The sequence below is a fragment of the Diabrotica virgifera genome, chromosome 8, assembly GCF_917563875.1.
Source record: "Diabrotica virgifera virgifera chromosome 8, PGI_DIABVI_V3a".
Classification (NCBI taxonomy): domain Eukaryota; kingdom Metazoa; phylum Arthropoda; class Insecta; order Coleoptera; family Chrysomelidae; genus Diabrotica; species Diabrotica virgifera.
This window is the reverse complement of record NC_065450.1, coordinates 137,478,190-137,600,085: the sequence shown is the minus strand read 5'-3', so window position 1 is coordinate 137,600,085 and position 121,896 is coordinate 137,478,190. Positions and strand designations below refer to the sequence as shown.

Here is a 121,896-nt window from a genome sequence, read left to right as displayed (position 1 = left end):
CAATTAATTTAAACGTTCTAAAATGGACTGTTCAAAATGGCAGCTGACAAATAATTTATTTCAACCAACGTGATTTGAAATATTTGACTGAATAAACACAGAAGAACGAAGAAAACGTTTGAAAATATAAAATAATGAAACAAGTTGATTTTTATACATAATTTACAAGAGCATTAAACCTGATATCAATTTTAAAATATTTGTGGAGTGTAGCGAAAGATAAATTAATTAGCCGATAAGACGAGACTGATAACTGACTCGACTTACCGCAACCAGTTTATCACGCTGGTGTTGTTTTTGATATTAATATTTTATGGTTCTGTGTATAAACCTTTAAGCAAATTCATTCAAACAAACCAAAGAAATCTGCTAAATTAATATACTCTCCATATTTGTATCTGAGTTTCTTAGTGAAGTGTTTTTTTTTAATTAGGTAAGTAACAATAATAATGTGAGATACCTATTAATCTTTTATGACTACCGGCATAATATGTTTACACAACAATAAAAGCGATACACAGAGAGAGTTACTATAGGATTTAAGTAGATAAGATTGATAAGACAAGTAAGGCACCCTAGTGATTTTCAATCCTAAAAAGTAGAAGAAAACAAGACTGCTAATCATGAGAGCATTAATTTTATACATAATCTGTAGAAAAGTGATATGCTTACCTAACCTAATTTAATACTAGTACATACCATCTATTCTATTGTATACAAGAAATGGTAACAAAACAAGATTTTATTATAGTTATAATTTTAAGAAAAGAAGACAATTATTATTTATAAAAGTTTGTGTCATATTAATCCAGGGAAATAAGTTAGAAATAGACCATGTTCGGGACACTCTAAGATCCAGATAGCTGACTACTTTTTTTTAGTTATTGTAGACGTATAGGAAGAAAACCTACCTATTTCCTGCCTAGAGTTCCCGTCCGTTTTTTAACTATATTAACAAATTAGCGCAAAAATCGCCATTTCTTCGATTTTTTGCACCCCATTCAAAAGCTAAACAGTTGATATAAAACTACAAAATCTTATTTTTTATAACAATGAAAAACCTTTAAAGTGCAGATTTTTGAAAGCTAAAAAGTTAATTTGTTGCTACGCAAACTTTAAAACTTTTGCTACTTTAGAACTTTAGTGTTTCACCCAAAGTTGGGTATTAAGTATTAAGGTACTTAACAAACCCTGAAAATTTGAGTATTAATTAGTCCATTAATTAGTTTAAAAGTTATTCTATTTGTTAATCCCAGAGACCTTTATCTTACAATAACATAAGACAGAAAATAATGAAGATAGGGCAATTCTGCGTATGTCAAATGAAAGTAGAAAAGTGATATACCCTATTCCACGAACATACGCTTGTTTTGGATTACTTTGACAACGAATATTTTACTGTGCAAAATAAGAAGAACGAAAGTAAATTGCAAATTACATTGTTGTTTATTGGAATAATTATTAGCGCCATTTACTTTCGTACTTCTTATGTTGCACAGTAAAATATTCGTTGTCGAAATAATCCAAAACAGGCGTATATTCGTGGAATGGCCCATACTATCAAAATGTACTAAAAAAGATAAAAAAAATTATCTAATATAAACAAAAACCCTAATGCAAAATTATTGAGATTTTGTAGTTTATGTACATTTAGAATAACTTTAAAAATATTGTCCGTAGAAAAAATCATTTTACATATTCGAAAAGTTGGTATTTTACATGAATTTTTAAAAATGTAGTTCAATATGTGACTAGTCGTGGTAACTGAAGGGGGAGCTGGGAGCCGACAAATGCACGAGTTCAAAAACTAAAAAAGGCAACTTAAAACTATTATCATTTTCTATATCTCGGGATCTACTTAATATATTTTTTTCTTTTTTTAATTTGTTTGTAATTTTTCAATAAATTACAAATATGCAATTTGTCTATTTGTAATTTGATATTTATCAATTAACAAATAGTCTAATTTGTTTAAACAATTTAAAAAAAATAATTTATTCTCAAAAATCCATCTTTTTATTCATACTATCATTATTAATCATAGAAAAAATGAAGGTATACTTTAATAAATAAATTATCTTCAATAAATAATTATCCAATAAAAATAAATTATTTATTAAAGTGTACTTTAACTTTTTTATAATCATTAATGATACTGTGATTAAAAAAATAGGTTTTTGTAAGAAAATATTTTTGCAAGAATTGTTTAAACAAATTAGGCTAATTATTAATTAATAATTTTACAAACAAATTGCATATTTGTAATCTACGTAGAAATTACATAGGAACTAAAAAAGAAAGATCAAAATTCATTGAGTTGATCCGGAGATACAGAAAATTGTATTAGTTTGAAATTGCTTTTTCGGTATTTTAACTTAGTGGATTCATAGGTTCCCCCTAGTAACCGTTTGAACTACATTTTTGAAAAATCGTATAGGGTGCTGCGAATGTACAATGTATGTGCAATTTTTTTAGCAAAAAATACAAATTCCATTCTTTAAAATGGCATCAATTAAATTCTTTTATTATTATAAACAAATTAGCTGTGAATTAAAAAAAACACATGGCTAACTTTATCCCAAATGAACCTAGACTAATTTTTTTTATTTGAAAATTCGTGTTAAAATTCTAGCTTTTCGAATATATAAAGAGATTGTTCCTTCGGATAATATTTTTAAAGTTATTCTAAATGTTTATACTTAAACCGTTGATTGATAAATACGGAAAGATACGAAAGCCTATGCATTATTTTGTTGTCTTTAAAACCTGCCCGTATAGTGGCGCGCCTAGCTTAAATTTGTTGGAACTAGCTTTAGAGGGAAGTGTAAAATTCTCTTGACTCAAGGAACTAGCCAAGAACACGCGGTTATTTTACGTGGCCCGTATTCAAAATGTTAACGCAGCAGTCACTATCATATTAATCTGTATTATTTTTTTTGTTTTTGTTTCTGCAAAAATGTTGAAAATATAAATTCACTATAGAGTTTTTTTCACTAGTCTTGACCTCACAAGTAAATACTTTTCGAGTTATTTGCGAGTGAATATATTCATTTCTCAAAAAATAGTACGTTTTTAGACGGATTTTCGCAAATAACTAAAAAAGGAAGTATTTCACCAAAAAAACATTCACAGCAAAAATACAGCTTATCAAAAAGTGAAAAAAATGTTTTATATAAATATGACATATTATGAAGTCGTAGACCCAGTAAAAGCAGAGTTGTAGCTAATGAAAAGTAGGTTATTATTATTTGTCAAATTCAAAATTGAATATTTCTACATGAAACAACCAAAAAATTAAGAACTTTTCGGGGAAAACTCATCATAACTTTTTTAAAAAGTTTAAAAACAGCTTTATTTTTTTTTGAGTTTCTAGTATCAGAAGTAAACAAGTTGCGCACAAAATAAAGTTGATTCATTTTTTTGTAAAAAAAATCTAAAAATCACCTCCTAATTAGCATCTCAAATGAAATTAATCAGTAGCGCTTCATAAGTTACTTTACGTATGTATGCTTATTATAGAGGATCTGTAAGTTTCATCGGTTCAAAGTGCTTATTTTTAAAAGGCTGTAGTTAAAAGGGCTTCAATGAATCAGAGTATATGCAAATTCGGAACAGCCATATCTTAACCAATTTTTGTATTACAGAAAAACAAAATATTCAGAAAACCAAAACCTTTACACTTTGGGATATTTCGTATCACTGATAATTAGAAAGTTATTTAAAAAAAGGCATTTTTTTTTCAAAATAAAAAAAATACTGTAAAACTAAATTTACGATGAAACTTACAGATCATATGTATTATAAACAATACATAAGTAAAGTCACTTGTGAAGCGGTAACAATAATTTGATTTTATTCGTCTTGAGGGGCCAAACGAAAAAAACAAACTACTTTTTTTCTTTTTAAATCGTGTTCTGTTGTGATTTATAGCAAATTTATAGCAACTCTTTCGAAATAAAAAATGTCATGCAAGTTCCCTTTTAGAGGGTGATTTTCACGCTTTTTTAAAACTATCTTTTACAAAAAAAGGACCAACTTTATTTTCAGCGTAACCTGCTTACTTTAATGCTAGAAACTTTTTTAAAAACAAAAACAAAGCTTTTTTAAACACTTTAAAAAAGTTGCGATGAGTTTTCCCAGAAATGGGCTTTATTTTTTGGTTATTTCACGCTGAAATATTCGATTTGGAATTTGACGAATAAGAACTTACTTTTTTAGCTACAACTCTGCTTCTAATGAGTATAAAGACTTTATACAGACATTTTTTTAAATTTTTTATAAAGTATATTTTTATTGAATACTTTTTTCGATAAAATACTTACTTATTGTGTTATTTGCGTAACGTGTTTTTTTTGTTAAAAAACGAACATATTCACTCTCAAATAACTCGAAAAATATTAGCTTAGTGAAAAAATTCAATGAAACAAAACTTGCTACAATTAATCAGTTTATCCACTTGATAGATACTAGATAGTATTAGACTTATTGATATTATAGCTACCTAGCCTTATACAAAGTGGATTTAGAAAGTCCACATCTACATTAGACAACCTAGCGGATATTGAATCTGTAATTCATGGGTCATTTGGATGTGATAAAGTATGTTTGACTTATGGCTATCTTTTATTATATTTTATAACGCGTGCCATTTGGGGATTAGATATAAGAATTCTATTAAGTTGGTCAACTACAGGAAATATAAAATTTATTAGTAATTTCCTATATAGGGTAAAGGCACCAGTTGTTGGCCATGTGCTAGTTATTGGCCTACTAATATGTTTTAATTAGAATTAGGAAAATGTTGGTATTTTTTTAATTCTAACCACTTTTTTTTAAGTTTGGCAACATGTCTCCTAGAGTATGACACATCTAGTTTCAAGGTAATTATTACATTTTAGTCAGTATTCGATGTTGAACGAGACAGTGTTCTGTGCCGCTAGTTTTCAACCGAAATTTTGTTATTTACGTAGAGAAACTTGTGTTGGTCGGTAAGTACTATATACTGCAATTCACTTTCTACTTTATGTTTTATGTTTTTGTGAGAATATAGTGTATGTCCTGCTTCAAATTGCATAACGAATTTAACGTTATTTATTCAAATAACGTAAATTTTAAGGTGGCCAACTACTAATGCATGAAATTATCAATGTATCAGTTATTGGCCTAGATGGCCAATAACTGAAACATCAGATTTTGTAAGAATCTAGTGATTGACATACGTTAATAACTAGTGTTTTATGTGTGGCCAATAACTAATTATTATAAATTGTTTTAGAAAATATGCCAAAACGATCTAAAACTAAAAACAATTATAAAAAAAAGTATTCCGAAGACGATGTTAAAAAAGCTTTAGAGTTAATTAAAAATGGTATGAGTGAGCGAGAAGCCTCAAGAATTTTTAATATTCCCAGAGCCACTATAAGTTACCGGAAAAGTGAAAAATTTCATAACAAGATAACGCATGGACCAGATCCATTTCTTTCGAAGGATGAAGAGGAACAACTGAAACGCTGGATTTTTCATTGTCAAAATAGAGGATTTCCTGTTCGTGTTGACGACATTAAGGACTCCGTTAAATCATTTTTAGAGAGTAACCCTAGAGTTAATCCATTTGTTGAAAATAGACCAGGTAGAACATGGCTATCAGCATTTCTAAAGCGCAATCCCAACATTTCGCTAAGGACTTCAGAGGGAGTGACATCAGCAAGTTCAAACATTAACCAAAAAGATATTACCAAATGGTTTGACAACATAAAATCTTATCTAGATAAAAAAGGAACTTCAGACGTTCTTCAAGACCCAACAAGAATCTTTAATGGTGACGAGACATGCTTTTATTTATGTCCCAAAAATAAAAAGGTTTTGGCTATGAAGGGTTCCAGAAACGTCTATGAAATTGAGCATAACCCAACGGTTAACTTAACAGTTATGTTCACATTTTTTGCAATAGGCAATATTTTACCTCCTATGATAATTGATCCCCATAAAAGATTGCCAAATGATATATTAAGTGCTGTGCCAAATTCGTGGGGTATTGGTTTAACAGAAAATGGTTGGATGGACAACAAAAACTTTTATGAATATATTGGAAATATATTTAACCCTTATTTAGATCGCAATAATATTACACGTCCGGTGATACTTTTTGTTGATGGGTATAAAACCCATTTAACTGTACAGACAAGTCAACTTTGTACAGATTTGGAAATTACTTTAGTAGCTTTATATCCTAATGCCACGAGATTAATGTAACCAGCGGATGTGGCTGCATTTAAGCCTCTAAAAACTTTTTGGAACAAAGCTGTGCTTCAGTTTAGGAGAGACAACCCCCAAAAAGTCTTAACGAAAGTACAGTTTGCCTTTGTTTTAAAATCTGCTATAGATAGGTTAAATCCAGATGTTATCAGAAGTGGGTTTAGGGCATGCGGTATATTTCCTTGGAATTCTTCTGCTCTTGACTATTCAAAATGTCTTGGGAAAGAATTTGAAACTGAAGATAATCTGGATGAGCACAATGATTTACCAGCACTTATTGATCCAAATACAACAATTTCTTATAAACAATTTTGTGAAATAGTTGGCAATGATAAAATTAAACAGCTATCTCGAAATAATTGTAAAACTCAATCTGATGATTACCAAATATTGAAACAAATCTTTTCAGCATTTACAGAAAAATTCTCGGTAGAAATATCTACAAAGGACGAACAAGAAAAAATTTTAGAAGAAGTAGAATTTTTAGACACAAGTGAAGTAATTTTCGATATAAATGATATACCTGTAATAATAGATGATAATGAAATAGTAAACATTCCTGAAATGGAGAACGAAACCGTGATAGTACCCAAGAATGAAATTTTCAACATGCAAGGAATAGAAGAATATACAAATGAAGCTGAATCAAGTGTGACGAAAACGGTTAAAGAAGATCAAAAAACCAAAAAACCCGAGAAATCCCTTAACATTTCTGAAAATATATCTGTAAATGCTACAAATAAATCTATTGCGACTTACTTAATATGGCCAGATACTCCAGCACGAAAAGGAAAAAAGCAAACTCAAAAGCTTCCATTTGTTCTAACTTCATCAGATAGAAGAAAAATAGAAAAAGAAAAAATGGAAAAAAATTAGAAGAAGAGCGTAAAAAGGAACAGAGGAAACTTGAAAGAAAGGAAAAACAAAGTATTAAAGAAAAACAAAAGAAAATAAAAAGCTCGAATAACAAAAAACCCAAAAAGTTAGCTAAAACTTTTAACAAGTCTGAAGAGAAAAGTAGACAACCCATATAAATGACCTCAACCAAATTAAAATAGGGTGTAAAAGTTCACTTTTCTATTGAAAAATATCCATAAAAGACAAAAAAAAGCATTGAAAGTGTTTTCTCCTCTAAACCAGGAAAGTAGAAGTAACAATACTGCGGTTTTTGAGCCACCACTACCTGAATTTGTCAAAGTTCCTACACCAGAATTTCATTCTCACACAAAATCATCAAGCTCTGTAAATAACCAAGATAATCTTGACATTTTCAAGCATTCACCTAGACCAGAAGCGAATTTGAGATTATCTCCGAAAATATTTCTCGCCCACACTAAATCTCCAAGCTCTGAGAAAAAAATTGTACCCAAACGGGAATTATTTGATGATAATACAAATCAGTCCTCAACAAAAATTACAATTCTGTTATTATCAAATATTCCTTTACACTTCGAAAATCGAAACTTGGTATCAAACGTTCTTCCACGTTTTAAAAATACAAACTTGGTATCAAACATTCCATCACATTTTAAAAATCAAAAAGTCTCTAAAGATGTGTGTTATCTATGTGTACTAAATATTACAGAGTGTAAGGAAGGCATTAGATGCCAAATGTGTCTTACAACATATCATGTAACTTGCATAACAAGATTCTATGGCGACACAGATCAAGTATATATTTGCGAATCTTGTCAGATAAAAAATAAATAAGAATAAAAAATAAAATTTATTTTGACATACAGTAAAACCTGTGTTAACGGCCACCTGTAAAAACCGGCCACCTGAACTAGCCGGCCAGTTTCAAAGTTCCCCAAATCAAAATTTGTGTACTACAAAACCTGGTATTAGCGGCCACCTTGTTATATCGGCCAATAGTTCTGTCATTTTTAGTGACCGTTATTGACAGGTTTTACTGTATCTTTTTTTTTTGTGTCCACACTCATCACAAAATCCTTGCTTACCCAAACACCTACCTATCTACTTATTTTAACTTAAGAATTATTTGGTGACATATCACTTTAAAAAATGATGGCCAATCACTAACACATATGGTGTCAATAACTAGATCAGGGTGGCCAATAACTGGTTCATTTGCACGTTTACAAAAGAACACATATAAAATATTTTCAGACCTGAAAGATTAACATAATAAAATTTTACAATATGTAGAAATAATAATAAAATTCCATGATGTTAAAAATAGTTATAATAGGCCACAGTGACAAAACATTTCATAGATATATCAACGTGCTTTCCTTAAGAGGCCAATAACTGGTGCTTTTACCCTAGACGGAACTTATTCGAATAGATAATGTTCTTTTAGACTTAAAAATCCATTTAAACGACATTCCTCAATGGTCTACTCGTTGCACTTTTCCTTATTGCCATCAATGACATCGCTAAATCACTTAACCCACTAGTCATTTAGAAATTAGAGAATTGGTCAAACACTACTGGCCTAGAATTTTCTCCCACTAAAACGAAAACAAGATAGATAGATAGATAGATATTTATTGTTTTTAAAAACTACAGTTTTATAACAATGAGTTTAGTAAGTACAGAATATAACTAACAACTAGTCTAGAACATAAATAACTATTAAAAAATTTAAACAAAAGTTAAGCGCTATCACTAACTGAAATGGAGAACTTGGTTTTTTTAATAAACACCAATGAAGGAGAAACTGAAGTACAGAATATAACTAACAACTAGTCTAGAACATAAGTAACTATTAACAAATTTAAACAAAAGTTAATCGCTATTACTAACTGAAATGGAGACTTGTTTTCTTAAATAAACACCAATGAAGGAGAAACTGAAGCTTATTCATTTAAAACAAAAGATCTAAGTTTTATGATATTCCAAATATATATTGAAATTGCTTTCAGAGATATTATAGTTACATTATTAAGACAACCAATAAGGTCGGTGCAATTATTAAGGGGGGCCATATTAACCGGTTTCATTGAACTGTAAATGGGACATTCAAACAGTAAATGTTCAAGAGTTTCCAACTTGTTTGTGTTACAAATAGTACAGATTTCAGATGGTCGTATATGATATGTTATACCATTATAGGTAAATTTTAACACATGGCGATTAGATGTTCGAAGTTGCGCCATGGCACGAATGTATTTTATGGGAATTTGAAATTCCAGATATTTCTGTACTGAGGTATCTACGGATAAATGTTTGTAAATAGTTGAGAATGTTGACATGGAGACTGCTTGAATGTCTTCTTGATGAAGCATATCCATATACTTTTTTAACATGCTTTTCTTGTTTTTTAATAGCCAATCAGAGATGTTTTCATCCCAAGAAAATTCATAATCTAATATTTGAAAATATTGCTTAAACTGTGAAACCCAGTTGTATCTGTTCGTATTTATTGAATTATTTGCTGAAGAAATTTGAAGCTGACGCAGAAAACAAATAAGAGGAAGTCTTAAATCATGCATTTGCGATAGCTTGATAAGCCAATTTAAAGTTAGCTTGAAAATAGTAAAAGAAATTTTTACTCTTCCTGTCTCCAACCTAACAGCATAATCAGGTGTATTGATACTGAGATGTAAAAGTTTTTTAAAGAAAGTTATTTGTATTCTTTCTAACTGGTCAGCATATCTCATTCCCCAAACGGGCACACAGTTCATAACAAGGCTTTGAACTAGCGAATCGAAAAGTTGCACACGAGATGTCCAAGAATTCATTTTGGTTTTAGCCATTAAACCTATCACGTTACCAATTGCGTGTTTTGCTCTTTCCACTGTTGTATCGGCCATTGCTTTAAAAAGTGATGTTGTGGTTAGGGTGACTCCAAGATATACAAATTTGTTAACAACTTCTATTTTTTCATTCTTATATAGGAACTTAACGCCTTTATTGCCAATTTGACCGCTTCGGGCAAATGGAAGAATTTTGGTTTTGCCAACATTTACAGTTAGCTGGTTTTTGTCACTGTATTTTTCTAGATAACTTAAATTTTTACCGAGTTCAACTTCCGAGTCACAAAGAATGACCAAATCATCAGCATACAATAGCATTATTATTTGATTTTGGCTATCAATGGAGATACCTTGTGATCCTTGACTAATAAAAAACTGTTCTATATCCGCAATAAATAAACTAAATAATAGTGGACTCAAAGGTTCACCCTGTAAGACTCCTGTTGAAATATCAAATGGTCTTGTGTAGCCGTTTGGAGTTTTGATGTACATCCTAGCATTATCATAAATGTTTTTCAAAATGGCTATTATTTTAGAACTCACCCCAAGGCCAAATAGCTTTTGCCACAGCAAATGATGGATAATGGAGTCAAAAGCCCGCTTATAATCTACAAAGGCAGCGTACACTTTGCGTTTTTTCAGTCGTAGTTGCAGTTGTACAGCAGAAGTGAGGGTGAATACATTATCAATGCAACCCCTTGATCCCCTGAAACCCGACTGACATTCGGGAAGAACATTATTTACTTCAACCCAATCTCTGAGTCTGTTTAACAAAATATTAGTAAATATTTTTTCAACACAATTAAGTAAGGCAATACCTCTATAGTTTGCTGGATCATCTCTGTTGCCCTTTTTAAATATCATAGTAAAAATGACTTCACTCCAGTTATGCGGCGTAATGGTTGTTTCCAGTATTCTATTAAACATGCCCGTTAAATACAGTATCCAATTATTTGGAAGATTTTTAAAGAATTCATAAGAAATATGGTCAGTTCCAGGTGCTTTACGATTGGGACAGTTATTTAGGACTCTATATATTTCGTCACTGGTTATAATAGCGTCAAAAATGGGATGTCTTGCATCAAAAAAACGGGCATTATGATATAGTTTTGGGGGATATATATTCGAATAAAATTGCTCCCATACGTCTACATCGATAAAAGAAGTATTGTGATTTTTCCGAAATTTCCTAATCACTGACCAGAATGTTTTGGAGTCCCTGCTGTTTGCAAGTTGAGAATACAGGTTATGAAAATATATATGTTTTTTCTTTTTAATTATTTGTCTATAGGCTTTTTTTGATGTCAAAAAATTTGTTTTATAGGGGTCGCGGAAGTTATTTGATTTAGCTGTTTTGAGGCTTTGTTTCATGTTGTTTTTAGCTGAGGTACATTCATGATCAAACCATGGAGGACTTTGCCTGATACACGACGGGAAAGATTTTTCTTTACAAAGTTGTAATTGCGAAGCAGTTTCTTTAATTGCTGACATTAGATTATTGTATAGTTCCTGTGCATCAATATTTATAGAAAGAGACGTTTTATTCGAATGTTGCATAGAAATTTTATAGAAAAAGGCAAGGTCAGTATTCCATTGATATATAGCTTTTTTTTGTATAGGAAGTGCTTTTTTGAAACGACTTTCTCGAAAAAAGTCGGAAACGCAAGTTACCAGTATACCAAAGTGGTCAGAAGGGCTGTTATGGTTCATTACACATAAATCTTGGATAATAGGTATTGCACTGTTCTGGATAAATGCTAAGTCAATTACACTATTTCCAGCTTTGCTAATGTGAGTAAATTGTGCCGGTGTATCAGACTCAGTCCTCCCATTAAGTAGACAGAAAGAGTTGGTGTTCATGAAGTCAATAAATCTAAAACGAAAACAATAATCTTCAGTAAAACTCCAAAGAAGCACATTATACTACCAAAAATCTACCTAAAGAATTTCTTCTTCTACTTTTTCTTTTATATAGGCAGTACTGCCTGTTTTTCTTCAACGGTGCCTTTTATTCTGTCCCTAAATTGTCATTCCATCTTTTCCTTGGGCGTCCTATACTTCTTCGGCCTAACGGTGACTTGTCCCTGGCTATTCTTACTATCCTTGATTCAGACATCCTGCTTATGTGTTGATTCCACTCTTCTTTTCTGTTCTTTACCCAGGTATTTATATTGTCTACCCCACATATGCATCTGATTTCCTCACTTCTTACCCTGTCCCGTAGTCCTTTTCCAGCAATCCTTCTTAAGATCTTCATTTTGTTGGTATCCAGACGTCTTTGTATTTTGCTTGCATCTGGTCTTGTTTCGGCAGTGTAAGTCATAACTTGTCTAATAACTTCAGTCAAATGACTTATTTATTCGGTGCTTTGTTTCCACTCTAAGGTATTTGTTTTTCCAAATTGTGTCGTTTAGGCATCCGGCCGTTCTACTGGCTTTAATTATTAGTCTTAAACCTCTTCTTTGATATTATTGTCGGCTGATAGATTAATTCCCAGGTATTTACTTTTATTGTCTAAGTCCAATTTGCATCTTATTGGTTCTTTGGATATAACTAAGCTTTTTGTTTTTTGGGCTGATATTTTCATATTCATTTCTTTTACGTTAATGTTGAATTCGTGCAGTAATCTTTGTAGGTCGTCTTCGCACTCTGCTACTAACACGGTGTCATCAGCGTAACAGAGTATTTTTATCTCTTTATCGCCCATTTTTTACCCTCTTTTTTTCTTCACTTGTTTTATTATTGCATCCAGCGTTATGTTAAACAGTAGAGGGCTTAGTGAATCTCCTTGCTTGATTCCTGTGTTTGCTTCTATATGGGTTCTGTTATTATTCCATTGACTTTCATTTCTATTTTATTTCGTACATAAATGTTTTCTATCAGTTTTATAATATCCAGTGGTAAATTTTTGTCATATAGTAGGTGTATCACGTCTTTTAATTGTATTCTCTCAAACGCTTTCTCTAGGTATATAAAACAGAAAAACCCTCGCTTGTTATACTCTAATGATTTCTCCGCTATTTGTCTTATCACAAAAACTGCATCGTTATGATCTTCCCCTTCTAAATCCTTGTTGTTCAACCGATATATTTTTATGCACGCCATTATTTTCTTCATCTGTATTTTTGTTGGGAGTTTCAGTATAGTGCTCCGTAAATTTATCCCTCTATAATTACTGGGGTCTGCCCTATCACTTTTCTTAAATAACGCTATCATCTGAGTGGTACTCCATTCTTCTGGAATTCTTTCTGTATTTATTATTTTACTTATCAGGATATTCAGTTCTTTGTGAAGTCTCTCTCCTCCGTATTTTAAAAGTTCATTAGCTATTCCATCTTTCCCTGGTGCTTTTCGATTTTTCATCTCTTTTAAGGTCGCGTCCCACCATCAAATAATTTGATCAAACTGGTTTGAGCAAACTGAAAGTGACAGTTAGTGACGTCACATCCTGATTGTTCATTGTGGATAATAATGAAAAATTTTAATTTTAAATAAAGTACAAACAAGTTAGACAACTCAATACAAAAAATTTGATCAAACTAGACTGATAGTGAGAGCACAGATTTTTAGAATTTCAAAAAAACTGCAACTGTGACGTCACTTTGACGTACTTCCGGAGTTTGCTCAAACTGTTTGATCAAATTATTTGATGGTGAGACACGGCCTTTAAGGCGTTCGTTATATCTTCCTCTTTAATTTCTGTTTGCTCATCCGATTCTAATCCTAGTTTTCCAGTTCTTCATGATTAGCTGTTTGATACAGGTTTTCTAGGTAAGTTGTCCATGTATATGTATCAATATATTTTACTTCTATCAATTCCTTCATCTCTGCTGTTTGACCTCTTATCATTTTCCACATTTCCTTTTGCATCCCGTATAAGTCGTGCTCCATCTCTTTTGAAAATGCTTACCAATGTTCTGTTTTCTTCCTTCTTACTATTGAGTTTAACTCATTTCAAACTCTTTTATAATCTGCACATATGTTTGTCTCGTTCTTTTGAATTTGTATTCTAACTAGATTTTCTTTTTTTCTTGGCATTTTATTTCACAGATCCATGGGGTGTTCTCCTTTTCTGTCGTATATGTTTACTTATCTTACGTTCTCCAAGTGCGTCCGTTGCTGCCATTTTGATATTATCTCTAATCTTCCTCCAACTTTCTTCTATGTCTTCATCTGGTGTTATGTAGTTTTCGTTCAGTACTTTTTGCAGTCTTCTCTGGTATAGATCTCGTGTTGACAAGTCTTGTAGCTGTTCTACTCTTATTCTTGTCTCACATTCAATAGGGTCTTTTTTCCTGTTTTTTTGTAGATGTATTTTGATTTTTTCAAGTACTAGGTTGTGATCACTTCCGATATTAGCTTCACTTAAACATCTTATGTCTAGTACTTGAGAATGATGGATGTTTCTGTTTGTCAATAATCAATATCGGATCTGTGTGCTCTTGTATTTTTGAATGTATATTTTTCTTGATCTATTTGTGTCTGAAGAACGTATTGTTTATTCGAAATTCGTTCTGAGAGCAAAAGTTAATAAGTAGTTCCTAAAGAGTTTACAATAAATTATTCAGAATTGATTAATTTCTTGGGAATAAAACTGGATAATCGTCTATCTTGGTAAGACATTATACACTCACTCCGACTGTCAGCTCAAACGGGCTCAACTTAATGAAAAATATCTCTCATAAACAATGGGATGTCGACGTCCCAACTCTTATGACTGTTCACTGAAATTTGGGTTTCAACCTGAGATACAGTCGGAAAAATGAAAGAATACCCATGAACGAACGTATAAAACACGCTGTATTTTCCTGTCACCATGTCGCAAAGAAAATTACCCAGCGCAAGTACATGTAATAATAATTACTACATGTACCTGTGCTGGCCAATTTTTTGTGTGACACGGTGACAGGAAAATACAGCGTGTTTTTATGTTTGTTCATGGGTATTCTCTCATTTTTCTACTGTACAATACGCTAAAGTGTTACGTTTGGCTTGTTCTCTTGTATGTAATGAAAGCAGGGATAATAAAGGCCAGCTCCACTAACAAACTTGAAGTCTTTGAAATGAGGTGCCTGCACCGAATGCTTAAAATATCATGGACATACTTAGGGACATATTGCGAGGAGAACGATATACTTGTCGGCAACTGGAACTCGAAGGAAATATAGAGGGTAAGAGAGGTTTAGAAAAAGATGTCATAGCTGGGTAATATTCGCCAAATGATATTAATGAAATTACTCTTAACAGAATAATGTGATCGTGACTATCTAATCTAATATCTCACCTGACAATACAATGCACGGTGGACGCCTACGCATAAATACACGACACCTTTAAGAAGTAAAGGTAATAATAAATAATTCAATAATTATACTTAGTCACTATTTTCCCCCTGACTCGGAAAATATCGACGTCACGAAAAAACTTGGAAGAAATTGTTGGAAATCGCGATTGCAACAATTCGCAAAATTAAATTCCAACAGAGGGCGCTCAAAATTTCAAAGATGGACAACAAATCTAGGAAAACAATTCATTTTGTCATTTGAATTCACAGTTCTAAAACGTTAAATTAATATCATTTACAGGAGTGTTTTGCCAAAGTAACCACTAAGTTTTGCAACTAAGACATCTTATAAGTTAAAGACGACTCAAAATTATGTTTAATCTGTATGCATTCATTAAAATTTGATGGTAACTACTGATTTGTTTTTACCTTTTATTCATAAAAATATCTGGAACCCCCATAGTCACACAGCGTTCTAAAAATTATTAATCTATCTTAGGATTTTTAATTTTGTATTTAATTTAATTAATAGGTGCATTACAGTTTATTTTACACCAACAGATAACAATTTTTAATTAAATAAAAACTGGAAACTTGGAAACTAAGTAGGTGAATTTATTTTATAATAATTATGTTCTGGAAATTACGAGGTGGTCAGGATATTTTCCATAACAATGTACATTCTATGTACAGAATATAATATACTACATTTTATTTATTTATTTAATTTTGCAGTCGCTTAAACATTAAAAAATACTACGTTTAATCCAAACGTTAAATTAACAAAATGTGTGATTTGGCATTGGTTAATTTAGGTCATTACGTCGAGTATAATAGGGATGAATACTGAGGAACACTGCAATAGTTTTTTTAAGCCGAAATTATTGTTAATTACAACATAAACTGATCGCAAATATGTACACAAATTAATGGCAAAGTCAATGTTTTCCTTGAGTTGATGCTTTTCCAATTTGCCACCAGGCGTCGCCCACTTTGCGGTTCCTCGCCAATTCATGAGTCCTTACCATTTTTCTCTCGAAGAGTTTAAAGTGGCCGAGCGGGTTACTCGGTCAATTTCATTTAAGTAAATACGTTTGCAATATCTCCAAACAAAATATACAATTATCAGAAGAGACTATAATTAACGAAAATAACTACCTATTTTTTATCGAGATTATGAGGCAAATAAGAAATGTACAATATCTTAAATCACCCAGTGAGTATTTTTCTCGTTAAATAAATTTTTTATTAAATAAATTATATTACTATATATATTATATAAAATTATTAAATAAACTTTAGAATATTTAATGATTTGTTTCAAGAATTCAAATTAGAACACAAATTACAACTACAAAATTATTCTTGCTAATTTAAAAACGAGTTTAGAAAGTAATACATAGGTACACTCCAATAATTATGTTAAAGATTGCCATTGTTGTCGTTGAATGAGAACTCAAATTTAAATGCATCAAAAGAATTAAATAATTTTTATTATAATCCGATCGACCCAACCTACCCCACATTCCTATAACCAAAGCTACCTGAATACGTCTCATCGTTGTCTCAGGTAAATTCAATCTCGCACCTAGAAAGCTGCTAACGCCATCTATTTCTAAAACCACTGGTGTCGTACATAAACGCTCATTTAGTTTCGTATCTTCCAGTATATTTATCAGTCAACGCTTAAACTACAAAAAAAATTTGGCATTAGAACTTTTGATTATATTAATTATTTTTTTTCCACTTTCATTTGGAATACTCACAATTGCCCTATGTTCATTATTTTCTGTCTTATGTTATTGCAAAATAAAGGTCTCTGGGAAAAACAAATAGAATAACTTTTAAACCAATTAATGGATGGGTCTCAAGTTTTAAGGGTTTGTTAAGTACCAAAATACAAAAGTTTTGGTGAAACCCTTAAATTCTAAGTTAAATTTATTACAACTCATTCACAAATATCGATTCTCATTTATTTTACAATTTGCGAAGCAACACATTGCCTTTTAATACTTAAAAATCGGTATTTTGGAGCTTTTTCAATGTTTTAAAAAATCAAATTTTGTAATTTTATGTCAACTATTTAGCTTTTAAATGGGGTGCAAAAAATCGAAAAAATCGCGATTTTTACACTAAATTGTTAATAATTAAAAACGGACGCGAACTCTAGGCAGGAAACAGGTAGGTTTTCTTTCTATAGGTAGGTCTACAATAACTAAAAAATTAGTCAGCTACCTGGATCTTTGAGTGTCCCGAGAAAATCCTTATTTCTCTGGACTATATGAATATTGACCAATATCTATAAAAATGTAATATACAGTCGGAAAAATGAAAGAATACCCATGAACGAACATATAAAACACGCTGTATTTTCCTGTCACCGTGTCACACAAAAAATTGGCAAGCGCAAGTACATGTAATAATTATTATTACATGTACTTGCGCTGGGCAATTTTCTTTGTGACACGGTGACAGGAAAATACAGCGTGTTTTATATGTTCGTTCATGGGTATTCTTTCATTTTTCCGATTGTACACTTATACACATGCGGTAAGGAAACAAATGGTTTCCGTTGAAATTTTGAATGATTTGCATATTATGCGAGTTTATTTTGAATGAAGTAAAAGATAGATACACTCGCAATTATTTATTGTTGCGCTCTACTCCTACGACCGATTTCGCTCTCTAAAATTTGCAGAGCATCATCGGGTCAATAGACAAGGGTAATAAGCTAGAAATAGACCATGTTCGGGACACTCGAAGATCCAGGTACCTGACTATGTACTTTTTTAGTTATTGTATACCTATAGGATGAAAATCTACCTGTTTCCTGCCTAGAGTTCGCATCCGTTTTTTAATTATTAACAATTTAGTGCAAAAATCGTGATTTTTTTCTATTTTTGCACCCCATTTAAAAGCTAAATAGTTGACATAAAATTATAAAATTTAATTTTTTAAAACATTAAAAAACCTTCAAAATGCCGACTTTTGAAAGTTAAAAAGTTAATTTGTTGCTACGCAAACTGCAAAATAAGTAAAAATCGTTATTTGTTAAAAACTTTTACAAAAACTACCTTAGAACTTTAGTGTTTCACCCGAAGTTGGGTATGGTGATATTTAACAAACCCTCAAAATTTGAGACCGATCCCTTAAGTAGCTTAAAAGTAATTCTAATTGTTTATCCCAGAGACCATTACTTTGCAATAACATAAGACAGAAAATAATAAAGATAGGGCAATTCTGAGTATGCCAAATGAAAGTACAAAACTAATACTATCAAAATGTACTAAGAAACGATAAAAAGATTATCTAATATAGTCAAAAATCCTAATGCCAAATTTGTGAAATTTTGTAGTTTAAAGACATTTAGAATAACTTTAAAAATATTGTCTGTAGAAAAAGTCATTTTACATATTAGAAAAGCTGGTATTATACACGAATTTTTAAAAATATAGTTTAATTATTGACTAGTCGTGGTAAGTGAAGGGGGAGCTGGGAGCCGACAAATGCACGAGTTCAAAGACTGTAAAAAGCAACTTAAAACTACTATCATTTTCTATATCTGGGGATCTATTGAATATACTTTGATCGTTCTTTTTTTTTAAAATGTATGTAATTTTTCTGTACATTACAAATATGCAATTTGTCTAGACATTTATTAATTAATAAACAGTCTAATTTGTTTAAACAATCTTTGAAAAAATATTTTTTTCCCAAAAATCCATGATTCTAATAATAATATCCCTATTAGTCATAGAAAAAGTTAAGGTATACTTTAATAAATAAATTATCTTTAATAAATAATTATCTAATAAAAATCATTTATTTATTAAACTGTACTTTAACTTTTTCTGTGATCATTAATGATACCATGATTAAAAAAATAGATTTTTGTAAAAAAATATCTTTTCAAGAATTGTTTAAACAAATTAAAAGACTGTTTATTAATTAATACATTTATAAACAAATTGCATATTTGTAATGTACGTAAAAATTACATACAAACTAAAAACAGGAAAGATCAAAATCCATTGAGTTGATTCGGAGATACAGCAAATTATATTCGTTTTAAATTGCTTTTTCGGTATTTTAACTCGCTGGATTTGTAGATTCCCTTAGTAATCGTTTGCACTACATTTTTGAAAAATCGTAGAGGGTGCTGTGAAGGTATAATGTTTGTGCAAATTTTTTAAGAAAAAATACAAATCCCCTTCTTTAAAATGGCATTAATGAGATTCCTTAATTATTATATACAAATTAGCTGCGAATTAAAAAAAAGACATTTGGCTAACTTTGTCCCAAATGAGCCCAGGCTAAATTTTTTTAATTGAAAATTCTTGTTAAAATACTATCTTTTCGAATAAATAAAAATATTGTTTCTACGGACCACATTTTTAAAGTTATTTAAAAATTGGCATTAGGATTTTTGACTATGTTAATTATTTTTTTATCTTTTTTTAATACATTTTGATACTATCACTCTTCTAATTGCACTATCTTTATTATTTTCTGTCTTATCTTATTGCAAAATAAAGGTCTCTGGGATAAACAAATAAAATAACTCTTAAACTAATTAATGGATCGGTCTCAAATTTTGAGGGTTTGTAAGTACCCCCATGTCCAACTTTGGGTGAATCACTAAAGTTCTAAGGTAGTTTTAGTAAAAGTTATTAACAAATAACGATTTTCACTTATTTTGCAGTTTGCGTAGCAACAAATTAACTTTCAAAAATTGGCATTTTGAAAGTTTTTCAATGTTCTAAAAAACTGAACTTTGTAATTTTATGTCAACTATTTAGTTTTTGAATGGAGTGCAAAAAATCTAAAAAATCGCGTATTTTTGCACTAAATTGTTAATAATTAAAAAACGGACGCGAACTCTATGCAGGAAACAGGTAGGTTTTCTTCCTTTAGGTCTACAATAACTAAAAAAGTAATCAGATATCTGGATCTTTGAGTATCCAGAGAAAATCCTTATTACCCTGGACTACAACAGTTACAAGTAAACTAAATGCTACAAATAAAACAACAGAGTTAGAACATTGTCTGGTTGTTATCAAAAACTACAAGATCAAGCGATTATTTAAATGTGGTCGTTTGCCAAAAGATGATATGTCCAGTGTACTGTGAAATGTTGTTTACCTTCCATTTTTAAATTAGGATATGTCCACAAGACTAAATCAACGTTTGTCAAAAGCTGATATGTACCCTTGTCAGTTGTAAGTCATAAAATATTGCGCATGCCAAAAGCAGATATAATATGTACACTTGAAGTGGATTTATCAGCCTTTGTCAGAAATATTTTTCTATATTTCTTGAACTTATCTTCTTTCTTTAGGAGCAGTATTTTCTAATTTTCTATAAAGATTTTGTTTTAAAAATGTTTAACTCTATTATGTTGGCAATATTTTTGTTATTTAGGAAGGTTACATTATAATATTGATTTAGAAGAAGTATAAACGGATACTGAGTACTACATAAACCTAAAAACTCACTGAAAGTACATAGGGCTACCTTTTATATAAAGGGTGTTTCTAAATAAGTGTGACAAACTTTAGGAGGTAATTAATTGTACATGAAAACTTATGACAGTTTGCAAATGATTCGTTTACGAGATACAGGGTGTTAAAATTTTTTTACGCTAGAAGAAAAACAATATGACCATATTTTAATGATAATATATAACCAATTTGTATAATCCAACTAATACAATAAGTGGATTAAAGGAACTTATTCAAAATAAAACTATGTCGACCTAGTGTAGTTCACTTCCGAGGTCCAGAGTTGTTTATTGCAATTTGCATAAAAATTTTTATATTTTTTCATATTTAACCCGGCACCTGCCACGTGGGGTGGTACCAGCATCCCATAACACATTTTTATCAAATATTTGGTATTTCAGGTTTGGTAACCGAGCTATGCGTCATAGTAGCTTTCTATAATATTATATAGCATATATGTGTTAGTGTTTGAAGTGGTTATTTAGTGTCATTCTGAACTTATAGCTCTAAAGTCGAATTGGGGTGTCATCATCTGGCACTTTAAGTTTTAAATTTTTTTTAGTATTTTTGATAAACAGGTCAAATTTACATTTTTTATTGAAATAACTGATTTAAATTATTAATATAGACTCTATGCTCACTAAATCTTAATTTTTTTAGATATTTTACTTGACTTCATTTATTATGGCATGGTACTTGCTAATTTGGTTATAACACCTTTTTCATTTTATTTTGTAACTTTTATAACATATTAGTGGCTAATAAGTTAATAAAATATGTTTATTTATATTCTTGTGTTACTCAACACATTATTTTGTTTTCTAAACAAGTAGATCATATAAATTTTTTAAGGGGTGCTGTGAGCACCCCACCTGGCAGTTGACGCCTTGCAAAGCCACGTGGCAGGTGCCGGGTTAATAGAAATTATTCCGCAGTATCTAATATTTTACCGAATATTAATTTGGATAATAAATATAAAAACAAAGTAGTAAATGAAACGAATATTAAATAATATATGAACATAACTCTAACTCATTGAATAAATTTATACAGTATGGTGAAATGTTTGGAATAAATTCGTCATCTCGTAATCCGGCGAAGGAAAAATTCCGAAAGAGGTCGATTTTTATTTATAAATTAAGATTTATACTAGTGACGTCATTCATCTGGGTGTGAAAATTTATACAGTATGGTGCAAATGTTTGAAATAAATTCGTCATTTCGTAATCCGGCGAAGGAAAAATTCGGAAACAGGTCGATTTTATTTATAAATTAAGATTTATATTTTTAAAAATTTAAAATTTTGAAAATTTTAAATTTTAATTTTAATTTAAAATTTAAAATTTTTGATTTTAATTTAAAATTTAAATCGGAAACCATAAGCAAGATTTTGTTAGTTGGAACAATGTCGGGAAGGAAAAAGTTCATGAAAGCATCATTTATAAACCTAACCATTGTTACATGGTTAACTGTGTCAAGCTGTTTACAGCCAAAAATATGTCAAAATATTCCAAAATATGTTAAAAATATGCCAAAATATGTCAAACGGTCGAAAATATGTTCAAACCATCAAAATATGTTAAAAAACCGAAAATATTCTAAATATGTAAAATTAAATTAGTGTCAAACGCCTTTAATTATCATAATTCGTCCACATCCTGAAGCGTTTGATTGTATCTTTGATGGTTATCGATATGCAAAAAACATATAATCCGATCTTTACTGATGAATAATTACTTACCTAAAATTTTAGTTGAAAATAAAAGACTTTGTTGGAAAAACCCGGATTTTCTGAAGAAAATTTTTATTAAATCAAATCGAGAAAAAACATCTCTATGTAAAAAAAGTACGGTGAATTTTTGTTTGGGTGTCTTTGGTGTAAAGTTAAAATCTTCGGAGTTACAGGGCAATAATTGAAAAAACACGATTGTGGAGCGCAAATTTGTATCACTTGTATAAAAAAATAGCACACTATCTGCGGACTTTGCTTACCTACATTATTAATACATACAATTATAAGATGTGATTCCAGCCATAAAATTGCTGGTAAATAACTTTTCCCAAAAATTTAGTCCAGAAAGCCACTGCGCATCCGCTAGGAAAAATATTCCGATTTGGATTTTTTGCACAATCTTACTCAAAAAGGACCCATTTTAACAAATTTGCATGTTGACAGAACCAAAAGTGGATCACAAATTTTTTAAACGTTTTTTTTTGTTTTTTTATAAAATTATTTTTTTTTTCATCGAACAAAGTTTTTTTAGGTTTTTTGGATCATTCCAAACAGAAAAGGTCTTTAATGACTTTTCTCTAAAGTGGATAGTTTGTGACATATAAGCGATTAAAAATTATTGAAAAATTGCAAAATCGGTCATTTTTAACCTTCAAAAACTATGTGATAAACTTAAAATTTGAATGTTGCCAAGGTAGGTAGATATTTTTTAAACATCGATTGATGAAATCCCGAAAAGTTTTTCGCAATAAAGTATTCAAAACTCCTTTGTTTTTTAATTTCTAATCACGCGTGCGCGACACTATTTTCCACCATGCGTATTGTATACAGTATGGTGCAAATGAAAGGAATAAATTCGTTATTTCGTAAACCGGCGAATTTAAGGAAAAACCCGAAACGGGTCGATTTTTATTTTTAAAGTTGTGATATTGTGGCACATATGGTATACTAGTGACGTCATCCGTCTGGTCGTGATGACGTAATCGATGAGTTTTTTAAATGAGAATAGGGGTCGTGTGGTAGCTCATTTGAAAGACTCTTTAATTCTTTATTCAGTAATGTAGAGATTTAAATAATTATTTATACAGGGTGTCCAAAAAAACTTTACTAAATTAAATTATTTGACAAAACAAGAAGTAGAAGGACACCCTGTATAAATAATTATATAAATGTTTATATTACTGAATAGAGAATTTCAAATGAGCAGGACCTTTCAAATGAGCTAGCACACTAACCCTATTCTCATTAAAAAAAATAATCGATTACGTCATCACGACCAGATGGATGACGTCACTAGTATATTATATATGCCACAATATCATAACTTAAAAATAATAATCGACCTGTTTCGGGATTTTTCCTTAAAGTCGCCGGTTTTGCGAAATAACGAATTTATTCCTTTCATTTGCACCATACTGTCGCGTCGCGGTGGGTGGAAAATAGTGTCGCGCACGCTTGAATAGCAATTAAAAAACAAAGGTGTTTTGAATATTGTATTGCAAAAAACTCTTCGGAATTTCATCAATTGATATTTAAAGAATGTCTACCTACCTTGGCAACATTCAATTTTTTAGTTTTTCACATTGTTTTTGAGGGTTAAAAAGGCCAATTTCGCAATTTTTCAATTTTTAATCGCTTATATGTCAAAAACTATCAACTTTAGAGAAATGTCACTACAGACCTTTTCTGTTTGGAATGATCCAAAAAACCTAAAAAAACTTTGTTCCATCAAAAAAAAATACTTTTAGGAAAAAAACAAAAAAAAAAACGTTTAAAAAATTTTTTACCCACTTTTGGTCCTGGCAACATGCAAATTTGTTAAAAGGGGTCCTTTTTAAGTAAGATTGTGGAAAAAATCCGAATCAGAATATTTTTCCTAGCGGATGGGCAGTGGCTTTCTGGACTAATTGCCTATTTCCTCAAACCAGAACAACATTTTGCAGATATCGTTATCTATCCAACTATTTAACTTTTTAATTATTATATTTTAGGGTTAAACTCAATCTGTAAATGCGATGTTTCCTTTTGGATATGTATTGGTTACTATAATAATTATTCTTGGAGCAGTTTTAATAAAACATGGTACCAAAGAACAACCAAAAAAGATTTTTAACGTGTATGCCCAGAAAGGAAAATGGTATTATCTTAAATATATCATAATAAGTTTAGTGATATTTATAAGAAGAATAAAATACTATGTATATGGCAAAGACAACGTTGAAAAGATACATAATATGGAGAAGCTTCAGATGTTATCCAGCCATAATCTTGTAAGTATTTACCGAAATTAGTGAAACTCATGATACTCTACTAAATGCTTTTAGAAGAGGCCTGTTATTTGTTTAATGTCCGACTGGTCTATTATCTGACAAATAATGACATTATTTCGAAGTCTATAAAGTACGATATAACGTCCAACGGCGTATTATTGAAAAATAACGCCCTAGGGCCTATTAAAAATTTAAATAAGTTAAATACTGTCAAGTTGACAAATAAAACTCTAATAAAACTATGGTTACCACAATTACGTTACGACTATTTCTAAAACTAATTAATTTAAAATTCATTCAAATTTTTTGCATATAAAGAATAATTTAGTCGGACATTAAACGTTGAAGGCACCACGGGTATTATAATAATAACGCTTTCGGTCAACGTATATACCTTGGGCCTAAGGCCCTCGGTCTATACACCATTGACTTTAAGCGTTATTATCCTTATAATACCCTTGGTACCTTAATAACTATAATACTAACTGTTTCGTTGCAACACCTTATCTTTTTAGAAAATTCCAGAGGCCCTCAGAGCAACAGTTTCCTAAACCACAAATTGATCATTTTTAGATTAATATATCCATAAAAGTAGCAACATTAATTCTTCAGATTAACACGGGCCTACACAACCCACCTCTATACAGGGTGGGGTATTAGTGTGACAAAGTCAAAGTACTCGTTTGTCGTAAGCGATACGAAAAAAGAAATTATTGAGGTAAAAGTTGGGACAAGGATAGGACCATAATCTAAAAATATTTTTAACCCTGGAATGCTACTTGGGGTACACCTGTACCCCAAATGTGTTTAAAAGTTACACCAATCTGCAGGAGTGGGGGCTGCGGTCATGAGAAACTCAGTAGTTTCATCTTTCGTGACGGCAGTTTAGATGTAGTATTGATAACGCACTGCGCATTTTTAGTTCTTGAGATCCTTGAGGTCAGGGGCATACGTATACCCCAGTGTATCAGAATTATATATTTTTTTGTTCTGACATGTAAGTTCAATTTTTTGCTAAACAATTGAAATTATAATCATTATAATCTCGTACATCATGTTAACCTTCGGATAACCAAGGGGGGTAAATTTGTACCTCAGCGTATGTTTTTTTTTTAATAAATACAAAAGTATTTTTAATTTTTAACTCATTATTTTTTATTCATTATTAGTTGGCCATTATGCCTTTTTTACAATCTGCTCAACATTGTGGGATATAACTCGATGATCCTTTTACGTGGTTTTAATGCACCAGAAAAGGAAATTCTTGTCAACAGAAGAGCTTACCTAAAAAAAACTGGCACTTGATTTAGTAAAACCTCAAATGGAAAGTCGTTTGGAATGTTCGACTTTGAGGCGTGAACTTTTTGCGGTTGCTACTACAGGCAGATGCACATTTTGTCCCAGAAGCGAAGATCGGAAATCCAGAGTTAGCTGTGCCCTATGCAAAAAATCATTTGTTTGCAGCATCAAAAAAAATATGCCTAACTTGTGGATAATAATATAATAAAACATTTTTGTATACAAAATAGACTCTTAACATGTAATGTTAACGATTGTTCTTAAATATACATATATAAATATTTTTAGGTCGATTTTATTTGGGGTAGCACTGTACCCTTGTGTAGCAGATTGAGTTTAGAAAATAAGTGTAGCAATCCAGGGTTAAATAAACAGACCCACCCTTATTAACAGGGTGACACAAAATTATGTATTTTTTTAATAGAACACCCTGTTTATTTTTACATTTTTGGATTCTCCTCTATGTCTCCTTTCTTTAGATATAGGGATTTGTACTATTATGCGAGGTAGTTTAAAAGGTAATTACGTTTTTTTGTTAATTTCCTAGCAGCATTCACGCCCTGTAGAATTGTATTCATTTGACATCAAAATTTCTATTTATATTCAAACCATTGTCAATATATTCTACTGTTGTCAAAAACTTATAGCGAAATGTTTAATTTTAATATACAGGGTCGGTCAAAACTCGGAAAGATATTTTCCGAGTCTTCTTAAATGTAACACCCTATATTGCTCTAATTTTTGAGTTATTTGTGATTCTTGAATCCAAACATTAATTGCAACAAAAATTACGTGAAATTTTATTAGGTGGCCGTGAATATATTAAATCAAAACACATTTTTCGGAAAAAATACAGATGAATCTAGACTAAACCTTAATAAACAAAAGCAAGTAAAATCCTTTATAAAAGGTATATAATACTTATTGAAATTCCCTAGAAGGGAAATAATATATTAAACAAATATACTTTTTATAAAGAATTTTACTTGTTTTTGTAATATATGGTATAAAGCCAACTACAGGAAAATTTTTCCTCGTGGAGATCCTTAATTTATTAATATTGGATGAGATATCCAACTACCTACGTAGTTAAGATTGTTGATGCGTAAAATATTAATAAAAACATACAAAATTCTAACTAGTTAGCTATGACATTAAAATTGATTAAACATTTGACATTATACTATCTTTTTTATAGTTCCAGTTGCTTTGTTAAGATTACTAATATGAATTTTTCTAATGAGAAACTGATTAAAATGATTTTTGTCCTAGGAGAGTATAACAAAAATGTGCTACTATCAATAAAAAATTTTATCAGCAATTCCCTGATAAACGAGAACTAAGAAAAGAAACTGTTGAAAGTATACTAAAACGGTTTCAATAGACTATACACTTAGATTACATATAAGAACGGTAGTCTTAATATGCAGATCCTCAGTGACACTAAGAATAATTACACAATTCATTTTATTCAGTTACAATAGTTTTTATTCGATCGGTTTTCTTGTAATTTAAGTATCCAGTCCGTTTAAATCGTTCTACTATATTTTCAAAAGTTTTTCTTCTTGGTTGTCGTTTATTAGTTAATTGCTAATGAAAAATAATTCTTATTGCAAATCAGCAATTCTTATAGCACAAAAATAATTTTAATCAATCACTCATTAGAAAAATTCATATTAGTAATGGCAGCAAAGCAACTGGAACTATAAAAATAGTATAATGTCAAATGGTTTAGCAAAATTGTCATAGCCGACTAGGTGGAATATTGTATGTTTTTATTAATATTTTACGCACTAACAATGTTAACTGCGTATAGTGTAGGAAACAGAGGTTGGACCTCGCAAAATGGACACAAGTCCGGTTTTATTTTTTTTTCTGGTATATCAAGGGGTGCTTATTATGAGACTAACTTTTTCTTAAAAAATTTCGCCCGTGAACCCCCCTTTTCGAGTCTAGGACGTTTCATCGCCGCCGTTTCGATGCCGCCAGTTCATCGCCGGACGATTCATCGCCGGCCGATTCATCGCCGGCCCATTCATCGCCGGCCGATTCATCGCCGGCCCATTCATCGCCGGCCGATTCATCGCCAGTCAGATAATCGCTATCTGATATATTTCCGAATTTTCGACAGTTACATTTATTATTTATTATTAGTATTATTTAGGAATTCTAGGAAATGACCATTTCCGTTGCGATACTTAATCTTTTAATAAACTTTTAAACTTTTATAATATTAAAAATAGGATAAATTTCTTCAAGAGAAACTGTTTCTTAAATTCGAAAAGAACCCAAAATTTCTTTACAAAAATTTAGGGGAAGTAGAACAGTAAGTAAATAATAATATTTTTATCTTTTTAATTGGCAAAAGTTTTGAACTGAATTTAACTTTGTGTCGTGTCATCTCCCATAATACAAAATCAACTGACTAACTGGCGATGAAACGGACGGCGATGAAATGGACTGGCGATGAACCAGCGGCATCGAAACGGCGGCGATGAACCGGCGGCGATTAAACGTCCCATTCCGCCCCTTTTCATCCATTTAATGGGGGTAATTTGTGGTTTTTGCGAAACGTAGTCCTTCCTGTACGTTTTGCAAAAAAACTATTTAATAGTTAAATAACGAGGATACTTTCTACTATTTATTTTACGACAGCATATGTCTTTGATAAGTTTTTAAAAAAGATGTTTTAAAAAAAATCCCTAACTGTAATGAAAACTAAGAAGAAACCCTGCGAAAATAAATCACAAATAAGTGGCAGGTTTTTTGGTATAGGTTTCATTTAAGGGCAATTGCCCATTTTTTAATTACAGGGTGTTACATTTTAAAAAACCCCTTTTTATACCATATGTATTAAATTATGATGATTATCCATGTACTGGTGTTATTTACAAATTTTTATAATGCACCCCCATTTTTTTCCGGGGCAACCTCTAAAAAAAGAGAATTAATAAAGAAAGTGATTTTCTTGGAATCCTTCTTTAACAATAGTAGACTTTATTAGAAATCGTTTAAATATAAATAGAAATTTTGATGTCAAATCACTACAATTCTACAGGGTGTGAATATTGCTACGAAATTAACAAAAAAACGTAATTATCTTTTAAACTACCTGGTATAATGGTACAAAATCTTATATTCTAAGAAAATAGACCTCGAGGGAAATCGAAAAATCTAAAAATATACAGGGTGTTCCATTAAAAAAAAAGTTTGTCACCCTGTCAATACGGGTAATCCTGTATATTTAAAAATATTTTTAAATTATGGTAATATTCGTGCCCTAACTTATCTAAATAACTTTTTGAAGTTATACTTCTTTACTATCGAGAGTGAAATTTTATAATGCCGGGCGCATGCGCACACAGACAGTATGTATTTCGTTGCTAATCTTTTAAGATATGTATGTATCAGCGCTGTCAGCGCAAATAAGTCATATTATATCATATAAATGGATATATTAATGTTCTTAGTAAATGTATTATTTATTATAATTTTTGTGTCTTTGGATTTGTCTTCCTCGAGAATAAGATGTTTTATAATAATAGTAAGTATATTTAAAGTATTTTTGTATACTTCACTTGGTCTATTAAATTTGTCAGTATGTATGAGAAATCTTGTAACCTGTCAAAGCAAAAGGAATATAGCTCAGTGGCAGAGCGTGTGACCGGAGATCAAGAGGTGCCGGGTTCAAATCCCGGACGATTCATATTCATTTTTTTTTATATTTTTGGTATCGTTTTAATAAAAAAAGAATGTGTGTGTACTTCGGACGCACGTAAGAAGTTATACTTCTATTATAATATAATTTCAACGAAATAAATATACCTACTTAACAGTTACAATACAAAAAATTAACAATAATTATCAAAATTTAACCAAAACTTAACAATGCCAAATATTAAAAAAAAACGAAAAAAGTATGAATCGTCCGGGAATTGAACCCGCAACCTCGCGAATTCTCAATCTCTGGTCCAATGCTCTACCAACAAGACCATCAAGGCACATACTATTAACGTGTCAGACATAGATATTTACACATCACGGTGACAAGTGAAATATAAAAATAGATGTTTTATTATTTTACGCCCAAGGAAGACAAATCCAAAGACACAAAATTATAATAAAAAACCTTTTAAACCACATTTTCCAAATTGCGCAAGTTGTATTATTCATATTAATGTTAATAAATGAAATATAAATATTTTGACGTTTCACAATTTAATTTGACAATATCATAACAAAATTTGATCTACTATTTATAAAACACTTACCAGTGTAAGATTCTTTAGCTTTGAATAAGCGAGATCGTAGATCGTCCCGGTTGATTGTTGTTATCCACAGTTCTCTACGCCTTCGAGCTAATAGGTTTTTTATCAGTAATTTTGCGGCACTCATACTAGTCACAGTTTGATGGGCTTTCACATTGACACGCAACAATCATCTCTTCTATGTTAATAAGTCCAAAAATATAATATGAAAACTATTTAAAAAGCAGTATAACCATTAACTAACTTTTTTTTGTTGTTTCTCTTCCTACAAATTTTAAAACGCAACAACCATACACCATACATAACCAAACCACAGTCCCACAGCTGTGATACAGCTGCCATATTGGATAATTTTTGTCATGTCATTTGAACATCCAATCAGAACAAAGTTGTAATGCGACTGCGACGGGATCAAAGGTTTTAATCCTATTAAAATTCACCCTCATATGCGCGTAAAGAAGTATAACTTCAAAAAATTTAAAAGTGGTAGGTAAAGAAAGTTATTTTAATATTTAAATAAAATACAAATAACCTGTTAAGTATAATAATTTCGTCGAAATCATAATCATAGAAGTATAACTTCTTACATGCGTACAAAGTACACACACATTCTTTTTTTTTTGTATCTCTTACGACAAACTAGTAATTGGACTTTGTCACATTAATGCCCCACCCGGTATTTGGCTAGATCGCGCTACATGATTTGTAGCGCCATCCCATAAACATAATGAAAATATGAATGAAAAGGTTGCATTTATCTCAAAACTCCGTTTTTGGACTTAGGCCACTGTTGCTCTGATTTTATTTATTTAATTTTATTTAATTTTATGAACAGCATAATTCATGTCAAGGATATCAATTTGTTAAACCGACATCAATGTATTATTACCGATGTCCACCCAAACCCGGAAAAATACCTACAGTAGAACTCCAATTATCCGGATTAATTGGGACCGGACCCGATCCGGATAATCAAAAATCCGGATAATTGGATTTTTCTCGAAAAATGCCTTTTCCGGGAAAGAAACGTAATTACAGCAAAACACAATGGAGAACATATCGTCGCCTCAAAGCAACAGTAGAATATGTAAAAAAAATGACTTTTGGGATAACCATTTCAAATGATTGTAAATAAACCCTTCTGTTGAGTGTAACACTAAGATAAATAAAAAGTGGAATACTTTTTTCACAATATTACATATCCTTGTGTAGCTTAATTTTTTTTAACTGATATGCTATAATGTAACACTAAGGGCCGGTATTTCAATAGCTACTTAAGCTTTTGCTTAGCTAAGTCTATGTCAAAAGTTAAGGAGAAGCTTAAGCTGGGTGCCGTATTTCCATCACTTCCTTAACTAAACTGATGCTCAACTGTAAAGTTAATTGGTTTGGTACCTCTGAATACGTCAAAATGCCAGAACTAACTGTTCTGAGGTAAAATCGGAAATAACATATCAAAGGTTTCCTGGTCACTAAAGTGCTAAGACAGTGTTTCCCAAACTTATCTAAAGCGCGACCCCTTTTTGTTAAAAAATTGTTCACGACCCCCTACTCATCACCCAAACCAAAATAGCGACAAAAATAGCGTGCCTAATTTACAACTGATGGTTTCTCAAATTTTATTTTACTTTACTGTTTAAATTCAAACTAAATACATTTAAAAAATTCAACAATTATTTTAATAATTGCGATCTGTCCCACTAGTACACTAGTAGTACTTCTGCCAGACTAGCATTTACAATAAAAATAAATAATAAAAAGTCGACTGCACATTGTACACCGCGACATCTTTGTGTCTACATCGCAATACTTTTCCATGCTATTCGCGAAGGCTCTACTCCTTACTTCGCTACAAGATGGCACTCTGGAACGTTCTCGTAGCCTCGTTTTGGCTTTATATAAGCGGCGATGTGCAATGAGACCTCAGTTCGAAACAGCACGTTGTGGCGAATGCAGCGGTATTAAGTAATGAGTAAATATTTTGCGACTTACGTATTCCCGTTTACGTATTTACGTCTACGATAAATTACAAATTATAGATAAGTTTTTAAAAAGAAGTGCAGAACCATCTACGTCTGAAAGTGGCAGTAATAAAAAGAAAAACAGACTTTACAGTGATGAATATCTTAAATATGGTGTTACCATTATTTCCAATAAACCACAATGTGTTATTTGTGGAGAAGTATTGTCAAACGAAAGCATGAAGCCATCAAAGTTACTTCGACATTTAAATAGCAAACATCCAGATAAAAAAGACAAACCCGTAGAATTCTTTGAAAGAAAGCTGAACGTCCTTCACAAACAGCAAGATACTTTTCAATTGGCAACCACTACTAACGAAAAAGCATTATTAGCAAGTTATAAAGTTGCTTATCGCGTTGCCAAAACTAGTAATCCGCACACAATTGCTGAAAATCTGATTTTTCCAGCAGCTGTTGAAATGGTACATATAATGATTGGTGAAAAAGAGTCTGCAAAGTTAAAAACAATACCTCTGTCAAATAATACTATCCAAAGAAGAATTAGTGATATGGCAGAAGATATTCAAGCGCAAGTTGTGGAAAATCTTAATAAATGCACGTACTTCTCTCTTCAAATGGACGAATCCACGGATATATCTAACTGTGCCCAATTTATTACGTTTGTAAGATATGATACAAATAATGGCATTCAAGAAGATATTTTATTTTGTTCCCCATTGGAGACCAATACCACTGGAAAATGTTTATTCGACAGTTTTTTGAAACGCACAAGTAAATATGTTATTGACTGGGGAAAATGTATTGCTATATGCACAGATGGCGCTAAAGCTATGACAGGACATCAATCTGGTCTTGTCGTCAGATTACAAGAAATAATGCCACATGAAGACATTGTTTTTTACATCGAGAATCGAGAAGCTCTGGCGTCAAAAGCTTTACCTCCTGAAATGGACTGTGTTATGAAATCCATCATTAAAGTTGTAAATTCCATTAAAGGAAAAGCTTTATAGACCCGTATTTTTCGAAAAATCTGCGAACACATGGGTGCTATATTTCAAAAATTTTTTTATCACACCGAAGTAAGGTGGCTTTCAAGGGGCAACGTCTTAAAAAGAGTATTTGACTTAAGAGCAGAGCTTTTAATGTATTTTAAAGATGAGAAGTCCCCATATGAAAATCAATTTTCCGATCCTATTTGGCTTTTGAAACTAGGTTTCCTTGCTGATATATTCGAACAATTAAATATTTTGAACAGTAATTTGCAAGGTCGCGACATTAATATAATTACAGCCACAGATAAAATTAAGGGGTTTATAAGAAAAATAGATTTATGGTCAACTTCACTTGGCAAAAAGCAGCTCGATTCATTCCAGTGCGTTCAGGAAATTATAGAAAATGTATGTTACAGTGCTAAAAATTTTGAACAAGTTTATGCAGGCATGCAAGTTACTTTGCTTAATTTAAAACAACAGCTCTGTGATTATTTCCCCGAAGAAATTCAAAACAGTTACGACAGTTGCAGATGGATACTGAATCCGTTTTTAGCCGATTCCTTTCAACATGCTGAAATACCAATAAACATGAAAGAACAACTTATTGAAATATCAAGTGATGGAATGTTGAATCTCCAATTTTTTTCCCAGAACCCGGACGAATTTTGGACCAAAAATATGCAGGAATACCCTCAGTTGGCGAATGAAGCTGTAAAATGTTTGGTTCCATTTGTAACATCATATTTATGTGAGTTAAGTTTCTCGTCTATGACTGCCATTAAAACAAAAGTGAGAAATCGTCTCGTACTTGAAAACGATATAATTGTGTGTGTCTCAAATAAACAGCCTAGATTTGAAAGACTAGTTTCAAAAAAACAGGCGCATGGGTCTCATTAACATTGTAATATTTGACTTTATTTTTTTCTTTTACTTAAGGACTTTTAATATTTAGTTTTATGTTTCGTTTTATAATTAATTGTTAATTTTTATTTACGGCTTTATTAAAATAAAAATACATGATTTAACAAAGTAGTGTTTTTGTCTTATTTTGGAAATTTCCGGCGACCCCCCTAGTACCTCATTGCGACCCACCAGGGGGTCGCGACCCACACTTTGGGAAACACTGTGCTAAGACAAAGATGCTGTGTATCGCCAGAATTATTCAATATATATCCGTTGATTGATAAATATAGAGGGGTATTTATCAATCAACGATTGAACGATTGAACTTTGAACGATCTATGAAGCCCATATGTGGAAGGGAATATCCAATGGAAGAAGTGCAATGGAACTGGAATACTGATAAGAGATACGGTACTCTACACGCTGCACTATGCAGATGACTTAATTTTAATTGCACAATGCACAGCACAAGGAAGTTCTTGAATATATGGTAAGGAAACTAATAGAGAAAAATAGAAAACGGGATCTGGAACTGAATATCGAAAAAACGGTACCCCGTCAAAATAGTTCCGACAAAAATGCTGCGACAAAATAGCCCCGACATAATATCCCGCGCACAAAATAGCTCCGACAAAATAGCTTGCAGACAAAATAGCCACGGAATAATAGCCCGCCGACAAAATAGCCCCGACAAAATAGCCCTGACAAAAAAGTTCCCTTCAGAATTCATCATGAAATAATGCCTTAAAAATATATTTTTTCGGAAATGGTAATTATTATCTATTCAGGTGTTTATCTTAACCACATTAAAAAAAATAGTATTTTCAGAGAACTCGAGTCCTGTCTTCCCTGCCTCTTGGAAGTTTGAACATTTAAGATAAGCGAAAATCAATGTTTATTTATTATTTATGATATAAACATTTTTTTTTGTTTTCGGGCAACAGTAAAATGCATTTTAAATTAAATAAATTAAATACATTCTTCCTTTTTGTCAAGTAATTTAAATTAAAAAAAAGTTTTTGGACATCTTGTATAAATAATTATGTAATTGTTTATAAGAGGCTGTTTTAGCCGGAGCTATTTTAGCCGGGGCTGTTTTGACCGGGGCTATTTTGTGTGCGATCTATTTTGTCGGGGCTATTTTGTTTGCGGGCTATTTTGTCGAGGCTATTTTGTGTTCGGGCTATTTTGACGGGGCTTTTTTGACGGGGCTGTTTTGACCGGGCTATTTTGACGTGTCACGCGAAAAAACACAGTACAGTGGAACCCCGATAAGTCGGCCCCCGATAACCCGGAACTCCGGCTAACCCGGACCGATTTTTATCAGACAAACATTTCAACAATAAAAATGTATTGCTGTTACAAAATCTCGTGAACCTAATTCGTTCATTTGGTGACGTCAATATACGAACGAAACGATTGAATCCGACATTACTGAAAATATCAGGGTGCAGATGGGACCCTGTCGCGCAATTCGTAGCAAATAAAATAGTCGTATGTTTTTGGCTTCATTTTATTTCGGTTATACATACGCATTTTCAAGGTTCACGAGGTTTTGTATCAACTCTATGTAATATAATATTTGAGAGATAATGGGTGTTTGTGTAATTTGAACTACATATACCATAGTAAAAATGACTCATGGCACACCACATTCATTGTCGTGTTATCGAAAACAACAGGCACCTGTATTATCCTTTATTTATTTGAAACTGTCTTAGCATTGTTTAGAAAAGACTATTAAAATTCTTTTTTTAACAATGGTCTTAGTCATCACTGTTATTAAATAACATAACATCAGAGACGGTATTGTGTGTAGTAAAGTCTTAGGCCGATGCCACATTATGCGTTTTGACCGGATGCGGTGAAAACGCATCCGTTTCCAACGCAATCGGACTGACCTGTCACACTATGCGTTTAGTCTGGTGCAGTTTGTAAGAGCGTACCGATGACTTAAAACGCATCCGTTTCCAACGCAATCGGACCGATCTGTCACACTATGCGTTTTGGCCGGATGCGGTGGAAACGCATCCGGTGAAAACGCATAATCTGACATCGGCCTTATTGTTCGCTTCCGTTCTGTAATCGTTCGTAAATCTATTCAGATTTTGTGTGCGTGTTTTTTGTCTATAAGGGCAACAAAACGTAAAAATGTTGTAGTGACAATGGAAAAGAAACTAGAAGCATTAAGTAGAATTGATAAAGGTCAATCTTGCAGCATTATATGGTGTCGGTACATCTACAGTATCGGATTGGAAGAAAAATAGAACTAAAATCGAAGAATTTTTTTTCAAAATGATAACAAGAGACAGTTTGGACAATCGGTGCAAAGCTAATAAAGCTAAGAATGAGACTCTTGACGACGCTTTGTATGTGTGGTTTTGTGTGGAATGCGAACGTGGTTTACCAGTGTCTGTGTGACAATTATAACAGAGTTTATCTGTAAGCATACCATATTTTATTAATTTTTACCATTTTCTCCGGCTAACCCGGATTTTCGATAACCCGGATCGGCCGCGGTCCCGATTAATCCGAGTTAACGGGGTTCCACTGTATTTATGCTAGTCCATTCTTTGACGGTTTTTGCGGTAAATTTTAAAGAATCGCTTGGATTGACTCGAAATTTTGCATACATATAGATAATATGTCAAAGAAAAAAAGTGATATTGTGCCGATGTGTGCTTTTGCTCTGGGGGTGGTTACCACCCCTTCTCGGGGGTGGAAATATTTAACCTCAAAATAACCTCGGAAATTGATAGATATTTCAATTCAGAGTAAAAAACTTTATATACGACTTTTTCGGTAAATTGGTATTTAGCAAGTTATTCACGATCGAAATTGATGATTTCCTACATGAAAATGAAAAATGCATGTTTTTGAGTGGATTTTCAAAAATATCTCTAAAATTATGCATTTTTACGAAAAAGTCATTATAATCAAAGATAAACCTATTAAATTAGTGAATGGAGTGGTGTTCTTTAAATTATTATAGCAATAACACAACCTAAGTTACAGCCTACTTAAAATCGGGATTTTTTCGAATTAACCTTGATCAAACATTTTATCATTAAATAACGCAAGAAATTATGGAAACATCTTTTAAATATTTTACCGATACCTTTAAAAGGTGCTATGATAAAAGTGCTTTGGACAAAAAATGGCTGAGTTATTACAAAAACAAAACTATTATGTCGTTGAAAAATCAAAAGAATAATTACTTAAATTGGTGCAATTTCCACGAAAATAAAAATTAACACTATTCCTTAAACAATTAAGTTTATTTATAGCCTGACTACGCGTTCTGAGATTTTAGCCAGTTTAAAGTGCTTAGGTTTGAAAAAAATTTCAATTTAGTATTCAATTATTTTTTGATATTTTATAAATGTTTTCCATTTTTCCAAAATTACTTGAAAACTAAAAGAAATCTGAAAAATATATATCAATACTAAAATGTAGTATTTTTTATACTAAAACTTATTCAGTTTTTTCAAGGTCTCTATGGTAAACACTGAGTGAGATATTTATATTTTAAGTTTGCACGTAAGTGTGAGAAGCAGTTTTCTAAGCTCTTTGAATCGCATGCTTTAAAAATCAAAGACCGCCAGAAAGTCTAGCTTCTGAATACTTTTAGCAATTACAATTCCCCATAAAATAAGCTTTGGAACAATGAAATATCTTGAAAATTACAGAAGTTATCGTTAAAAAACCAGATTGAAACTTATGTCGAGTACTTTTTAATCGTTGATATAAGTATTTTATTTTTTTTTTCATGAAAAAGGCGCATTGTATGAAAAAAGGGAATAAATATTTTCTGTCATAAATTAGATAAGTAACTCAAAAATGCTTTTTAATTTGAAATACCTCAGTGGCGTACTATTTTTTTTAATTCAGAATAGTACCCGTATGCGCGCCAATGGTGAATATAAAATTCTTAATAGTAAGTCTATCAATAAATGCGTAATAACTACCTCTTAAAACCCACCAAATTTCATTTGCATATCTCAACCGGTTTAAGAGCATACAATAAATCTTCAATTTGTAAGAGAAATCTCAACACCCCGTATCTTGGAACTTCATTAGCTACGACTCTGGTTCTACTAGTTCTCCAAACTTCATACACACAGATTTTTTCAGCTTTTCATAATCTATATTTCTGCTCGGAATATTTTTTCGATAAATTACTTACTTTTTGATTTATTTGCGAAAAACCGTCTAACAACCGTGGTTCTTTTGTTGAAAAATGAACATATTCACTCGCAAATAACTCGAAAATATTGACTTAGTGAAAAAACTTTATAGAACAAAAGTTGCTTAGAATTAGTCAGGTTATCCATTTCCGGACTTATTTTGGACCTATATTTTTTCACCCCCGAGAAGGGGTGAAACTCACCCCCAGGGCAAAAGTACACATTGGTACTATATCACTTTTTTTCCTTAACTTATTAGCTATGTGAATGCCAAATTTCATGTCAACCCAAGCGGTTGTTTAAAATTCACAGGTTTTGCAATATTTTACCGTGAGTGAATGATCTAATAAATTTATTTGTAGCGGTAATTTATAATGGTTGAAAATATTAAATACTTAATAAACTAAATTGCAAACATAAAATAAAGTTTAGATCACTACAAAATACATCATTACCTAATTTAAAGTTACAAAATATTTTTTATACAAATTCTTATTTAGATGGTAGTTTTTAAGGGTTTAAAAATAGTTATAAACTATAAAATACATTTCAATATGAGAAACAATCAAATTCCTATATTTAACATACTATTTAACGTACCTACACATAATTTAGATTTAAATAACGCTTATATCGGCTCTTTTTAATTTTTGGTAAAAAGGGTAGTTTTCACCCCTTAAAAATAAAAAGCACACATTGTAGTCATATCATTTTTGAAGAGAAGGAGAAGATGAGCTTATTTGCAAAATTTCTTCTAAATCGGAGAGGTTCTTTAGAATTTAGAGGTCTTGCAATATTTTACCGTTAACGAATGGACTATGCGTAGGAAGGGAAGAAACGGAGAACTTGAACCTGGAACAGGAGACAATTGCAAGCAAAGAAAGGATAGTACAAGCAAAACAGATGATAGGAGCCCTGAATTCGGTACAGTGCCAAAAAATAAAATATACAAAAAGAAAATAAAAAACGAATTTACAACACAATACTAAAACCAACCTTAACCTATGACAATTAACCAAAAAGTACAAAGATAAATTACTAGTCATTGAGATATATTTTTGGAAGAGGTCGGCAAGAAGGTCTAGACTAGAACACATAAGAATAGACGACATTAGACAACAAATGGAAATAGAGACAACAATCATAGATGACATGGATAAACAACAGCTAGTATGGTACGGACACCTAAGATGAATGGATGAAAAAAGAATCCCAAACAAGAGTGTTAAAATGGACCCCCACAGAAAAGACCAGCAACTACATGGATAAAGAGAATCTCCAAGGCGATGTCGGAAAGAAATTTAATAGAGGAATACTACCACAATAGAAAGGACTGGCGATTAGGAGCGGATAGGCGTAGGACCCTATAAAACTGGTTTAATTTAGTATTATACCGTATATACTGTATTATACCGTATTATACTGTATAACCATTTTGTGGTACACGACAATTAGACCGAAATCATTAGACCGAAAGCAGTAGACCGAACTCATTAGACCGAAAAGCACTTTACCGAAAGTTCACTAGACCGAACAGCATTAGACCGAAATGGTAAATAAATTTAAAAAGTTTGCAGTAAATTATGCTAAGATTTTGTATATCTGTCTTTTTGTTTATTGTATTTTTTTGTATTATTTTATATATATAGACTGTGTAAATTGTTACACTGTACAGTCTGATATAAAATCATTTTATATCAATTACATTAGTCTTTCTCTTTTACTGCGAGAAGTAAAAAGAACTGCTTTTCGGTCTTCTGCTGTTCGGTCTAGTGAGGTTTCGGTAAAGTGCTTTTCGGTCTAATGAGTTCGGTCTCTCCATACATATAAGAAGGGGTGTTCGGCAGGGATGTGTGCTTTCCCCTCTTTTATTTAACATTTATTCGGAAGCCATATTTCAAGAGTCTTTGGAAGATGCAGAGATGGGAATCAAAGTGAATGAAGTATTAATCAACAACATACGATATGCTGATGATGCTGTCTTAATTTGCGACAACATAGCAGATCTTCAACAACTTGTCACTATAATCGGAGAATACAGTAAGCGAATGGGATTAGAGATTAATACCAAAAAGACCAAATTCATGATCATCTCCAGAAACTTGGATGCATTTGAAAACTCCACCATAACACTGAATACTAAGTCCATGGAGAGAGTGAGCAAATTCAAATACCTAGGAACGTGGCTTTTTGAAGACTGGGCATCGGACAGGGAAGTAAAATGTCGCATTGAGCAAGCTCGACAAGCTTTCGTAAAATTCAGGAAGGTACTGAGCTGCTCAGAGTTCGACCTTACACTGAGACTAAGGTTTACTAAATGCTACGTGTGGTCGGTGCTGTTATATGGCATAGAGGGCTGGACACTCAAAACGAGGGATATAAACAGATTAGAAGCCTTCGAAATGTGGCTTTATCGCCGTATCCTAAAGATACCATGGACGGCGAAAGTCACAAATGTGGATGTCCTTAAAAGAATCAACCAAGAACGTCAGCTTTTCGAAAACATCAAGAAAAGAAAAACGGCGTATTTGGGTCACATCATGCGAAACGAAAAATACCAGTTCCTTCAACTCATAATCCAGGGTAAAATTGAAGGCAAGAGAGGAATAGGACGCAAGAAAATGTCCTGGCTCCGAAACATAAGCCAATGGACAGGGATTACCGACATACAATCACTGATACACATTGCAAGAAACAGAGAGTTAATGGAAAATGTGATCGCCAACATCCATTAGTGGATTTGCATTTGAAGAAGAAGAAGAGTTCGGTCTACTGCTTTCGGTCTAATGATTTCGGTCTCTTTACAGTAAACCATATTTTGTATATCGTTGATTTGTACCAACATCGGAAATTGTTGTCAAAATACATAAGTATTTACTTTTTTTAGACATTTCTTTGAACAGTTTTGATAAATTTGTAGGCGTTTGATGCTGTCTACTTTCAAGCAGCATCTCAAACTGGAGAATACTTTTGCGGTGGTATTGAACGGCGACATGGTGGCAAAATAGTAGGATTATTTTATATTGTGGTAAGAAACAATCTTTTAATAATTATTTTTGCGTCGTAAAAATCACATATTATATTTATTTAGTCGCGTCAATACGATCCATTTAATCGTAATAAAAACAAAAAGTGCCAGGCGAATTTTTCCTAAATAGGCCGGGATTCCGTGTATCAAAAAAAAGTTTATTAATAGCAAGCCGAAAATTTGTTAATCGCTTAACGGTGTCTAGTCGGACAAACTTTGATGTATGGGAACACTGTAACAGGGGAAGTTTTAATTGTGGCACGTGATTTTAATTGTGGAACGTGACATCCTGGCAAGTTTATAATTGTGAAAACTAGCAGGTTGTTTTTAAGTTTATTCAAGGGCAAACTGTTTATGATAATATGAAAAATTTTTATCCGACAAATATGTTGGGCATTTTAATAAGTCCGACACGAAGAACATGTCAAAAATCAGGAATTATGTTGGTGGTAAATAGCAGTCTCATTTTTTCATGAGAGTTTAATAAAAGGGTAACAAATCAATTGGAAGTTCTGTCCGACAAAATACATGGGACGTTTTCGTAGTCTGACGTTCAAAACCTGTAACCTGTTCGACAATTAAAACTTACCCTGTTCCAGTGTTCCCGTACATCAAAGTTTGTCCGACTAGACACCGTTATAGCGCTGGATCTCGTGTACCAAAAACAGGTTGATTAATAGCAAGCTGAAAATTTGTTAATAGCTTAACTGTGCTTAGTCGGACAAACTTTGATATATAGGAACACTGGAACAGGGGAAGTTTTAATTGTTAAATATGATTTTAATTGTGGAACGTGTCATGCTGACATGTTTATGATTGTGAAAACTAGCAGCTTGTTTTTATGTTTATTCAATAGCAAACTTTATATAATATATGATAAAAAAATTGTCCGACAAATGTATTGGGCGTTTTTATAAGTCCGACACGTAGAATATTTCAAATAACAGGAATTATGTTGGTGATAAAATAGCAGTCTGATTTTTGCATGAGAGTTTAACGAAAGGGTAACAAATCAATTGGAAGTTCTGTCCGACAAAATACAAGGGACGTTTTCGTAGTCTGACGTTCGAAACCTGTAACCTGTTCCACAATTAAAACTTCCCCAGTTCCAGTGTTCCCTTTCATCACAGTTTGTCCGACTAGACACCGTTAAGGTATTAACAAATTTTCAGCTTGTTGTTAAACTTTCTTTGGTACGCGGGATCCAGGTCTAAAACTCCAAATATTTGTATATTTACCCAAACAGCTGGACAGAAAACCTCAAATTTTTGCATTTGTGTCCATCGAATTGGGCGTACAACAATAAAATTGATTAATTAAATTAGTAAGAAAATATCTGTGGTTGAAATCGAAAAGTGTGACCTACATTAAATGTAGTGTAAATGTGTAGTAAATGTGACCTACATTAAATGTAGTGTAAATGTGTAGTAAATGTGACCTACATTAAATAATAAATTTTATTATATACATAAATGTAATTATATAACGTTAATGTACCAAGAACAAAGATACCGCTAAAAGCGGTAAAAAATGAGAGGCACACACAATATTCCATCTACAAAAGTGCTAATATAAATAATACGTGGCGTAAAAATTGTTAACAATAGTTATTTTCCTAACAAGTGCAGAAAGTCATTATTTTCCGCACGCGACTGCAGTTCGGCAAGCAGTCGAGTGCGGAAAAGAGACTTTCTGTAAGAGTTAGGAACAATATTTTTTCTAAGAGTCTTTAAAAAATTACCAAATCTTAATCAATTTATTTAATTAATATGAAAATACATACACAAATTAATTCTTTGACAAAGTTGTCAAAACCAATCTTTCAATATAATTAGTTAGCATGACGACGATCTTGGTTTCCATGACGATGATTCAAAACGACTGTTATTGTCTACCGATTTGACTTCCGAATATTATGTCAAAATAATTTTATTTCATCGAATTGTCGCGTTAATTTCATTAAAACAGGAACACAATAAGATATATTTAAAACAAATTAGTAAATAATATCTAAATATTAGTTTATTGCATGTATTATAATTACTTTAAGGCTATATTAACATATCTAAATTAACACGCGTGCGGAAAAGTAAAAACCGCGTGCGGAAAAGTAACACGCGTGCGGAAAAGTAACACGCGTGCGGAAAAGTGAAACTTTCTAAACTAAAATGAGTGCGCGAAAGTAGACATTTTTGCACGCTCGTAGAAAAAAGGTTTTTTTGTGGCGCGTTTTACTTCAAATTTAACAGATACTGTGGAAAAAACTTTGAAAATAAAACAATAATTTTATTTTCCGTCACAAAGAAAATACTCTTTTGCGCCACATAATATTCATATAAGCTCTTTTGTAGTTGAAATATTGTGTGCGAAACTCATTTTTATCGCGTTCAGCGATTTGTTATTCTTGCATCAGGGAATTTTTTAAAGTTTTTTGAAGTTATACTTCTTTAGGCACGACGGTAAATTTTTACATTTCCTGGCGCATGCGCACACCGACAGTATGTTGTTAGTTGCTAAATCATCCAAGTTATGTATTAGGTCTGGATCCCGCGTATAAAAAAAGTTTATTAATAGCAAGCTGAAAATTTTATAATAGCTTAAGGGTGTCTAGTCGGTCAAACTTTGATATATGGGAACACTGGAACAGGGAAAGTTTTAATTGTGGAACAGGTTAAAAATTTGGAACGGTCAGACCACCAAAACGGCACATGTATTTTGTCCGACAGAACAGACTTAAACTCTCCGAACAGAGATTAAACTCTCATGCAAAAATCAGACTGCTATTATTTATCACTAATTGGGCGTTTTAATGAGTGGAACATGTAGAATATGTCAAATGACAGGAATTATGACAGGTGATAAATAGCAGTCTGATTTTTGCATGAGAGTTTAATCTCTGTTCGGAGAGTTTAACTCTATTCTGTCGGACAAAATAAATGTGCCGTTTTCGTGGTCTGACCGTTCCAAATTTTTAACCTGTTCCACAATTAAAACTGCCCCTGTTCCAGTATTCCCATATATCAAAGTTTATCCGACTAGACACCCTTAAGCTATTAACAAATTTTCAGCTTGGTATTAATCAACTTTTTTTTCATACGCGGGATCCAGACCTATATGTATCTGCGCAACAAATGTTTGAAATAATATATTAGTGTTTTTAGTAAATATATTTATTATAATTTTTGTGTCTTTGGATTTGTCTTCCTTGGGAGTATGAAAATAAGTATTTTTTAAACATTTTTATATTTAATACTTCACTTGATCTATTTGTCACCGTCGTTTGTAATTACGTCCCAGAAGCCATAAAAACAAAACCCTGATGGGTTATTGGAAGAGCATTCGACTACATAACGCGAAGCTCCCGGGTTCAAATCCTGACATGGACGATTGTTATCCTTTTTTTTTAATTTTTGGTGTTGTTTTAATGTCAAATTTTTGAAAGTGGTAATATTAAAATTAGTTTAATAATTAAATAAAATACAAATAAACTTTTAAGTATCTTTATTTCGTTGAAATCATATAATAAAAGTACAACTTCTTACGTGCGTAAGAAGTGTTCTTACGTGTCCGATTTTGGCCGCTAGACATGAGCTTGATAGGAAATGACACGTGGTAGTGTCATTTCCAAAAACAAAATTTTGAAAGATCATTTTTTCAGTTTTTCGGCTATACTGGGACGTCTGTATGTCCGATCCTGACCACTTAGGCACCATTCAAAACATGAACTCGAGCGCTATTGATTTGATTTATTTGGAGTGTTCCTGTCTCTCTTTAAACCTGAGATACATTTACCCAAAAAGTATACCCTGCTGTATCTACCCAGTCCCATACTGGCTTATGAGTGATTAAAATTTTTAGCTTAGCGGGGAGCTATTCTTCAGGTTTGAAATTCTAGCAACAAAGGATCTACCTGTCTTATGGAATATTTCGTCGTTTATTTAAGTACACATTTCCATCAATAGTACCCCGCTGAATATGAATGACTCTCTTAGTTTTCTAGCACGACTATACCACAGTATACATATAGAGGTTCAGTAGAACCCCGAAAATCCGAACTTATTAGGGGGACAGCCTGTTCGGATTCCGAAAAGTTCGGATTATCCGAAAGTTAGCCTAACCGTTGATTGAAATATTAATATTAGCCTAACTAAGAATTCAAAGCTTACATTGTCTTTGATTTTGAGTCGCAAAACGTTCTCGCAAGAGTGTGGACAATATTTTTAGGACTCAAGTTGACTAAGAGAAAACCGAAATAAGTTTATATTTAACCTTTATAAGCACTACGCACAAAGTACGTATTTATTTTTAAGAAATGTTAAATGTCAAAGTCCTACTAATCCTACATTGTTCAATTTCCTGATTATGCTCTATATAATAAACATGTTGTTAAGTTTTTGTTTTTAAATTTTTTAATTTTTTCCACTTTCCGTTGGTTCGGATTTGCCGAACGTTCGGATTAACGGGATTTGGATTTGCGGGGTTCTACTGTACATACATAAAAACATTTCCTCCTTTTGAAGTATATAAATGGGTTTTGAAATGTATAACCAAATAGACATGCGTTGGAAATATAGTAAGGAATAGTATTAGAAGCGACAGAGGTCGGACTTAAAGTACCCCGCACAAACCTTACGGAAATTAGGTTCCAGTAGATTTCGTTCATACTTTGGAAAAATACACTTTGAAGCATCCTGATAAAAAGTTCTCATGGGCACAACTCAATCGTATGAAAGATTTTCAAGATATAGAGGCACAAACTCGGAAAATTATAAGATTTACTGGGTATTTCAATTCCTTGAGTTATTGGTTATCTGGCAACATGTAGAAGTTTGGACCAAGAAAAAGTACTAGTAGTCTAGGATTTTTTCCTGGCTATCCAATGGCTACATTTAGTTTGACCTAGGCCTTCAACGGACGTTATCTTCTAGAGTTTCGATGGTTTTCGGCATTTAATTGATGCAAATGAATTACTGGAGGGTTTTTGAGGTCGCCAAACACGAAAATGCCACCAGAACCGACTACTGGAGCACCTGGTTTCCAAGGTCAATGAAAGGGACTCCTGGAGTTTCGAGTGTCTTTGGTACTACATTAATGCAAACGGATTAGTTATAAGTTTTTGGGGTTGCTGAACACGAATACGTGATCAGCACAGACACAGGAGCACCTGGTGCCTAAGACAAGTAATCTTCTGGAGTTTCGGAGAAATCAAATGGATTACTCTTTCTGGAGTACTGGAGGTTTTTAACTCCAGAAGATAACCTGTCTTAGGCACCAGATGCTCCTGTGTCCGTGCTGATCACGCATTCGTGTTCAGCAACCCCAAAAACTTATAACTAATCCGTTTGCATTATTGTAGTACCAAAGACCCTCGAAACTCCAGGATCGCCTTTCATTGACCTTGGACACCAGGTGCTCTGGGAGTCGGTTCTGGTGGCATATTCGTGTTTAGCGACCTCAAAAAACCCTCCAGTAATTCATTTGCATCAATTAAATGCCGAAAACCATCGAAACTCTAGAAGATGACGTCCCTTGCAGTAGCCCTGGCCACCACGTCCTCCGGAGGTCAATTCTGATGGCATATTCGTGTTTAGCGATCCCAAAAACCCATGGGTAATCTGTTTATATCAATTTTATGCCGAAAACCCTCGAGACTCTAGAAGATGACGTCCGTTGAATATCAAGGTAAAAGTAAAGGTCGCCATTGGATAACCAGAAAAAAATCCTAGACTACTAGTACTTTTCTTTGATCCAAAATTCTACATGTTGCCAGATAACCAGTAATGCAGGGAATTGGAATACCCAGTAAATCTTACAATTTTCCGAGTTTGTGCCTCTATATCTTGAAAATCCTTCATACGATTGAGTTGTGCCCATGAGAACTTCTTATTAGGATGCTTCAAAGAGTATTTTCCCAAAGTATGAACGAAATTCACTGGGACCTAATTTCCATAAGGTTTGTGCGGGGTACTTTTCGAAATTTTTGGGGACGAGAACGAAAACCTGACCCAAAATTGGGAGCGCCGTAAAACTCACACCCTTGGACCAAAATGGATGTTTGGCATATGCATTGGCGGGATTTCGCTAAACGTTAAAATAGGATTTGTTCCATTTTTCAATTCAGTCAACTTGTCAGAACTGAAAACTTTGCGTATATACATATAGAGTGGCATTTAGGGGGATGTGAGTCACTGGCGAGAACTACCGTTTTCTGATATTAAAAACACTGCAAAACTTTTATTTTTAATATTTCCACAAAATTCATTATAAGTTAGTCGCTACAGTTGTTTCGGCAGCGTGCCTTTCTCAAGTGATATATTTTACTATGTGTCTGCACTTTGAAGTCTCCAACTGAATAGGTTGAGGAGTGGGGAGCTGTTGGTCATTTACAATAATTATATCTGCATTTTTTAATTTATTAATTTCCATATATGCTAATAAAGGTAGTTTAACTAGTTTATTTTTGATATAGTCGGTTCGCTAAACTCAGACACAACTGGCTAGAGATTTTAGTAGGTAATTTTTTTGTTTTTTGCAAATATTGCCAAAATTGGCAAAATTATGAACTATTTAATAATTATTAACTATTTAGTAATTATTTTTTGCCAATTTTACCAAAATTGGCAAAATTACTTAGTAAAATCACTAGTCAGTTTTGTCTGTGTTTAGCGAACCGACTATATGACGAATTTGAAACTGATCATTAAAAGAATGATTATAATCTAGAATCTAGAAGGTGAATTGCCTACGTAGACTTCCTTTATAGTTCTTTTATATTTTTAGATTTAATTTTACTTTTACCCTTTAGTTTCTTTAAAACGCACAATTATCTTAATACATTTACGAATAATTATAATATTGAATATTGATGAATGATGAAACAAGTCAAATATACAATTTTTACGTTTAGCACCCTGATTATGGATTGCTAGAAAGCGAGGAATTACCCAATACAATTATGGACGCTACTGTACTATCTCTGTACAATCAAGATAGTTTCTCTGGGGGTGGTATGACGTTTACACCTGTAGTGCCAATGAAAAAATGGAAAATTGGTTTTAATGGCACAATGAAGTAAGATAAATATTTTAACTAGTAGTCTAAGTTTAGAATATACAGTACGTAAATCTTTCAGCTGGACGTAGGTAATCTACATTGAGGAAATTGTGGCAATGCTGCTTGTGCTGCTCGCAATGTGCAAATTACAATTGTCAGATTTCAGTTGACACAAATTAACATCAAACATGACAATATAGTAGCTGAATATTTTTGGACTATAGGGAAAACTGCCTGTTTAGTTTTTAAATTAGTCTTTAAATAAAAAATATTTAAACAATTAAAGCAAAATTAATATCTTATTAATCATAATCTTTATTTTTGATTTATTTGTGGACATCTTTGCTTCCAAAATCTCTCGTTCTATTATTTGCACCGATATGGTTCTTCTCAAGGGTCGCGGACGTTTTCTCAACTGTCATCAATACGACTAACTTCACGCGTAACTTTGATACGAGAATTATAAAAAAAATATGCATTGAAATTCAGATCCCGTAATTCGTTAAGCGTGATAAAGTGAGTACAATGCCATACATATTTGTTTCTTTGTAATTACAGCTTCAATAATAGGGAACTTGCATAAAATTAAAAATTGGAAAAAAATGTTATAAATCACAACAGAACATAATTTAAAACATGCATCAATGATAAAAAAGTTTTGTTTGTCTTTCGTTTTTCCCCTAAAGACGATTAAAAATTCAAATTATTCCAGCCAGCAAAAAACGCGTCGTGACGTCATATGGTTTTGCATTTACATTTTACACCAAAAAGTAAACAAAATTAATTAGACATTATAAACGTCAGTAAAAAATACAGTTATGTGACGTTAAAAGTGTTTTTGTTCGTTTGAACTATTCATAGAACATTTTTACTTTTACAAAATGGTTTTATTTTTAATAGTAAACCTTCTTTTCTTTCCTTCAAAAACTGTATCAAACTCCAATCTCAACAAACTGGTATATATTATTACAACGACATACGATAAATGTCATTAGAATATAAATATTTTTCCTTTATTTATTACCCTACGACGAGCTGGCCAAATACCCAAGTAGGTGGAGGCCAATAAACTAAAGAAGGAAAAGAAGAATATACCTAAATATAACGCTGTGTCTAGGTACACGCTAACGTGTACGCAAATAAAAAAGTTAGTGTCAGAGTGTTGGAATTTGTTTAATTGCGTTGTGTTTATACTTTAATTTAAATATTGATTAGTAAAGAGATTTCTTATTTTTTATTTGTTTAGTGTTTGTTTTTAAATTAACTATGCAATGTGGACAATTATTTAGTAGTTTTAATGAGTTTAACAACATTTTAAAACAGTATGAAAAAGTTAAGAGACTATAAATATATTTTCTTAGTTATAAGTGAAATACAGTATTTAGTATAACAATATAGTACAATATGTTACAATTTAGTATATACAATATTTAGTATTACCGTCCAAAATTAAAATAAAAGGAAGACCTAAAGCTTTCACAATAATAATTAACTTGTTATGAAGCTATTTCCTTGTGGCATTTTTGTAATCAACTATTCTAAATGGGAACTAAGCCACAATTTAACTAAAAAAATGATGTTATTAACGTTTCAACGTCTAAATCGGATGTCGCTGTCAAAATACAAAATATTATTAAATTAAACACAAATGTTCTTGAGTAGTAAAAAATTTTTTCTAATAATTTATTTAATCTGACTAATTTTTGTATTTTGACAATGACATCCGATTTGGACGTCGAAACGTTAATAAAATCTTTTTTTAGTTAAATTGTGGCTCATTTCCCATTTAGAATAGTTGATTATAATAATTAACTTACGTATAAAAATTATTTTAGCGATATTTTGTACGTGTCATGTCAACTAAATACATATATTTATTTTGTTAACCTAAATATATACTTTTATTATATACATTGATTTATTACAATTAAGTTTGAAACATCTGAATAGTTCTGCTTCCCTTCCCTTAACAAATATTTTTCTATCAAACAAACACTAAACATATTAAAATAGCATGTATTTACCAAAACATACAGTCACTCCGTACGTTAAATAATCACGTCATTGGATTGATGAAGTTTAATTCGCGTGTATGTACCTAACTTTTTTATTTGGGTACACGTTAGCGTTTACCTAGACACAGCGAAATATAACCATAATAATAACTAATGTAAAACTAGGTGACGTCACGGGCCGTTCGAACTACTTTAAAATACCGAAGACTTAAATTTGTACTTCTAAGTTATTATGAGGTTTTGAAGCGTGAAATTTTGGAAATCTCATTTTTATACAAAACTGAACATTATTATGTAATAAAAAAAATGTGCAAGTTCCCTATTTACCGTACACTTCTCGTAGACTCTGCCGATAAGGTAGAGTCGTGTTGGGGAAAAGTCGCTCGCCCTCTTTTTGGAGGCTTTTTCGGACAGAAAAAAGGCACGTCCGTGATACATACACATGTATACCCACATAACAATGATGTTCGCATCATGTTCTAAGCATATCCTACCAACATTCGTCGAAGTATATCCTTTTTAGTATATGCGTAGTACAAGCTTAGCATGTACCATAAAAAACATTCTAAATTTCATGTTCTTTGCATGTGCCTCAAAGAATATTCTTGCACCGAATATACTGAGCACATTCGGGTACGTAGTATCTCGGAATGCTCGTAAAAGTTTATTCTTAGAATATACCTTAATCGAATATTCTTAGTATATGCGTAAGTATATGCAAAAGTATATACTTAACACATACCTATTTGTATATACTTTTAAAATATCTAAAAAATAATATACTGTATGTACGTAAGTACGTACCTATAGGAAGAAGAATAATGTGAGCCTATAGATTATCAACTTCGTGTTAAGAATAATTAATAAAATTTATGTATTTTAGTAGGTACTACTGAACTATCTAATTCATTTTTTTAAACCGTTTTAATTGTATGGTAAAAAGTTTAAAACTTAATTCTATTGTGAAGAAAAATGAGAAATTCTCGTTTCGTTTTCAGTTGAAATGAATATACCATTTTGATTTGAGTTTATACCATAAGTAAAATAATTTTCGGGAATCCGGAAACGGCCATTCATTGTCATTCTGACCCTTGCATTGCATTTTATACCTGCACAAGGGAAGGGGGTAGGTAACAAAAGAGCAAAATATGAAAATAGTTTCCAGTACAGTTATGCATTTATGTCTACGCTGTTAGGTAGGACCAAGTATTTCTAGCTACGCAAGGACTAAAACATTTTTAAGAAGCAGTTTGAAAATAATAAATTCATATTGGTACTTCAATATTTCCTAAATACCTAGTAAGTAAAAGTATGTATAATGTATATAGATACCTATAAATTTTAGAACTTTACATACATATTATAATATATTTGGCTATTATATAATTATATAAGCAGCATTTTTATTTTGATGTGCACATAATAACTAAATATATTACTTATATTTTATATATAGGCTACTTACCCATATAATATTTATTATACATAGGTACCTATATAACTAACTAAAGTTTATATATTTTATACTTACTTTTTACGTAATATTGTAGAATGTAATAACTACATTCTCATATATGCAATTAGAATATGTAAATATAATATATTAGTAGAACCAAAGAATACTAACACACCCTGTGGGTGTTTTAGTATTCTTTGGTAGAACCTATAGGATGAGATTGGGTGATGTTGAAAACATACTTCTGAGAAATACAGCACATCCTTGGAATATTCTTCCCATATACTAAAAATATGTGCGATAGTACATTCTAAGTATATACATAGAAGGTATATAGCACTTCCTTGGAATATTCTTCCCATATACTAAAAATATGTGCGATAGTACATTCTAAGTATATAACTAGAAGGTATATAGCACTTCCTTGGAATATTCTTCCCATATACTAAAATATGTGCGATAGTACATTCTAAGTATATAAATAGAAGGTTTATAGCACCTCCTTAGAATCTTCTAAAAAGTATGTTCTTGGTATATACTGAAAATAAGTGCGGTAGTACATTCTAAGTATATACATAGAACGTTTAAGTACTGTAATGTAGTATATACTCAGTATATGCTCTGCACATTCGCAATGGTAATTACGCATATTCTAAGTATATACTTTTTCTGAAAAGTATGTTCTATGAATCTACTAAGAACATGAAATTGTTATGTGGGTAACAGTTATTCCAGTTGTTGACAGATGCCGCTATAATCGAAAAAAAAAAAAGATTTAGGTTTATCTATTTACTGATTATTTACCTATTACATATCTCTACGACTATAATTTAAAGTTCTTCTCAGTCTTTCAGTGTGTCATTAATGATGTAATACAGTAAAACCTGTGTTAACGGCCACCTGTCAAAACCGGCCATCTGAACTAGCCGGCCAGTTTCAAAGTTCCCCAAACCAAAATTTGTGGACTACAAAACCTGGTATTAGCGGCCACCTTTTTATATCGGCCAATAGTTCTGTCACTTTTAGTGACCGTTATTGACAGGTTTTACTGTATATGATTTTAACAATGTAGAAAATCATATAATAGCATGACATTTTAATTTAAACTGACAGTTGTCAGAATCGTAATCGTAATTTGGTATAAAAACAAATCAATTGTGTTTATTTCATTTATAAAAAGGTATGTTCTTTGATTTGTATAGTTTTATAAATTGTACAGATTGATTATAGTCGTATAGATAATGCACAAAAATTATTTTTTGTTCGATCATAGCGCCATCTATTAACAACTAATTAAATTTTATAAATGATTTTAATCACGGCATACCTTTTTTCTGTCACTTCCAACTTAATGCGTTAGAAAGAAATCGAAAAACTGTGAAGGACTGAAAGATGCCTATGAGAATCATAATAATTGTGTAAGCGGAAACCAAAAATAAAAAAGTTAAATGCTATTACGAATATCAGTCAAAAAGACATTATTATTTTAACTTAAATTCTTGTACACTAGAATATTTAACTATTCCTAAAGTAAGGATACTAAAAACTCGGAATAATGTATAGTTTTCTAACTGACAATTGTAATTATTGTCATCAAGAGAGCGCAGCTGCAACACTTACCTCAATGTATACTACCTACAGTGGTGTTAAAAAGTCCTGCATCACCTAAGCGCCTTATAGTTTTTGAGGTTTAACACAAGTTTTCTGTATATTTTCGCTAATTCATTTTAAGTTTATGCTTGTAATTAGCATTATCGGTATACTTACTAACGTTTTTTAAATTACTATCTCAAAATTCTACAGAAAAGATTAAAATAATCTGATTGAAGGGATTTCCCATAATCCGAGAAAATTATGAGGTGATTATTAAGTCGTTAAAGTACTACATATTAAATTAAATCTTAATGACAAATTTGTCACATATTTGGACTATATAAACACTGTAGTTACCCTAACACATTTATTCGCTTTTTGATTTTTGACAAAAAGGTCAAAATGTCATCCCAGACCAAACAAACTAAATTATCGAACGAGAAGCGTTTTGAAATTATTTTTCACCATAAAAACGACAAAAATCTTGTCGCGAAATAGCATCCGCAGTAAACTGTAATCAATCTACGGTAATTAGAGTTATTAAGAAGTATGCTGAACAAGGAAAAGGTGATGCAGGTATGCTGAACAAGGAAAAGTAAGGTGATGTAGGACTTCTTAACACTACTGTATATCCAGCTGAAAGATTTACGTACTGTATAATAATTTCTTACATATAAGTTTCTACATTTCTAATTGATTACACATTCACAGTAAGATATATTTTAACTACATAGTAGCCTAAGTTTAGAAAATTAACAATTTATTACATATTAGTTTCTGTATTTTTAATCGATTACACATTCACAGCCATCTACCAAATTTAACACAGATAGTTGGACAAACGCCAGACATCTTCTTTCTTAAATTATTTTATAAACTTTTGGTAATGTTCCAACTTCAATTTATATGGAATGATTTGGAAGTTTCACATTTATATAAGTTTTTTTCTTTTAATCATTATACAGAACTTTTTGTTTTTTCTGCTATTTAAAGTGGTGCCTTTGTTTATTTTTTGACAACACTTCGAAGTTTTAAATGCGAAGAGCGAAAGACTTCTACTAGAACCAAGTTATGGTAAACAACCTAAGTCTTGATTTCTAAAACTTGCAAAGCAAACGAACGATGAATTAGATGAAGACTAAAGGGAATTTAAAATTGCATTCCACTACCTGTCTATTAATCTGTGTAAAAATTCCATCAAAACTTAATTCACTGTACTCAGATAGGGGTAAAACTAATTGAAAATAATGAAAGACAGCTAATATTTCAATTTGTTCCAGAGGTGACCAAACATTCTCTTACGTACGCTCCATCCTCTTTTAGGGATCATCAAAGAGGTTTTATGGTCTATTTTGAACCGAAAAAAAAATAAGCTCTCCCCTTATGCCGAATTATACAAACATTTTGCTTACAGACGCTATAACGACCTCTAATTAAAACAGTTCGAATTTTTAGATGCTGAAGTATAAATTTGCTCCTATCTGAGTACAGTGAACCAAGATTGAATGGAATTTTTGCCTAGATAAATAGACAGGTAGTGGAATGTAATTTTAGATTCCCCTTAGTCTTCTTCTAATTCATCATTCGTTTGCTTTGTAAGTTATAGAAAACACGAATTTGGGTGGTTTAACAGGACTTGGTTCCAGTACAAGTCTTTGGTTCTTTGGATCTAAAACTTCGAACTGTATCAAGTAACGGGTGTTTTTAGATGTATAGAAAGATAAGTTGGCAACACGGCCATTTTAACAGCTTTAGAGCGATTTATGTTTAGTTTGGTTTGACAACATGAATATACTGACGCCTGAGCAACGCTTCCAAATTGTACAAGTTTATTTTGAAAATCATTAGTTCAGAGAAATAAGGAAAAAAATATCCTGTTGGTGACACAAGCCCCTCCAGGCCGAAACCAAATATTTTAAGTAGTACGGACATCTATAATAATAACCTATAAGTTTCCTGCAGCCGATTTTAATGATATACATAGTTATAAACAAATGAAGATCAAAAACGGTAAATTTTCGCTTTTTTCGTCTATTACCAAAAAGTTAAACATTTTAAACAAATTTGAGAGTAAGAAACTCATAAATTGTATAAAAAACTTCAATATGTCGTTCGCTGAATATGTCTATCCTTATTGGTTGCTTAAAAAATTGCAAAATAAATCATAAATTTTTAGTTTTTATAAATATTCATAACTTATGTAAAAATTAACCCTTCTTATTACATGGAATGCTGAGACTTCTGGTGCTTAATAGACCAGTAAGGATCTGTTTTTAGGTGGATTAGGCATATTTAGGTGAGAGGTGGCATTCAGATTTTTGCGGATAAAGTTAGGTGATAACTTCGTTAATAATAATTGATTTATGCTCCTTCTCAAATATGCCCGGAACATTAAGAGGATCGGTACGTTTTTTCGGCTGCAATGCTATTCAAATGGGGATTCTTTTTTTTCGAATCCTGAGAAAACTAATAAGTATTTTTAAAAAATTTAAACGCAGAATGAAAGATTACGTTATTAGGGAGGGCCGAAAGTCCCTGAGAACTTCTATAATGTTTATTTTAATAAGTTACAAGGGTGAACAACTAAGAGAAAATTTAGTGTTATTTTTAATTTCAAATATCTCATTCAAAATAAACTTTTTATTTATTCTATGGGACTTTCGGCCCTCGGTAATAATTTAGTCTTTCATTCTGCGTTTAGATTTTTCAAAAATATTTATTGGTTTTTCAGGATTCGAAAAAAATGAACACAATGTCCGTGTAATATTTTCCAAATCTATCTTTGTCATACAACGCACTTAGTCGAATAGAATATTGTCAGTCGGACACTGACAATCAGTGACAATTTTAAATAATTATTTGACATGAATCGGGAATATTTTTAGTTGTTGATTAAATAATACTGATATATAGTGTATTTGATAAATAATTGATTTAAGAGGTGAACTTTATAAAAAGTTATTTATTGTGTATTATTTATGGAAGATAGAAGCAGAGAATACATTAAGATATATTCTGTGATCCAAGTATTTTGTTGTTAAAGATGTTCAAAATTGTAAGCGTTCCATAGTATTAACAATATATTATTAAAAAATCACTTTAACACTTTTCCTCTTTTCTCGATTGAGTATTAGTTTTTGTTGTAGGTACATATAAATTATGACAATCACTGAATACATAGCTAGTGAAAAAATTATCACATTTATTAACTGAATTAATAATTTGCAATTATACAAAAAATAACAGTTATCCAAGAACATTCAAAAGCCGTCTCTTTAAGCTAGTTATGACATTGTCAAGTAGAATGACATTCTAGTAATACATATGTACATATCCATACCAGTGTGAATTTTACTACACGTAATTTGCCATGTAAAGACAGAAAAGGCAGGGATAGCCGTAAAATATTTGCGAATTATGTACCGATAGCCTTAATAAAAAAAAATAAAATATTTAAAAATTTCAAAAAATTTCGCTTTTTTTTTCTAAATTTTTTTGCTTATAACTTTAAAACGATTAATTTTGGAACAAAGTCGTATAGGAATAAAACAAAGATAATTAAATTTTATATCAGATGCGATTGGTTAAAAATGTCTTAATTTATCACCCTTGCTGCAAAATAGCAATAAATATAAAATAAGGGGGCAAAACAAGCCTGTCATTATTCAATGATTTTTCATCACTTAGGTTACACTTGGAACCTTCCTAATTCGCTTAGAAAATTTTTGTAATGTGTTAAAACCGTACACCAAATTTCACTAAAATTGACTTACTAGATTTTGAATAATAATTTTTCAATCTAAACTTTTTTTAAAAAATTAAAATTTTTTAAAATCTTGCACAACAAAAACTAGAACATACAAAGATTTATCAATTTTTTTTCATATAAAAAAGCACTCCACCTATCTAATTCACTTTACAGAGTTGAAATCGGATTGTCTAAGCAGCCTCAGCAATGTTTTAAAGTTATAAACAATTTTTTGGCTTATAAACAAATTAGTCCTGTGGCCAGGAGGGGGTGCTACGGGTTCCTTTATTTAGATGGACTTACTCAAGATTTTTATGTATTTTTTGACCCGTAGAACACGATTTTTTTGGGTAACAGTTGATCCGGATGTCGATAAGATTGTTATTAACTTGAGGAATTACATAACATCGATTTTTCGCAAAATAAAACATTTTTTTGTATTCCTTGGATAATTCTAAGCAAAAAAATGTTCTTACAAGTTTTTCCGTAGGATGCATAGTTTTCGAGATAAACGCAGTGGAACTTTCAAAAATTCGAAAAATTGCAATTCTTGAACGCGAATAACTATTGATTAAAAAATAAAATAGCAATTCTGCTGACAGTATTTGAAAGTTTAAGCCAGATTATACCGGTTTTAATTATTTGCATTGCTAAAAATTAATTTTTTTATTACTAAACAAAGCTATTTGTTTATAAGCCAAAAAATTGTTTATAAGTTTAAAACATTGCTGAGGCCCCTAATTCGATTTTATTTCTGTAAAGTGTACTAGATAGGTAGAGTACCTCTTTATATGTAAAAAAATTAGACAACTTCTAAATGGTCTACTTTTTGTTCAGAAAGATTTTAAAAAATTTGAACTTTTTTAAAAACATTTAGATTGCAAATTTATTATGCAAAATCTATTAGGTCGATTTTAATGAAATTCGGTACACTGTTTAAGTATGTTACAAAGAATTTCCTAAGTGAATTACTAAGGTTCTAAGTGCCACCAAAGTGGTTAAAAATATTGAATAACAACAGGCGTATTTTGCCCCCTTATTTTGTATTTATTGCTATATTGCAGAAAAGTTAATACGGTAAGACATTTTTCACCAGTCGTGTATCATACAAAATTTAATTGTCTTTATTTTATTTCTGTACGACTTTGTTCCAAAACGAACAGTTTTAAAGTTATAAGCAAAGAAAGCAGAAAAATCTACGTTTTTCGAAATTTTAAAATATTTCAATTTTTTATTAATGTTCGGGGCATATTTGAGAAGGAGCATAAGTCAGTTATTATTACGGAAGGTCTCACCTAACTTTATCTGCAAAAATCCGAACGCCACCTCTCACATCCAAAAATAGACGTTTTTTCACAGATCCTTACTGGTCTATAAATCATACCCCAAAGCAATTGGTCAAATACTTTAAAAGTTATTTAATTTATTTATCCCAAATTAACATTTTTGCAACACTATAAGTCAGAAAATGATGAAGTTACAGTAATACTTTGGATAGTTTATGAAAGAAGAAGATTTACGCTATTAATTTAATTAAAAAAAATGACAAAAAATAATTCTAAATATTGCAAAATTATTTTGCAAGAACATGTGAATTAAGAAAGGGGGGGGGGCTAATTTCGTCCCTAATTGTTCTAGGACAATTGTTTTTCTTTCTAAATGTGTATAAAAATTCAGTCATTCTAAATATGAAAATAGTTATTTTCCTAACAAGTGCAGAAAGTTATACTATTCCGCACGTGACTGCAGTTTGCCGAACGACGCGAAGCGGGAGTTCGGCAAGCAGTCGAGTGCGGAGAAGAGACTTTCTGGAAGAGTTATTAGGAACAATTAATATGGAAATACATACACAAATTAATTCTTTGACAAGGTTGTCAAAACCAAACTTTCAATATTAGTTAGCATGACGACGATCTTGGTTTCCATGACGATGATTCATAACGACTGTTATTGTCTACCGATTTGACTTTCGAATATTATGTCAAAATAATTTTATTTCATCGAATTGTCGCGTTAATTTCATTAAAACAGGAACACAATAAGTGAAATAAAATAGTAAATAATATCTAAATATTAGTTTATTGCATGCATTATAATTATTTTAAGGCCATATTAAAATATCTAAATAGTATGGTAGTTAGACCCAAACCCAGACATTCAAAGTGAAAGTTATCCTCCAACACCAAATTGTTCTATATAGTCCACATAATGTTCAGAAAAAAGTCACAGCATTTTGAGCGTCGGGTTTGGGGTGGGGGGGAGAGGGGGGAGAAATCTGCAAATTCGTAGTTTTTTAGGTTTTTCGTCAATATTTCTAAAACTAAGCGGTTTAGTATGAACAACCCTCTACACAAAATTGTTCTACATTAAATTTGAAATAAAAAAGGCCCATGCATAACCCTTCTAAAATGAGCGGTTCCAAAGTTACGGAGGTAGTATAGTATAATGGGTCCAAAAAAAGGCCTAACCCAGACATCCAAAGTAAAAGTTTTCCTTCAACACCAAATTATTCTATATGGTCCACATATTGTTCAGTAAAAAGTTACACCATTTTGAGCATCCGGTTTGGGGGGGAGATGGGGGAGAAATCGTTAAATTAGTAGTTTTTTTAGGTTTTTCGTCAATATTTCTAAAACTATGCTTTAGCGTAAGGAATGTTCTATAGAAAAATCTACATAAAATTTAAAACAAAAAAGGTTTATACATAATTGTTATAAAATCAACGGTTCCAGAGTTACGGAGGATGAAATGTGGAGGTTTTCGATACTTTTTATATTTACCGATTTCTCCCCCCTCTACCCCCAAACCCGACGCTCAAAATGGTGTGACTTTTTTCTGAACATTATGTGGACCATATAGAACAATTTGGTGGTGGTGGATAACTTTCACTTTGGATGTCTGGGTTTTTGATATAGTTATATCATAAATATTGCCCAAAAAATATAAAAAGTATCGAAAACCTCGACTTTTCACCCTCCGTAACTCTGGAACTGTTGATTTTATAACAATTATGTATAGAACATTTTTTGTTTTAAATTTCATGTAGAACATTTTTGTATGTAACACTGTTTACGCTAAAGCACAGTTTTAGAAATATTGACGAAAAATTAAAAAAACTACTAATTTACCGGCTTCTCTCTCATCTCCCTCCCAAGCCGGACGCTCAAAATGGTGTAACTTTTTACTGAACAATATGTGGACCATATAGAACATTTTGGTGTTGGAGGAAAACTTTTACTTTAGATGTTTAGGTTAGGCCTTTTTTTGTATCAGTTATACTATACTACCTCCGTAACTTTGGAACCATTCATTTTAGAAAGATTATGCATAGGGACTTTTTTATTTCAAATTTAATGTAGAACAATTTTGTATAGAAGTTGTTCATGCTAAACCGCATAGTTTTAGAAATATTGGCGAAAAACTTAAAAAACTACGAATTTACCGATTCCTCCCCAGTCTCCCCCCCCCCCAAACGTGACGCTCAAAATGGTGTGACATGTTTTTGCAAAATAATTTTACACTGTTTAAAATTAATTTTTTTTCATTTTTTTTTAATTAAGTTAATAGTATAAATGTTTTTCTTTCATAAACTGTCCGAAGTATTACTATAACCTTATAATTTTCTGACTTATAGTGATAGTGTCGCAAAAAATGAATTTGGGATAAATAAATTAAATAACTCTTAAACTATTAGACCAATTACTTTGAAATTTAAAACATAATTTAAGCACAAGAAGTCTTAGCATTCCGTGTAATAAGAAGGTTCTAACTTAATTTTTACATAAGTTATGAACATTTATAAAATCTCAAAATTTATGGCTTATTTTGCAATTTTCTAAGCAACAAATAAGGATAGACATATTCATAGGTCTGGATCCCGCGTATGAAAAAAAAGTTGATTAATAGCAAGCTGAAAATTTGTTAATAGCTTAAGGGTGTCTAGTCGGATAAACTTTTATATATGGGAACACTGGAACAGGGGCAGTTTTAATTGTGGAACAGGTTAAAAATTTGGAACGGTCAGACTACGAAAACGGCACATTTATTTTGTCCGACAGAATAGACTTAAACTCTCCGAACAGAGATTAAACTCTCATGCCAAAATCAGACTGCTATATATCACCTGTCATAATTCCTGTCATTTGACATATTTTACATGTTCCACTCATTAAAACGCCCATTTGGTGATAAATAGCAGTCTGGTTTTTGCATGAGAGTTTAATCTCTGTTCGGAGAGTTTAAGTCTGTTCTGTCGGACAAAATACATGTGCCGTTTTCGTGGTTTGACCGTTCCAAATTTTTAACCTGTTCCACAATTAAAACTGCCCCTGTTCCAGTGTTCCCATATAGCAAAGTTTGTCCGACTAGACACCCTTGAGCTATTAACAAATTTTCAGCTTGCTATTAATCAACTTTTTTTTCATACGCGGGATCCAGACCTATCAGCGAACGCCATAAATGTGATTTTTTGATTGATGAAGCTTTTTATATGATTTATGAGTTTCTTATTCTCAAACTTGTTTAGAATGCTTTACTTTTTAGTAATAGACGAAAAAAGCGAGAATTTACCGTATTTTGATCTTCATTTGTTAATAACTATGTATATCAACAAAATCGGCTGCAGGAAACATATAGGTTATTAACATAGATATCCATACTACTCAAAAAATTTGGTTTCGACCTGGAGGGGGATGTGTCACGAGAAAAATCTTATTTCTCTGGACTACATGGTTTTGTTCGAAATACGTATCGCGCACTACGTCCATTTTATGGCATACATAATCGGCCATCAGAGCAAATAATTCGATTAACTATGGAACGTTTTCGCACCACACTCTAAATGATAATACGCTTCCACAGAGACGGCATGCGTGCAGAAGAAGTTGTTGCTGCTGTGGAGCGTAGCATAGAGTAGGGACTCCAATCAATCTATACGCCTCGTGCACAGTAGTTGGTTAGGTGTCCAACCACTTTATGGAAGATTTTGCGAATAGATCTGGGTTAGCGTGCTTACAAAATTCAACTCGTACAAGAATTTAAGATACACGATCACCTAGCAAGGCGTAAATTCGGTGGATGGGCCCAAAACGAGATTACCGTTGATTGCGATTTTCATAAGCGAATTTGTTTAACGACGAAGCTCACTTTTGGTTAAATGGCTACGTCAATAAACAAAACTGCCGTATTTGGAGTGAAGATAATCATCAAGTGTATGTTGAGACTCCATTACATCCAGACAAATTGAGTGGTTCGTGTGCTTTATACGCTGCTGAAATCATTGGACCTCTAGATTAGACTACGTCAGAGCCAGCCAGAAAGGGCCTAGCCGGGTAAGATGATGAAAAGTGCCCCCAACTCGATTCGCATTCCATATAGGTCACCGTTTAGTATATATAGTGAAACTAACTTTCTGAAATTTTTAGCCCCCTAGGTGGTCATGTGACCCACCTAGAGCCTAATTAGGGTATTTATGTTTTTATTTTTTATCTCAGCCGCATCGAGAACTAGCGAAAAACTTTAAATAAAGAAGTTGTAAGCTTTAAAAAGTTTTGTCTGAAAAAAATTTTGTTTTTAATTTTTGGCGGGAACTTTATATTTTAGAACGATTTCAAAATTTTAAATGAGTATAAAAAAATAACTAAGACATTCGTTTTCACGAAAAAAATTTATAACGTGTATTTTTGCATAATGTTTTACCCTGAATTTTTTCAAATTTTTAAAATTGGTGAAACGCACCTTTAAAAATAAAAAGCCGCATTTTTTCGCTTTTTTTTTTGTTTTTTGATACAATTTTATACATATTTTTCAAAAAAGGTAACACCGTCACTGGAGTAGGTAAAAAACTGAAAAATAATTGGGGTTTTCTTAATAAAAATTTTTTGTAGCGCCATCCATTTTCAAGATGGGCGATTTCAGGGCGTTGAAGAAAACAAAATTGTACACATTTTTTAGGAGTTTGCCGAAACTGCTGGCAACATTGTAATAAAATTTGGCAAGTTTTAAGAGGTAATTGTGCATTTTTTGACATACAATTAAGAATTTTATATTTAACATTGGCGAGCATAGGGGTAATGGTCTGAAATTTTTAAAGAAAAAAGATAGTACGCCACTGACATATTTCAAATTAACAATCGTTTTTGAATTTCTTGTTCAATTTGTGACAAAAAATCTATCTTCCTATTTTTTCATACGAGGTGCCGTTTTGCTGCAAAAAATAAAATATCTTAACGCTTCCAAAGTATTCGAATTAGTTTTTATAATGGATGTACGAGTTTATGACATGTACATATGTACTTATAGTAGTATGTATTTTATTTCATAGAAGTTCGAATACTTTGTAACGGTAAGATGTTTTATTTTTTGAATAAAAATGGCGCGTCGAATGAAAAAATAGAAAGATAGATTTTTTGTCACAAATTGAACGAGGAATTCAAAAACGATTGTTAATTTGAAATATGTCAGTGGCGTACTATCTTTCTTCTTTAAAAAGTTGAGACCATTACCCCTATGCGCGCCAATGATAAATATAAAATTCTTAATTGTATGTCAAAAAATGCACAACAACTACCTCTTAAAACTCGCCAAATTTTATTACAATGTTGCCAGTAGTTTCGACAAAATCGTAAAAAATGTGTAAAATTTTGTTTTCTTCAACGCTCTGTATCTTGAAAATGGATGGCGTTACAAAAAATTTTTATTAAGCAAACCCCAATTATTTTTCAGTTTTTTACCTACTCCAGTAACAGTGTTATCTTTTTTGAAAAATATGTATAAAATTGTATCAAAAAACGAAAAAAAAAAACACCGAAAAAATGCGGTTTTTTATTTTTAAAAGTGCGTTTCACCAATTTTAAAAATTTGATAAAATTCAAGGTGAAACATTATGCAAAAATACACGTTACATATTTTTTTCGTGAAAACGAATGTCTTAGTTATTTTTTTATACTCATTTAAAATTTTCAAATCGTTCTAAAATTTAAATTTCCCGCCAAAAATTAAAATCAAAATTTTTTTCGGACAGAACTTTTTAAAGCTTACAACTTTTTTATTTAAAGTTTTTCGCTAATTCTCGATGCGGCTGAGATAAAAAATAAAAACATAAAAACCCTAATTAGGCTCTAGGTGGGTCACATGGCCACCTAGGGGGAAAAAATTTTAGAAAGTTAGTTTCACTATATATGCTAAACGGTGACCTATATGGAATTCGAATCGAGTTGAAGGCACTTTTTATCATCTTACCCGGCTAGGCCCTTTGATATGAAATTTAAATTATAATGTCGAAAGAGTTTCTTTCTAATAAATTTAATCTCATGTCAATTTGTAAAAATCACCTTTGTTTTATTCCATTTTAAAGTTCTTTATCTCTAAAAAAACACACTTTAGCATTGTTACGGGACGAACTTTCCTAACAGTTCTGTAGCATCCAAAACTGGATATTGTAAATTATATTTAGCGCGCCAACATTCAAACATTCAATTGAGTCGAGACTGACGTTAACGTGCATAACTAAGCCCGTACTGTTATGCGGTAAGATCCATTTATTTGAACTTTCTATAGACGTATATATGTGATAGTCAAAGCCCGAATTTCAGGCACTCCTAGGTTTGACTAGGCAATCCTCCGGTCTGACTGAGGGTCTTAGTCAAAGCCCGGAATAAATTACAGTTTCGGCCTTTGACTAGTCAAACCTAGGAGAGACTAAGTTGATCAGGCAAAGGTCAAAATTTATTTTTATGAAAGCAGGGTCAGCTATTAAAATGTCGTAATTTGTTAGACTAGGCTTAATAAAACGTAATTTTTTGATTTTAACGTTTATTATTTTTGTATTGTCGTAATTAAAATACTAAAATTAGTATTTATTCTCACATGTTGAGGCATTATGGCATTTATGCCTGGTTGCACCAACAGATCTTAAGCTCCCGCTTAGCTAAGCTCTACTTATAGATAGGGCCTCCTTGAATATCACTTACGTTGCACCATAATTTTAGATTCTTACCTAAATTATCAATTATATCTATTATTATATTATGGTATTCTTATTGTAATATATTATAATTATATTATATTAATTCTTATGATATTCTCAACTTAAGCTTAAGATCTGTTGGTGCAACCGGGCATTATAGTTGCATAATACCTTAGACCTTTTACACTTACATAATTTTGAGAAACATTTCTTATTGCAGTAGCATTTTATAAAGCCTGGTCCTCCAAATTTAGAATCCTTTGTACTAATTTCAAGTAGAGACAGTTTAACGTCTGGAACATCTTCGAAATTAAGGAAATTCTGTTTGCACTCTCTGATTTGATTTCTTGAAAAAAGTGTTTATAGTTCCGTATTTCGTACCAACTCTATATAAACCGTCAATTATTGTTTTATCTTGTATGCTACTCAAAATATTTCGAGCATTCTCTTTGGCTCTATCAAAGCTGGGGATAGGTATTGTTATAGTTTTTTCGATCAAATTGGAGGAATTTTTTTTCACTTAATTGTTTTATAACATTAGCCTGGGCATTAAGACCTTCAATCGCCTTTCCTTTATTTATTCTAATCTTTTCTGCCTATGCACAACGCATGCATGCAACTTTTCTTTCAAAACCATCATAGTATGCACCAAAATGTACTGTCAGCACACACAACATGTACCACCTGATTACAAATTTGAAATCGAAGAATATGTTTCTTTACCTGTTTTCAGCGCAGTAATGGCTATAAATAAATACCCCAACTGACTGTATAGAGAAATGTCCAACACTGTTATCATCGAGGCCAGTGCTGTAATATACTTCACCGCCTGTAATTAACTTCTTTCTGTTTATCTGTCGACCGATATTCAATATTGTAGGAAATTTACAATTTACTATGGCAAAGTCTCATTGTTCAGGTCGACCGTCGAGACCTAATTAACTACGTAAGAGGCATCAAAACATTTGAATATTATTGTTGTCTGATATAATGAGATCCGCTTATAACGAGGTAACTAGTCCGCCATTTCAGTTCTCGTTATAGAGGGAGTCTACTGTATTTTAATTACGACAATACAAAAATAATAAACATTAAAATCAAAAAAATCACCTTTTATTAAACCTAATCTAACAAATTACGACATTTTAATAGCTGATCGGGATTTGCCTAGTCAAACCCCGATTTCATAAAAATAAATTTCGACCTTTGCCTGATCAATTTAGTCTCTCCTAGGTTTGACTAGTCAAAGGCCGAAACTGTAATTTATTTCGGGCTTTGACTAAGACCGTCAGTCAGACCTGAGGATTGCCTAGTCAAACCTAGGAGTGCCTGAAATTCGGGCTTTGGCTATAACATATATACTTAATTCATTTACTAATAAATTTTATATTTACAAGCTTGAATCGGGGTTTCATTCATACAACCGACGGTTAACCAATTATTGATTATGGTAGGGGAGCCGAAGCGAGGATTTTTGCAGTAACTCGAGCGCGTCAGGTTATCATATGGGGAGAAACCTGGTACCATATATTGGCTCCAAACACAGGGGAGTTCGTTAAGGGGGGGGGGGGGCGAAAAAGAAAATGTATCCTTAGAAAAACTCGAAATCGTCAGATTAAGATAAGGTAAGTTAAGTACATGCAAAACAGTGTACATTTCAAAAATCTGACGATTTGGGCGGGTAAGGAAATGGGTGAGTCACAAAGTTTCACAAGAAAAGAACAAATATTTCGCGAAATGAACGATATATCTAAAAACTAAAAAATACGTGCTGAATATTTGTCAAAAATCTATCGAATGACACCAAACACGACCCCCCACGGAGGTGGGGTGGGGGTTGCTTTAAAATTTTAAATAGGAGCCTTCATTTTTTTATTGCAGATTCGGATTCCTTACGTAAAAATAAGTCACTTTTATTTGAAACATTTTTTCTAATTATGCATAAATAGCTTTATAATCGGAAAAAATGATTGTTGGAAATGGAAAATTAAATTAAAAATGGAAAGTCCCCACTAAAATGGAAATCTTTACCTAACTCTTTTGGTTTTAAAACCTACTCTTCACTACCCAATAGGTCCCCAAAGCGCTCGAGTGACTGCACATTTAGCATACTTTCCTTAAGCTTAATTAAATAAACACGACAGTGGTGTAATAGGCAATTAATCAATTGGCACCTTATTCCGGATTATTTTATATATCCAAGTTTTGAAGGTAATAGATTTTCTTGAAAGTTTATTTTCTTATAACCACGACCAGCCTCCATCTAAGCTTAGCCGAACCACCACAGCTTAAGATCATTTATTGGGTGAAGTTCCAGTGGCCTTACGATCGAAATCATCTAATTAGTAATAACAACGATATTGATTATCATAATATTATCAATTATAATCAATATTACCCAAGCTGTGAGTCCATCGTTACCAGCACTAAGCGGGTAACAGCATACAGAGACTACAGCCTCTGTATGCAAATTGTTTGTATAATTCGGCAATGGGAGACACAATATTTCCTTGTCAGTTCAAAGTAAATCATATAGCCTCTCTGATGATCCCTAAGAGTGTGAAATGTACGTAAGAGGATGTTTGGTCACCTCAGAAACAAATTGAAGTCTTTCATTTTCATTATTTTTTAACTTTAGATATCAGAATAATCCCCAAAAACGTGTTCATGTGACTTTTGAAGCTGATTGGATAAGTAATTACGACTGGTTCTTCCTTGAAGTCGACGTACCTATATCAACACTAGCCAGGAGTTTAGCAACTGAAGAGTGGTCCGAGAAATTATTTCAAAATTTAAAGAAGTGAGTAATCCCATCGTTTTATTCATCTTGTTTAGAATAAAATTTATATAGTCAAATTTATTCATAAGTCTGAAAATTGCTGACCGCCTTTGTTTCAACTGAAATATCTGGATGAAGTCAATAGAAAAGACGGACCATCTAGTGGGTATCAAAATTTTTACTGCGTCAAGGTGTTTTATTAACATTTAAGCAAAAAAATACTAGGCCCTCAGCTTTCCGCTATAGGTGAAATTTGCTTATCATTTAATTTGCTTAAATCGTAGAACCTAAAAGAAAACGTATGCACGCTGTGCCGTCACTTTTTAGTGGCACATGCGTTGACAGTGGCGCCTCAAACTTTCCACTTATGGAAGAGATAAATAAATTAAATTGTACAGTCCCTCATTCCCAGATTTCATTTTTTTTACTGTTTTAAGTTCTATGTGATTAAACAATTAGACTCAGCGTAATTTTAACCCGCTACCCCCTTCCCCCTACCCCCACCATCAAAAACTTCTTTTTCCGTTTTTATTTTTTTTTTTTAGGTGAGATGCAATCAATTTTAAAATTTTAAAAATTTATAGGCATAGTTGAGGCTTTTACAAAACATGTCTTTTTTATAGATCCGTAGGTTGAGTGTACATAACCTCAAAAACATTTTTTAATTTTTTTTTGAAAAAAAGCGTATAACTTTTTTTTGGAGATTACTGGAGGTCTAGTTTTGTTTCTATTTTGTGTATTTTATCAAACGATATGTTTATAAATATTTTCAGATTTTTCCGTAAGATTCGCTACTTTCAAAAATCTAAAAAACTGTTTTTTTGGGGGTTTTTGGGGATTTTTCCTAGTTTATGGACTTCAAAATAGATCAAATCAATGTTTTTTATATAGGTTATATATAAATTGAAGTAACTGAGTCCTTTGGAATATTTAAAAATGGGAGAAACACGTTCAACCCCCCAAAAACCCCATAAAACAGTTTTTTTGGATTTTTTAAGGTGGCAAACCTTACGGAAAAATCTGAAAACTATTAAAAGCATAGCGTTTGATAAAATACATAAAATAGGGAAAGAAGTAGACCTCCAGCCATCTTCAAAAAAAAAAGTTATACGCTTTTTTTCCAATTTTTTTTTAGTTTTTGAGGTTATGTACATTCAACCTACGGATCTATAAAAAAATAGACGTGCTTTGTAAAAGCCTCAACTATGCCTATGAATTTTTTGAAATTTTAAAATTAATTTCATCCCACCTAAAATAATAAAAACCAAAAATGAAGTTTTTGTTGGTGGGGGAAGGAGGAGGGGGTGGTGGGTTAAAATTACGCTATCTCTTATTATTTAATCACGTAGAATTTAAATGTGAGTAAGAGAGGGTACTTTTTAATTTAACTATCCCGTCCATAAGTGGACGCAAACTTTGATGCGCCACTGTCGACGCATATGCCACTAAAAAGTGACGGCACAGTGTTTATACGTTTTCTTTTAGGTTCTACTATTTAAGTTATAGGGTCTTATCGTGTCTAAAATGATTAGAAAATTTCGCCTATACCGGCTCCTAGTCTATAAAGTTTTATTTTTGATATTGTTAATATAAAAAGTAAAACTTTCATTCGTATTTAGCAGATGGCGCCACGGTATCTATGCCATCATGTTTTTTGTTGTGAACCGATACCGGCGGCCCGAATTTTAGTGGTTCAGAGAGAATCAAATATGCACTCTCTGATGAGACCCTGAGAAGAGTTGAAACTAGTTAGAGTGCTCTTGGCGTTCTCTGAACTAACTAAAACAAGAAGGCTCTTCTTTCGCTTCATAACGAAATGATTATTAATTACAAAAAAAAACTATTTTTATTAATTTCTATATTCTGAAAAAACTACGCAGTGGAGATGGAAACATTCAACAGACATTGAAAATAATTGCTATTTAAAATGAGATTTTCTAAATAAAAAATTTCTACAAACAGAAAACTTTTACATTACAAGTTAAACAAGTTAAACCCGAAATTAAGAATTTCTTAATTGTTTATAATTATTAAAATAAACAATAAAGGTCAAGGGAGCATGGGCATTTTTAAATAATGGCTGTACAGTTGTAGGTGCTTTATCAATATTAAGAAGAGCTTTTTGATGTCGTTCTCTTGACACCGTCTCAAGTTTTCATGTTTACAATTACAATTATGCGTGCCATTTTTATTTTTTGAACAGTTTGAGATGCACTTTGCGAAATGCACTTTCCGCACACAGCAGTGCAATTTTCATTTCTCCCGCAGGCCAAGTGTTCAAAAATTTTCCTGAAGCTCTCCTGAATCGAATACAAATGGTTTTATAACGATCTGTCCTACTTTAAAAAAGTTAGAAGTTTAGGCGATGTTAGTTGTGCTTTATTAGTGCTTTATTTCCTTGCCTATTATTATAAAAATTGGTTTCAAATTAAAAAAAAATTCTACAGCCGTGCCAAAAGAGCCACTTTCACGCTCGCATTCCGTTTCCGAAAGTTCCACTTTCCCGCACGTCGTGCGGGAAAGTAAAATACTTTTTAATATGGCATTATAATATATTATAATACATGCAATAAACTAATATTTAGTTATTATTTACTAATTTATTTCAAATTTATCTTATTGTGTTCATGTTTTAATGAAATTAGCGCGATTATTTCATTCATAGAGATTCTGACCAATAGAAAGCTACATAAATCTAAATTAAATCGATAATTTTTGATGATTTCCCGTCGTCAAGTATATTACGTCAGATGCCCTTCGTTGCTACGAAAAAATACATTCAGTGACATTAATGACCATTAATGTTTTAAAAATTATTAAAGTGATGACTTTCAACCGTAAAATATTTATAACAACTCTGTGTTTAATTGTACTAATTTGTACTTACATAAATAAATTACAATAAAATTTTGGTTTTGAACAGTTTTATTCATGAAATAATCGCAACAAATTGCCCTCGATCTCTAAAATAATTATAGAATTTTTGCCCGCACGTGTGAAGACAAAGTGTCTTCCCCGCACTCGACTGCTTGCCCGAACTCCGCTATCGCGTCGTTCGGGTCAAGGGCAGTCTCGTGCGTGAAAGTATCACTTTCCGCATTAGTTAGGAAATAGTTATTTTACGCACTAGTGCGGAAAGTGATACTTTCACGCACGAGACTGCCGTTGACCCGAACGACGCGATAGCGGAGTTCGGGCAAGCTGCCGAGTGCGGGGAAGACACTTTCCGCATGAGTTAGGAACAATTTTTTTCTAGGCCGTACGTTTGGAAAAATCCACAAAAAATAGAGTTATATCAATTTTTATTTAGAAGTGAAAATACACAAATTAATTCTTTGACAAGGTTGTCAAAACCAAACTTTCAATATAATGGGTTACCGCGACGAAGATATTTGTTTCCATGATGACGATTCCAAACCATTTTAATTGTCTACTGATCTGACTTTTAATATTATGTCAAAATAATTTTATTTTATCGAATTATCAGTAGTAATTGCACAAGAGCTCTAAAATTATTGAATTTTTCCCGAGTGTCACTTTGACAGTTTTAATTTCACGAGCCGAAGGCGAGTGAAATTATGCCAAAGTGTCACGAGGGCTAAAATTATATATTAATTTTAGAGATCAAGTGCAATTTGTTGCGATTATTTCATGAATAAAACTGTTCAAAACCAAAATTTTATTGTAATTTATTTATGTAAGTACAAATTAGTACAATTAAACAAACAGTTGTTATAAATATTTTACGGTTAAATGTCATCACTTTTAAAATTTTTAAAACATTAATTGTCATTAATGTCACTGAATGTATTTTTTCGTAGCAACGAAGGGCATCTGACGTAATATGCTTGACGACGGGAAATTATCAAAAATTATCGATTTAATTTAGATTTATGTAGCTTTCTATTGGTCAGAATCTCATATGAATGAAATAATCGCGCTAATTTCATTAAAACATGAACACAATAAGATAAATTTGAAATAAATTAGTAAATAATATCTAAATATTAGTTTATTGCATGTATTATAATATATTATAATGCCATATTAAAATGTATTTTACTTTTCCGCAAGCCGTGCAGGAAAATTAGAAAAATAACTAAATTTTTTGAAAAATTGTTATGAATAAACAGGTTCTCTCAAGGTTATATATTTATATACCGAAACGCAATGGTGCATCAGTTTGTTTGTGGATTTTTTAAACTGACTTATGCCATATAAAATTAAAATATAATTGCTCATATTTTCATCTCATCTTCGTTTCATCTCATATTTTTGTGTTTTTTATTCAATTCGGAGTTAAACCTATTGAAAAATGGTCTTAGAACGCTAAAGTTGGCGTTTTTAGCATTTTCAATTGTTTATTTTTAATTTCAAAGTATTGGAGACAAAATTTTGCATCTACCCGGAGTAGTTGCGCTCACTTCTGTCGCGTAAGCAGTCGCATGCTTAGGTTAACTAACAATACGAATTTAAAACAAATTTTTATTTTATAATATTTTTATCTACTTGTTATGTTAAAAATATTTATTTCTAACAATTTTAAGGCTTGGTAATTGGTTCTAATCAAAGCCATAAATTCCTCAAAAAAAATAAATAAAAAATAAAAAAAATAGTTACGCGTTACTACAATTTTTCTCCAGGCACTTAGGAGTGGAAAGATATGTTGCAAAATTTTCATTGCAAGTAATCAGGAAAGGATAAAATAATGTTAGATTTTTTCTCACAGAGCGACTGCTCCAGGGTTAATAATTCGCATGTCCGCTCAAAGAGAGTCATAACCCAAAGAGTGTCAAAAAATTTTAAAATCGGTTTTATTGCACCAACAGTTTAATAAAACTATAAACTCCTATCCAACAAAGTGTCAGGTCTATGGGTCAAGTATTTATCGTTAAATGACACTAGTGTCATTATACGATTATCCAAAATAAACGACGCACCGAACACAAACAGTGTCACGTATCGACTTGTGCAAAGCATTTCTCCATCTAAGATATGTATAAAGCGTCGTTTGTTGAGTTAAGACAGTATATGTGATTACTTTATTCAAAACAATCTGCGTATGTGCTCAAGAAAAGTGACACATTTATCACTTATTTATCTTTCTTTTTGCAGTATTTTGTGTTTATTGCTGTTGCTGTGTATAGTGTCACAACTCAAAAATTGTTATTTTTTAAATATTTTTAATATACTTAATACGCTATTTATAGAGCTTCAAAATCCATTGTAACTGACTAAAACAGTTATTATTCTAATTTTAATATTTTTTAAATTAAACCCGAAAATGTAGGACAAACTTTAAACGTCGTTTTCTCGAAACTTTGCTTTTTTGACTTATGACACCCTTTGAGCAGAGGTGTGGATTCTTACATTTTTTTTATTTTTTAGTGTACATCAACGTCATTACGAACAAATGGGTTATATAAACGGCACTTTAGAAATAGATGGAAAGGAATATCCAATTGTAAAATGGGATTCATTCAGGGATCACAGTTTTGGTGAATATTAATAATGTTTTATTCATAATTCGCACTTGTTAATACTTATGTACTACTCAACAAGTAAAACCACTGTTTCTATCCACTTTGTGTCACTTCTCTGGTGTTATAATGCCTTATATCACTTCTACTCTGTTAGCGACGAACATTTTCCATCTTCTTTATGATCCTTTTATCCATGCAAGACTTATAGCTGAGTCCGACTATAATAGCTAATATCTAATAGCTATTAATCGCTAGAGATATGAATAGGTATTAGATTAAAACTTATACTTTTTCTAGCAGATGTCGCTAGGGCATCCCTGCCACTTCTTTCGTTGCAATCCGAGACTGGAGACCGGGGATTATTTTGGTTCAGTTAGAGAACGCTGCGTATGCACTCCCTGACGAGATACTAATAAGTTTTGAAACCGGTAGGGGCGCTTGCGGCCTCTCTGAGTGAACTAAAGTATAATACGGCTTTGGTTTCGTTTTGCAACGAAATAAAAATGGTTATCGATTCTTATTTGTATTACTTTTACTCCTACTGAGTACGAAGGATCCATCTTTCGTTGGAACTTTCCACGTTGAGCAGGTGGAACGTGGGACGTGACTTGCAAATTTTAGAATTCCCTCATCTTCTTTAGTCTCAGCATCCGTCTCGGAGGTGTAACCAGAAAGATGACCCCGATAGGTTTTAATCTGGTGGAATATAAAACAATATTTTAAATTTTATTTTATGTGTTATTAGAGTAAAACTTAAACTTTTTTGAATGACTAAATAATGTGTTTTAACGGTATTTAGGCCCATTTCTATCGCTTGTTCCAACTACCAATGTTTGCACTGATGATGGTCTGATACGACCCAAAACGTTCTGTGATGTTCTTTACGAATGCGTTTGGATAATAAAAAATAATAATAAAGTTTAATATACCATTTACACTGGAAGTTTGTTATTTCGTTAGTAACTTTTACGTTTTTCTTTTAGGTTTTAAAAGAGACTGGTCACTTATGCATCGTTTTATCTACACCACTCTCATTCTTTCTAACAAAACAAAGATCGTTCTAGGAGTGGTGAGTCAACCAATTACCATGTCACATCTAGAAATGGGATTCGTTAACCATCCAGATGGTAGGATTCACCCAGTTGAAAAGATTGACTTACTTTTGTACGAGCACGCTGAAAATGGAGTGTTACCCAAGGAACTAAGTTTCACTTTTGAAGCAGAAGGAGTTTCATATGACGTGCAAATGGAATTTATATGTGAAGCGACACATTATAAAGGAAGCCACGAAGACATTATCATTACCGCAAGATTTGTTAAATGTGTTGTTAATGGTATTCCAGGAAGGGGCTTCTCTGACTGGCAATATAATAAATCTATTTTTAAATAAAATAAAGAAGGATTATTTTATGTTTACAAATATTTCAGCAATTTCTGGTAATTAAAAGTTTTTCCCAAATTTAGTAACCTTGCTGGCACAAGTAAATATACGTGAGGTGAATGGGCCATAGGGATTTCAATATTAAATTCTAAACATTGTAATTCCGGCTTTATGTAAGGTTTAATATACCATTTACACTGGAAGTTTGTTATTTCGTTAGTAACTTTTACGTTTTTCTTTTAGGTTTTAAAAGAGACTGGTCACTTATGCATCGTTTTATCTACACCACTCTCATTCTTTCTAACAAAACAAAGATCGTTCTAGGAGTGGTGAGTCAACCAATTACCATGTCACATCTAGAAATGGGATTCGTTAACCATCCAGATGGTAGGATTCACCCAGTTGAAAAGATTGACTTACTTTTGTACGAGCACGCTGAAAATGGAGTGTTACCCAAGGAACTAAGTTTCACTTTTGAAGCAGAAGGAGTTTCATATGACGTGCAAATGGAATTTATATGTGAAGCGACACATTATAAAGGAAGCCACGAAGACATTATCATTACCGCAAGATTTGTTAAATGTGTTGTTAATGGTATTCCAGGAAGGGGCTTCTCTGACTGGCAATATAATAAATCTATTTTTAAATAAAATAAAGAAGGATTATTTTATGTTTACAAATATTTCAGCAATTTCTGGTAATTAAAAGTTTTTCCCAAATTTAGTAACCTTGCTGGCACAAGTAAATATACGTGAGGTGAATGGGCCATAGGGATTTCAATATTAAATTCTAAACATTGTAATTCCGGCTTTCACAATTATTTTACATCAAAATTCCTGCGAAACTATTTGTAGAAGACAAATCTGTATTGAAAACAAATACTATAATTATTGTTCTATGAATTATCATCATCACCAATGGCGTTACAACTCTTGGTGAGACTTTGCAGGGTTTACTATTGCGATTGTCCCACTCTCAATTTTTCATGAGTTATCATTCACATTATCATTACCGCAATGACCCAATGGAAAGTTGCTGAGCTCGAGCTTATACTTATGCCGAAAGCTGGAAAACCTATAAATGAAGTAACTTCATCCAGACCAATTAGCCTGCTGCCAGTCCTTGGTAAACTCCTAGAAAACTACTCATAACCCGATTGACTCCCATAATAGAAGAAAACCACCTAATTCCCGAACACCAATTCGGATTCAAAAAGAATCATAGCACCATTGAACAGATTACACGAAATAAATGAAGCGTTTGAGCAGAAAATTTACTGCACGACTACTTTCTTAGATGTAATTCAAGCCTTTGATAAGGTTTGGCATGATGGACTACTGTTTAAATTAAAGAAATCACTCCCCCACAGACTTTACATTATTATGGAATCCTACCTAAAAGAAAGATATTTTCCTGTGAGGTACGGATAGACAACATCAGAAATCAAATTGATAAAGGTAGGGGTACCACAGGGCAGTGTTGTTAGTTCACTTCTCTATCTAATTTACACAGCTGATCTCCCAGTAAGCAACCAAACAATCACAGCTTCTTTGCAGATGATAAAGCGATAATGGTCAAACACCAAGACCTAATCATAGCTGCAAGAATTCTCCAACAACATCTAGTGAAAATTCAGGATTGGGCAAGAAACTGGTCAATAAAAGTCAATAAAGTAAAATCAGTGCAGATCACATTTACCAAATGCAGAGATACAGCCGGTAAATGTAAGGAATTAGAAGAGTTGAATGAAAAACATGATACATTTAATATGTTTAAAAAAGATAAAGAAGTAGCTGGTCTCTATCATAAGAAAACTCCACATACTATAACGATACGTCGGGAAAAATGATAATAGACGAACATGAAATTCGAACAACCTGGTATAATTAAATGAACTGTATCATGATGATAGAGCCGAAGGACTGGAGACTGTAGATGAAGGTGAAGGACCAGAAATACTAAAAGCGGAAATACTACAGGCTATGAAATTGGCAAAAAACAAGAAAGCCGTTAATCCTGACCACATACCGACAGAGATGTTCTTTTTCTTAGCCTTCTATCGTCCACGTTTGGACATAGGCCTCTCCCAACTCCTTCCATCGGTCTCTATCCTTGTAACGTTTAAGTTTTCTGGGTGTAGATTTTAATTCAGTTTTCATTGTTTCATGGTTTTTAACTTATTTTCCTCTAGATTTTAGAAGCCCTAGGGTCGTGTATTTCTCATAAAAACATATGTGCATTCGGATGCCACATTCCCCATGAAACCCGTCCATTCTCACACTCAATGTGGGAATTGGTATCGACAACTGAAAAATCATTAATATTTAATCCACTAATAGCCACAACTAATTTGAGAATTTGGCTTCTGAGACATTGAACGACTATGCCGCGATGTTAATAAGGCCCCTTTTTTGCATATCTCTCACGAACATTGATCAAATTATTACTATTGAAAAGTTATTACCATAAAGAGTGATCTGTAGGTACGTATAACTGTGGCTATGCTTGACTTAAATAAAACAATTAGATATTAGACCAGGGCGCATCTGTAAAAATATTAGTACATTTGGACGTTGAGAGGCGACTCCAATTTTTTTGCAGAATATACTTGACAATAACTAAAATAATAATATTTGAGTTATCCTCCCTCTCAAAAAGGTCCGGAACATTGTTTAAAAAATCAAAATGTCAAAAAATTAAGGAAATATTCAATTTTTCTCTTTGTTTTTTTGATTATAACTTTAAAAGTGTTATGCTACACTTATGACCTTCATATTTCACCCAGAAAAACTTTATGATACAGTACAACAACACTGTAAATTTCATTAAGATCGGTTTAACAGATTTTGGAAAATAAATTTTGCAATCCAGCTTTCGCAAAAAAATTCATTTTTTAAAAATGTTACAGGACTAAAAATAAAGCAGATAGCAAGTTGAATTTTTTTTTACATATAGAAGTATACTGTGTCTTTGATCTGCAATTTGCAAAATTAAAATCGATTAACTACCACGGCGTCAGGAATTTTTTTAAATAAACATTAATTATTGGTGCTATGCGCAGGACAGCGGATAGTTTGCTCTGATTGGGCATTCCAATGACCTTTGATAATGATTGATACATTTTAATTTTTATTACATTTCGGTATAAATAAATAAATTTGTTTATTGCAAAATAAAAACACATACTCTATCCTTTGAAATAACCCTTTTTCAGCAAAAACTTTCTTTGTTCATATATTTTAACTTAGAGAATAAAAGTTTATTTTTTTTAAACCCATGCAATTGTTTAAACAATATTTCACAAACAATAATAAAATTAGTTTGATTTTTGTGGAATTAAAATATTAAAATACAACAAAATATAGATTAAGAAAATAATATATTAGATAAAGATTGAAAAAAATTTTGGTGGAAATCAACTTGTGTGAATCGAACACCGCTGTGCTGCGCGTAGCACCAAAAATTAATGTTTATTTAAAAAAATTCCTGACGCCGTGGTAATTAATCGATTTTAATTTTGCAAATTGCAAATGAAAGGTACAGCACTCTTCTATAAGCAAAAAAAAAATTCAACTTGCTATCTGCTTTAAAAAATATGAATTTTTTTTGCGAAAGCTGGATTGCAAAAATTTATTTTGCAAAATCTATTTATTAAACCGATCTTAAGGTGAAACAGTAGCGATCAACAGGTAGCGAAAACGCGTTCCAAGATTACGGCTCTAATTTTGAATATTTTTTCGAGATATTTGGCACACGTATTCGTAATATAATAAAGAATGGCGGTACAGAGCCCAATTTGAAAAATATATTAATATGTGGAAATTACTCTGTAATTAAATACAATATTAAAAAAACGAGCCTGTACCGCCATGACGAAGAACAAAAAAATACACTTTCTTCAAATAAACTTTTTTATCCGATGCCTAGATTTTGTGTCATTTTGGAACTACTAATGAAATAAAAAATTTTAGTAGTTCCAAAATGACACAAAATCTAGGCATCGGATAAAAAAGTTTATTTGAAGAAAGTGTATTTTTTTTGTTCTTCTTAATGGCGGTACAGGCTCGTTTTTTTAATATTGTATTTAATTACAGAGTAATTTCCACATATTAATATATTTTTCAAATTGGGCTCTGTACCGCCATTCTTTATTATATTACGAATACGTGTGCCAAATATCTCGAAAAAATATTCAAAATTAGAGCCGTAATCTTGGAACGCGTTTTCGCTACCTGTTGATCGCTACTGTTTCCTCTTAATGAGATTTACAGTGTTTTCTAGGTAAAATATGAAGGTCCTAAGTGTAGCATAAATGGTTGAAAAACGTAAAATGCCAATACTTGTTTTTGTATGGTTCTTTTCGCAATTATTGCTATTTTGCAACAAGGGTGACTATTTTTTAAATTTTTAACCAATTCTATATTGTAGGAAATTTAATTACGCAACTTTTATGCGAGTACAACTTTTCTCGAATCGAATTTTTCCTTCATATTTTGATATTTTGATTATTTAAACAATGTTCTGGACCATTTTGAGTGGGAGGATAACTCAAATATTATTATTTAAGTTATTTTAAAGCAATTTTTGCAAAAAAATTTAGTCACCTCTCAACGTCCATCTCAAAACAGATGCGTCCTGGACTATATATAAAATCACAAATTTCAGTAAATTTAGGAAATTATCAAAATACCAATGTTAAAACGTATTTAAATACCAAGTATTTAAATACTAAAAATGTACCGAAGTTCTTGGGTAAATTTTTTTCTTAATCATTCACCCTTTTTGCACATTTCATATTTTTAACTTGGTATCGGAGCTAATGGGGTGTATTTCAAAATTTAAATACTTATTTCTAGGTATTTAAATACTTTTTAGACTTTAGAGCATTTAAATACCATGTCCTTATTTATAATTATAGAGTATTTAAATACTCGGCAGTTAAATACTTACCCTAAAGTTCAAAGTTTTAAATATTTACAACAAAGTATTTAAATTTTGAAATACTGTCCAGCAGCTCTGACACCGAGTTAAAAATATGAAACATGCAAAAAGAATGGCTGATTAAGAAAAAAATTACCCAAAAATTTTCCCAAATTAAAAAAAATTGTGATTTATTTATATCTAATCGTAGTTTTATTTTAGTCAAGCATATAGCCACAGTATAGGTACATATCACTCTTTATAGTAATTATAACTTTTCAGTCTCATTTTTAAATACATCTACAAAAAAGATATCTACTACAATATTTGATTCATTCATGCCTTACAATGTGAATTTTTAAAGTTGTTACTAGTAGTAACTTACAACAGCAAAACTTTATTATTTATATGCCTATTTCGCCGATTCAAGTTCATATAGGCAACCCAAATTACACGGCACAAAGTAGTGGGCCAGGCTCTAGACAGAACTCGGAAAAAGTACTTCACACACAGTTTCATACAATATTTATTTTTATCTACGATAAACAAATAAAAAACTGCAACTATTCGCCACTGGAATACACTTCTAAAATTTTTAGAACATTGACATTTAAAAATTCAAACTTCTTTCAAACAACAAAACTGTCAAAACTTTTGTTGTAATTTTATGAAAGTGTGCCAAAAAAACAGTGCGAAAAAGCACGCCCCATTTAAAATACATTGTTACTTCATGCACACTTTAAACCCTTAGTCTGCGGGATAGAAGCGGATTTTGCTCGTGATAAGTAATATGGAAAAACTATACGGGGATATGTTAAATTAGTTGTTTACATGACTTTCCCCAACGGGCTGAAACTAGAGTGGGGGACGAGGGTAGTTATAAGGGGTCAAAGTCGCGGTTTTTATTAATTTTTTTTGATGCTCATGACCGAGAAAGACAACAAAATTTGGGAATAAGTAGGTCATAAAGTAACTAAGTAAAATCTGCAGGGGCGGAACGCTGCGTAGCCGACAAAGGGGTAGGGGCAGGGGTGAATATAAAAATTATAAGGGGTTTTTTTTGTGACGTTCGTGATTGAGATAGTGAACCAATATTTGGGAATAAGTAGACCATTACTAAGACATAACTAAGTAAAATCCCGAGAGGCGGAAACCAGAGTGGGGAACGAGGGTAGTTATAAAGAGTCAAACTCGCGGTTTTTATTATTTTTTTTATGATGCTCATGATCAAGATAGTGCACCAAAATGTAGGAATAAATATTCCATGAAGTAAATAAGTAAAATCTCCAGGAGCGAAACGCTGCGTGGCCGACAAAGGGGTAGGGGCAAGGGGTGAATACAAAAATTATAAGGGCTTTTTTTTGACGTTCGTGATTGAGTGCACCAAAATTTAGGAATAAGTAGACCATGACATCACTAAACAAAATCTCTTGGGGCGACAACCAGAGTTGGGGACGAGGGTAGTTTTAAGGGGCCAAAATCGCAGTTTATATTATTTTTTTGTGACGCAGCACAACATTTGTCTCCCACGCAGCATTCTGCCCCTGGAGATTTTACTTAGTTATGTCATAATCCACATATTCCCAAATTTTGATACACTATCTCGATCACGAAATTCACAAAAAACCCCTTGTGTTTATATTCGTCCCTGCCCATCACACATTTGTACTTAGATTTTACTTAGTTGTGTCATGTCCTACTTATTTTAAAATTTTGGTACATTATCTCGATCATAAGCGTCACAAAAAAAAACAGCGACTTTTACCCCTTATAACTACCCTCATCCCCCACTCTGGTTTCCGCCTCTGGGGGTTTTACTTAGTTGTGTCATGTTCTACTCAGCAAGCAGCATGGAGAGACACTCCTACATTGAAACTTAGGCTAAAAGGAAACAATTATCCAAAGGAAATAAGGAACATGATAATTGAAAAAAGAAAACTGAGAAGAATTTGGCAACAAACAAGTTCTCCTCAAGATAAGACTAACTAAATCGGGCAAGTCAACAACTCAAAAAAACTATCCTACAATTAAAGAATGACTCAATAAATTCTTACTTACAGGAGCTAACAGATGACGGTAGTACAAACTATTCCTTATAGAAAGCTACTAAAAGACTGAAAAGATCTATTATGCACTCTCCTCTTATTAAATTAGAAAATGGTAACTGGACCAGAAGTAGTGCACAAAAAGCAGAGCTATTTGCCATACATCTTGAAAATACATTCAAACCAAATAAACCTCAAGGGGATGATGAAAGATGGGAAGAACCTGTTCAATTAGAGAAAGAAATTCGGCTAACTACACCAAAAGAAGTGCTTGAAGAAATAAGGGAAAATATTAATCCGAAGAAAGCTCCGGGCTATGATTTAATTACGGGTAAGCTGTTGAAAAATCTTCCCCGAAGAGCTATCGTAAAATTAACAAACCTCTTTAACGGTGCATTCAGACTAAAATATGTACCAATGATATGGAAGATGGCGGAAGTCATTATGATTCCTAAGCCAGGAAAACCAGCACATGAGGTTTCGTCATGCAGACCGATACCTCTGCTTCCTGTAATATCGAAGCTGTTTGATAAACTGCTCCTCAAAAGAATAAAACCAATTATTGAAGCAAGGAATTTGACACCGACATATTAATTCGGATTTAGAAATAAGCATTCAACAATTGACCAGATGCACAGAATTATAAATATTATCGAAAGATCCCTAGAAGAAAAGAAAGTGTGTTCAACTGTATTCCTTGATGCTGCACAGGCTTTTGATAAAGTCTGGCATGAAGGTTTAACATACGAACCAAAATGTTTTTTACCTATACAGTACTCAAAACTTTTACAATCATACATAAAAGAAAAGACATTTTAGAATTAAGCAAGAAGACTGTTTTTCAGACTTAAAAGAAATTAGAGCAGGTGTTCCACAAGGCAGTGTGTTGGGTCCGGTCTTATACCTACTATACACGTGTGATATACCTGTACTGAAAGACAACACAGTTGCCACCTTTGCTGATGATACAGCTATTCAAGCAGTAGGGACGACAAGTGAAGAGGCAGCCAACAAGGTCCAAATAGCAGTTAACCAAATCCATAAATGGACACAAAAATGGAGAATCAGGCTGAATAAAGCTAAATTTGTCCATGTTAATTTTACCAACAAAAAAATACAATATATACCAGTTATAATCAACAATATCCAAGTACCATATGCAGATACTGCTAAGTATTTGGGTATAACGTTAGATGCAAAACTACACTGGAAGGTGCACGTTAAGAAAAAAGGGAAGAACTAAATATAAGATATAAAAAAATGTATTGGCTAATTGGGAGAAACGCCACATTGTCGATGCATAATAAGTTACTGCTTTACAAACAAATATTGAGACCTGTATGGACTTATGGATGCCCACTATGGGGCTGCACTAGACCAAGTAATACAACAGCAATACAAAGATTCCAGAACAAAATACTAAGAAATATTGTAGATGCTCCTTGGTATGTGACAAACAGTGATCTCCATAAGGACCTAGGAATGGAAACTGTGGATACAATCATCAAGAAGCTGGCAGGAAGTCACGAGCAACGACTTCATATGCACGAGAATATTGAGGCAATCCAGCTCCTCGATACCACTGGGCAAGTTAGAAGACTGAAGAGGACAAAGCCTTTTGAACTAGTTTAAGTAATAGGTGAAAGTGAGAAGCAGAGCATAGTGCTTGTGCGCGTTAGTGTGTATGCTAGAATAGTGCACTATCTTGTTAGGTTAGATAAGAGACGCTATGGGGTAAGCTCTTGATTTTAAGGAACAGTAATAATTTAGGTTAGATAAAAATTGCTCATTGGTCAATTATGACCAGATTGTAATTGTAATAATCATCGTAGTGATGATTATGGGAAAAAGAAAAAAAATGTTCTACTTATTCCCAAATTTTGGTGCACGATCTCAATCACGAACGTCGCAAAAAACCCCTTATAATTTTTATATTCACCCCTGCCCCATCCCATTGTCGGCCACGCAGCGTGCCACCCCTGGGGATTTAACTTAGTTACGTAATGACCTACTTATTCCCAAATTTTGGTGTAATATCTTGATTATGAGCGTCACAAAAAAAAAAGAATGTGTGTGTACTTTGTACGCACGTAAGAAGTTATACTTCTATTATATGATTATATGATTATAAACGAAATTAATATACTTTTTATTTACATTTTATTTAAATATTAAATTAATTTATACTTACTACTTCTCAAACATTTTTATTAAAACAGTGCCAAAAATTAAAATAATAAAAAAATAAAACACACACAAACACATTAAAAATGCCACAAATGATTTCTGAACATTAATTGTCGGAAAATTTTTTAACTAAATACGTATTTTCTGAAAATAAAATTATATAATAAATATACTTACAATCATAAAATGTATAAAAAAAAATAAAAAAATAAAAGTTTCTATTGGGATTCGAACCAACTTACCACGCGGCTGGTACTTGCGTTGTATTGGGATTCACTCGCATTAAAACTTCGCCACAGAGACAGCTTGTCATTATGTGCGAAGATCGTCTAACTAAACAGATTAACCTTTTGGCATTTTTAACTTGTGAATCTCAAATTATTTTGATTTTGAATTGAAATGATTTAGAATTGAAAAAATACAACAAAACATAGAGTAAGAAAACAATATATTAGGTGAATATTGATAGAAATTTTGATGGTAATCAAATTATGTAAATAAAAGTATTACATACTACTTATGTATTTTGGTAGGTTCAAGGTAGGTATCGGAGCCCGTATAACGACTAATAAATTTCGCAATCACTTGCGTCGTGCAAAGTGGCTATGTTCAAATATCATAACAAAATTTGATCAACTATTTATAAAACACTTACCAGTGATCCAGATCTGCGGCACTCATACTAGTCACAGTTTGATGAGCTTTCACATTGGCATGCAACAATCATCTCTTCTATGTAAATAAGTCCAAAATATATAATATGAAAACTATTTAAAAAGGCAGTATAACCATTAACTAAATTTTTGTTTGTTGTTTCTCTTCCTACAAATTTTAAAACGCAACAAGCATACATTATAACCAAACTACAGTCCCACAGCTGTGCCACAGCTGCCATATTGGATAATTTTTGTCATGGCATTTGAACATCCAATCAGAACAAAGTTATAATGCGCATGCGCCCGGTCGCTAGGTTTTACCATATAAAATTTCACCGTCATTACGCCCGTAAAGAAGTATAACTTCAAAAATAATAAAAACCGCGACTTTGACCCCTTCTAACCACCCCCGTCCCCCACTCTGGTTTCCGCCCATTGGGTAAACTCATGTACACAACTAATTCAATATATCCCCGTATAGTTTTTTCATATTATTATTTATCACGAGCAACATTCGCTCCCAGCTCTTGGACTACCTTCAATTACTGCTATCTATAGTGACAGTTTTCATAAACTAAAAACTTATACATAATGAGATAGAGTAGATAATAGTTATTTATGTACCAAGTCAGTAAAGTTACTCTTTATCGAACGAGTCTGATATTATGAGCAGAGCGAGCGTTAGCGAGCGAGGCCAAAAACAGAAGAGTTCGATAAAGAGTCTTTACTGACGTGGTGCATACAAAATTTTATCGCCAATCATAAAAAACATTAACACTTACTTAATTACATCCTAATGAAAAAAAGTGTATTTGGTACGCACGTAAGACGTTATACTTCTATTATTATAATTTCAACGAAATAAATATATTTTAAACTGTTTAATCGTATTTTTATTTAAATATTAAACCAATTTTAACACTTAAAATAAAATACCAAAAATTAAAAATACCGTTAATAGTTACGTTATTGTTTATGAAGTATAGCATTTCGCAGCGCAGTTGCTTTTCCCTTGATGAATAGTAGAAAATCCAAATAAATATATTTGCTAACAAATTATCATTCTAGGGTGCTCGGTAAAAAGAGTATAAGTCAAAAATTGTCAAATTATTATTTTTGCAGAATAAGACTATAAAGGACTATATCTTTACCTTGGTATCAATAGAACAAGTCAATATGCTAATAAAAATTAAATAAAATTAATTGGTCTTTTTAGTACAACTACTTAAATGAACTTTTAATTTGGTAAAAACAGTTTATGTCAACTTATACTGTTTATACACTTCGAGTTTGTGAACTATTCTTGGCTCTAATAGTACATGTCGACATATGTACTGTTTTAACCATTGATACTGAATAATATCCAAGTAAGGCGGTCGACTTATACTAAGACGATCGCTTTCAGATACGTGTGTCAAGCTTACTAAGCAAATATTACTCTTTTCTGTACGAGATTTTCAAGAAACAACTGATACCTATTCGCGTTTGGCTGATAACTAAACCGTGGGAATTTTACCAATTAAAAATTACACCTAATAGGGACAGCGAGAATAAGTAATACTAACTTCTTACGTAGGTTTACTTTGATAAAAATAGATGAGTAAGTGGTTTATTTTCTGGACCACTGTGCAATATAGGTGATCGTAACAAACGTGTTGCATATATTGTTAGCCTTATAGACTCTGAACCACCTAAAACCACTAGAAAAATGACCTTGGATCCGGATAAAGAAAAAGTTCGCAAAGTGGCTATTGTTTTTCATTTAAAGGTGAATGGCGATAGAATTCAAGTTTGTAAAAAATGTTTTATGAACACATTTGACGACACAAATATGTTTATTATATTGGCTCTTGCAAATAGGGATTCAAATATTTCAGGGAAAATAACTGATGACCAACGTGGTCGTGGTCCTTCTGCTACAAGCATAATGGAGAAAAAATTAATGCAGTGAAGTCCGACATAAATTCTTTTCCGCTATATGAATCTCATTATACTCGACGAGAAAGTAGTGGATTGTATTTGCCATGCCATCTTAATCTTAAGATAATGTACAAATTATATTGTGAAGAAAATGAATTACCTGTCTGTAGACCTATCTATGAAAGAGAGTTCCATAAAATGAACATTTCATTTAAAAAAACCTAAAATAGATACGTGCCATAAATGTGATGTGCTGAGTAATAAACTCAAAGTTACTGAAAGAGAAAATGAAAACTAAAATAAAAGATGAGATAAGTATTCATCACACTGCTGCAGACAATGTATATGTTATGAAGAGCAACGACACAGAAAAAGCAAAATGTGGTAGTACTTTTAGATGCCTCACTTTTGACTTGCAAACTTGTATCCCAACTCCATATGTAAATTCCTCTGTTGCCTTTTACAAAAGACAGTTATGGACATACAACCTACCTATATATTCATGAGAATGGAGAAGGAAGTGTGGCATGTTACATGTTGCACGAAGGTGAAGGAGGCCGGGGAGGTAACAATATAGCTACATGTATTTATAAAGAACTAATATCACTAACACCACATGTTTCCAAAGTAACCCTGTACTGGGATACATGCGGTGGTCAGAACAAAAATTCACATGTTGCTATGATATTTTTAGTAGCAATGCAAAATATCACTAATTTAGAAGTTATTGACCATAAATTCATGGTGAGTGGGCACAGTCATATGGAGTGTGATATTGATCATGGATTGAGCAAAAAGCAAAAAAAAACAGTTAAGTGTTCCAATAAGCCATCCTCCAGCTTGTGAGAACTACAGGAAAAAAGAAGAAATTCAATGTTGTAGAACTTTACCATGGTGATTTCTTAAATTTTTCAGATCCTTTGAAAAGTAGCTGTCTCATGCGTAAAGAAGATACAAGAGGAAATCCTTTCAACTGGTTTGATGTGAAATAATTTCGTTATACAAGAGAAAATGGAATTATTGTTTATAAAACATCACTTGATGCAAAAGAGAAATTTCTGACGCTAAGTGTACTACGTAGAGGACAAACTAATGCTAGGTTGGTACCCAGCAATTTGTATAAAAGCACTCTAGCTATAGCAGTGCAGAAGAAAAAGGATATTTTGAATCTTTTTCCTCTGATAAGTCCAGTATTTCACGACCTTTATAAAAATTTAAAGACAACTTATGCTGCTGATGTGATTCCAGATGATGAAGATTCATCTGACGCAGAGTAATACTTTTCTCCGTTACCATTATTCCTATGTTTTTGTATTTTTTTAATAAATATGGCATAAATATGTTTTTTGTTTATTTATTTTTTAATAAACAACAGCTTTTTTGGGCTGAACAAAATAGTATAAGTCATCTGGTACGTGTGGTCCAAATAATATAAGTCATATTTTTTTTTTGTAATTTCCATTTATTAAAAAAAAGATATAGATACCATCTTCAAGATTAATGTTTACAAAGTAAAATAGGTAAATATAACAATTCTGCGTACTACGACTTAGGAGATATGACAATTAATTAGCTTCAGAACAAAATTATTTTTCGTTTTTTGCTTCTCCTGAAAAGTTGACTAAATTGACTTATACTTCTTTTACCGAGCACCCTAGCATTAATATCTGTCACCGTCCTATATAGGTATTATAATCGAATAATGTTAATTATTAACAAAAACACCATTTCATAATATATTTGCATGAATACAAAACATAAAAGATTTAAGAACTTTATTAATTTTAGACGAAATAAAAATTTCGTATGACAGTAATGACGATGACAGAATGCTTTTGCATGATGGCCGATTTCGATGTTTAATCGATAGTTGTTCATGTAATCAATATTGAATAAGTAACTAACTACTAAATCTGTAAAGTTTTGATTTATGTTTTATGAATTTAATAATTGCAAAATACTACAGAATTTCACTTTCTGACATAAATTTAATTAATAATAACGTAAATTTTGTACAATAGTTTTAATAATTAACGTAAATAAATTTTAAGTTCACTCAAATAAATAATCGATTACTGCCATCGACCGCTTACATTCAATATCAGTTAATTTGATTAATCGCGGCAGGTAAAGTAAAATTATTCTTTAAGTACAATAAAGTGTTACTTTACTGCCGCAAATGGCGTCAAATGAGTACAATATTGAATGACGTTAGTGACGGTTGGCGATAAAAGAATTTAATGAGACTGTTCACTTCCGTTTGATGAAATGTTTAGGTACTTTTGAAAATAACCAAATTTTTTCGACAGCAAAAGTTTTATTTGAATATGTAATACCAATTTCCTTTTTTTAACAAGCATTTTATTTGTTGATAGTAAATTTCGTAGACCGGCTCCTGTACTATAACAATTTGGTAAATAAAATAGCTACCTGTAATTATCATATTATCAGTTTTTGTTGTTTCTTTTTACCGTAAAATATTCAAAAGAATAGTAGATATAATTTAATAAATTAAAAGTATGTAAACACGCTAACAACACTTAGATATTATTAATTTGTGATAACTAACTAAAGCGAAGAAGTGATAATTATTTTAAAATGTAAGTACACTTGTAAAATTTAATATAAGTTTATGCAGACTATAATTAGTTATTGTTTTTATAATTAGTTATAATTATTTAGACTATTTTTTAAAAAAATTCTATCAAAATGTTTTTGGTCCGGAAAGATATTATTTTAGATTTTTTGGATCATTCGAAACAAAAAAGGTTTTTTTAAATTTTTCTCGTAAGTTGATGGTTTTTGAGTGACAGAAAATTTAAAATTAAAAAAAAAATCATGGCATATAAAACGAGCAAATATGATCTAAATTATGACAGCCTAAATAAAAATGAGTACCTTGGGTAAAACCAAGGGTAATAATAGGGTGTTGAAGTGTAGCGCTGGCCCTATTACCTTCCTTGTATACCATAGGCCCTAGAGATAGCAGACTACCCTGAAAAAATCCCAAAGCCACGTGAGAGCGTGGCTCCGTTAGTGCGTTCTGACGTCGCAACGCAACGCAGCGCAACGCGCTAATGGGGCCTCGCTCCTAACGGTATAAGACTGGAGAAGTCTGAATTATTATTTTATAAATCGAGCATTTTATGTGGCGGCATACACACAATTGACGTGCATTGATGATGCCGCAATAGAACTGGATCCACTTTTATATAAATATCATATAGATAATAAAACTCTGAATCATCAAAGAGTTTTAATTTTATTGCCTCCAGAACACACAGTACTACCGTGTAACTGTAAAAATTGATCTAACACGTTATGTAGATGTAAAAAATCTAAGATTTTCTGTATATCTCGATGCAGGTGCATGAAAGAAAATGTTAACAACGTCCTTTTAACACGTTGACGGACAGAACGTCTATATATGTCGAATTTCCATTGATGTAATGTGACATAACGTCTATATAGGCCAGGGTAATAAGACAAAAATATAAATAGAAAATACCTATAGGAACAAATTATAACTATTTCCTGCGTAGGATCTGGCGGCCAATTTTATTTATAAACAATTAACTGTCAAAAATGGCATTTTCCCTTTTTTTTCAAATCAACGGAAAACAGTGAAACTTATGATTATTTTAGTACAAATATCTTTGAGATTAAGGAAAAAGCTTTAAAATTACGTATTGCAAAGTTTGATATAATGATTTATTGTTAATATAATTGCGAAAAAAGTTCGGAATTTCAAAAAAAACTATTTTCTCAATAACTGTTGTAAAAATTAGTGTACAGCTTTGAAATTTTTGTCAAATGAGGGTTCCTTGGTGCTTAATATGTGATAAAAATTTCAAAGCGATTCATTCGATTGTTTAAATTTTATTCAAATTGTTTATCCCAGAGAGCATTTTTTTGCAATAACATAAATCAGAAAAAAATGACCATAGAACCATTCCACAGGTGTCAAATGAAAGAGCATGAGCTATGTTTTCAACATGGTTTAAACAAGTGAATAAAAAATGCATTTATTAGTAATAAATAATTATGCAATAGTATCGTCAATTTTTCTTTATAAACTTTTTGAATAACTTTTTCCAAAAAAATTAACTTTTTTACCCTGTTTTAAGTGCACAACTACCAAGTAATGTTATCTATATCATAATTGATAAAAAATTGTAATAAATATATATAATTTCTTATATGACAAAATAAAAAGTTTATAAGGAAAGATTTACGATACTTTTGCATAATTATTTATTACTAATAATTGCATTTTTTATTCACTTCTTTTAAACCAAGTTGAAAATATAGCGCATGCTCTTTCATTTGACACCTACGGAATGGTTCTAACGTTATTTTCTTGTGACTTATGTTGTTGCAAAAAAATGCTCTCTGGGAAAAACAATTAGAATAAAATTTAAACAATTGAATGAATCGCTTTGAAATTTTTATCACATATTAAGAGCCAAAGAACCCTTATTTGACAAAAATTTTAAATCTGGACACTAATTCTTACAACAGTTATTCCGAAAATATATTTTTTTGCAATTTTGACCTTTTTTTCGCAATTATATTAACAATCAAACTTTGTAATACGTCTTCTAAAGCTTTTTCCATAATCTCGAAGATATTTGTACTAAAAAAACCATAAGTTTCCCTGTTTTCCATTGATTTGAAAAAAAAGTGAAAAATGCCATTTTTGACACTTAATTTTTTATAAATAAAAATGGCCGCCAGATCCTACGCAGGAACTAGTTACAATTTGCTCTTATAGATATTACCTGTCGAAAAAACGCTTCAGTACCCTGGCTATTCAAGTGTCATGTAAAAAGCCTTATTACTCTGGACTAATAGACATTGCATTTTGCCTTATTCTACTTTGCAAAATAGATATAGTGTCACAACGCTTATACATTTTACGCACTGTCCGTCAACGTGTTAAATTATATATATTTCTGAAATTTTAGTTTTCATGATTTTTTCTTATTTAGTACAAAAAAAATCGAAGAAAAAGTAAATAAAATCAATGGTGATACGAGGTATTTTATGATGATTAAATAAAATAATTGTATTATGAGCTTCAAAAATGAAAAATGAAGATAACGTATACTAGGCCAATCAAGTTAGGTTTTTACTAGACATAACGGAAAAGACGAGCTTTGACAGTTGAAATGTGTAGTATGAGATATTACAAAAAGACTGCCATCTTTGGATTTATCAATTTTTTAGTGGAACATTTTTTAAATAAACAATCAAAACGTCAAATTTAGTTTTTTACTCATAACTTAAAAACTTGTTTATTTAGAGATTTGACGTCCACAGGTAACTTTCTCAGAAGAAAAAGATACATCGAATGAGATACGCTAAATAAAAAACGGTTAATAAACAAAAAAGTTATTGCAAAACGGATGACAAAATCACTGTTTTTGAATATAGTTAATAACAATTTTATTGTTTGTTAAAATACGTTTTAATATACCCAAAATTGAGGGCACTATGGTGTTTGAATGGTGTGCAAAAAATGGTCCAGATCTGTTAAACAGTTTTCGTAAAATTGAATTTGTTTATAAAATTTTTTGAAAAACGAGCTAATTTCTGAGGCTGGTCCAGTTAACATGGCTGAATGTATCTCAATAATCCGGGGCTCATTTCCTTCGTTAAGATGTATACTAACAGCTTATGAAAAAAAAGTAAAAAAAAAATTACATATACGTACACAAAATTATTTGTTAATAAATAGCAGTTTTTAAGCTTATAAACAATTACAATAACTTCGTAGAAATTAGATCAAATTAAATGGCAATAAAAAATACGGAAAGCTGGTTAAAATACACAACATTCAAAAAAAGTTTTAGGTCCTACGACCCTTGGGGTCTGAGGTAGCCCCTTTTTTTTGAAAAAATCACTGTTACGTTAATTAACAACACTAAGAGCTGAAATTAACCAATCTTTTATAAGAAAAGTCAAAGTTTTAACAAAGTTTTTAGTAAGAAAAAATGTTAAAAATTGTTTAAATAGGAGTGTTATAAACACAGAGTATTTTGCGTTCCGACTAAAGTAAAAAATAGGGGGCGTAGTCGACTGACTGAATAGTGGGCGCGGTTGGCGACCGGCATGCGGCAGCAACTATTAAAATTACGTTATCCCGACCACAAAAATCCACTTTAAGGTGAATGATAAATTTTCGTCATTCCTTATGTTTTCGAGGTCTCTGAATCCGAATATGGAGTTAATTTTTTTCTAGAATTAGTGGAAAATGTTCAAAAATCAAATTTTATGCAAAAATGCGAAAAATCAATTTTGATGATTTTTCAATTTTAACTCACTGTATTTTTGGTCGCTGTAAATATTTCCTTTTGAAAATTTTACTGTGTTATCTTTGAAGCATTTAGATAACAATGAGATTTGTCCAAAATGACTCATCACGTTAAAAGAGAAGTTGTTAATTTTTAAACATTTTGTCGTCAGATTTCGTTAGTTTCATGTTTACTTAAAAAAGTTGAGTGACAAACTTTTTAGTTTATAATTTTAATTAACACAGAAATAAAATATAATTTATGAAGAAGTTTTCCAAAAAAATTTAATTTAAAATATGCAATAGAAAAAATGTTATGTGACTTTATAGACGAGCGGCACACCCCAAAAAAAAGCTTATTTCTCGAGATACTGATATTAATTTTGGTCATACTTTATATTTTTGATGGTGCTCAAAACTAAAATTAGGGTTGTTTTGAATTTTACGTGGGGGAACATTATCAAAATCGCAACTTTACCCTAAAAATAAAAAAAAATCACGTTTTTTTGAGTTTAATTTGCTACAACTCTGTTCCATTGTAATATTTTTTTCTGATATTTTTATAGTATATATTTCTCACTTTTCTGAAGACAATGGGACCTCCTTCAATATTTCTGTCTTGCCATAAAGAAAGTTATAAATTGTTTGAAGTAAAAGGTGCAGATTCTTGAATTGCAAAGTTTAATCGCAAAAGTTGAGTAACAAAATTTGAAATTTAGCTGTTTAATTAATTTTAAGTTAAAATCTAGAGTACAGAAAACAATATGTTTTATAGAAAAAAAATGGTGTAACTTTTAATTTTAAGAAAAACGTGATTTCATCTTTTTTTTATTTTTAGGGTAAAATTGCGATTTTGACAATGTCTCCCCATCTAAAATTCAAAATAAAACTCATTTTCTTTTTCAGCACCATAAAAAGTATAAAGTAAGACCAAAATTAGCCATTCACCACACCGTGGTTGGTATCTAGAGAAATGAGCGTTTTTTTAGCGGGAGTACCACGTACCACTCGTCTATAAGGTCGCGTAACTTTTTTTCTGTTGCATATTTTGACTTTGTGGCCTTTTTATTGTTATTTTTTAAATTTATTTATTTAAAATATAATTTTACTAAATAAATGTGCAACATAATAATATTCATAAAATTCAAGTTTCTACCAAAATATATAAATATAATAATAAGCTTCAAATCCGGTATACTGTCAATGTTATAAAAGGGGCTGCAACGGTCTAGCGCTAGCGAATGCTAGTCCGCGAATTTATTCTCATTCGGCTGCGCCCATCTTTTTTTTTACTTTAGTTTTAACGCAAAATACTCTTTCTTTATAACAATACTGTTTAAACAATTTTTAACAGTTTTTCTTGCAAAAAACTTTGTTAAAAACTTTGACTTTTCTTATAAAAGATTGGTTAATTTCAGATCTTAGTGTTGTTAATTAACGTAACAGTGATTTTTTCAAAAAAGGGGCTATCTCAGACCCCATGGGTCGTAGCACCTAAAAATATTTTTTTAGAAGTTGTGTATTTTAACCAGCTTTCAGTATTTTTTATTGCCATTTAATTTGATCTAATTTCTACGAAATTATTGTAATTGTTTATAAGCTTAAAAACTGCTATTTATTAACAAATAATTTTGTGTACGTACATGTATTTTTTTTACTTTTTTTTTTCATAGGGTATTAGTCGGTCTTGACGGTCCAGTTAGCTGGGGCTCAGTCGATCGACAAGTTTAGTGGATTTGCGATTTGCGGTCGCTGGTTTCGAGCCTCAGCTAGGTCATGAAATTTATAAAAGGCCAACGCCGTAGTATAAAACTCAATAGAGTCTACGGCTTGGTCTGGAATAAACTGGCGTCTGATCGACCTATGGAGGAGCGGTACGGGAAGGGATAAGGGCTTCCGGCTTGGTGATACTCCTCCATAGATCCCTACCGAAGGGCGTTGACGCCTAAGAACGGTGTATACATTAGTATACATCTTAACGAATGAAATGAGTCCCTGGTTATTGAGATACATTCAGCCATATTAACTGGACCAGCCTCAGAACTTAGCTCGTTTTTCAAAAAATTTTATAAACAAATTAAATTTTGCAAAAACTATTTAACAGATCTGGACCATTTTTTGCACACCATTCTAACACCATAATGCCCTCAAGTTTAGGTATATTTAAACATATTTTAATAAACACTAAAATTGTTATTAACAATATTAAAAAAAGTGATTTTGTCGTCCGTTTTGCAATAACTTTTTTGTTTATTAACCGATTTTAATTTGGTGTATCTCATTCGATGTATCTTTTTTTTATGGAAAAATTACCTGTGGACGTCAAATTTCTTAATAAACAAGTTTTAAGTTATGAGCAAAAAACTAAGTTTGACGTTTTGATTGTTTATTTAAAAAATGTTCCACTAAAAAATTGATGAATCCCAAGATGGTAGCCTTTTTATAATATCTCATACTACACATTTCAACTGTCAAACCTCGTCTTTTTAATTATGTCGAAAAACGGCTTATTTTTTACTAACTTGATTGGTCTATACAGCGGCGAGCGCGCTAATAACCAGCAAAATAACACAAAAAATGGAAGACATAATACATTGTGAAAGAGAAAGAGACGAAACTAGTAGAGGTGAAAATTATCGATATAAACGTATAAATTGACATTACATTACCTACATAGTTTTCCACATTTAGACGTCTGCGACAGGAGTATTTTAAACAATTTTATAAAACTCTCCTGTCACAGTGACAGTTGTAATATTCCTCTGGTAGGTGTAAAGGTCGGAAAATATGTAATGTAATGTTATTTTATACGTTTATGTCGACAATTTGTTCTGCGACAGATCCTCGAAAAAACAAGTGAACATAACATCGACACACATCATCTCTTCATAGACTTCGAAAGCGCATATGACAATATAAACCGAGAATTCTTAATAAAAGCAATGAAAGAATTTAATATACCAACACAACTAATAGAACTGATAAAAGAATCCCGAAAAGTAGAAAGTAAAATCCGGATACAAAACGAACTAACGGAAACAATAGATGTGAAAAAGGGACTACGCCAGGGAGACGCTCTATCATGCATCTTGTTCAACATCGTACTCGAGAAAATAATGAGGGACACAACAGTCAATACTCGAGGAACAATAATTAATAAAAGCGTGCAAATACTAGCATTTGCAGATGATGCTGACATAATCGCAAGATCAAGAAGAGAAATGATAGAGGCATTCAATCAAATAGAACGAGCTGCACAAAATAGTGGCCTTAAAATCAACCAAAACAAAACAAAATATATGCAGGTAAGTAAAAACACAGAAATAAAGCAGCCACAAAATATAACAATAGGAGAATACAACATTGAGGGGGTAAAAAACTTTACATACTTGGGATCCCTAGTCACATCTGATAATAACGTAGCAGAGGAAGTGAAGAGGCGAATATTTAGGCGAATAAAAGTTACCATGGCTTAATTCGGCAACTAAGATCAGACAACGTCGCAAGGAAAACAAAATGCCAAATATACAAAACCTTAATAAGACCGATACTCACATACGGCTCAGAAACCTGGACACTCACTAAAAGAGAGGAAACATTGGGTGCGTTCGGACGACCACAGCGGCTGGACAGCTGAGCCAGCGGTAGCGTTTAAACGACACCGCTGGAAGTCAGCCGCTGAGAGATTTACTAAGCTTTCCCTATCAGCGCTGGATACAACCACTCAGCCGATTTCTGCTGACAGTCAGCCGCTGTGGTCGTCCGAACGCAACCATTGCTAGCCACCTTTGAAAGAAAAATCTTGCGACACATATATAAGGGCACAAAAGAAAATGGAATTTGGCGAAGAAGGTACAACTTTGAAGTATACGAAATATACCAGGATCCGGATATCATAACATTCATTAAAATAGGACGGCTGCGTTGGATGGGACATGTAGAAAGAATGGAAGAAGGCGAAATACCAAACAAAATATTCAAACAGATGCCAGTAGGAAAAAGAAGAGGAAGACCGAAGCTGAGATATTTAGAACAAATAGAAAATGATATAAAAACTTTAAAAATAAAAAACTGGAGACAAAAAGCACGAAACAGATCAGAGTGGAGAAGAATCCTGGAACAGGCCAAGACCCAGAAAGGGCTGTCGAGCCAATGATGATGATGATGATGATGATCGACAATTTTCACCTCTACAAGTTTTTCATCTCTTTTTATTTCACATGGTATTATGTTTTCCATCTTTTACGTTATTTTGCTGTATAATAAATAAATTTCAATTTGTATCGAGAGGTTTGATATAAGCTGATCTTGCCGTGAGTCTCTATTATCTATATATTGGTCAAAAATAAACTTACAAACATTTTACTAAACTCAATACAAAACTACAATACCGGGTGTCCACTTATATTTTCCCCATTTTAACTGCCTATAACTTCTAAACGGCTCAAGATAGAAATATGCGGTTTTCGCTGAAATGTTTTATTTTAGTAAAAGTTTTGTCTGAATGGATTGAACTTTTATATAGTTTTCAAATACGAAAACAAAAATGGCGGATTTTTGAAAAAAACTTTGTTGATTCTTTTTAATGGAACACCCAGTATATTTTTTTGTAAATTGAAAGAAAGGTCCTTCACCTATCCAGCGATATAAAGTTTTTCAAAATCGGTTGTCAAATCATTGAGTAATTAATTTTTAAAATGAGAGGTGCAGCATGGATATCACATAACATAATATCAATTTATGTGATTTCCACATTGCATCTCTCATTTTAAAAATTAATTGCTCAGTCATTTGACAACCGATTTTAAAATTTTTTATATCGCTGCGCTGGATAGGTAAATGAACGTTTTTTCAAGTTTTTAGGTAAATGACCATTTTTTATAACGCTTTTAAATAAAAAATGGCGGATTTTTGAAAAAAAAAACGTTGTTGACTTTTTTTATTAAAACACCCAACATACTTGTTTGTAACTTGAAAAAATGGTCATTTACCTATCCAGCGATATAAAAAATTTTAAAATCTGTTGTCAAATGACTGAGCAATTAATTTTTAAAATGAGAGATGCAATGTGGAAATTACATAACATAATATCAATTTGTTTAGTCATGTTATTTAGGTATGTGACCTCCACGTTGCACCTCTCATTTTAAAAATTAATTACTCAGTGATTTGACAACCGATTTTGAAAAACTTTATATCACTGGATAGGTGAATGACCTTTCTTTCAATTTACAAAAAATATACTGGGTGTTCCATTAAAAAAAATGCAACCACGTTTTTTTCAAAAATCCGCCATTTTTTTTTTGTATTTGAAAGCGATATAAAAAATTTAATCCATTCAGACAAAACTTTTGCTAAAATAAAACATTTCAGCGAAAAACCGCATATTTCTATCTTGAGCCGTTTAGAAGTACTTACTTACTTACTAGCCAACGCCCACCCTTGGCATGTTAGCCATTTGGCGGCGCGCTGACCAGTATAGACGAGCCGTTTCTCGTAGGCGATCTTCATCCTCATCGGGTGGGTCTGTTATCAGGGCTGGGCACTCTGGGAGGTGAGCAGCATCCATCTGGGGCTGATTACATAGTGGACAGTTGTCATTTTCACGGACGCCGATGCGATGTAGATGGGAGGCCAGGTAGTCATGCCCCGTAGTTGTTCTGAACGCGGCTACACTGATGGGTCTCGGCAAGTTGTGAGGGATTGGTGACTCTATTAGGTGGGCCCAAGATTTTCCAGCACCGGCTTGTATTTGCTTTGATTCCTCTTTTAATGGTGGACTTTGCTGATGTGTACGATTGGAAGCTAGGGGGCTGTGGAAGAGTAGTGCCTTCTTTTGCAAGTTCATCCGCCGCTTCATTCCCTTCAACACCGACATGACTAGGGATCCATTGTAAAGTAACCAGCCACCCTTTTTCCAGCAAGTTCGATAGTTGGACGCGGCAAGATATTGTTTGGGCACAGTCGGTATATCGATTTGTCGACAGGGCGAGGATTGCGGCTTGGCAGTCGATCAAGAAAGCAACTTTTTGGGGGTGTTGGAGATTCTCGAGACTTTTAGCGGCTTCGTGTATAGCAGCAATTTCGCCATCATAGTTGGTGAGAGGGGCACCCACAGCTATGGAGCCTTTGGAGAACGTTGAGACATATCCTGCTCCTGTTCTTCCCGAGTCCAGCATCGAGGAGCCATCGCAGTAGATGTGGAGCCACTCATGCGCTGGGTAATTGGTGTGTATCATCTCTAGGGCGGCTTTCCTTAGGACAATGTCTGACGATAAGTGCTTCGGGTCGTTATGGTTTTCAAGACGCAATTCTGTGTTTGGTAGACAGCGGGCGAGTGTAGTTTGCGCTGGGAAGGGGGCGGCTTTCGACAGGTCAATGTGGTATTTTTCCATGATTTGATTTGCTACTGTAAGCGGAGTGGTTTGTGTTTTAAGACGTGAGGCTGCTTGTCTATATTCGTCCCATTTTTGTGGAAGTATTCGTCTTTGCCTTTCCCAGAAGGTTAACGCGTGTTGCTCTCTGCGGCATTGTATTGGTTTAATACCGGTCTGGGCTTCCATTGATGTAATCGGTGTTGATTTTGGAGCACCGGTGATGACGCGAAGGGCAGTGTTCTGGGCGACTTCAAGCTTGGAGGTAGTGTTTGTACTCGCAGTTATTGTAGCTTCACTCCCATATTCTCCGTTTAGAAGTTATAGGCAGTTAAAATGGGGGAAAATATAAGTGAACACCCGATACAATACTACAAAATGTTTCCATGAGTTCTTCTATCATCATTACTTTAACGAATAAATGTTTATTGCTCAAATTGCTTTAAAACCCTTATAACAAATTAATATACAAATATCCTTCTTCTTCAAGTGCCATCTTCGTTCCGAAGGTTGGCGATCATCAGGGCTATACGTATTTTCGAAACTGCTGACCGGAACAATTCGTTGTTGCTACAGCTATACCATTCCCGTAGATTCTTTAGCCAGGAGTTTCGTCTTCTTCCTATGGACCTTTTTCCTGCTATCTTCCCCTGCGTAATTATTCAAAGCAATTCATATCTTTCGCGCCTCTTGTAATGTGTCCCAAATATTGCAGTTTTCGTTTTTTCATCGTAAATATGAGTTCCTTTTTTTTATTCATTCTTCTCAAGACCTCGACGTTTGTGACTCTCTCCGTCCATGATATTCTCAAGATTCAGCGATACATCCACAGTTCAGATGGCTTCAATTTTTTGATATCAATCTTTTTCAGCATCCATGACTCCATTCCGTAGAACAGCACAGAAAGTACGTAACATCTCATCAGGCGAAGTTTTATTTCAAGGCTCAAATCTCTTTCACAGAACACTCTCTTCATTTTAGTGAATATGGATCTGGCTTTTTCTATTCTTATTTTGATTTCTGCTGAGCTATCGTTGTCTTCATTTACAAAAGTGCCTAAATATTTTTATTTGCTAACTCGATCGATAATTTCATTGTGTAAATATAAATTTTGGACATTTTGTGTTGATTTCGATATTACCATAAATTTAGTTTTCTTTATGTTCAAAGATAGTCCATATTCTTCGCTGCAGTCTGCTATCTTATTCACCAATGTCTGTAGCTCTTCAAGTGTTTCTGCGATCAGAACGGTGTCGTCGGAAAATCTCAGATTGTTTAATCTAACACCATTTATTTTAATACCTATGGATTGCTCAGAGAGTGTTCTATTCATTACGGTTTTCTTCGGAATAGAGATTAAACAGGGTTGGTGACAGTATATACCCTTTTCTCACACCTCGCTTTATTTCAATTTCTTCAGTGGTATTATTCTCTACTCTCACTACTGCTTTCTGATTGTAGTACATATTTGCTATTAGTCGGATGTCTCGTTTATCTAAATTCTTTTCTGCCAGGAGTCTGATTAGATGATCATGCCGCACTTTATCAAAGGCTTTGTTATAATCTATGAAACACATGAATACATCTTGATTTATGTCATGACATAATCTTTGAGACATAACGTTCAGTGCAAACAACGCCTCTCTTGTTCCGAGTCCATTTCGGAATCCAAACTGGGTATCATTGATATCAGTTTCCAGTTTTCTGTGTACTCTAGTGTGTATAATTTTCAGGAATATTTTCGGTACATGGCTCATCAAACTGATTGTACGGTAATCACTACATTGCTTGGCATTCATCTTTTTTGGTATAATAACAAAGGTGGATAAAAGCCATTCTTGTGATATTTTTCCTGATGTATAAATGCTATTGAAAAGTTCAACTAAAATGTGGATCGAGTCTTCTTCTATCAGTTTAAGGATTTCCGTTGGTATTTCATGTGGACCTGGGGTTTTACCGTTTTTCATTCTTTTTAGTGCGTACATTACTTCCTTTTCCGTTATTTCTGGACCTTCGTCTCCTTGTATGTTACTTAGTTCAGATTGTTGTCTATCATCTGCAAAGAGTTCTTCAACATAGTTTTTCCATGTCTTCAACTGTTCTTCTAGTTCTGTTATTATGTTTCCATTGACATTATACAGGGTATTTGGCTGCTTACGTTTTTGTGTACCTGCAAGTTCTTTCACTTTTTTATGTACATTAAAAATATTATGTTTTGCCTGCAATTTCTCTAGTTCTTCACATTTTCTTTTAAAAATCTTACTTTGCTATTTTGATTTCTTTTTGATTTCTTTCTGTATTTGTTTATACCTTTGTTCGTTTTTTCCTTTCATTATTCTCCGGTTGTCCATGAGATGAAGGATTTTGTCAGTAATCCATCTTTACTTTATTTTTGGTTTTTCTTTAGTCAGAATTTTCTTCGCAGGACTTGTTTGTTATCGCCATTTTTACGTTTTGCATTTTTTTGTCTATGTTGTTGGTTGTCTGAGATGTTTCTTTTTCATGAAGTATTTTAAAATTATTATTAATACATCTTTGCAGTTCCTCCTTTACCTCCAGGTTACATAAACGACTGACGTCTATCTGGTTTGCTCTACTTTTCTGCTCCAATCTTTTTAGTTTAATACTCATTTGCGCTATTAGAGGTTTATGGTCTGAATAGACATCTGCGCCTGGATAAGCCTTAACGGATTTTAAAGAGTTTCTGTATCGTTCGTTTATCAGTAAAAAATCAATCTGGTTTAGAATTATTATTTGACCATTGTCCTGGGGTGATTTCCACGTAAAAAGTCTTCTTTTTGGTAAGTTGAAGAATGTATTAGATACAATCATGTTATTCTCCTGACAGAATTGAAGCAGTCTGTCACCTCGGTTATTTCTTTTACCGAGTCCGTATTCTCCTACATGTTTGCCACTTTTTCCTTTACCAATTTTTGAGTTAAAATCACCTATAATTACGGTGATGTCTCTTGGTTTCGTCGATTTTAATACTTGATTGATTTCTTCGTAGAATTGTTCAATTTCGTCCCCGGGTTTAACTGCAGTAGGTGCATATATCTGTATGATATTTAGTTTACTTGTGTTTGTTTGTAGTTGGAGAAATGAGCCGATCTGATACTGGAGTAAAATTAATGACCGACTGCATCATAGACTTAGATACGAAAATTGCTACGCAGTGTCCTTGTTACGTACTACTGTTTCCGGAGTAATATGCTATGCCATTTGTTGTCGAAAAACTGCCAGAATTTGGCAACCTTGCCTCACTAATGCCTAGAATGTCGACATTTAATCTTTGCATTTCTTGTATTATATTATGCATTTTGCCTGGATCGTACATACTCCTAACATTCCATGTACCAATTTTTAATACTCTCTTGGGTGTTTTTATATTTTCTTTAAGAGTGGTATTTATTACTTCACAGGGATTTTGCTGGTTGACGACCCGGGAGGCCCTGTGGTTTTCTTGTGATATACCTCCCATGCCGGATCCTGGTCTCCGATTCCCATGATTAGTGGTTGAGTTGGCTTTTTGTTGTACAGTCATGATGATCGTACTAGAGATATACATGATGGATCTTTAATGTATTGAAATTGGAAAGAAATCCTTTGTAAAAGGTATAAAATTTTTTTATTAAAAATCCCTTAAAAGGGCTACATCACAACAAAACGTTTTCGATTTTTATAAAAAATCATCATCAGTGTTCGATAAACTGGATGCTAGCTGAGCCACAAAAGAAAAATATCTGGGTAAAAACCCTTTACATAAAATATAGATGCCTTAAAAGTGCATACTTCAATAAAAAGGCCTGTGATGGTCACATGGCAAACAGAATAATGCCCTAAGGTAAGGTATACAGGTTTCCCAACACGTGGGATCCAAATTGAGTTGATCACATTTCAATGACTTAATGGCAACTGACTTTATACCTTTTACAAAGGATTTCTTTCCAATTTTGTGATTGATGGTATACAGCCAACTACAGGAAAACTTTTTCTTTTCCTTGTGGATTTTTTAATGTATTGGTTTGTCCTTGCCTTCTACATCCTTATACCGTTGACTAGTAAATAGTTCTTCCCCCTTTAGTGCCAATTTCTTGACCCCAGGACAAAAGAGTGCCCTTTCACTTGCTTACCAACCGAAGTTGGTCAACAAGTGGGGACTGCTTATTCCGGCAATCACTCGGTCGCCAGAGCCTCGTCAGTTATCTAGCAGGGTGCACCGGATGATCAAGATCAAAATCATCACACGGGCAGGTGAGGTTGACATTTGGATAGGAGAGGCTGTATGTTGCGCGTCACCATCCCTTACATCCCGTACAAATAGTACTTGTACAGTAATACATTTTTGTAATGTACAAAAGAAAATTATAATTTTAAACGGGTATAACTTTGACACAAATAAAGATAAAGTAACTTAACAAACTTTGTTTGAAATTCTATGAATTAAGCTTTAAAATGCGGCTCTGGTATGTTCATTTGAATGCCTAGACGCCGAGTTACGATTGAAAAAGCTTCGAAAAATACTTACCTTGCCATTTTTTATTTTCATTATGCACTAATTTTACAACATTTTCTTCTTCTTGCAGTAACGTCTCTTATTATAGGTTGGCTACCATCACAGCAATCTTAACTTTATTGGCAGCAGCTCTGAACAATAATTGTATCAAACTACACCCGTACCCACATTTCTCTTTCCCGAGATTTTTCCTTGGATTATGAGCCTTAGCAGAGAGTACTTTTCCCCTTTCATTATGTGGCCTAGATATTCCAGGTTTCTCGTTTGTATGCTTTTTATGACTTCGCATTATTCCTTCCCCATATTCAGCAAAAAATCTTACATCTTGAGTTCTAATTATTGGATTTAAGTTTAGTAAAGGCCATTTTCTTTGTTTTTTACTAACACGTTGACGGACAGTGCGTCAAATGTGCAAGAAAGGGTTGTGACTATATAAATATGTATTTTGCAAAGTAGAATAGGGAAAAATATAACGTCTATAGACGTTGTGTCACCTTAAATCAATGTGACACAACAATAATTTATCAACAAATGAATTGTTTTTAAGAATTTTTTGTAAATTGTTTATAACAATTTTGTGACCACTCGGATGGAAATCCACCCGCGAAATTCGTAATAAGCAACCAAAAATCTATAATACGAGTAAATACTTAGGTCTGCCCATCAGAACGGCCCATTTGACATAGCATATAGTTAAATAATTTTTTTAAGCATTAATAGTCCATGTAATGAATATTAAAATAGTACAAAACCTCGCAATTTTTACAGAATGGATTGATTTGCTTGAAAATTTGAGAATAAGTAGTGGATAGTCCAAGGATCAAAATCTATATAATGCCGAAAGGCGCCTATACCATGAGGGTGGTTGCCACCCCATCTCGTGGGTGTAAATTTTTTATTATATTTTGACCACAAAAGTTGGTAAAAACATTCATTCTTAGCAAAAAACGTTCCATACATTTTTTTGATAAAATCAATAGTTTTTAAATGTTTTTAATAAGTGTTTTGCTAATAACTCCAAAAGTTCTCGTTTCATCAAAACAACTTTACTTAACAGAAATGTACCTTTTGAAAAAATAAACAAAACCGTTTTAGTTTTCTTTAAGACCAATAGTAATCGAACTATACTTTATTATATGCTAGCTTTTATTCGTCAAATACTAAATATTGTAGTTTCAAAGTCAAAAGACGGGAAGACTATGCATTTTTCGAGGATAATTTGTTCAAACTAATTTAAAGTATTTAAAAGTATCTATCTCCAGAAATAAAAAAGTATCTAGCTCTAAAATTAAGTGACTTTTAATGAAAAGAATATCAGTCCCTATTTTTGTTCAGCGAAAAAGTGATCGGAAGTAACCCCGTAATCACCATCCCAATTAAAATTAGTCATTGACCTTATTTAGTCTTCTTTATTTATGTATTATTAATAGGTTCTAGAAGCTTGACCGGCTTAGACTGATTAGTTTAAAAAAAAAAATGGAGTTAAAAGCGTATAACGAATTTTTGTAGTTTGGAAAAAATGGCCTTTTCTTCAGAATAGAAAGATTAGTGTCACAGATACGAAAAATTATTTTGATATAAGATTATAGCTTATTTAATTTCCAAGAAGCATGTTTGCAAACATTTTTTCTACGACAAAAATTGAGTGAGCTATTGACAATTAAATCTTGTAATAACATGCAAAAACCACCTTTACCAACCCTTTCAAAGTCACCTCTTTTTACGACTGAGGATTTTAAAAATATTTAATATTAATATGATTATAGATATTGTAAAAACCTACAAAACTATTTTTTAACAAACTTTCTAAGATAAAACATAAAAAAGTTACGGTTAAAAATCAATATATTTTTTTGAAAAAAAAAAAAGGAGAAATCCAATTAGAAGCATAATAATGTAAGTTAGCGGTGTTTTTAGTCATTGGCCTTACTCATTATATTTTATTGATGTATTAATAATAGATTCTAGGAGCTTAACTGGCTTAGAATGATTACTTTTTAAAAAACGGGAGTTAAAACGAATAAGGAATTTTTGTAGTTTGGTAAAAAATGCCATTTTCTTCAGAATAGCAAGATTATCATCAGTGATGCAAAAAATATTTAAATACGAAATTGTAGGTTATTTAATTCCCAATAATTTGGTTTGAAAAAATTTTTTCTACGGCAAAAATTGAGTGAATCGTAAATGAGTATATCGAAAAACACTGATTTTTTCGATATAAAACTAACACTTTCGATAGCGAATAAATCGAATACTATTAATTTTATCAAAAAAATTTATAGAATATTTTTTGCTTAGAATTTTTCCGGACAAAATGTAATAAAAAGTTTCAACCACCCAGATGGAGTGGCAACCACCCCCATGGTAAAAGTGCCTTTCGGCATCATATAGATTTTGAGTCTTGTTTTAATCTCGCTGGTTCAGTGTGTTGCTGGCAGTTACTGAAAACTCACATACAAGAAGTATATGGAGTATTTCCAAAGTAAAAGAGCTAACTTACTACTCTGTGCAATGAATTTCTGCAAAAAGCCAATATGCACCCTTACCGTATTTAATTGCACCAAGAATTAATTGATAAATATTTTGAAAAAATAATCATATTTCGTGAAGGGGCCTTCAGAAATCAATAATCAGAAATCAATAATGTAGGGGAGAGTTGGATAAAACCGGGTAGGTTGATAAAACCGGGTACCCCTTAATTCTTCTAACTGTCTGCTGCTATCTATTAGACAATGTTAAAATTAGTGTCCCTTTACCACCAACAGTCGTGTGTATTCATTTCTACCTCATTTGAGTAATCCGTGCCGGAGCAGTAAGACCTCACCTGTTTTTTGATGCAGGAAACTCGATTTTTAAGGTAAGTTTATAGCTGTTTTCTCCTCTAATGAATAACCAATGGCCATTTCAAAATTTAATACATGTAACCTAGTATATTACTTTTAATTTGCCCAAAAATTTTGAATATTATATCATAGCTTAAAAATTTAAATAACATTTAATGTCTTGTTTACGAGTTTGACAAAACCGGGTAGTCCGAAAATCGACAAAACCGGGTACTAGATTTTATCAGACCTGTTGTTACTTCCAGTTTCTGCAGTATTCTGTATTAGTTAACAACAACGTGTGGCTTCTTCTGTTGAAGAAGCTAGTAAGAAAGATAGTAAGAAAAATTAATAAAAAATCTCCAGTCGTAAAAAAATTAAAACTAAATGAACTGGACAAAAAAAAAAGAGAAAACGTGGTAAAAAGGGCTGCACCAAAAACAAAATTTTGGAGAGTTTGGAAGAAGAAGATAATAATGGCGATGCATGTCTATATTACAATTAACTATTTTCAAATTATAATGCGAAGGAAGGCTGGGTAAAATGTGTGTCTTGCACCAAATGGGCTTATGACGCCTGTAGTGCCTATGATGATGTAGAGGAAGTTTTTATTTGTGACTTCTGTTCATATATTTTCGATTTTAGTTCACATGCTTTTAATAAATATTTTATTTTCTGTCCATTAGTCTTTTTACCTGGTAATTAAGTTACTACCCGGTTTTATCATACCGGTTGGACAAAACCGGGAATTTTGCAATATTTTCATACAAATAAAAAAATTAAAAATCTAAGAATATTCTTAAAAATTGGCATTCGGCAAAACAGTTCTGTTAATAGGCATAATTTTCATTATTGTGCCACAACTAATAATTACATTATTGTGGAACATTGGGAATTGTCAAAATACGCTATTTTCAGAAAAAGTCAGGGTTTGTGTAAAATCAGATGACCCACCAAATCGTGTAGTTAGAGGTCAAGGAAGATAAGCAAGAACAAAAACTGTCAGATCTGTTCACAAATATAAAAGGGGAAGTGTAATGTTCTGGAGAGGAATTGTGATCCGTAAAAAAACTCCATTAATTTTCATCCAATCAACTTTAACTGCTCACAGGTATGTTTATAACCTGTAGCTAGGCTCTGGAGAGGTGTAATGGGTGTAAAATTTAATCTTCATGCATAGTAATGGACCTCCACATACCATTTGAGTGACTAGAGACATCATTGAAGCAGAACGTATCCCTTGTTTGGAGTGGCCTGCTTACTCACCCGAGCTTAAACCTATAAAGTATTTGTGGGATATACTTAAAAGAAAAATTACAGCTCGCCGGGAAAATCCACAAAACATCACATGGCTAGTATAAGCTGCTCTTGAAGAATGAAGCAACCTACCACAACAAAATGTTGATGATTTGATTAGGAGCGTGCCCACGCAAATTGAAGCTTGCATAATAGCCCAGAAAATGAACGGGAAATACGGCGATACCGTGTAATTTTCAGGGGCAACTCCGAATTGCATGAAAATTTGGATATAGGTTCTACTCACCCTCCACTTCAAAGTTGAAATGGTGCTGTTGGTTGCTTTTACTTGGGGGGGACAGTCACCCCTTCTCGGGTGTGAAAAAACGTATATTCAAGATAAGACCGGAAATGAATAAATTTACTGACTTTAAGCAACTTTTGTTCTATAGAGTTTTTTATGTAAGTCAATACTTTTCGAGTTATTTTCGATTGAAAATGTTTATTTTTCGACAAAAAAACTACTTTTTCGGACGGTTTTTCGCAAATAACTCCAAAAGTAAATACTTGATCTAAAAAAATATCCTTAGCAAAAGTGTAGCTTATAAAAAACTGAAAAAGAATGTGTATCAGTAAAGTCTATCAATCGAGTAAAAACAAAGTTGTAGCTCATGAAAAATAGGTTCTTGTGCGTCTAATTCCAAATCGAATATTTCAAGGTGAAATCACCGAAAAATTAAGCACTTTTCGGGAAAAACCTATTTAAACTTTTTTAAAGTGTTTATAAAAAGCTTTATTAGGATTGTTCATAAAAGTTTCTAGCATTAAAAATAAGCGAGTTACGCTCAAAATAAAGTTGGCCCTCTTTTTTTTGTAAAAAAATCATGCAAATCTCCCCGTGTTTAGCTCCTCAAATGAAATTAATCGTTACCGCTTTACAAACAATTTACTTACTTATCTATTTTTTATATGATCTGTCAGTCTCACCTGTTTAAAGTGCCTATTTTTGAAAGGGTTATAGTTAAAAAGCTTGAACGGGTGTATGCAAATTTTGAACAGCCATATCTTAACCAATTATTGTCTTGCGGAAAAACGAAATTAAACTAGCATATTTATAATAATAAAACCTATATTTTTTTACTCCTTAAGATTTTTCTTATCACTAATACTTTTTAAGTTATTTTGAAATAAGGAAATTTTTCAAAAATTTTTAGAAAATTTTGTTTTACTATAAAACCAAATTTTTTCAAAAATAAGAACTTGAAGCCAATCAAACTTACAGATCATATAAACAATATACATACAGTTAAAATAAATGGTAAAGCGGTAACGATTAATTTGTTTAGGATACTAAATAGAGGGAGATTTTCACAATTTTTTTTACCAAAAAAAGGGGCCAACTTTTTTTATCAGTGTAACTCGTTTATTTTTGGTGCTAGGAACTTTTGTAAAAAACAAATATAAATCTTTTTTTAGGTACTTTAAAAATGTTAATAAGCTTTTCCCGAAAAGTGCTTAATTTTTCGGTGATTTCGCGTTGACTTATTCGATTTCGAATTAGACGAATAAGAACGTATTTTTCATGAGCTACAACTTTGCTTTTTCTCAATGTATATACTTTACTGATACACCATTTTTTTTTGTTTTTTTATAAGCTACACTTTTGCTTAGAATATTTTTTTCGATAAAATATTTACTTTTTGAGTTATTTGCGAAAAATGGCCTGAAAACGTAGTTTTTTGTCGAAAAATCAACATTTTCAATTGCGAATAACGCGAAAAGTATTGACTTAGGTAAAAAACTTTATAGAACTAAAGTTGCTTATAATCGGTCAATTTATCCATTTCCGGGCTTATTTGAAACACGCGTTTTTTACCCCCTGAGAAGGGTGACTGTCACCCCCCCCCCCAAGTAAAAGCAACCAATGGGACAAATTCAACTTTGAAGTGGAGGGTAAGTAGAACTTAAATCCAAATTTTCATACAATTCGGAGTTGCCCCTAAAAATTACACTCCAAAACGGTCATTTATTGGGCTATTCTTGTTCTCATGATCATTTTTCAGTGCGTCACAGTTTTTCGGTTTCTCTCTAATACATTAAGTTAGATGAGACGGAAAAAGCGGTAGCTCCGTGATTAAACACAAAAATAATGCAGCATTACAATAGTTATATACATAAGGTGTCTATTCCTAACCTACGTTTGATTCGTTGATATTTAGAATGCGCGTTTTTTCTAGCCAATCAAATACACGTATTACGAACATTTGACGAAAACTTTGTCCATTTTGGCCATTTTTTAGAAGTGTCAAAGAGTCAAGTGACGGTTATTATTCAGGTCAGTATTTTGTGTACCTGTCATTTTGAAAATTCGAATTCGACTTCCCTTGTGTTTCACAACGTTTTTGTGCATTATTTTGTGTTTTGGTTTAGAATTTAGTTCGTTAAAAGTTAGTCATTGGCGTGAGGAGACTAGAGACATTCGAGATGTACCGAAGAGTGCTAAATATCTCAAGAGTAGATAGAATAACCAACGTGGAAGTAATGAGACTTACGCATAAGGAACGAGAAGAACTAACAAATAAGAAGAAAACTGAGATATATGGGACATGTGATGAGAGACGTATATCTAATACTCCAGGTCATTATGCAAGAAAAAGATCCATAGTAAGAAGATGTAACTCATGGCTGAAGAACCTTAGGAACTGGTTTGAATGTAATAACAATGAATTATTTAGAGCTGCGGTTTCAGAAATAAAGATCTCTCTGATGATTGCCAACTTTTGAAGCGGAGACAGCACCTAGAGAAGAAAATAAAAACAATTTATGGATAGTTTTGTGTCACTTTTTAATGTTTCCATATTTATAAATTTAATTAACAATATTGTTTATTTTTAATTTTATTCCCCTTTATAAAAAATACCTACGACACGTTAACATATTGTGTAAAAATCAAATCTACTAAATTACTAATTAGTTTAATTCCACAAGCTTTTCACCTATGGCTAAGTACGATTCTAGCATCTGTCAGATTCGTCAATAATTACATGAAATAAGTCTCGACACGCCCAATACAGTATATGACGTCATAATTAATGACGCACTGAAAAATGATTATGAGAACAAGAATATAAGGACTAGAGGTGATAACACTAACTACCAAAAAAACAAAAAAAAAAAATAAATAAAAACAATTTAAACATTTTTCGTTATTCATTGAATTTTTTTATGCTATTGTCTTAAAACAACTAGTTTCAAGTTGTTTTTTAAATACTTTATTGTGTTATTTAATTGTTATCTATTTGTTACTAAATCCGCACGAAATAATAAGAAATATCAGATGATTCCATATAAGTTTGGTAATACTAGTAATACTATATACCGTCGGAAAAATGAAAGAATTCCCATGAACGAACATATAAAACACGCTGTATTTTCCTGTCACCGTGTCACAAAGAAAATTGCTCAGCGCAAGTACATGTAATAATAATTATTACATGTACTTGCGCTGGCCAATTTTTTGTGTGACACGGTGACAGAAAAATACAGCGTGTTTTATATGTTCGTTCATGGGTATTCTTTTATTTTTCCTACTGTAGATGATACGTATCAATATACACACACCCAAACTTATATGGAATCATCGGATATTTCTTATACTATAGTTGTATACAGTACCGGCGCTAGGGTATAAGGCGCCCGCCTGCAAAACTGGTATAGGCGCCCTTCGGTTTCTTTTACATTAGTATTTTGTATAGCACCAGCAGAAAAAGTTCATTTTGGCGCCCCCCAGGGCGCTCACAAACAGGGGCGCCCGCCTGCAGTGCATCCCTTGCAGGCCCGTTATCGCCGGCCCTGGTTGTATAAGATATGTTGTGTATTTCTTATACTATATACTATATGGTAATACTATATAGATGATACGTATTATATATATACACACCCAAACTTATATGGAATAAATACATAACAATTAAATAAAACAATAAAGTATTTAAAAAACAACTTGAGACTAGTTAATTTTAAAGAAAATAGCATAAAAAATTTCAATGAATAACGAAAAATGTTTAAATTGTTTTTATTTATTTTTTTTGTTCTTTTTTTGTAGTTAGTGGTACATTCTGCATTCAAAAGTACATTTTGTTCAAAATTAACTTAATTTATCAAAAAACTATTGAGCAGACAACAGATATTACATTAAAACAAGAGATACTGACATTAGAATTAGCTTCACATCCATGAAAACCTTTAGAATGAACTAAAATGTCTTTAACCCATTAACCGCCAACCAAAAAAAAAGCAAAAATATGTAATATATTTGATTAACTAGAGTAAAATTATTTAAACAACCGTAAAAAAATTGTTTTACACTTTGGTATTGGCAGGTGTCACAACAACAAAATGGTTCTTTTTTGAACCTTTGGCGGAACTGAGCTATAAAAATTGAAATACTCAATTTTATTTTTTGTGAGTCTCAAGACATTTAGAGTGTAAATGGACCCGGCATTTTTGATAAACAAAAATAGTAAGGTTAGAACATTGCCTACACCTTCTTCAGCTTCTTTGTCAAAAACGAAGTCGAACGGCCCTCTGTCTTTTTTAGAAATTATTTTATATATTTCCAGTTTACACTTTTCAATCCTACACTACAACACTACACAACCTGCCTTATGTAGCCCCCCCTCTTCAGCCCTAGATTATAACAAAACTGAATACCAGAATACCCGTCATTCTAAAGGTACGTACCCACTATGTTCGTAATATTGGACCACCAAGGCGCAGCGGGCACTGTTGCACATTTCGGGAGCGCCAACCATCCACTATGTTCACAAACCTCTTGCGCTCCGCGCTCCCTGCAACGGCTCCTATCGAGACGGCATCCGCTCCTCTAAATATAAACCGCCACCTATTGGACCGTTGAGGCGGAGCGCACACTGTTGCATGGTCCGAGAGCGCCAACCATCCACTATGTTCACGAACCTCTTGCGCTCCGCGCTCCCTGCAACTGCTCCAATCGATAGGGTATGTGCCCCCTTACATATAAACCACCACAGATTGGAGCGCCGAGGCAGAGTGCGCACAGTTGCACCGTCCGGGAGCGGCAAACGTATCCATTATGTAGAGCAGTTGCAGGAGCTCAGAGCGCAAGCGTAGTGGATAAGTGCTTTTAAAAAATGTCCCAACAAATGACTGCCTGTGCGTCAGCTTGAAATTCCTGATCAGACAGGATTATAATTCGACTTCCGCCAATGGTTCGTTATCGAACCATTATTTTCAAACACGAGATTTGATGAATCAGAAATTTTTTTTATTTTTAATTGATGTACAAACAGGTTAAAAAAAAATAATGTTTTAATTTATTTGACCACAAAAGTGTTATGCCAATAAAATTACTACAGTAAAAATAAAGTTGTGTCGAAGGATTAAAAATGTCGGTTTAGAAAATATTTTTGTGATGAAAACATCTTCTTCTTGTTGTTTAAGTACCGTGCCCAAATTTTTAGGCGTGGGTAGCTTCCATAACAATTTGTCGATATCGTTCTCGATCTTGTGCGGCATGTAACAATTGATCTGCTGATAAGCCAAGCCAGTTCATTGACGAAGGTTTTGGAGCCATGAATATTTCTTCCGACCAATTCCTCTTTTTCCGTCGATCTTTCCATTGAATATTAACTGCAGCATCCTGTATCTGCTACCTCTCATTATATGCCCCAGATATTCAAGTTTTCTCTTTTTTATCATCTTGGTTAAATCACCTTTTCCTTGACCTATCTTCGCGTTGAACCCAAGATATTCTGCGCATTCTACGATACGACCACATCTCAAAGGCTTCTAATTTGTTCATAATGTTAACCTTCATGATCCAGGTTTCACATCCATATAGTAATACAGGATACACATAACATTTTAGGAACTTGATTCTTAGTTGTAAGTTCAGCTGAGAGTTGCTCAGAATAGATCTAAGTTTCATAAATGCTCCTCTTGCAATTTATATACGAGTTTTAATTTCTTCATCCGGATTTAATGTCTCGTTTATCCAACATCCTAGGTATTTAGAATGGTTAACTGTTGTTATTGGTTTGTCACTGACAATTAGTTGCATAGGCCCGACGTCTTATTTACTAACCACAAGTAACTTTGTCTTTGTTGCATTTATGTTAAGCCCGTTATTGGAGCATTCTCTAGTGACTCGATCTATAAGGAAGAAAATATGAGTTTGGAAATTAAACAAAATTAAATTTAGTTACACTTATATCTTCTGGTTACTTAAGAAATAAAAAAATTCAAAAAAATTAACGAATTGTCAAAAAAAAAAAAATTTTACAAAATAATGGTGCGTTTTCGCACCGTTGCGTTGGCGCTAAATGGGTTAACCTGTTAAATCCTTTGTAACCAATTTATTAAACTCCGTTTCTTATCGACTGGTAATCAAATGAATATTTTATTGGTGGTTTCAATGATTGTATTTTAACAGAATAGTACTTTTATTTTCCATACTAAAAACACATACCTTCAATTCAATACTATCTCTTTAAAAACTGTATTAGACGCCAAAGTAAACAAAATTTTATGTAACTTTAAATGAGATGTTAGAAAAAATGTCATACAAAAGATAATAATATGACGTCACAAGCTGTTTAGATCGTTTGAAATGACTTAAATAAATATAATTCAATAAAATTGTGTTTTGACTGGGAAAGTTTTGGGGTAGTTCTGATTTCTTCCATTATATATGTATTTTGGGCTGCTGAATTCTAATATGAGGTTTGCGGACAAAATTTCGTGACGGAAAATTGAAAAAATCGTAAAATTTCTGCTTTGTCTCTCTTTTTTGCTTAAATCTCGAAAACTATTAACTTTAAGTAAATGGTCTGTTAACAGAAATTAAAGTACTTAAAATTCTCTACAAATATCAGTATCTATTTTTTTTGTCAGACGAACCGTTTAGTCTAAAATGCAAACTGAAAATTGCCAATTTTTAACGGTCTCGGGCGTCTCGGCAAAACCCATTTTTACACTCCAAAACTTTATTTTTTATTAGGATACTGTCATTCGGTAAACTAGTTTTCTGCACAAATGATAAATTGTAACAAAAATAAGAAAACTTCTGTTGGAGTGAAAGTAAAAAGAAGGATATACTCCAACAGAAGTAAGGACAAAAAGAGAAAAGACTAGATAACTAAATAATTATATAGTTGGGGCTATTATGAAAATAAAAATGAAGGAGCTTCAGCGTTGAAGCCGAAGTAAGAAAAAATACTACTTTCCAGTAGTATTAGTGGAGGAAAGTGAAAGGATGTAGAACTGAAGAGAAGGGGAATAAAAAGGGGTATAAGTAGAAGTGGGAAGAGACAGAGGCAAACTGAATAGAGTTGGCTAGCAAGAGATGCAAGAGAACAACTTGACACTCAAGGATGGATACGGCTCGTTTGCATGCCTGTCGAAGAACAGTAGCTCTAAGTGGATAGTAAAGAGGACTAAAAGGTGAAATAATAGAATAAGAATAAGGTACTGAAGAGGAATGAAGATGAATAATTTCTAAAGACGAACAAGATAAATAAATCTAACAAATCATGGGCGCCATGAAAATGATCTTCGATCATTTTCCCAGGTATCTTATACTGCTGTCAAATATTAGATATATCAAACCTGTAATAATGAACATAAAGGAGTAATAAAATAATTGATATACAAAATAAATAAATATTTATTAAAAATAACTACTAGATCTTTGACAATCTCTGAGTTACACAAAGTGCATATCATGTGACTCTAAAATGACATAAGTTATACAAAAATTATATTTAAGATAACTACAATAATGTTATCTATTACAAAATTATATAAATACCTCTTACATATAGGGTACAACTAACATGAGTCTTCTACCAAATGGTTACAGTAGGTACGCTTGCTACGTACAACTGAATTGAAACCGACGAAGATGAAAATAATGCAAATAAATATATACAAATAGGCATGAGTCTAACTAAGAGAAAATACTAAATGAGTTAAGCAAAGTTAAATATACAATGAACGAAAGTTATAGAAATGAAGTTAAGATAAATACCGAAACGATGACCAAAATTACCCGAGCAAATGCAATAAAATAAAGTAACGACGAATTAACCGAACAAATGAAATAAAGCGAATAAATAAGAAAATATTTGGAAAACAAGCAAGTAATATTACAAAAAATAAATATCAAACCAATAATAGAATATAAAAACCTAATTTTCTAGGCTTATTACCTTGTGTACACAAGTAACTTACCAGAGCTACAATAGTTTGGGAACCAAATATTAATATTCAAATATGTCATATGTATACAAGTATGTCATATAAAAAAAAGGTACGCTAAATCTGAAAAAGTAATAAATAAACATAATGTATCACATAAATGTCTGAAATATAAAAACCCCAGTTACTCTTATCACCACACTAATTGTTCCCAAACGACTCCTAAAGAGGTTGCTGATGCATCCTCAGGAATGAGCATCAGGATGATGCAAAATCATGCCTCCTGTAGACCCAGGTGCGAAGACGAAAATTGAGCTGGAATGCTCCCCAAAGCTTGCTCCCAATGACATACTCCCAGGTTTTCTTGGCGGTGGCTGCAATAAGGTCAAGGTGGCTTCCCTAGGTGGTCAAGGTGGGTACGACTTCACATGAGGGTTAGCTTTCTTCCAAATGGCTAAAAACATATACTTCGTTTGATTTCTCATATAAGCCGGTAAACAAAAGTAAAGAGAAGAAGAAATAATCGAGGAAAACTTTTTAGAAGCAATAACATAGAAAAAAAACAACCATTAAAAATGGAACAAAAACTAATCTCAGGTAACCTTGAACTATTTTGAGTTTGAAAACATGAACACATAATGATGAATGTGAAATTTGAATATGATTTATCTGAGTGAATATCTGTAAAAATATATAGAATTTATAAAAATATTGGATGTTCAATCCGTTTAAAACGTACAGAGAAATGGTAATAATTTCCAATATTAATTTGAGGACTTCAAAAATGTTTGGTTATGTAAAACCAAAAAACCACATTAATATAAAAGATCGAGATAAAGATAATATAAAGATGGAAATAATCTACATCCTTCACCTAAGGGCTGGCTAAGAAAATTTAACAATGAACCAACTACAGTAGAACCCCTCTAATCCGTCACCCTCGGGACTAGGAGTATGGTCGAAACGCAAAAAAGGTCGGATTATCAGAAAAAGTCATTAAATACGTCTGTACAAGAAAAAAAGCCTGTATTATTCTCTTCAGTGATATAATAACCATACAAATGTACATAATTATATTGCATTAAAATGCCAGAATTCTTTGTTATGTATTTATTAAATTAATTGCAAAAAAAAGGTACATATGTACTGAAAAAATTAGTAGTCTACTTGGAAAAAAAGTCAGTGATAGATTTCTGTTTACAAGACGAAATTCTGGACTTAGCTGCAATGTTTCTCCAATTTTTGATCCACAAGATGTCCATCGGTGTTGATGCTGGATTCTGCTCTATGTACTGAAGGCCGATTTCAAATGCATTCTTGGCATCGGTGTGTGAAATCTGGACAGGAGGCTCGTCAACATCACTGTCGGATTCTGAGTTCACGTTTTCATCACCATCATGTTCCAAAACCGCGGCAACAATGACGTCATCATTCAGCACTTCACTGGTTTCGCAGTTTTTGTCGCATTGTTCAATCCACTCTTCAACTTCACCAGCAGGGATTTAATTATTCAGGGTTTAAAGATTTTTAACGATTTCCTGCATGTCGTTTTGCTCATCTTCGATCTGGTCAATTTCGGTCATAACTTCTGGCCAAAGCTTACGCCAAGATTTCCTTAGCGTGTCAGGATTCAGTTCTGCCCATGACTCAGCCATTGTATAGATAGCATCTTTAATATTGAAGAATTTCATGGCTTGAAAAATGTCCTATCCTTCTTCGGATTTTTCTAAGATAGAACTTATGTATTTTCGGCGATAACGCCTCTTAAAACATTCTATCACTCCCTGGTCCATTGGCAGGATAAGTGATGTGACATTTGGTGGGAGGAAGATAGCTTTTATATCTCTTACTAAATCCTCCTCAGAGGGATGCGATGGTGCATTGTCCAATAGCAGTAGAGCTCGAACGGGAAGATTTTTCTTTTTAAAATCCTTCTCAACACGTGGCACAAACTCGTCAAAAAACCACGATTTGAAAAGATTGCAGTCCATCCAAGCAGGTTTTTGATTGCGGCAATAAACCGGCAATGATGATAAATGTATATTTTTGAAAGCCCTGGGCTTCTTAGATTTGCCTATAACAAACAGGGAAAGCTTGTGTGTACCATCGGCATTGCTACAAGGAGCAACAGTTAACCTATCTTTTAAGAGTTTCGTTCCCGCTACGGTTTCATTTGGAGCACTTAAGGTTTTACTGGGAAGCATTTTGTAATTTAGGCCTGTCTCGTCTATGTTATAGACTTGGCAAGGTAACAATTCATTTTCTTTTACGATTTCTTGAAACTTCACCGAAAACTCGTTAGCCGCCTCAGCATCAGCAGATAATTTTTCACCACAAATTGCGATAAACCGGATACCATGACGGGTTTTCCAGCGATCAATCCAGGCTTTACTAGCTTTAAACTCACTTCCGACTTCTAGTTTTTTGTGTAAAATTATTGCCTTTTCTTTTATGATTGGGCCAGATATCGGTGTTCCCTTCCGAAGTTTAGGCTTTTTCAATGTTTTTCGATTCTTAAGAGCGTTTTCTCCATCTATCGTCATTGTATGTGATTCAATGTCTTTCCGATTTTTTCTCCAATCCTTAATTGTTGTCACGCCTACGTTCAGTTCCTTGGCAATTTTTTGTAGTGATTCACCTTTATCCAGCCTTTGAAGCAATGCAAGTTTTTCACTTAACGAAAGAGTAATGTGTTTACGTTTCGCGGACATTTTGAAAACATATGTACACACCACAAGGTTCGAAATAACACTGAAAGAATTGCGAGCAGGCACTGAAGGAATTTGCCGGGGCATGCGGGCAGGTCGGATTACCCGGAGCGTCGGACCATCCGAGGGCGGATTAGAGGGGTTCTACTGTATTTCATATATTCAAGGTTAACTAAAAACATTATTAGAAAAAACGATTTACCGGTTAATTTTTTTATTCCCCTTCCACTGATGGTACTCCCATCCTTACTCCAGGAAACCCGTACTCCAGGAAACAAGTGGTGGTAACTTTTTACTATACTTTCAAACTTAGTTGAAATAAAAATTAATTTTGATAAAATCAACCGCCATTCTATGGTACTAACTACCAACACCAACCTGTCCACCTCGCAGCCACCGGCCAAGTGTCTCTCATTCCTCCCACAGTCAGCGAGGAAAACGTCAAACTCTCACGGAACACAAATTAAATGACAAGTAACGGTTCAACAACTATGTTCCGTACAGTGTGACGTCACATGAGAAGTCCTTTACGAGAAAATTAAGAAATTGATTAAGCGATCAAGAGAAAATAATTTTTTTTTAAAATAATTACAGCGGTAAAAATGATATTATAACGGGTGGACCGTTACAAAATGTTAGTTCATATGGTATGTCTGTTGTGACAGCTTCCGTGAATCAATTCCATCCTAAGAGGCCGGGAATGTCTCTGCTTTTCCCTTAGAGCCACAGAAGATCAGACACAGATAGATCCACAGTTTCAGTTGGTGTGAACCTTTCCTTCGGATCTGATATCTTGATTTCTGATAAACCTTGAGGTTTTGTCCTTTTAAAATGAACTAGTTGAGCAGCTACCTGACTTTCGTAAACCTCAGGCGCGGGTTTAGTTTTTAACCGAAAAATGGATTGGTTATGAGCTACTGCATGTTTTGGTGCAATACAAGAAATGTCACCCATGGCGTGAAAAGTGTGGTATCCGTCGATTGTATGTACGTTAAAATCAGCGTTGTCGTAAACGTGTTGTATAAAGCACAGCAGGTCAATTTTCTGCGGATCGCCTGCGAATGCTGACACTTCCAGGCGAACAGCTTCTGTATAGGATGAACAAAACCCCAAAGAGGAAACTACATCAACCTATTTTCTTGAGCCGAACTTTTTGTAGAGAGAACGGCCAACCCTACAAGGAATGTTGAGACAAATTATATGAGCCTTAGTGCCGCTACAAGACTTCGAGCAAGCGCCTTGCTTGTCTGGAAGTGTCAGCAATCGCAGGCGATCCGCAGAAAATTGACCAGCCGTGCCTTATACAACACGTGTACGATAACAATAACTTTAACGTAGATACAATCGACGGATACCACACTTTTCACGTCATGGGTGGCATTTCTTGTATTGCACCAAAACATGCAGTAGCTCCTAACCAATCTATTCCTCGGTTAAAAACGACAAAAGGATGAATAAAGGACAAAACCTCAAAGTTTATCAGAAATCAAGATAACAGATCCGAAGGGAATGTTCACACCAACTGAAACTGTGACTCCATCTGTGCCTGATCTTCTGTGGCTGTAAGGGAAAGAAGAGACATTCTCGGTATTTTAGGATGGAATGTATTCATGGAAGCTGTGACAAGAGACATGATATGAACTAACATTTATTATTTGTACAGAAAACTAGGAGAAATGTATCAAATGACAGCATTCTAATACAAAATAAAGTTTTGGAATGCAAAAAGTGGGTTTTGTCGAGACCCTTAAAAATTGGCAATTTTCAACTTGCGTCTGAAAAAAAAGTAAATAGTGATATTTATAGAGAATTTTAAGTACTTTAATTTCTGTTAACAGACCATTTACTAAAAAATAAAAGTTTTCGAGATTTGAGCAAAAAAACAAACGGGAAAACGCAGAAATTTTTCGTTTTTTTGCGATTTTTTGAAATTTTGTCCGCAAACCTCATTTTCGGATTGAGCAGCCCAAAATCCATATATAATGAAAGAAATCAGAACTACCCCAAAACTTTCCCACTAGGGAGCTCGTAGAGTACAAATTGACTGAATTAATAGAAGATTTTAAATTTGTACTTCTAATTTACTATGAGCATTTGAGGCGTTAAATTTTAAAAATCTTATTTTTAAACGAAACTGAACATTATTATGTTATAAAACAAAAATGTGCAAATTCCCTATTATGTAATAATTCGGAAAATTTTCGGGAGGTGGGCGTTTCGTACTTATAGAGGTTTCTAAACTTTGGTGCTTCCAACAACTGGAGTATCTTTAAAAATTTGTCAAGTAATTATTACCAGTTAATTATAAGAATTTTTGTCAAACAATACTGCAAAAAAAATCATCAATATAATATTTATACCCTCACATCTGCTTTTTGCAGGGTTGTTTGATAAAGATATTTACAATTAATGTAAATATATCCCCCCCTAATTCGCCCCCTCTCGAAAATTTTCCGTATTACAAAAGTTGTCCGACTCAACATGAATAAGTGAATAAACGAAGTCTGATGAGGGAGGTAATCATGTTTTTTTTAATGTGGGTCCAAAAAATAGAATCTTAAAGAAGTGAAACGAGATAGATCGTTATATAGAATTTAAAAAAAGAAAAATCTTCAGGCGAAATGAAATAACTCTGCATTTAAGTGATCTATATTACTATGTTTATTTATCTTTTAATTAAATTAAGATATACCCTTCAAGAGAATGCCTTTCTATTAATTTGAGAAGTACTTTCCCTCCAATTTAAATCTGTTCTGATTGTTATCTGTTTGTTATCTTTGTTAATACACTCAGTTTTATGTTCTATATTTATATTTCTTTATAAATATTGACTATTGACATCTTTATTTCTTCTTCTTTACCCCATTTCTATCCAACCTTGGACATAGGCCTTCCCCAAATCTTTCCATATCTGTCTGTCCTTGGTAGATAATTATCTATCCTTTCCAAACGCTGCCTACGCTAATCTGATTCTTCTTGGTGTTTCAATTTTTTGGTTATCTTACTTAGCTTTGATTATTTGACCCAGTTAAATAAATTCTTCAACAAACTCATACTCCATTAAAATGTTACATTTTTTAAG

The 121,896-nt window shown here is 32.5% G+C and overlaps 1 protein-coding gene across 3 annotated transcripts; it reads left to right on the top strand.

Annotated features, from left to right (window-relative positions):
- The first annotated feature begins 257 nt into the window (after positions 1-257).
- Positions 258-75,579, top strand: LOC126890769 (uncharacterized). Of its 3 annotated transcripts, none has more exons than XM_050659954.1 (7): positions 258-433; positions 24,486-24,764; positions 41,316-41,423; positions 48,331-48,494; positions 67,893-68,054; positions 73,422-73,531; positions 75,141-75,579. In XM_050659954.1, exons 2-7 carry the CDS (start codon positions 24,510-24,512, stop codon positions 75,545-75,547), a joined length of 1,206 nt encoding a protein of 401 aa, XP_050515911.1. In that variant the 5' UTR covers positions 258-433; positions 24,486-24,509; the 3' UTR covers positions 75,548-75,579. The 3 variants fall into 3 exon arrangements, with proteins under 3 accessions (XP_050515911.1, XP_050515910.1, XP_050515912.1); XM_050659953.1 differs by lacking the exon at positions 75,141-75,579 and adding an exon at positions 74,500-74,938; XM_050659955.1 differs by lacking the exons at positions 258-433; positions 75,141-75,579 and adding exons at positions 4,863-4,988; positions 74,500-74,938.
- Positions 75,580-121,896: the final 46,317 nt, after the last annotated feature.

Coding starts and splice junctions, on each gene's coding strand:
- LOC126890769 (XM_050659954.1), top strand. CDS start 24,510: ATGTTTCCTTTTGGATATGTATTGGTTACTATAATAATTATTCTTGGA. Junction 24,765..41,315: donor TGTTATCCAGCCATAATCTT/GTAAGTATTTAC, acceptor ATAAATTTGTAG/GCGTTTGATGCTGTCTACTT. Junction 41,424..48,330: donor TAGGATTATTTTATATTGTG/GTAAGAAACAAT, acceptor TTTTACGTTTAG/CACCCTGATTATGGATTGCT.